This window comes from Cyprinodon tularosa, unplaced genomic scaffold (genome assembly GCF_016077235.1).
Source record: "Cyprinodon tularosa strain WSP-4 unplaced genomic scaffold, ASM1607723v1 ctg121, whole genome shotgun sequence".
Taxonomy (NCBI): Eukaryota; Metazoa; Chordata; class Actinopteri; order Cyprinodontiformes; family Cyprinodontidae; genus Cyprinodon; species Cyprinodon tularosa.
The window spans coordinates 1,624,123-1,725,474 of record NW_024038015.1 but is presented as its reverse complement, the minus strand read 5'-3'; the positions used below and the strand labels follow the sequence as shown (position 1 = coordinate 1,725,474).

General features: G+C 37.9%; 4 protein-coding genes and 1 long non-coding RNA gene across 7 annotated transcripts; 1 reads left to right on the top strand and 4 right to left on the bottom strand.

Moving 5' to 3' along the window:
- Positions 1 to 3,106: 3,106 nt before the first annotated feature.
- cpt1ab (carnitine palmitoyltransferase 1Ab (liver)) lies at positions 3,107 to 33,196 on the bottom strand. 2 transcript variants are annotated; one of them, XM_038275696.1, is made up of 19 exons: positions 33,041 to 33,196; positions 30,250 to 30,412; positions 29,597 to 29,739; positions 28,718 to 28,889; positions 27,948 to 28,049; positions 22,703 to 22,840; positions 22,441 to 22,518; positions 20,836 to 20,943; positions 19,258 to 19,345; positions 14,220 to 14,415; positions 11,568 to 11,756; positions 11,366 to 11,471; positions 7,509 to 7,622; positions 7,249 to 7,413; positions 6,321 to 6,452; positions 6,057 to 6,209; positions 5,828 to 5,941; positions 5,180 to 5,272; positions 3,107 to 4,740 (listed from the first exon to the last, which is right to left on the bottom strand). In XM_038275696.1, exons 2-19 carry the CDS (start codon positions 30,388 to 30,390, stop codon positions 4,654 to 4,656), a joined length of 2,319 nt encoding a protein of 772 aa, XP_038131624.1. In that variant the 5' UTR covers positions 30,391 to 30,412; positions 33,041 to 33,196; the 3' UTR covers positions 3,107 to 4,653. The 2 variants fall into 2 exon arrangements, with proteins under 2 accessions (XP_038131624.1, XP_038131633.1); XM_038275705.1 differs by lacking the exon at positions 19,258 to 19,345 and adding an exon at positions 18,746 to 18,830.
- A 4,558-nt stretch (positions 33,197 to 37,754) lies between these two features.
- On the top strand, positions 37,755 to 67,212 carry si:dkeyp-19e1.3 (USP6 N-terminal-like protein). 2 transcript variants are annotated; one of them, XM_038275664.1, is made up of 14 exons: positions 37,756 to 38,013; positions 55,148 to 55,221; positions 55,597 to 55,682; positions 57,465 to 57,504; positions 57,611 to 57,691; positions 58,014 to 58,121; positions 58,212 to 58,321; positions 60,185 to 60,233; positions 63,054 to 63,174; positions 63,466 to 63,560; positions 63,691 to 63,756; positions 63,853 to 63,952; positions 64,321 to 64,473; positions 65,683 to 67,034. In XM_038275664.1, exons 2-14 carry the CDS (start codon positions 55,156 to 55,158, stop codon positions 67,032 to 67,034), a joined length of 2,427 nt encoding a protein of 808 aa, XP_038131592.1. In that variant the 5' UTR covers positions 37,756 to 38,013; positions 55,148 to 55,155. The 2 variants fall into 2 exon arrangements, with proteins under 2 accessions (XP_038131581.1, XP_038131592.1); XM_038275653.1 differs by having other exon boundaries at positions 37,755 to 38,013; positions 58,014 to 58,321; positions 65,683 to 67,212.
- A 1,116-nt stretch (positions 67,213 to 68,328) lies between these two features.
- Positions 68,329 to 79,209, bottom strand: uevld (UEV and lactate/malate dehyrogenase domains). The gene is made up of 12 exons (XM_038275680.1): positions 79,051 to 79,209; positions 77,008 to 77,092; positions 75,848 to 75,913; positions 75,605 to 75,768; positions 74,084 to 74,225; positions 73,877 to 73,971; positions 72,926 to 73,031; positions 72,531 to 72,701; positions 72,281 to 72,445; positions 70,134 to 70,218; positions 69,898 to 70,021; positions 68,329 to 69,080 (listed from the first exon to the last, which is right to left on the bottom strand). The coding sequence occupies exons 1-12, from the start codon at positions 79,090 to 79,092 to the stop codon at positions 68,916 to 68,918; spliced, it is 1,410 nt and encodes a 469-aa protein (XP_038131608.1). The 5' UTR covers positions 79,093 to 79,209; the 3' UTR covers positions 68,329 to 68,915.
- A 5,376-nt stretch (positions 79,210 to 84,585) lies between these two features.
- On the bottom strand, positions 84,586 to 85,471 carry LOC119776624. Its single transcript, XR_005279803.1, has 3 exons — positions 85,400 to 85,471; positions 85,042 to 85,166; positions 84,586 to 84,597 (listed from the first exon to the last, which is right to left on the bottom strand). It is a non-coding gene; the product is annotated as an uncharacterized LOC119776624 (long non-coding RNA).
- A 4,188-nt stretch (positions 85,472 to 89,659) lies between these two features.
- Positions 89,660 to 96,736, bottom strand: spty2d1 (SPT2 chromatin protein domain containing 1). The gene is made up of 6 exons (XM_038275639.1): positions 96,193 to 96,736; positions 94,960 to 95,074; positions 92,673 to 94,247; positions 92,087 to 92,246; positions 90,318 to 90,395; positions 89,660 to 90,211 (listed from the first exon to the last, which is right to left on the bottom strand). Exons 1-6 carry the CDS (start codon positions 96,253 to 96,255, stop codon positions 90,121 to 90,123), a joined length of 2,082 nt encoding a protein of 693 aa, XP_038131567.1. The 5' UTR covers positions 96,256 to 96,736; the 3' UTR covers positions 89,660 to 90,120.
- Between the last annotated feature and the right edge of the window lie 4,616 nt (positions 96,737 to 101,352).

Genomic DNA, 101,352 nt, shown 5'->3' with positions numbered 1-101,352 from the left:
AGATTCTATGATTACCTCAGGTATGGCCTCACCTTCCAGACATAAAATAATGATAGTTAGGGGGGTGCTAATGATCTTATTTTTAATAGAATCAATCCTATTTATAAAGAATCCTATAAAATCATTACTGCTAAGGTGGGATGGACAGTTCAACAGAGCTATGGCTCTGGGTGGGTTTAGTAACTGTATTAAAAAGATATCAAGTCATGAAATCTGTTTAATACATGTCATGTTGTTATTTAGACTGAAAATCTGTAGCAAAATTTGAAATATGACGTTTTTAGAAAATACCTGTCGTTTCTCATAGAAGAATAGAGATCACAAAGTATTGCTCTCCCTTCAGTAAGTATACAGTGGTTCATTGATATGAAATCGGATATTAAAAACATGCTGCTGATACATGAAGCCACCTTTGAAAATGGCAGCCATTTATTTATTTATTTTGCTACAAGAGGCAGGTCAGCTTTATGGCATAACCAGTAATGGACAAAGATCTCTAACTAACTAAAAAGGTCAAAAATAGAAAAAATAAAAAAAAACTGACAAAAGTTTCTGCAACTTTGATAAGTTGACTGACATATAAGAATGTTAGAACCTGACAGACAAAAAAATAATATATTAGTATCATCCAGGCTTTTATAAAAGACAGACAACAAAATAAGTGCCATGTTTCACCTCTGCTGAGTTCAGCTTTCTGTAGTTTATAGGTAGCATTACTCAAGGTGACCAACATCTACATTAATACCTCTTAAACCTCCTAAAAGTTATTTATAGGTTTAGGGAGCTGCTGTGCGAGAGATCTTCAGAGGTTCACATTCAGCCTTGCTGTCGGTCAGCCTCCCCTCCTTACCTTCTTCTTTCTCCCACAGTCACTTGGCCAAGCTCCACCTTGGGGCCCCATTCAGACCCTGCTCTTTTGGTGCAGTTAGACAGGTGCAGCTGGTCGCAGACTTGCAGGGTTCCTCAACGCCAGCCACCGAGCTCCCCCTCTCCATTTACACGCTTGACTTAATCGCTTAAGATTCATTGGGCTCTTCTTAAAATCAGAGTGCAGTTCTCAGCCAGATACAGTTCTCAGGACATGCTGGTCTGGCTTGGTAGTTTGTGAGCTGAAGTTACAGTGTGGGAGAATCTTTAAGAGGGTAAAACCTAAAGTTGCCTTGATCCTGATATTTCCATTCATGGTGAAGTTTCTTTTATAATTCATATTGTAGATTTCTTTCCCCATAGTGTTTATTACCAATTGGTCTGTTTGAAGCTTATACTGTGAATTCTACTTTACAGTTAATTCCTACAATACCTTTTTCCAGAAACGCTGTGGTAAAGGCATCCACTCTTAAACTAACTGTTGGCAGCAGAATACAAAAGTTCTGAATAAAAAATGTTCAACCCAATTAATTAACCTAACAATGGAAGAAAAATAAAAAAATCCCTGCCAGAGAAACACCCAATTCAAGAATGGAACAAGTAAACTACACACAGTAGCAGTAATTCAAACTATGTTGTTCACATCTATTAACTAATATCAGTGACAAAATGGAATAAAGTTGTCGGACCAGTGCATGAAAAGCTCATAAAACTAGATAGTCCACATTGGCTCTAAGCTTTTCTTTGACTGTGTTGTGGAGCAGGAGGCACATGAATTAAAGCAGTGACAAGCAGAGGCTGCAGATCTCTCCAAAGTCTACTTTTAGAAAGTGCAAGTCAAGGTTTTAGGTTTCAGAGTCTCCTCCTGAACGATTGGCTTCTCGAGTTTACCAATTAGATATAAGATTTAATTTAAAAGATTCTGTACAGAGCAGCCTTCAAAGTGTTTCTGTTTTTTTTTCCATTGTTATTTTTTATGTTATTCACATCAATAGTTGAATGCTCCCACTGTTTTTCCTAAATACATATGAGCTTAAGTAAGCATTTTTATATTAAAACTACAATTCATGTTAAAGATGACTCCAAATCTTGTATTTTTTTTTTTCTTATTTGACCATGTGTATTCCCACACTAAGCTGTAAGAAGACCTTGGGAAAGCAGGGTGGAAATATTAGCCTCGTGTCGGAACTGAGGGAGGGGTGACAGCAAGGTGGAGGAGGTACCATTATCAAGGTGTGTCTGAGGTTAAAAGAGAAATTCAGTAACGTAAGAAGTTTGTCGGGGGGGTTTTTTTCTCTCACTTTAAAAAGCTTTTCAGTCATTTTGAGCTGAATGGATGCGAATCATGATAAGACATGGAAATAATTAATACATCTAAAGCCGGGCTTTACTCCTGGGTGCCATCCACATGAGCCCAGCCACCTGTCCATCTGTCAATGTAATGCTCTCAGGTTGTTTCCCGTAATTAAATAAACACTGTGCTGTCAATGGAAAGATCTTATTTTCACATAGCAATGATTTCAAGAGGTCACTGAATTGTTAGAAATTTAAATAAGCTTGCAATTACCCACCCAAAGCAAAATATAACAAAATATATGAACCAAACACTAAAAGGTTGTTTTAAAAAGAAAACCTCTGCAGCGTTATTAGCACTTAGGCTTTTACCTTCAGTAGACAGCAGTCTGAACTGTTTAAATCCATTAAAACGGACTAGGTTCATCCCTAAGAGAATGCAAGCAGCAGAGGAGATTTCTGCCATCCTTAAACAACTCAAATATAAAAAACAAAAACATTAATTTAATACAAGTGTAACTCTACTGACTCGTAAAACACAACCCCTTTCACCTTAGGTGGAATTAGGGCTGTGCAACATATTATAATTGCAGTTTACTCTAATTGCATTAAATACTGACTTATGTGAGGTAGTTCATGCAAAGAGCTATAATACTCAAGCCCAGAAACTAAAAGAAAACTAAAATAATTAGCACAATATTGGTTATAAACAAACAAGTTGAATTTGACATATTTCTGCCATAGGTTGAATTATTAAATACCACCTATTTAAGATCTATCCTGAAGTATAGATTTAAAGATTAAACCGTAAATGTAACAGCTATGGGTTTAACAATAGAGTTCATTAATAAATAAGAAATAAGACTCAAAATGAGACCAATACAGCTGTCTGACATTCACTTTATTGTTAAACTTTGTTTGGTATATCAGCTGCTTGTCATTTTATTTTTTTTACACAACCTTAAATTAAAGGCAAACATGTACAGCTTCATTTTCAAATAACATGCAGCAGTGTAAACATGAGGTCTACTGACATAAAAAGTCAAACTACAACATACTGGCAAAGTGTGATAACAAAAATGCCATGTTTCACTTCATAAATCAAAACAAGCTTTAACTTAGTGCTTATCATTCACCACATTCAACCAGTAGATATGCATGTTTGTAAATCAAAAAAGTAAAAAAAAAGAAAAGAAAAAAACATAATCGATTGAAAAGGTATAAATAAAAGAATGATGAAAGTTTCTTCAAAAGAAACTTCAGTTTCCTAGTTCTGGAGACGATCAAGTTGTTATGATTCTGATAGACGTCTCGCCTTGGCGATAAGAGCTACACCACCACCATGCTGTAACCAGCACACCAACACATCCCTTATAAAAGTTTCCAGGTTATCTCAAAGAATATTTTCTCTTTAATAAAGTTCCTGTGAATTACGCCAGATGTCCGGCTCGTGTCATTCAACTTTGCACTAAAAAACTTTAAATTAAATCACCTACAAACCTCACATGGTTATTCTTCTACTGCATTCAATTATTCACTGTACCAACCAGAGTGGATGCTTCTGAAAGCACCTTTAAACAGGCCAAGTTAACAAAACCTGAGTACTAAAATTAGACACATAACAGCTGCCTAAGAGGCAACCTTATAAAAATCATAGCAGCTAAAACTGAACAAACAGACTGTACAGATGCATCAGAGAGGCTATTGAGATTAGACAGTGGTACCAGCTTTCTGTATTACACTGCGTTTAGAATCACACCAACACTGAGGCTCATAACAGATCAAAGCTTCATATCTAGGATTTTTGTGTTTATAGATACAGTTTTATCACAATTATTTGAGGGAATCTGCCTCCATTTCAGCTGAATCCTTTGAAATAGGTGGACGCAATGTAACCTAAAAACAAGCTGATATTTCACCTCATGTTTGCCATTTGGGTCAGTTATAGTGAGACTAGAGCTGCAACAGAAGGAAGCACAAAAGAAACAATGAACCATACGCTCAGGATGGAAGCTTTTAAAAGTATTGCACCATCATAGGACTAAAAACAAAAACTCCTCTAAAATGTATTGATGCTATTGAAGTCTTCAGCTAAAACAACATTCAGTGTTTTACAGCACACATTTGTTCCCAGATGTTCTCTTCACTTTTCTGCATTACTTACTTTTTTTTTCTTCACATTAGTGTGTCGCTAAGGCACCGCTAAAGTTACATTTTTGCAAATAAATACTTTGATCTACGCACCAACTGTGCTGGAGGCTCACCTCACTCAGACTGTATACACAAATCTCTTTCCAAACATATCAACAGTGACACGTCTAAATGCCTTCCTTAGTCATGTAACATTAATTAACTTAGAAATAACCCCAGATTCTTCGAAAGATTCTGCACAATTTAAAGGAAGATTTGATCCTTTTTTTTCCTCTTTTTTTTTTATTCCACCAGAAAGAAAAGGAAAAATAAAAAACAGAAAAATAAAACAGGTGAGAGTCATCACTTTGACTCTTTCTTCTCAAGCTGGAAGAGAGCCAGCATTTCCAACATGGCCTGTCTAATGTTTTCCCCAAAACGACGGGAGTCCTAAAAAAAAAACAGGAAGGACAATATTTTTTAAGAAAGAACATTCCTAGAACATTAAAACTGGAAAGGTTATTGTCACAATTGCATATACCGTATTTTCCAGACTACAGAGTGGTTTACACTGTACACTATAAGCCGCACCCACTAAGTTTTTTGAAGAAAAAAAAAAATTAATTAGACCCTTCTTCGTTCATTTCCAACCTTGTCTTCTCCCTCTGGCAGTAAGGAAAAATCTAGAGAAAACCTCCACCGCATGGTTGAAAGAGTGGGGGAAAATAAAAAGTCTGGAAAATACGGTACATAATACATAATACATAATACATATACACACAGAAATACTAAGTGTGTATACGTATAACATGTGATTTTCCCTTTAGAATCTTTGTAAGAACAATAAACTACAAAAGAATACAAAAACAACAAAAAATAGAAAGCTTACAGTTTCTGGGCTTGAGTATTTGCTGGAGATATGGAAGTTGATGAGGTCGTCCCCAAGAATGATGTAGGAGACACCATACCCATCGTCAGCCACCTGAAGAGAAAAAAAGAAAATCTGAGTCTCCCGTGGTATTGAGGTACAAGTTCACTATTGAAATAATTCATTTTTTTTCCTGTTTAGCCACTTTAAAGGCAAATTAAACATTTTGCATTCAAAATCAAACATTAAAAAAAGCACAGAGGACCTGCATTCATCAGAGAAGCTACAGAGATCCTCAGCTTAGAAGATAGTCTGTGCAAAGAGCTACAAGTTGCTACAGATCTAAAGTTTACAGAAAACTGACAAGATGAAAATTATTGTTGACAGAAAAGCATAAGTGAACTTGGGCTTCTTGCAGCTCTTCCATCCAGAACATCTATAACCATAAACACTGAACCAGAACTCCAGTGTTTAGATCAAAGCATCGTCCATATGTCAAAAAATGATAAATGCTTTAAAGCTTATTGTAACATGAAAAAATGTGAAAAGATTTAAGGGGTATGAAAACTTTGAAACAGTAAAACAAATAACATGTAATTGAGGTTCACGTTTTACCATCACCTCAAATGTTAAATAGGACTTTCCTAAAACAATAAGAATTGAACTTACTGGACCGAATCCACCTCCGGAGGATGCCAACTCTGGATGTCTGACCAGATCAAACAACTCAATCTGCTGCAGCGGGGTCTGACTGGTGGACAACCTCCATGGCTCAGACAACACCTATGCATCAAGGTACCACATTTAATTCAAAAAGCAACAAAACACACATTTTCCTTCAAAGTGGCAAAAATGTTACTTTTATTTCATAAGAAAACTGTTTAAAAAGTGCCAATACCTCCTTGAGGAAGGCTGATTCCTCTCCCAGGTACTTAGAGACCACATAGAGACAGAAAAGGTGGCGATCGATGCCCTGACCCGTCATCGCCAAGCGGTACAAGCTTTGGTGTTTCTCTGCCGCCACTTTGAGCAATCTAAGGCGCTCTTCTCTCTGCACAATTTGGGGTTAAACAGAAACGAAACAGATTATAATGTGCTTATTGCAAACAATTCCCACTTTGTAGCACTATGAAAAGCTTATAAGCGGGTTGGTAAGACTCACCGTTTCGTCTCTGATCATGGCACGAACAAAGTCACAAGTCTCCACGGTGCAGGAACGTACAGTTTCTGTTCGACCCTCACGGAAGAGCCGCGTCATGGACGCCTCATAAGTCAGGCAGAACTTCCCTTTGTTCTGTTTAGAAACAACATGATCTAGAGTGAATTTCCCAACATGACTGATGGTTATTTGTAAATTACCCAACAGGAGTGTTTGAGCAGGCACCATACTTTTATGTATTCCATAGTAATGCACCACCATTGAATAGTTTTTCATTTCTGAGCACCAAATGAACCTTCACAAGTTCTTTATACTACAGTACTAACAGAAAAAATCCAACTGTAACACAAGCCAACATTTTTTTGTTTTTTTTTGTTTCAGTGTTTTCCTTTTCCTGGTTGTGGGCGCCCTCTGGTGGTGCCAAGTTCAGGTTGCACCCATATCTGTAAACGGTTCTGACTAAAATCCTGAAATCCTAAAATTTTACATTTTTAGTACATTCATCCATCCATCCATTATCTGACACACTTGTCCCAATTGGGGTCGCCAGGGGTGCTGGTGCCTATCTCCAGCTGTCTATGGGCGAGAGGCGGGGTACACCCTGGACGGGTTGCCAGTCCATCGCAGGGCAACACAAGAGTCAAACAGGACATACAACCATTCATGCACACACTCACACCTAAAGAGAATCTAGATAAGCCAATTAACCTAACAGTCATGTTTTTGGACAGTGGGAGGAAGCCGGAGTACCCGGGGAGAACCCACGAATGCTCAGGGAGAAAATGCAAACTCCATGCAGAAACACCCCGGGCCGGGAATCGAACTCAGAACCTTCTGCAAGGCAGCAGTGCTACCCACTGCTCCACTGAGCAGCCCCATTAAATTGTTAAATCCCAACTAAGTATAAATAACGAGCTGAACTGTTACTTACTCTGTAATGGGCCAGCTGCAGGGCGATCTGGATAAAGGCATCTGGACTGGTGCGGCACTTCTTGATCAACCCCTTTCCAAAGTCATCGAAGGGGATTATGTGGCAGTCCACATCGTCTGCCAGAGCCCTGGCTACTGTCAGTGAGCTCTCAATAACCTCCTGACACTACATGATGCAACAAAGACAAGTGTTTTATAGGGAAGTGTATGTGCTGAGAATACAGAGTATGTCAATTTTGAAATATTGAAATAAGAAATAACCTCAGTTGGGATGTCCCACTGTAGCTTCTGGGGACCAGGCAAATTGGGATGAGGCTTCCCATGGCAGTGGCCATCCTCAGTATATCCCAGTTTACAATCCATGTACAGTACTTGCTGTTTTAAAATAAAATGAGGCAATGACTCAATTACATGCTTCAGTTTTGATTCACATGATCAATTTATTCATTTTGTGTTTCATGTGTAAATATTGGGATAGGTTGAGTAAACCACACAATTAAAGTAATTGGGATTTTTTATTGAACACCAACACAGAGTAAAGCACAATGTGAGCTGTGCCAAAAATTGAGACGCAGTATCAAAATTATTGTAAAATGTTGGTGTTGAGTTTTTAATTCAGCACACATCCCCATGTGTCACTACTTTGTAGAACCTCTTTCCTCCTTGTATTGATGCAAGTCTTTTGGGTTAAGTTTCTAAAACACATACAGATCAATCCAACACAGTCCAATCAGATGTCTACACAGTTTTTCCTCAACAAATTAAGTATGATTAAATCTAAATTTTATTTGGGTCTTTTTGAAAAAAAGAAAAAAAAAAGGACCATTCAATGAACATGTCTCATTTTTTATTTTTTTTATAAGAAAACACAGCTCATTAGGTTGAAAAATAATCCTTGTTTAACAAAGTGCAGCTACCAAACAAGTCTATGTATTAAAGAGCTTTACTGGTACTTAATCCAATGGGAAAATTCCTGAAAGTTTATGGTAATACACTACTCAAAAAAATTAAAGGAACACTTTGTAATCAGAGTATAGCATCAAGTTAATTAAACTTCTGGGATATTAATTTGGTCAGGTAAGTAGCAGAGGGGGCTGTTAATCAGTTTCAGCTGCTTTGGTGTTAATGCAATTAACAACAGGGGCACTAGAGGGCCAACAACGAGACGACCATCAAAACAGGAATGGTTTTACAGGTGGAGGCCACTGACATTTTTTCCCCTCATCTTTTTTGACTCTTTTTCACCACTTTAGCATTTGGCTAGGGTCACTGTCACTACTGTTAGCATAGGGCTGGGCGATAATTCAATAACGATATATATCGATCGATAGACGTGTGGCGCAATAGAAAAAAAGAGGGTCGATAAAAGTTCGATAAAAAAGAAACGCAGTTTTCCTTCCTTCTCATTGTAGCCTAGCATGTAGGTTTATGCTAGTCACTGCTTCCTCCCAACCAATCACAATCGCGGACCCAGGCACGACGTCACCAAGGGCCGCCCTCTCAAACCACAACACAGAGCACATGAAGCGGTGCAGCAAGGAGAGGCGGAGGAAATTATTCCAAAGAAAGGTTTTTGTAGTTCGCCAATCTGGCAGTATTTCGGTCATGGCAAGTCGGACCAAAAACAAACCACAGTCATCTGTAAAATGTGTCGGGAACCAGTGAAAACCAGTCTGATAACGAAACCAACTTTTTTTTATCATCTCAGCCGCTCACAGCCGCAGGAGTACGAGCTGTGTAGGCCCCGACGCGGCTCTCCTCCCAGGAATCTTCGGGAAAATATATATATATTTTCAGTTCTGGGCAGTTTCCCACGTAGTTCTAACAATTGAGATAATAATGCTGAGGGGCCAGAAACTTCAAAGTAATAACTCAGGTTAAAGCAGGAAACGGGGGCGGCGGTGGGGGGGCATTTATTTATTTGTTATATTTATTTTGGTCACTTTTCTGGTCACTTAAGTTTATTCTTTGTCAGTATTTAATAACATAACTCAGGTCTCTTAAGTTATTTTTCTTTAAAACAATTCTGTTATGATTAAAAAAGTTGGTTAAATAAAGATTTAATTCGAAGTCGAAGTGTTTTTTATTAAAATTCAATCATTTAGCAATATTATAAAAAGTCCAGGCAGAGCTGTACATAAAATATGGTTTCAAATCTTTTCAATAATTATCGATATCGATCAATATGCATTTTTTTTTATCGATAAGCTTTTTTTCTATATCGCCCAGCCCTATGTTAGCATGAGGTGCTACGTGGACCCTACAGGGGTTGCACAGGCCGTCCAACTCCTCCAGGATGGCACATCAATACGTGCCATTGCCAGAAGGATTGCTGTGGCCTCCAGCAAAATCTAAAGAGCGTGGGGGAGATTCCAGGAGACAGGCAGTTACTCCAGGAGAGCTGGACAGGGCCATAGAAGATCTATAACCCATTAGCAGGACAGGTATCTGCTCCTTTGTGCAAGGAGGAGCACTACCAGAGTCCTACAAAATGACCTCCAGCAGGCAACTGGTGTGAATGTCTCTGACCAAACAATCAGAAACTGACTTCATAAGGGTGGCCTGAGGGCCCGGCGTCCTCTGGTGGGCCCTGTGCTCACTGCCCGGCACTGTGGAGCTCGACTGGCATTTGCCACAGAACACCGGAATTGGCAAGTCCGCTACTGGCACCCTGTGCTTTTCACAGATGAGAGCAGGTTCACCCTGAGCATATGTGACATACGTGAAAGGGTCTGGAGAAGCTGTGGAGAACGTTATGCTGTCTGTAACATCGTTCAGCATAACCGGTTTGGTGGTGGGTCAGTGAGGGTCTGACCTATATAGGCTAGACAATGGCACCCTGACTGCCATTAGGTATCAGGATGAAATCCTTGCACCCATTGTCAGACCCTATGCTGGTACAGTGGGTCCTGGGTTCCTCCTGGTGCACGACAATGCCCGGCCTCATGTGGCAAGAGTATGCAGGCAGGTCCTGGAGGATGAAGGAATTGATACCACTGATTGGCCCCCATGCTCGCCTGACCTAAATCCAATAGAACACCTCAGGGACATTATGTTTCAATCCATCCGATGCCGCCAGGTTGCACCTCAGAATGTCCAGGAGCTCAGTAATGCCCTGGTTCAGATCTGGGAGGAGATACCCCAGGACACCATCCGTCGTCTCATTAGGAGCATGCCCGACGTTGTCAGGCATGTTTACACCTAGTGGGGGATGTACAAATGACTGAATACCATTTTAAGTTGCTGCAATGAAATTTCAGCAAAATGGACTAGCCTGCCGCATCATTTTTTCACTGTAACTTTTGGGGTGTCTTTAAATTCAGCCCTCTGTAGGTTGATAATTTTTATTTCCATCAATTGATGAGGCATCCTTTTGTTCCTAACACATCACCCAGTCCGTATCTGTATAAATAAACAGCAGGATTCTTCCCCCCACTGAGATCTGATGCTTTTGCAAAGTGTTCCTTTAATTTTTTTGAGCAGTGCATTAATACCTCAGACTGCACACATTCATCTTTCTTGAAACAAAAGTATTATCACAAAACAGATGGAGCTTCAGGTTTTCCTTGTTTTAATGGCCTTTACTGCTGTTTTCTAGCTCGAATGCACAGATCTGCAACCTATCAGCAAGTCTATATTACTACTTTAGGCAGATGACTGCAACCATAAAGGCTGGAGTGAAAAAGGATGTCACACTCTTGATATATATTTTTGAAATTGCCATTTTGAAATTGTGTTTCTTAAAAATGTAGATTATATTGCAAATGCAATTTATTGTGTGTTGTTGGGGGCAATGTCAAGTTTTAGGATCCCATCAGATTATTTTAGCATGCCTTATGGGTGGTTTTTCTTTTTATAATTAAGGCTCGGACAGTTCTCTGTAGGATGAGCCAACCTGGTGGACTGTTAACCTGTTAACATGAAAGGTGAAAGTGAAAATCAAAATCTGTTTTATTTAGTGGATTTTAGGGTAATCAGGGTTAAAACATTTTGGAAATGACGCTGATTTTTTTCTCCACTACTTTGTCTATTAACCCTAACAAAATCAATAGTTTTGGGGGGGGGGGTTTGTAATGTGAAAAAGGTAATGGGTGGGGTGAGATACTTTAATAATTTACCTCCCACAGATGGCCAACGATTGGAGCATCAGCCCAAGAGTGCTCTGCATTTAGTCCCATGGTCCCATTCTTGAAAATGATCAGATTAAAGGACTTATCAAACCATCTAAAAGGAAAAAAAGACATACAATGTTTATAATAGATCCTTGGAAATGGCTCATGATACAAACTGGTGAAAATATCTTTAATTGTTCTCATCCACCTGTCGTAGCAGTTTCCATGCAGCAGGCACTTGGCATAACTGTCCAGAGACTTGACCTGGTTGTCTGCGTCGTAGCGCTGCTCTGTATCATCAAGGCTAACAAAGAAGGCTGCCTTCTCTATGGCATCCAGAGATTGCTTGTTTTTGCCATTTTTGAAGAACTGTTGTCGAGCCTTTGCCCAAGGGGTCCTAAAGAAGCCAAACAGAAAATCTGGTTTTGATTTCGTATCAAAAGAAAACAACAGAAGGTTTGAAAAATGTGTTGCTTTTGTAACACCATAATAAATTAAGTAAATGTATAAAACAGAAGTGATTCGAAATTGGAAGACCTTTTAAACTAAGACTGTACATCAGAGGGTTATTATTGAGAATAATGCTTAAAATGTTTTGTTTTTTTATTTTGGTAGCAACATTTATCTCCCAATCCACAAATTTATCAAAATGGTCATTTTTAGGGTATTTTTAAGGCAATAATAAAGAATACCCCCCTGACTGCATTCGGCTGCAGACCTCTGATGCGGTGTGGAGCTCCAAGCAGCATGCTCAGATTGCACATTAAAAGCTGCACAGAAGTCAGACCTCAATAAGGACTCCTGTAGATGTTGTCAAGGGTAAACCTGCCCCACTCAGATATTTCTGAAGCAGCAATAAATAACTTTTTTTTACCCCTAACAAATCCTCTTAAATGTCTCTGTGATGGTAAACTCTCATCTCCCCCTAATAGCTCTTGTGTGAAAACCACTAACAACTTCCTGTTCCTCTGACCCAGATAGCAGTTTGCAGCTTTCTACTCTCTTGCAGTAAAACAGCTTTATGCAACCTGAAATAAAGCCACTGGCTTCATTAAGCCCACGCTTGGTACGCCCAGGTGAATATAGATCAGTTTTTTATTTTGGCTGCTATGCAATAGCTTCTATTAGAAAAGGTAAAATACTACCCATCTCTTCAGAACTGTGGTCATTATTTGCATCTTCCAGCGGCTGAAGAGTAAGCGCTGTAGCTGTGAGGTGCAACTCACAGAAAGCTGTAAGTTTTCACAACAAGGTCCTCTAGGGAGAGCACCACTCAAAAATTACTTTGTGCTGCTTTAACAGTAACTAAGAAAAGATGTTTTAAAAATACACACTGGTGAGGTTGTATTTAGAGTATTTTTTCCCTCCAAGTATCGTATTCTGCTGTCATCACCTGTATTATGTGACATGCCAATCCATTCCTAAGCATTGTATAAAATGTTAGTTTTCCTATAGTATTCCTCCGTTTTCATGCAGGGTTCTTAATTCTTGGTTTAGTTTTAATGCAGTTGTTGAGATTACAAACAAACTTAAATGAAGACCAAATGTGAATTAAAAAACAGATATAAATGCATATAATCACACTTTGAGTGCAGTAGCTTCACTTAGTAAATGTTTTTCTGTGGACTTAATACATGTTATAACTTCTCCTTATTCAGCAGTGGCACTGGATGCAAGTGTTTGCCTTGCAAACAGAGTTGTCGGTTCAAGCCCTGGCTCAGGCCTTCGGTGTCGTTGTGTCCTTGGGTAAGAGACGTCACCTGCATACCTACTGATGGTGTTCGGACGGACTGGTGGCGCCAGTGTACGGCAGCCTCACTTCTGTCAGTGAGCCCCAGGGCAGCTGTGGCTACAATGTAGCTTGCCTTCATCAGTGTATGAGTGAATGGGTGGATGTTATGTAAAGCGCTTACAGGCAATTTATAATTTATGCATGAAATGTAGAAGTTGGTTTGTTGTAAAGGTAATATTAATCTTGGTAAATAATGATTTACAACAGTGGAAACAAACAGTAATCTGATTGGGCCATCTTGTTTTACAGAAAGCAGAGTTTAAATAATTTTAAACATTAATCTGAGCAGTTTGCTTAGAGGACAGAATACTGGAAAGCTATTTATTAGTGATTGCTGGAGTCATCGGCCACTGGTTTTTAAACTAGACTTTAACTATATCAATTCTCCAATAATAAAGGTAGTGGATAAATGTTTCATGAACTCTTTGATACAAATTCCCTAAACCATCTACAAAAAGACATAGATCTGAACTTGAAACTTTACTGAATTGACACGGCTATTTTTTTTTTTTCCTTGTTTATTTTACAGTGAGGACAACTAAAGGTCTCAGAGTTGAGCACAGAGTTTACACAAGCTCCAGATTCCACTTGATTACAGCACACAAAATGAACAGCTGTTGTGTTTGCAACACTGTCAAAAGTAAAACAACAAAGTAAATATATATCTGATTCCTGAAATTGCTTTTCAGGTTTGAGTAAGTACTTTGTCCTCATGTTTGGAATCTGTTTTGATTTAAAACTTTTCAAAATAATGTTCCTAAATATTAGCATTACTATGAATCACTAAACATAAATCTTGTCCCAGCTACCCTAGATCAGGCATCCCCAACCTTGGTCCTCGAGGCCGGCTGTCCTGCAGGTTTTAGAGGTTTCCCTGCTTTAGCACAGCTGATTATAATGATTGCAGTAGATCAAAAGCCTGTTAATCAGCTTTAAATTAAAATCAGCTGTGCTGGAGCAAGGAAACCTCTAAAACCTGCAGGACAGCAGCCCTCGAGGACCAAGGTTGGGGATGCCTGCACTAGATGACACAAACAATGCCGTCTCCCCCTCTCTAGCACCACCTACCTGTCTCCTGCAGTCAGCGCAGCTAGTTTTTCCTCTCCTGGCAAGGGCTCAGACTTGTCCGCCAAGATCCTCTCCATCTGCTGCTCGATCTCTCGTGGCAGCAGCAGCCGTCCGTCGTAAAACACCCACACCTTGAAGAAACGGCCTTTATGGTACACAGCAATGTGTTTGCTCTCGTTCATGTGCTGGAGCGTGTCTAAGAGAGGTAACGATGCCAGGGAACAAAGAGAAGTGGAGATACAAATACAATTGGAAGAAAGTTTGTGTGATTTTTACAACATTAAAACCATTAGATAATCGTCATTTTAAACTTAGAAATATTGGCATTGTTAAACTAAAGTATTTGGTAACGCTTTCTTTTAGTACACCATTAAACCATGTAATAACATGATAATAACAAAGCAAGTTACACTAATTTATTAGGTAAGAAGAAAAACTATGGAGAATTTTGGTAAGTTCTGTGCTTTCAATTTCAGACAAGGTAAAGTCAGACTTCTTAGATTTTAAACAGTTATTACCAGGTAACTCATTCATTTCACCGACAGCAATAAATTAATGTGTTATTATCTAGTAAAATGCTTTTTATTTTTTACTTGGTATAATAGAAAACCAAACCTAGAAGACAGCAAGCCAATTCTCTTAACTAAACTCTTACTTATATGTAACTTGTCTTCAGTTTTATAATGCTTTAGTTAATTGATCATAAGTTACAATTTACTTTGTTAGCTGTTGGAAGGTGGTGGCCAATAGTAGAAACTGTGATGTGGTAACCTAAAGGCAATTACCCACCAAAACTCTACATTTGTTACATAGTAACATACAATTGTAATAATTACCTGCAAGTAATTACTTTTAAATTATATACCTTTATGTTTTCCTGTTAGCAAGTACTATAGTGTAACTTGCTATGTTATTGTCGTGTTATTACTTGGTTATTGATGTACTGTAAAAGAAAGTGTTACAGTGTATTTTTGTTCTCAAAATATCTAGGATACAGACAATGAATGTCACATAGTTTTAATCCTAAGAACACCAGAGGTGTTAGTAACCATTTCTACACACAAGAATAAAACAATCTGACATCCACACTTTACCGCTTTATGAAATATACAATGAACTTGTGATTAGTAAGTTATGTAATGCTTCTAATAACAAATCTAAAGGGGCAGGACACAGGGGTGCAGTGGATGGGGTGGGAAGGAGGGGTACACTGAGCTGTAGCAGTGTTTGTTTGAGCACCTCGGTGCACAGCTAGACAACCAAATCGAGAGTATGATTTTATGTTTGGGTTCAGTAATGCTGTACTAGTGATATGAAGTGTTCAAACAAGCACTGATCATGTTACAGACAAGAAAACAAAAACATGGAACTTCACCCCAGGAAGCAACCAAAAGAACAACAATCTTTTTGGAGCTGTATAATATTAAGGTATCCAGCAATATCTAAGAATATTGTTAATGTAGTTACCAAGATAGGAAACATTGTTATTTTCTTAATGTTTTGTTTTGAGAGCATATACAGTATAAAGGCCCTAGATCAGGAATTCCCAAACCTCGTCCTCTGGGCTCTGTTTTTGTTTTCTTTTCTTCATGCATCAACACACCTGAAACAAATGGCTAGACTCCCTCACAATCAGTCATTTAGCTCTGCCAAGGTCAGGAAACCAACCTTTCATTTAATGTAGGCGTTACGAAGAAGTATGCATCTAAAAGAAGCAGGATAGTAGCTCTTTGGGTCCTATGTCTATAATACATTGGTGACATTTGCTTAAAAAAGGTTTTACAACAGCTGTGTCCGAGTCCATAGTCATTTATTTATTTAATTTAGTTTAAAATATCTACATTTACCCTGAAATATATTTAAAGATGATTTTGAATAGTTTGGAGGTAGGCCTTAGTTTTAAATATTCTGTCTAAGTACGAAACAGACCAAAGCCACTTAAACTGAAATGGCCAAAGAACCTTAACCAGGTCTACTCTCCCACTCTTAGATTTGACCATAAAATTTTTTTTCCCAGAAAGCATTTGGTTTCTTCCTATGGGCAAACTGCACACCTTAGATAGAGATTTGAGTCATTTTCTGACAGATGTCAGATTAAAAAAAGCAAATAAACCAGACAGGATGTCAGACAAGGGAAAAGTAAAACAGATCCAATACACTGACAAAGGTTTTCCAACCAATATTGCAATTTTAGATGCAATTTGCATTTAGATGTTTCACTCCAAGATGCATTGTTTTTTTTTTTTTTTACTTTGTAAACAGGCCTGTTCAGAGGCTGTTGTCGCAGGAATTACTCTTATTTTTACACATGGATCTATGCACAAGCTGCAACTCTCTATTCCCTACAGTGTAGCCGCAAACTAACTTTAACCACAATGATGCGACCTAAAGGGCTGGAGTGAAACATTCGTTTTACTCTGGAGTGGCTCTGATTTTAAAATTGTGTTTTGCTATATTGAGATGATATATTTCTCAGTCCTAGTCTTAATGTATGAATAGCTTCTAAAGGAATCTGGTGTTGGTTAAAGCACACTTTGTGAATGATTACTGAGCCAACGAGTAATAGTCAGTGTGAATCCAGACGAAGATTAGCAGCTGCCAACATGTACAAAACAGATGCTTTCTGGAGAAATGTTTTATTATTAGAAGAGATTCTGCTGTTTGGGCCTAATGACATGAACAATGTTTATGAGTATCAAAGTGAGGTTTCCAGAACTATGAACCCTGAAACAACACCTCAGTACACAATGTTGACGTCATGCTATGGATGTGGTTCTAGTGTACTGCACACAGTTGATCAAATAATTAGGCAGGAAGACCTCTGAATATTTATGTTTTTTCTCAGATCCAACAGTTAAATTCAGAAACGATTAGATGTTTCCACGTTAAAATGAGGCATTAAATATGGTTCACTGCATTGGGGCTATTCAATATCAGAAAAATCCAAAGATTTAGATATTAACAAATATTCAGATGACCTTATCAGTAGTGTAAAGTCTAATAGCATGTATTGTACCTGGTTATATAAGGTTTAAATGAAGCTGCTTGTTCAGGAAAACACTTTAACCTTTTTGAATGAAGCTCTCTTCACTCTTTTCTTGAGCTAATCTTAAAAGTAAACAAGGTTTGGAGGTTGGACTGACAAACTTTGTGCACTACTGCCTCAGCATCCACTAATAATATGAGATTTTAAGTGTCCTGCACTTTAAGCTGAACTTATGTCCGTCCTTTGCCTCTAACTGGTTATGATAAAACAAACTTGGTAGGAAGTAATTAACAGGACTGCACCGTCTGCAGAGAAGGTGTACTGCAATGGTAGAAAGCTAGAGTTTAGTGAGCTTCTTCTTCTTATGTTTTTTATGGGCGGATGGCAACCAACTTAAGGTGCATTTACCGCCACCTACCAGACTTGAGTGTGGTTATCAGTGATGTCAGAGGGAAGTTATTAATTCATACCTCAATGGTATGAACGAAGCTTACATATTATCTATGAATCAATATCTATACAAACTTACATTTAAATCAATATGTGTGAATATCCACATGCATATAAACACTTATTTATTTAAATATGATTAAATAATCAAGGTTTTTCTTTTATCTAATTAACTGATTTCTAGCAGAATTAGATGTATTTCCTAGAAGGCTTATAATTGAAAATCCAATTTTTTCTCTATTTAGTGTTACCTTTAGATGCTGACATTCCTATGAATACTTATCACGTTCCATTAATACATGTTCCACCGTTTCTATCTGATTACAAGTCCCTGTGTTATGTTTCCCTATAAGAGAACTATTAAGTGCAGTATGAGCAATGTCTATGTCGAGATATGACTGCCTCTTCTTTCCGCCTTCCTTGTACAACTCTTACCCCCCACAGTCTTTTGAATTTCATATAGATCTCTACCAGTGTCATGATTATCCCATTGTTCCTGCCAAATCTTACAGATTTTATTTTGAATTATATATTACCCTCACTTTTGCTTAAAGGAATACTTAAGTTAATAATATCTGATTTTAAGGCCTGTTTAGCAAATATATATACTTCTTCATTTCCTTCAATCCCTACATGAGCAGGAATCCAGACACATCGTATAAAAATATTCTTATTATGAAGCTGAACTAATAGTTTATATATATCTAATAACAAATGTAATCTACAAGACTTGCCAGATTTGATACTTAATAATGCAGCTTGACTATCTGATGCATTAACATAATTATTTCCTTCTTTAACATTTTCATCAGTAGCTCCTGAGAGCAGCAAAAGTCTACAGGCCTACTCAGAACACCTGATGTGAATGATTAAGTGGAAGGAGTCAATACTTGTTTTCATCAAAGTGAATTTCCAAACAGAGAAGCCTGTTTTGAGTTTCATGCAATTGAATACTTGAATGTAAATTTGTATGCATACATGCATTATTAACTTGTGGAAGTTTGATTATTTCCAACTTGAATACAGAAATGTCCTGTGGAGAAGGACAGCAGAAGTAGAGTGGAGGAGGCGGCACTGCTAAAGACTCTACCTGTCTCTACACCTGGGACACGAGACGTGTTGAACATACGCTCGTATTGGGATGAGCACATGGGGATAGTTTGTAGGAGCATGAGCTGAAAAGCAAAAGGGGAGAGTGAAAAAAAAAAAAAACCCACAGATGATGAAAGTAAATCACACAAAAAAAAAAATAAAACAGAGATGAAGCACCAGACACACAACTATATGGAGAAGAGCATGGAGAGGGACTGAAAGTAGAATTAAAATGGATTCAGGAAGAAGGACGGACCTCAGAGGAAAAGAGGCGACGACCAGAAATCAGTGCGCTGCCATCTCAATACCACCATCAAAACCCTGGACTTGAGATAAAAATGCTTCACCTACAATGAAATAGACTTTAGATCATTTTAACTAATCCAAATATGACTTTAAAATCTATCAGGGCTGTGATGATGGGAATGAGTAGTGGAGTCACCATTTCCAATGGCCGTAGGGTCGCGTGGCAGCGGGTCTGAGGGCGTGGCGGCTACGCCCTACTCTTACCTGTCTCCACACCAGGGATGCGGGAGGTGTTAAACATGCGCTCCCACTGAGCAGAACACAGAGGTACCTTGTTGGCCAGCAAGTATATCTAACGCAGCGTCCGTCAAAACCAAAGAACAAAACAGTAGAACAAAGACAACCAAATGTGAGCGTGTAACAGAGCAAGCTCATGCATTGGAATTTTTATATCAGATCAAACTTTTTATCTCAGAATTAATAAAGACTTTTGCATATTTTGCCACAGTGGTAAGAATCAACATCTGAGCATCATGCATACTGAAAAAAAAAAGAACTGACAATAATATATGAAATCATTTGACTAATGAGGTCAGTTAGTGTTAACACAGGCAAACAGCTTAGCTTTATCAGCAAATGCTATTAGGTTTCCAGTAGGAAAAGGGAAAAAGCTTACTGTGGCTTTAAAAGTCGGATTAGAAACAGAAGAGTTAATGTGTATCAAGTAGGGATGGGCCAGTTACTAGGTTCAGAGTTTATCAAAGTTTGAAAAGGCTACAGTTTCAGAACCAATACAACCTTCTGTCATATTATTTATGCAGTTTAAAGACTGTTAAAATTAAATTTTGTAGGAAAATTGGAAATCACTTTAGAAGCTTAAAGTAGCACCAAACTCCCGCACTTCCTTCTGTTACTGTGGCCTGCTGATCAGCAAGATGAATGAAGGCCACGGGACCTCTCCCTCACCAAGGAGAAAGAAACCATGTTTCTTTGTAAATACTTGGTTAAATTAACCTGTTTTATCAGACTGACATAGCTGTAAAACTTGATAAAGGAAAACAAACACCTGACAAATAAGCAAATGACTGGATGCTTTAGGCAGATGGCCTGATCACCTAATGTTGTTTTTTTGTACTTTAAATAAAAAATCTATAAAATATTACTACAGGAAAAAAAAATCTGAACAATAAACACCAAAATATATAGTAAAGCACAACCATTAAAATAAGCAGGTGTGTGTCTTTCAATTTTTAGTTCAAGGCTGTGTCTAAAGCTAAATAAATATAGGTTTTAAATTAAATTATTACAGTTGCCATATTTTCCAGGCTATAAGCCGCAACTTTTTTCCCCATAACTTTGAACCATGTGGCTTATAAGAAGGTGCAACTTTTCTGTGGATTTTTTCTAACAGCCAAAGGGGGAAGTCATAGTTGGACGTAGTAGGTTTTATTATTTTACAGCAGCAGAAATTGTTGCCTTTGTATTTTTTTCAAACAAAGCAGCCATATAAACTTTTGCATTTTTTAGTTCTTTATTATCTCAGAATTTTTGCTGCAGGTTTTTTTAATACTTTAAAAATTTAAACTGGCCCATACCTAGTATTAGCAATGATTAGTACGATTTCAAACTTCTAAGTACACAAGAAAAGGTGAAAGATAAAAAGTTCTTATGGAAAGCTTAAAGAACAGGGACAGTAAGATAAAACATATAATCCTATAATGTTTTATCTATTAAGGTATAGTCAAACACCTTTTGAAATAATTATATTAATAGCAACCTCACTGGCAAAGATAAAGTAGAGATAAATTGATAGAAGAAGAGACCAAATATCCGTCTACTCACTGGTTTGATCTGAGCTCTGTCCAGTTTTCTCCTGTAGAGCATGATGGCATGAATAGCATTACCTGCCCGGGCCGCCTGGCTGTTGGTGGGGCACACATACAGAAAGTCCTGCAGAGAAAAACGATTTATTCATAAAACAACCAGCATTTTTTGCATTTCAGGAACACAGGAACAGAGGGGTAAACCTCTTTATGCTAACAATGACTAATATACAAGCTTTGGCCAAAAGTTTAAATACACATATAATGTGAAAAAACTAAAAAAATTAATAAGAAACACATAATAATAAAAATAAATACATTTATTTTTACGCCAGTATTTATTTATCCAAAATATTTTTACAACAGTCTTGTGGATTATCTCTACTTCACACAAAGATCAGATCCATTCATACAGATACAATTTTCTAAACATTCTCCGCCTCTAACATTTGGTTAAGTGTCACTAAGCTGGCTGCATATGAAACACAAGCTTTCGGTGGCCCTCAAAGGGGCCCTGGGACAATTCTGGTTCAAGATTTGACTGCTCTTCTCATTAGAAACAGAAGTGTCTAATGAAGACAGCTTTAAAGCATGTTTCTAAGAAGGCAGAGGTCCGAGCTGTTCCTAAAGATTATCTGAAATTGGTGATCTGTTTGTGGCTGTTGTCCTTATGGATAATTCCACCAGTGAAAATGTCCAACTATTTGGTTAAAACTGTAACCATCATATAAATTAATACTAAAGATTGAGTCTGCATGAAGTGAAAACTGCCGAAACAGTAACGTCCCCATCCACATCAAGGTCAGATTAACAATAACATGGACTGTATTCACTGGCTAACAAAGAAATACATTCTGCAAAATGTAAACCTTTAAGCTTCACTGGAATTCCCAGCTGCCCATGTGGATAAACCAAATGTTTTCTGGGTAAAGGTTTTATGGTTATACTGCTAGCAATTACAAGAAGGAATGTTTGAGGAGCCTAAAAACCCTGTTGAGCATGGTGGTGGCAGCATCAAGATGTGGGGTAATCTTGCTGGCAGTAGTTCTGCTTTACTTTGCTAAGTGAAGCAGTAAATAGTGAGAACCCAGGGCTACCTTCAAATACTTCTACCTTAACTTAAATCAGTTTGCTAGTACAAACCTGGACAAAAACACAATCCCAAACACATCTAGGAGACACACCGATGTAGGTAAGCTCTTTGTATAAGTAAGGTAAAAGCATGCAAAATTTTTATTCCATTTTATCATCTTTATTAATTATAACATTTCTTTACATTTCCTAAGAGCTTATACTGCAAACTTTTACATCATCAGATCAGAGGTGCCTTTGGGGAAATAATTCTTATTTCAGACCAGTGACATATAAAATAAATATAACTGGATATCAGGCTCGTAAGAATCTTTTCTAAAATGCTTAACTCTGCCAATTAAACCTTTAGACGTCTTCCTCCAACTTGAGAAATAAATTATTTAATTTGTTGGGTGAAAGGTTTGCAAGTTGCAAGAAAAATAGGTTAAAAACATTTAAAAAATTTCAACATTCTTTCCACTTTTATTTGAATAAAAAGCAAAATCAAAAGCAAAAATTGCTTGCCAGCTGACACTAAAGCCACGTCACTTACCATGGCATAATAGTTGCTGTTGACCATGATGGGGCCACGGCCTCTCAGGTAAATATACTCTTCCCACCAGTCACTAACCTGTGCCAGAGATACAGACGATACAGAGAAGATTTAAAAAAAAAAATAAAAAAATTTAAAAAAAAGACCAACAAAATCAAGCAATCTGCGTTTGATAAAAAAAAGAAGGATATTGAGTGAGACTTTTAATGAAAAAAATAAATTAATAAATACATAGAGGAGAAAGACATTTTTTCAAACTTACATAGTTTGAAGCCCACCAGGATTTGAGTTTGAGGTACCACTGCACCCTGGGTCCTAGATTCTTCTCAAAGTCTTTAGACAAGGCCTTCATCCTTTCAAACTGCTCGTCATCCATCAGTGGACGCACCGACTCCAGGTACTGTCAACAGAAAGAGTCCCGCAGGGAGATACAAAGGAATGAGCCTTCCAAGAAAGACAGTGTATAAAAAAAACTACCGTATTTTCACGACTATAAGGCGCACTTAAACGTCTTTTTTTTTCCTCAAAATGTGCGGTGCGCCCTATGGTGCGGTGCGCCTTATGTGTGTTGTAACTGCGACTTTTGAGACCACCTCATTGAGGAGATGATGAAAGAGTGGCTGAATGTAAGGAGGCCAGGTGTTTTTTTTCCACCCCTCACCATCGCTGCTAATATGTAACTCCATGCGTGCCCATCTCACAGCTGCATCTCACAGCTGATGTGAAAAACATGGGGAAACAAATTAACGCTGCTCGACATCGGTGTGAACCGGACCCAGCAGGTGCAGCAGAAGCAGCGTGTTTACATGCAAAGTCAATGGTTGACGCGCATATAGGTGCAGCAAAAGGTCCTGCAGCGCATTTTGGTGCAGCACGTCGGGAGCGTTTAAGCATCTGAAGCGCCGCCAACGCGCTTCTGCTGCTCGAGATGGAAAAATTTAAGTTTTGCTGCTGGACGCGCCGCATCAACCAATCAGGGAAGCTGATCTGGGAGCTGCCAGCGAGACAGACAGCGCTCTGATGACATATGATATTAACGCAAATGGAAAAGGCTGGGTGGATGCGTGGCTGAGGCAGGTGTATGTGAGAAGACTAGGTGGTTTTTTCCACGCATCACCATCGCTGCGTGCCCATGTCACAGCCGATGTCAAAAAAAGGTGAATCAAATGAACGCTGTGCTCGCCGTTATCCCGGGGGTCTGACAAAGGAGCTTCAACCGCTCGACATCGGTGTGAAGCAGCCGTTCGAAGTAAGGCTGCGAGCGGCGTGGGAGCGATGGATGACCGACGGAGACCACAGTTTCAGGATAAGAAGGCAGCGCCGGGCAGATTACGCCACAGTTTGCGGATGGATTGTAGATGCTTGGACTAAAGTGTCTGCTGGCTCTGTTGTTCAAGCTTTCGCAAAAGCCAGCATTATTTCTGAGGAGCTGCGCTGCACGGAAAGTGACTGACAGCGAAGAAGGGGAAACTGGCATGTCTGATTTAGCGCAGCTGTTTTATTCAGAAACAGAGGATGATGACTTTGATGGGTTTGATTAATACTTTGTAATAAATACATGAATAAAGCACAATCATACTCAGTTTTGCTCCCGCTGTATTTTTCTCCCTGAAAACTTAATTCAACAGCATCCCCGGCGCGTCTCCTCCTCTTCAGCGCGGTGGCTGGCAGGTGTTTTTTCATCTAAATAATCTAAATCTTGCAGCTATATTTGCTGTGATCAGTGGGAATAAAGTAGTTTTAATATGTTTTTAAGTGAGAAAGTCCACCTGAAAACTTAATAATTGCAGTCAGTTCATCCAGATTATCTATTTCTGTCGGAGGCGCTCAGACCCCCACATACCAGCGGTGCGCCGACAGGAGAAATCCTTTCGTTCACCGCGGCTGCTGGCAGGTGTTTTTCATCTAAATAATCTAAATCTTGCAGCTATATTTGCTGTGATCAGTTGGAATAAAGTAGTTTTAATATGTTTTTAAGTGAGAAAGGCCACCTGAAAACTTAATAATTGCAGTCAGTTCATCCAGATTATCTATTTCTGTCGGAGGCGCTCAGACCCCCACATACCAGCGGTGCGCCGACAGGAGAAATCCTTTCGTTCACCGCGGCTGCTGGCAGGTGTTTTTCATCTAAATAATCTAAATCTTGCAGCTATATTTGCTGTGATCAGTGGGAATAAAGTAGTTTTAATATGTTTTTAAGTGAGAAAGTCCACCTGAAAACTTAATACCGTATTTTCACGACTATAAGGCGCACCTAAACGTCTTTTTTTTCCCTCAAAATGTGGGGTGCGCCCTATGGTGCGGTGCGCCCTATCTGCGGACGTTGTTGAGACCACCATGAGTATGTGAGAACCTTAAAGGGGGAAGTGTGGGCGTGGCTTGTGTATAAAAGAACAGGTATGTGCTGTATGCAGAACATTGTTGTCTTAACAACCCTGGAAATGGCAAAGAGACACGCCTATGAAGCCCAGTTTAAACTGAAGGCTATCAGCTACGCAGAGGAACATGGAAATCGAGCAGCTGCGAGAGAATTCAATATAAATGAATCGATGGTTCGCAAGTGGAGGAAGCTGGAAAACGAACTCCGACTGGTGAAGAAGACGCAGCTGAGTTTCCGCGGACATAAGGCGAGGTGGCCGAGTTGGAGGAAAGACTGGAGCGCTGGATCGTGGAGCAAAGAACGAGTGGGGCCAGCGTTTCAACGGTCACTGTTCGACTAAAAGCAGTAAAGCTGGCGGAAGAAATGAAAATTGAAAATTTTCAAGGAGGTCCATCGTGGTGCTTCCGTTTTATGAAACGGTGCAATTTTTCCATCCGGACCAGGACTTCTGCAGCAAACACATCGCTGACAAAGTCATCCAGCCAAGCCACATCACCAACATGGACGAGGTGCCGCTCACTTTCGACATCCCGGTGAATCACAGGGTGGAGAAGAAGGGGACCAGCACTGTAGCGATACACACAACGGGGTATGAAAAGGCGTCGTTTACTGTTGTGCTTGGCTGCCACGCAAATGGACAGAAACTGCCGCCTATGGTGATTTTTAAAAGAAAGACTTTGCCTAAAGAGACTTTTCCAGCTGGAGTCGTTATTAAGGCGAATGAAAAAGGCTGGATGGACGAGGGGATGATGAAAGCTTGGCTGAGGGAGGTGTATGTAAGGAGACCAGGTGGTTTTTTCCACGCATCTCCATCTCTGTTAATTTGTGATTCCATGCGTGCCCATCTCACAGCCGATGTGAAAAAAAAGGTCAAAGAAATGAACGCTGTGCTTGCTGTTATTCCGGGAGGTCTGACAAAGGAGCTTCAACCGCTCGACATCGGTGTGAACCGCCCGTTCAAAGTAAGGCTGCGAGCGGCGTGGGAGCGATGGATGACAGACGGAGAGCACAGTTTCACTAAAAGTGGAAGGCAGCGGCGGGCAAGTTACGCCACCGTTTGCGGATGGATTGTAGATGCTTGGACTAACGTTTCTGCTGGGACTGTTGTTCGAGCTTTTGCAAAAGCCGGCATCATTTCCAAGGAGCCGCCCGGCACGGAAAGTGACTCTGACAGCGAAGAAGAAGGGGAAACCGGCATGTCGGATTTAGCGCAGCTGTTTAATTCCGAAACAGAGGATGAAGACTTTGATGGGTTTGATTAATACTCTAATAAATACTTGAATAAAACACAATCATACTCAGTTTTGCTCCAGCTCTATTTTTCTACCTAAAAAACTTAATTCAACAGCAGCCTCTGGGCCGCGGGGCATCCTGGCTCACCTCAGCAGGTGTTTTTTTCATCTAAATAATCTAAATCTTTTTAAGTGAGAAAGTCCACCGGAAAATTTAATCATTACAGTCAGTTCATTCAGATTATTATCCTGCCTATGTTTTAAGTTAATTTATGCGTCAATAAACGAAGAAGAAGGGGGAACTGGCATGTCTGATTTAGCGCAGCTGTTTAATTCAGAAACAGAGGATGAGGACTTTGATGGGTTTGATTAATACTTTGTAATAAATACATGAATAAAACACAATCATACTCAGTTTTGCTCCAGCTCTATTTTTCTACCTAAAAAACTTAATTCAACAGCAGGCTCTGGGCCGCAGCGCATCCTGACTCACCTCAGCAGGTGTTTTTTTCATCTAAATAATTTAAATCTTTTTAAGTGAGAAAGTCCACCTGAAAATTTAATCATTGCAGTCAGTTCATCCAGATTATTATCCTGCCTATTTTTTAAGTTAATTTATGCGTCAATAAACTGTATCAGAGGAGTAATCACAGCCCTGTGTCATCAGCGATGTGTCTCTCACGGCAGGTTCCCAGGTTTTAATAATACTTTGTAATAAATACACCTTGCAGCTTTATTTGCTGTGATCAGTGGGAATAAAGTAGTTTTAATATGTTTTTAAGTGAGAAAATCCACCTGAGAGGACATGTACCTGTATATAAAAAACGCGCCCTATAGTCCGGTGCGCCTTATGTGTGTGTTAAATACAGAAATGGCACACATAACTGAGAGTGCGCCTTTTAGTCCGGTGCGCCTTATGGTCGTGAAAATACGGTAATTGCAGTCAGTTCATCCAGATTATCTATTTCTGTCGGAGGCGCTCAGACCCCCACATACCAGCGGTGCGCCGACAGGAGAAATCCTTTCGTTCACCGCGGCTGCTGGCAGGTGTTTTTCATCTAAATAATCTAAATCTTGCAGCTATATTTGCTGTGATCAGTGGGAATAAAGTAGTTTTAATATGTTTTTAAGTGAGAAAGGCCACCTGAGAACTTAATAATTGCAGTCAGTTCATCCAGATTATCTATTTCTGTCGGAGGCGCTCAGACCCCCACATACCAGCGGTGCGCTGACAGCAGAAATCTCTTCATCAGCAGCCTGTAGGCTGGGCAGCCTGGGGTTCACCGCGGCTGCTGGCAGGTGTTTTTCATCTAAATAATTTAAACTGCAGGCACCAGGATACCGGCAATAAAAGCGAACATATTCCGTCGGCAGGTTTCAGGATTTTAAGTTAATTTAGGAGTGACCACAGCGCTGTGTCATCTGCGATGTGTCTGTCTCACGGCCAGCTGCCAGGTTTGATTAATACTTTGTAATAAATACATGAATAAAGCACAGTCATACTCAGTTTTGCCCCCGCTGTATTTTTAAATACGCAGTAGAGGTATTTAAAGGTAGTAGAGGACTTGTACCTGTATATAAAAAACGCGCCCTATAGTCCGGTGCGCCTTATGTGTGTGTTAAATACAGAAATGGGACACATAACTGAGAGTGCGCCTTTTAGTCCGATGCGCCTTATGGTCGTGAAAATACGGTACTAAGAAATTTCTCCTGCAGTTTAGTGAAGAATTTCCCCACAGAAGGAATATCACTTTTTACCCACTTTGTCATTAATGCATTTTTACTACTTACTCATTCAAAACATTATCTCCATTCCAACTCTATAACCGCAATAAATTCTAAACTAGCATTGGGTGCAAAGTTCCATGTCCGCTGAACTTGGAAGTGAAAGTTACCCTTCTGCAGGTGTCCTTGACTGAGGGAACAGGTAGCCGCGGCAGGGAGTTCTGGAAACTGTAGAGCATCGGCTTTCTGCCAGAGAACACCTTCACCAAAAGCTGAACACAAGGGAAAGGAAAAACTTAGTGCTCTGTGAGATATCTCATTTTGCAAAACATTATATAAAACATAAGTATAAAAAAAAAGGTTTGAAATCAGAAAGTTATCATTTGAACATAAAAAGCCCAAATGGAAGAATATAAACTAAATCAATTTTGACTTAACCTGAAAGATTTGGCCACAAGCACCACTAGTGTTAACCAACTATGATTTTCTACTCTTTTTAACTTTCATATTTAAATTCCAAACACACGAGGAAAGTATGACATTTTGAATTATAACACTGCAAGACAATCTAAAAATAACTACAAATTTATTAAATCAAGTGTATTTACCCTTAATTTAAGATGATTTTCCAATGGAATGAGTATTTTTACTCCCAAAATAAGATTATTACATAATATGCACTAGAAATAAGACAATTCAATTGCTTTTTTTCTTATTTTAAATGTAAATAGTCTTGTTCCATTGGCAAAGTGTCTCATTTAGCTCCTTAATTCAAGAAAAAATGTACTTATTTTAACAAAAAAATGACTTAGATTTCATTTCATGTTATAATTAAAAATGTCATACTTTCCACATGAAAGTTTTTATTATGAATTTCTAACAGTGTCAAGGCTTTAAAAGAGGACCTAGAAAAACCCAGAATGAATGTTGACCATCTCACCAGCCACAGGCGAGTACCGAAGGGCAGAGACCCGTGGCGTGACTCCATCCAGCCGTGCCATGACAGCAGGCACTTCAGAACATTCCTCATGATCATAATGATGGTGACCCAGAGGCCCGTGCCCACCAGAACCCCTCCGACTATCCTCTGGCTATCTGTGGACATGTATTGGCTGCAGGTGGAGGGAAGGAAAACAAAAACGTGTAAAACAACTAAGATTATATTAAGTAAAAGCCATTTAGATTATTTTTTTACTTCAAGAAAATTCCCATCTATGGTTCTACGCAGCACAATGGAAACACTGGAAAACAAAGGACTGCTGGACAAGACCTGATCTGATTTCAAAGATAGCAGGCACTATGTGCAGATTACGCCTTCATTATACAAACCAATAGGCGTAGATGCAGAAAAAAACACGAGCAACCAACTAAATCATAAACTCTGTGTAATCGTGATCATGGAAGAAATGCAGGAAGTGTGACTCTCGCCAACACGTATTCTAAACTTACGCAACAAAAACAAGAAGGTACAAAGAATTCCTGCTTGGCATCACAAGAAACTTGAATGCTGTTATAAAAATAAAACCGGAATGAGGAACTCACTCATTAATGTTGATAAAAAATAAATTCAGATTTAGGAGAGGACAAAGTGTTCCTGTAACTCTAAACATCATAAACATTGTTATCAAACTGAAGGCGCGGCTGATGACCAAGAAGAAACCGCCATGGATAAACTACTATTCACCCAGATTAATCTTTCTTTAATCATGCTTCATAGTTATTAGCCAATCTTCTGTGGAATGCTGCTTTATTGGCCTCATTATATCCTTCAGCACTTTATTGTGGTCCATGTTGTTCATAAAAACAACACCGTGCTCACCTGATGGGTATGTGTTGGCCTAATTTGGCAATCAGTCCCATGGAAGGATCCAGCTGTTTGTATTTGTTGTAGGACATGTATGAAACGACCACGATCATGAAGCCAGCCGGGCTGCCTGGGTACACGCCAGTCATTACCCCATTCTGCGAAAGTGAAAGGTAAACTCACAATAAACAAAGCTAGCATAATAATCTGTAAAACCATGACATCACTCATCGCTGTTGGTGATAAAGTCACTAAACATAGAAGGGCAAACTATAAAAACAAAAAGAAAAAGAAAGAAGAGCTGGCAGGTCTTTAGGGTCGAGTCATTCAGTATGACTGTGTGTAAACAAACCTCTGAGCCAAAAGTTAGCGCACAAAGAACTCTCAGGAAGGTTACGGTCACAGTTTGCAGTTCATGTCAGATCGGCTGACCTCCCGGTTAAACAGCTTAGTGTAACTTTGTTAACAAGTGTACAGTAGAGGATATTGCATCGCATCGTCTCTACTAGTATTTCTGTCGCCTGTAAACCAATGCAAAGAATCCTAGAAACTACAAGGGGACGAGTCTAGCGGCTGACGAAGTCTCTGTCAATATTCAAGAGAAATTGCGTTTTCTTTTGCAGATAACCATCTGGACATTGCCCCTCAATACGTCCGACAGCTCTCACCTTAAACCGAATGAACCTTTTCTTCCAGGAGTGAAGCCCAGAAAGGTAGACCTGGCGTAGAGCCTCGTGGCACAGTTGTAGGTCGATGCCATCGGGGGTGACGGTGAACTGAAAGGCCACCGCCTGGTGAGCTTCTGCCATGGTGGCTGCTGGTTTAAAGGCACTGAAAGGAAGCAGAAAAAACAAACATAACAGAAGAAAACTGTAAATCATTTCAACCTCAAAAAATACTCTGTCCAGTTAAAAGGCGACAAAAACGCAGTGAAACCCTAACCAAAAGCCCATAAGAGGGCATTTCCACTTTAATTAGAAAGCAGCTCCTATCGTATTTCTTTAAGTTTGATGCATCTTTGGATTTGGAGGTGAGTAGATTCTTGATTGCACAGAGAGCATTGAGTGGCTTGTTATTAAGAAATATGTTCAGGCCATTGCTTTGAAATGGGATTTGCAAATACCTGGAATAAAAAACAAACGGTGGCGCTAACGCTAAATACTTGCTGCAGTATAAAAGGCAATACCTGCCCTAAATCTGTAGAAGTGACATTAATGTAAGTGGCAATCATCTGCAGGGAATATCAGAAGTAAACATGGTTTGACAAAAGGTCATATGTTAGATCACACTCAGTCGCTACATGTGGATATCTGCATAAACAAAGAAGAACAATGTCTTACATTGATCAGTTTCTGCTGCAGATCTTCAAAGTAACAAGTCCTCATTTTAAAGACGACCGGAGGAATTGCACAATTTCATGTCATCCTACAGTTTAATCCTTTTAAACAAACAACTCAACAAATGCTTAAAGAACTAAATAACTGAACAAGGACAGTCTAAAAAAAGAATGACAGGTACTTTCTTAAAAGGAAAGGAACCGTCAGGTGACATGGGCTTTACCGCAGACTGAGACTGCAGGTGCTTCTTTAGACTTCTTCATCTTAATAATATTTTCTTTTTCCATTTGTGTTTATATATAAGCTAAACCAATCCCACATTGGCCGCATGGCGAGGGAGGGTAGTTCCACAAAGGTTATAGAGTCAGCATGTTCTCCACATGCATATTTAGGTGATCTGGCTTTCTCCCAACGTTAAAGACATAATTAGCAGGTAAGTGAGTCTTACTGAATAGTCCTTTGTTTTGAATGTGTGTGTGCATGCTCATCATGCACGTATGAATGACTGTTTCTTTATCTCTCAGGAAGGTGTCAGTTTCCCTGTAAAGGATTAGTGCACCAAACCTCTGGCCAGATGAGTGTTGGAGACATGCATCAACTTTTGGCCTGTTCTGCAGACTTTCACTGCCCTTGTTGTGCGTTTCCAGTGGTTTACACATAAGGAGAAGAGGAAACGTTGTTAAACAGCTGATTATGACATTATAATACTCAGCTACAGCCATGAAAATGGAGAGGAAAACATCTAAAGCTCTCTGATTTTGGGCTTGTTTTGTGGACGTGTGTTCTAGAATCAGGACGCGGCGTTTCTACGCTTGCAGTGGTGGGAAGGAGCAGAGCAGCAACGTGTGAGCAGCCAGTCCCTTCCCCCAGCATCACATGATCCACCCTGTGCTGCAGAAACTAGGGGAAAGGTCGCAGCGCTGCAATGCATGGAAACAGGGAGAAACAAAAAAAAAACTGACAACTGTGAGGAAGCAAAAGCGTCTTAAACCTGCAAAGCAAGTCATTTCGGATGACAATACAGCCACCAAGAGACCACAGCTCTGTTTTACGCAAGGCGATTTGTAATTATTATAACAGACAAATGCAGTACAAGAAGTACTGGTTCACCCAATGTCTGGAGGTGATCTTAATTATACTGCTATAAACCCTTCAGTGTCTTCCTGCTAAAAAAAATTTCCAGATCTAAATTGCAACCGGATTTAAAAATAAAAGCTATTAGACCAAAAAAATACAAAAAAGGTAACATGGCAAGTATTTTTCCACCTACGCCACCCACATGCTTAACCTAAAATAAGGTGACTTATATATCCCATAACACCAATTTCCATATTTAATTTGATTTAAACTAAAGTAGGAACAGAATGAGTTTAGATTAAAATGGGATCACACCCTTACCTTTAGGACACGGTGACCAGACAGGTATTACTGACCTTCAACAGGCAGGTGACATACCTCAAAACTAGTAACAACTTTTATACTTTAACAAAAAAACAAAAACAAAAAAAAATATGCACACTCTATATTACTAAATTACTTGACATCAGGATGATTAATTACGCTCTATTATGGAGCTGCCAATTGTTTTGTCCATTGAATGACCTTTAATTGGACTTTTGCCTACATTTATGCTCTGGCAAAATAAATAAATAAACAATATTTACAAATATGAAATAAAATAGTAACAGTTGAGCCATTTCCTCTAAGTTTTGTATTATTTATTTACAATTTAGCGAAGGATTTAAAAATATCTCATCTCGACCAGCTGTCACACTGAGCACATCGTAGCGGTTTTATTGATATAAATAAATATATATGTGCGCATTTTAAGAACAAAAAACGCAAACTTTGCCTTTTAGTAGTGAAGGCCAAAACAAGGTCTCCAGCCCGCGAGGCATTTCAACGTCAACAGTTTTAAAGGAAACCTTTCACCTATTTCAATACAAACAAGTGAGAAAACTGGCTGTCTGAGGGGCAGTAAGGACGTGATATTTTTACATATTTTCCTTTCACTTGTGCTATTTCTCTTTCCTTTTCCAGCTACCGCTTAGACACCAACTACGGGAAATGAATTCATTAATAAATACGAGCCCGTGGACTAAAACCAAGATAAAGCTCTCACCTGTGTCCTTTATTTCAGAGTGGGGAAACCGAGGGTCTCTAGGTGGAGGAAGAAGAGGCGCGTCTGCTCTGACTGCGCTGCGATGGTTGCTAATGTTCGAGGCTCTGCATGAATGGGAGAAGACCTGTATACTGGGCCCCGCCCACTTCTGGCCACGTCACGCAGCGCTCCTGGATGAAACAGCGCCCTCTGTAGGTCAGAATCCTATCTTGCATGAAAGAACAGAGATCATGATGTTCATTCTGTTTACCTCAGTCCAGCAGAGGCGTAGCAAGAACATTTTAATAAGGGTGGCCATGCAATAACCAATGTACACTGGGGGGGTGGCCGAAAGTGGATTGGAGCCAGAACCTCAGGTTCAATCGACACTGTTCCAACAGCAGGGGTGGATCTAGATAGGGGGCCAGGGGTGGCCATGGCCACCCTTACCATTTTTTCCCCCTCTGAAAAAGATGGTGGCAGCAGTGATACTCTCCAGTGGAATATTCAAAACATTTAAATTTTTCATATATTACTTACTCCAGACCACTCAGGTCTTCTGGCTCCAGCCTGCTCTGCATACCTAGAACCAGAACTAAACATGGAGAAGCAGCATTTAGTTCCTATGCTCCACTTATCTGGAACAAACTTCCAAAAAACTGTAAAAGTGCGGAAAGCCTGAGTTCCTTTAAATCAAGACTAAAAACACATTTGTTTAGGATTGCCTTCGGTTGTTCTAGTTAAATAGTTCAACTGAAAATCATTAGATCAACTTTTTTATTTTCAACTGTTTTTAATGTTCTTTTTTGTCTCTGCATTTTTTATTTAAATTTTTTCCCTACTTGCTTTGATTCTGTTTTATTTTCCTATATTTTAATCATGTAAAGCACTTTGCAATGTCTTTGTACTTAATTGTGCTATGCAAATAAATTTGCCTTGCTTTGCCTTTCTATTTTTTTTTTAATAGATTCATAATTACTTGACAACAAAAACACTATGGTTAATTATACACATCAATATACTAACATTAAAGATGATAAGTACAGCACTCTTTTCAGAACTAGATTTTGTGTTTTATGGGGTAAAGAGAAAATGATGTGTTTTTGCATTCATCTAGGAGTCTTCAGTGAAATCAGAGATAGATAACTATTTTGATAAAAACTTATTAAATAATCAATTTAGACGGTGTAGACATTAGTACTTGTTAATATTGATTTTATGCAGAATGATTATTGATAAAAGTAGGTAAGTAATGACGATGGAAAACATGTTCGCCCCTGAACTCCAAACTGAAAGAATTTTATCCACTATACCTTTTATATAAAAAGCAGGGATGTTTAAATATATGTGTCTATTTGTTAGCAAAGGCTGTAGGAAAGTATAGTTTGTATTATCTTTGGCTTGACCCTGAGTTTCTAGTGTCTATCCGCTTTCAGCCACCCCTCAGCGTACATTGGTTATTGCCTGGCCACCCTTATAACAATTTTCTGGCTACGCCTCTGTTCAACAGGAAAACGAACAACTACAACATCCATTTGTTTCTAAATAAAGTATAACTATACTTTTCTACAACTGTCACTAACGAATAGACACATATATTTAAACATCCGTCCTTTCTAGATAAAGATATAGTGCATACAATTCTTTCAGGTTTGAGTTCCGAGTTGAACATTTTATTCATTGTCATTAATTAACAACTTTTATCAATAATCATTCTGCATAAAATTGATATTTTACAAGTACTAAAATCTACATAAATTGTTTATTTAATAAGTTTTTATTTAAATATTTATTTATCAATGATTTCACTAAAGACTCCTGGATCACTTGCAAAGACACATCATTTTCTCCTTACCAAAAAACACAAGTTTTAAAAAGAGCAGGAATTCTGTATTTATCATCTTTAATATTAGTATATTGCTCTGCATAATTAACCACAGTGTTTTTGTTGCCGAGCAACTGTTAACATCTGAAAAATGAAAATGTTTTGAATATTCCACCTGAGAGTATTCCAGCTCCTACCATCTGTATTAGAGATAAAAAAATAGTAAGAATGGCCACAGGGGTGGCTAATGTTTGGCTCAGGGTGGCCCCCCATCTAGCTCTGCCCCTGGTGTCCAGCATTGCATAAGTGGGAAGTGGGGGTGGGTATGCATTTCTTTTTCAGATTAGTCATGATTATTTTTAGTAAACTCTTTCTTTCTTTTTTTTTTTCTTTTTTTCTTCTTTTTTTGAGTTTTGTGACGGTGATATTTTTGTGGTATTATTATTTTTTTTTTTTTCGGGGGTATTGATTGAAAAAATTCCAATAATCAAGCTACAGTGTCCTATTTGTATAGGGTTTACCAAATGGTTAGGGCTGCTGAAGTAAATAATGTAAAAATAATGTTCATTGCCTGGTGGAAACGGATTAAACTCCATGTTGAAAGCTGTTAAGAGAGTGATATCACCTAAAGTATTTAGGTTATATACGTAAACTACCTTCATAAATTTGAAGTTAGGAATTTCTCACCAATCACCCAGTCCAAACATTAGTCTCTCAGCAATTAAAGCTTTCTAATAAAACTCTTTATCAAATTTAGTTCTAGAAATATTATGAAACTTTTTTTTCTTTTCTTTTAAAACATTTTAGCTCTAGTTTTCTATTTAGGGTTGTAGTTCTTCTTAAAGGTGACCCTCCACTTCAATCTTTCCAAAAATTCTTCTGCATCTCCACAATATAATGCTTCCTCCACATTTCTCTGTATGAGGAGTATGGGGCAGTGAGGGAGACATGCAGTGTTTGTTTTCTATCACATTAGGTGCTTTGCATGTGACACCATGTTCAGTTGCTGTTCCCTTCTGGCCAAAGTCCCTTTTCCACACGTTTGCTGTGTAGCTTGTGGCAAATTTTAAACAGTGTGGAGGAATTGCTTTTCTATGTTTTTTTTTTTGTAGAATAAATTTGCAAGCATGTTTAATTTACCTTTGAACACACAGACATTTGCTAATTTTTGTTTCCTCTTGAACATTACATGCTTTGTTTAATTAAACTTTAAGTAAAATATACCATCTGGGATGGCATATATTATTGTAACTGACCAAAGTATAAAGCAGTAGCTGTTTTGAACAGTTATTCCTGAAAGCACAAACACTACTTCAGTTTAATCAAAGAGGCACACACTACAATCCTCAAGTGATCTAGATGAAAAAGTTTGGTAAATTATTAGAATCACTGCTGAAAGTCAAGTTCAAGAAAGTCAAGTCTAAATCCTAATAGAGTTCACTTTATTATGATCAATTACCACCTTCAAACATTTCAAATATAAACATTTAAAAAGGGAAACTAAAATGTATATTTTTGTCTATTTTATGGCTGAAACAATGAATCAGATTAATCGTGATTGATCGATTATTGAAATAATTGTCAGCTAATTTAGCAGTCGATTAATCGTTATCTGGAGTATAGAGACTATAAAATATGCCTTAAGCTGACAGAGCAACCAACAAAAAATTGTAAAAGTTAAGTTAAAAAAAAATGTCTGTCAATACACTACTATTCAGAACTCCTCAAATGGAAAAGTTTTATTTTTACCTGGTTTAGTTTCGCAAAAAGTCTTTTTTGAGGAACCTTTTGCTATCTGATTATTAATCGATTAATCGACAAAATGCTTAACTGATTAATCGATTTGCAAAATAATCATAAGTGGCAGCGCTAAGCTATTTATATATCAGTGATTAGCAAGGAACTTTGACTCTTTTAGTTTGTATCAGATGGAAGGCTTGAGAAAAAAAATTATTTCTGTGGTGGTTGGTTTATCCAAATAGAACTCTGTATAGCTTGCCTGGAGAATAAAGTCAGGGTAGTTTGTTTGCAGAATATATAGGCTTTGAAGAGAGGTTTGCTGTCCTTTCCCTGACCCTAGATGTGTTGCATGCATGGAGAGAAGGCCAGCTCTAAGGATCCCACATGTAGACCTAAATACTTTTTTGAGATGACGTATAGATTACCCAAACCACTCAGTAATGGCTGAACATAGGACAGACTGAACAATGGATTTCACTTTAAATAATAAATTTTAATTTGAAAATCAAGACATGTTGAAAAGCTTGGATTTTGCACTTTAGTTTAAGAAAATTAAATATTTTTTAGGAATACATTCACATAAGTATCATGCATTTAGTCACTTTTGCCATGTGTGTTTAATAAATTACTTTTCTGCCACGCAGTAAAGAAAAGAATATGCTTAAATTGACCTGTATATTCAATAAATATTTTAATTAGGAAAATATGAGAAAATTTTTTTATTCCATATTTTATTTTGGGACATATTCCAAAAATAATCAGCATGGCTTTCTGCTATCTGGCCAGCAGATGGCGACAAATAGCTGACTTTCTTTAGGGGTAGTAATTTATGTATTTTTTCCTCAAAGTTTTAAACAGATTTTATCTGTTTTCTTTGTTTGTCATAGACGTAAATGCAATAAATTACCACAAGAACAACTGCCTGAATTATTCACTACACCAGCAGTGTTAAATTAGTTGGGAAAGATAAGGAAAAAGTAAAATATTACACAATTTAATCTAAACTTTTTACTGAGAGAGAGTATGTTTGTATTTTTTTTTTTTTTCAAACACATGTCTGTGACTAACTTCGGCGGCTTAGGTCAGTTCCTGCAAATCAACCACTAAACCCACGCTCAGAGCTCCGGTCCGCGAGGCCCGCCCCTCGCGCCGCTGTCATCAGCGGCTCAGCCGATTGTCAGACAGCTGCATCCAGATCCGCCTCGCCTCGCTGCCTGATCGGAGCCTAGCAGGGGAGGTGGGGGGGTGACAGCTCAGTCTGTTTGACCCGCATCGATTTCAGCCAAGCTACTCAGCACACAGATCCGAGCAGAAGTGCGCATCTCTTCAACATCTGGCTCCCTTTGCACAGCGAGGGGGGAGAATGAGAATAGAGGATTTAGTTTATTCATGTAGGTACAGCCGAGCAGAGGAAAAGTCACTCCTAAAGGTAAGCGCAAGCGATCGTCGATGTGCGCTTTGTAATTATTGGTATTTCACAGTCCAAAAGACATATTTCCTAATATGGTCCTTTATTTCCCCTCCTGTTATTTCCAAGTAAATATATATAAATACAGCTTTTTAAATAGAGGACACATACTGCTCACACGTGCGCAATCCCTGACAGTTTAATCTAATAGAAAGACTCGTTACTCTCAGGAGTGTTCCTGTTCAATTTAGGTGGAGATGGGTGGAGTAATTTAGTCTCTGTGGCAATTGCTGATAGTAAGAACTTCTCTAGGGGGGAATTTCTGATTCTGCAATACTTTGTTTTGGGCTTTCCGGCGCGCAATGTACAAATTTTACTGTGGGGAGGAGAGACGTGTAGGCTGAATGTTGGCACATTTTCTCAGAAATCAAGCAGGATGCACTGACTATTCTGCCCCTCATAGACTGTTTAAGAAGAAATTCCTCCTAATCTCTTACAATTTTAATAATTTTAAGTTCCCTTTTCTGTAGATATTTAGCTCTTAAGTCAAGTGTCGGAATTAGGAACTAACTTAACATCTTCATATGGATTAAAACCCCAAAAATCAACATGCTTTAAGGCTCCAGAATAAGAAGGATTACAGACAGACTCTGCAAGCAGAAGTAGGCCAGTGACTGGTGAGTGTGTATCATGTCATGCGTGGTCCCCTTTGGAAGGGTAAAACAGGCTGTCTCAAAGGTTTAAATGTGGGGTGGGGGAGGCTGCATACTGTCTGGATGAAGGCTCTCCAACAGGATACAATATTCCTCTACCATTAAGGGCCTGGAAACATTTCACAGTTCAATTTTAAAGGCAAAGGCGTTCAAACCTTTAAAAAAGTGGACTGAAACTGCCCTAATGCTAAAGTATTTTTTTTTGCTGCTCATCAATAAACTAAAAGCAAAACATCAGTTGAAGAAATGAAGTGGATCTGATATCTGTAGGAAAGGGATCACATAGATTACTGCATATTTCCCCTAAAAAACAAGACAAAATAACCCTTTATTTACCGTAGTTAAGCATGCTTTTGAATAAAAAAAAGGTTGGATGCTTTTCTTCTTTTTAAAATGGAGTCAAACACAAATATAAACGTAATAAAAGATGAAGAGTTACTGCATTTGAGTACGATTTATCTGGATCTTCTTTGAAGGGTCTAGTTTCAGTGTATCTGCTGCAACTGCTGCGGTTTTAGGGCCACAAAATCACTCTGAGGACTAAATTTGGAAACTCCTGGTTTAAAGGCAACTAAACTATCGTTTTTAGTTTCTGAGGCAATGTGAGTTACAAATGTCGTTATGTTTAATCAAGGCAGAATTTTACCTCAGCACCGTCAGATTTGTTCTCATTTGAAACATTTCACAAAGACAACATACTTCTCCCAATCGCACAAAAGTTCTGTTATAGCTTTTTTAATACGCTAATCAAGAGTACTAATACTGTCAGGCGAAATGAACACTGGTCTCCTTTCACACAATTCTGTCATAAAGCCATATTCTGCACATATGATGTCTTATCGGTTTTGTTGTCATTTGAGCTGTTGTTGAAGTCCACTGGCCTAGACTTCGAACACATGAATGTAAACTTTAACCGTCATATTTCAGGAAGTCGCACATACTTAGAAGATTTGTAACTCCTACCTTTAAGTGTGAAAAGCTGTTTTGTGATTTACTTTTCATTACCGAGTTGGTTAGTGGAGATCTTGAGGAACAAATAAGTTCCAAGATTTTAAGTCCGTGGTTTTAAAAGCTTGGAGAACGGCCAAGATCATATAGTGATATATAGATGATTCTGCTTTAGGATATCTAAACCCTTTAGCTCTGTGAAAATGTTCTCTGGTGCTCTGAATTTAAAGGGTCTAGGGATGACCGCGAACGACAGTGAGCCATCAACAGGCTTGTTAATGCAAGTTGGCAGTTAAGATTGGCTTTTATGGTTGAATCCAACAAGAGTTACGGTAGCAGAAATGGCTGAGGATTTTAATAGAAAGGAATACGAAGACACAAAGTATTTTGTTAAAAGCATATAAGAGAGAGATGGCAATGCTGCACTCTGTTCACTGTTGATTAGGAACAATAGAGTTGGATGCCAAAGCAATGGAGGAGCTTGCCTTAAGGCCAGAACACACCAAATCCGATTTTGCATCCAATCCGACAGAAAATCATGTCGTTAGAGGTTGTGGCATTTAGCGCTCTTTGAAAGTCAATGGGGATGATCACACCTGACATGATTTTACACGAGGGGGCTTGTGTAGGTCTTACTGACATAGACTCCAGGTCTATTTTAATCAGACTATAAGTAGTGGTGTGTTGGGGAGGATGTACTGCCCCTAGTGGAGGAGTTTAAGTATCTTGGGGTCTTGTTCCAGAATGAGGGAAAGATGGAGCAGGAGATCGATAGGCGGATTGGTGCGCCGTCTGCTGTGAAGCGTGCACATTTCCGGTCTTTTGTGGTGAAGAGAGAGCTGAGCCAAAAAGCAAAGCTCTCGATTTCCCGGTCGATCTACGTTCCTAGCCTCATTTATGGTCATGAGCTTTGGGTCATGACCGAAAGAACAAGATGCCCGGATACAAGCGGCTGAAATTAGTTTTCTCTGTAGTGTGTCTGGCCTCTCCCTTAGAGATAGGTGAGGAGCACAGTCATCCGGAGAGGACTCAGAGTAGAGCCGCTGCTCCTTCACATCGAGACGAGCCAGTTGAGGTGGCTCGGGCATCTGATTAGGACGCCTCCTGGACGTCTCCCTGGTGAGGTGTTCCACGGTACATCCCACCGGGATGAGGCTCAGCGGGAGGCCCAGGACACGCTAGAGGGACTATGTTTCTCGGCTGGCATAGGCGCCTTGGGATTCCCCCAGAGGAGCTGGCCCAATTGGCTGGGGAGAGGGATGTCTGGGCCCTCCTACCGAAGCTACTACCCCCGCGACCCGTCCCCGGGTAAGCAAAAGAAGATGCGTGGATGGATATTAGTAGTAGTATGCAGCAATTCAGCAGTAATTTCCTGGGTCTGACAGGATGAGAGACAAGGTTACAAAGTAAACACATTCGCTTTGGGGGAAAATACAAAATATAGCTGTTATTCGCATGGGAAAAGAGTCAGTTTTTGGAGTCACACATCGTGTATACAGCAAGCGGGGCTGACTTGTGCAAAAATTATGAATGGAAAATTAAAAAAGAATGCTTTACCCATAATAGGAGTTAAGGAGGACAGAAAATAGATAAAGGAGTGATCCTCTTTGAGCCTCACAAAAGCAAAATAACAAAGGGCAGACAAAGCAAGTAAGCACAGCGTATCTCACCTCTTTTAAAAAACAGAAAGTCCCACAGCGTTTATTGCTGTTTTCTTTTCTTTAGACGTAGATTTCATTATGTTTTTTTTTTTTTTTTTTTTATATAGGCATATGAACATTCTCTGTCTGTTCTGGTTTGAGATGCTGCCCAGACTCGTCAATTGGGGCTTTGCTTTGTAGAATGCGCTGGTGGTATTTTCATTTTAAAAAAATAACTTTTCATAATCTGTCCAAGGCAAATGTGGGAATTTGCTTCAACTTTTGTGGCACAGAGACAGAAAAATTCCAAGCAGATCTGCCCACCCTGCCTAATCGGAGCCTCTCTATGCAGTCAGTGAGACATGGAAAAAAATCAGATTGGAGATCAAAAAAAGTTGTTGGTCACCGCTGTGTTTAGGCATTTAGTCTGATGGATCAACTTTTTTCTTTCTTTTTTTTTTACATGGGCACCTGTGTTGCTTTCCTGGGAAACAAATGATACTAACATGCATAATAGGACAAACAAAAGACATGTGATACTTTGGCCAACACTGTTGGGAAACCCTGATTCCTGTTGTTCATGTTGCTTCACAAGCTTTTTGTAAGAGAATGTATAATCTTTCATGGAAGTAATATCTTTGCATTAGAATTGTACTACCTGGTGGCTGCAAACCAACATTTGATATCAAATCCAATTATTTAGAGACACTTTGCTTATTTATAAACCAAATTTTGCACTTCATTCCTCTCTGCCCAAAGACAAAAATGGTTCAAGGCTCACACTTGGCCTCAAGATTCCTCAAATTTCAATCCAGTCGCGTATCTGTAAGATCGACTGGACAAGCAAATCACCCCCCCACTCCACAGCTTGCAGGACTTACAGGATCTGCTGCTAACATCTTGGTGCCAGATGCTACGGCAAACCTTCTGGGCTCTGATGAAGTCCTTGGCTTGATGACTCAGGGTTTTAGTGGTAAAAGGCACAAAAAGACATGTTTCTCTATTTTGCATATGATCTGAATATTGGCCAGTCATTGTCTTGCAAATGGCTGAGTGCTTTAAATAAATAGTTGATGAGTTGTGCTTTTTCTGCCTTTTCACGAGTACTAGACTATTTTTTTTTTGTTGCCTTACATGTTCTTCCAAATTTGATTACAAATCAGAAAACATGTGAAAGAGTAAACATTTTTTCAAAGTCTTTAGCTTCAGTGATTAACTTGAACACTGAATGTCCTTTTTTGTTATTGAGAAAAAATGGAAAACAAAAGAGCCAAAAAAGAGTGAGCTTTGGCTGAAATGACTCATTTAGCTTTGCTGACCCCTGAATAAGGGAGCACCCCAACAGCCTACTAGATGCGAAATAACACTTTTAATTTTCTTTCCTTTAAAATCTCTTTAAAAATATACTTTGACCAAGAATCTACACTACTTGTCTTTAGGAAATTAATGTGATAAAACCTTGTTGTTGGACAATGATCTGACAAACCGCCCTCTAACCAGCTGAAGCCACATGTTAGACAGAGCATGTGAGCTCTGAGAATTAGCCTCAGGCAACATTAGTCTCTTTTATTAAACTTTATAATCAGATTAAATCTTGACCGAGGCGGTCTGAATATTTAAATTTCTGCATTTAGACATAGATCTGCTGCAGGGATAAGGCATTTTTAAAAAAGTACAAATAACTTCCTTGGCTTGATAACTACTGGGGGTAAGGAGGTTTAGATGTAGGTTCAGTTTTGGTTTCTGTCAAGTCTTCAATCAGTAGCATTCATTGTATTCTCTTATGATAATATTATTTCACTAGAGAAAAGGCCTATTGTTAAATTGGCCTTTTCTCTGCCTGAATGGTGGCTTTATGATGGACGTCAAAGGCCTACAAATGTACCAGTGTTACAGAAATGCACCAAATTGTGTTTCTTTTAGCAGGCTTTAAAAACAGGCTTTATCGTGGCTCTATGGCTCAGAAAATGATCAGTTTTAACAAAGTATTCAGATGTGAGAAGGTCCTAGAATCTTTTTGCACACTTAAAAAAAACAAAAAACAACAACAAAAAAACAACGGTTTGACATTTGCTAGACTTTAACATCTGGTACACGATTTCCTCTTCAAACATGTGTTCTATAAATAAATCTACATTTGTGTTGTGATCTGTGGATAATAATAAAATGTAAAATACAAATGGTTTTAATTAAATACTTTCCGTTAATGAGTATTCTAATAATATTTTTTTTTGCCAGCATTTTATTGTCAGTACACTGTCACAAGTACAGAGCAACGAAATTAACTCTCTGCATTTAACCCATCCCCTTGGGGAGCAGTGGGCTGCCATTGTTTGGTGCCTGGGGAGCAGTGTGGGGTTGAGGGTCTTGCTTAGGGACCCAGAGTGGAGGCTGTGGGGATCGATCTGGTACTTGCAACCCTCTCAGAGCACAGGCAAACTGCTCTAACCACTAGGCCAACACTCCCAAGTTGTCAGACTGATATTTATTTAGCGGACTTTTATTCTGGGAATGTTGAGTAGTTTGTCAGACTTGCTATAGTAGTTATTGGTTGTCAGTATTTTCAGATTTCATCGTTGACTTTTTGGGTCGTGTTTATTTGTTAGAGCTAACTCTGTGCTTGGCAACAGGAAGACGTGTCACCTAAAAACATGTCACCTCTTTTATAGTAGAGGTATACGGATACGTTGGCCGGATGATATTGGTGTTTTGTTTTTTTTTAGAGAAAACAGATTAATTAGTGCATTCAGCAGCCATGCCTTTAGATCATGTGAAGCACATGCATTGCCGCTTCCTCTTTCTAATGTTAATGTTTTGTAAGAATTATTTTATATTTAAACAATGCATCTTTTTTTGTATAAGTTGGGACTTCTGTACATTTGTTAGAATTGTGTCTCTTTCATCCTAAATGGAGGAAGAAAAGCGGATATTGGCTATAAGAATCGGCAGCATGTATCAGATGTTGGTTAGACTGATACCAAAATAATCGGCTTTGGCCTCAGCCTTAAGAAAAACAGTATCCATCCATTTTATAGCAACAAAACAATAATGCTTTGCAAAAATGTTTGCACCCCTTGAAATCTTTCATATTTAATTACGTTCTAGTTTAAAATATAAGTGTATTTTGTCTAATTAACAAACACAAAGTGCTGCATAACCTTTAGATGGGAGAAAGTAGGATGCTCTGCATTCTGCACTAAGAAATCAGAAAATTGTGTTGAACATTTGGAATGACCCAAATAACCTTGCCACATTGCAAGACTAGAGATTGAGCTATTTCACTTTCACAATTTTTTTTATTACTCAGCTGGATTTCATGGAGGGTATCGATTAATATTAGATTAGATTAGATCTTGCACCAAACTCTTGACTTGATTTAGGTCTTAGCTAAGATGGGCCCGCCTTATACATTAATATGCTCTGATGTTAACCATCCAATTTTCCCTTGGGCTGCATATTAGGAGTCGTCCTGCTGTAAAATGAAAATCTACCAACGTTTATAAGCAAACCTTTGCCACACCCAGACGCTGCCACCACAACAGATTGATCAATTTGCAAAATAATCATTAGTTGCAGCCCTAATGTAGACTTTGCACATCTGACTAAAGCACCTTTTCCACGTTTGCTACGTGGAATTCAGAGAGCCATGTTTCTGGCAGTTCAGCATAGCTGTGCATCACCCTGCTTCCTACGGATCTGAGTAAATCTGGCCAGAGCAGATTTTTCTTTCCATTACCTAAGGCTATTTCCAACTGCTTATCATTGTGGTTGTTTGTGTCAGACAGTTTTAGATTCCAATTTGTCCCCCCTCACTTTAAAATAAGTGAAAGGACCATGGGATAATAGTTGTAGACCATGCATTCTTTGGCATTTCTGTAAAGGCTATATTTGGTTATCTTGGAACTTCCCTTCATGGTTGTGTCATTTCTGTTTGTCTCTTTTTAGATGCCTCTTGGACTTTTTTTTTTTGCTCCATAAACTCAATCTTCCTTTGTCATTAAGGAACCTCCCATCTAAAGCAGTTTTATGTAAAAGTGTGATCTCTGATTGGCCTCCAACTCATTAGTAGCTAATTTTGGCAAAAGTTGGTTGGCAGCCTTACCTTTTGTTCACCTTGACCAAATATCAATATGCCTATTTAAAAAATATATATATAATTTTGCATCAGTATCACAAAGGTTCATCTATGCACAAAGAATAAGCATTTTCCAATCACTTTTCGGGGATTCTGATAGAAAAGTAATCAAGTTAAAAAGGTCGGCAGAGAACAGTTTGTTCGTAGATAAAAGTAGTTTGAACTTTATAAACAAAGTACATTGCATATTTTCTTCCATTAACCTTATAAAGGTTTTCTTTCATTCTCACTGCTTATATTATGGCTAATTTCCTGCCAGTATGGAGACCCAGTTATGAGAACATGGCTTTCCCAGCAGGGTCCGGTGGTTTTGCTTGTGTTTATGAATACTTTTCCCTTGACATTTCTGTCCTCTTCATCCCAATAAAAGGCCTGCCGCTCAAGAAAGCAAGGCGTCCCACTGATGGGCCCACCATAATCAAACATCTAAACCTTTCTGTTATTATAAATAACCTCCACTATCTTTATTTTCTGCAACTGGAAACTGCTGTAAGGTTAGGTCAAATTTAACGTTAGATAAACCAACTTCCTCAGCCATTTTAGGTAAAAAGGGGGGTTTGGTACTTAAGCAGGAGCATTGTTATAGGGGAATATATATATTTTTTTATCTATTTAGAAATCAAAAAGTATAGGGATAATAGGAATATGTCATCAGGCTTGACAGAAAGACCCTTGAGAACACAAAGTTATTCTAAATCCTTTTCCACTCCCCAGTGGCTGTGCACTGGATGTTTTGCCCCTCGTCTGCTCAGTCCACGTGTTCCGTCTATTTTCTGTGCATAAGCAGTGCAGGAAGACTGCATATCCCCTGTTTATGCTACTGTGGTTGTCTCTAAAGATTCCCAGAAGTTGTATTTTCTGTTATTGGTCAAACAGGCTATTATTATTATATTTCCCCCCAGTATAAATAACTATTCGCCCATTATTGCTTTAAAAATTTAAGAGGATTACGTTTATTTAGAGTTAGTTTTACTTAGCGGATAGTCAGCGCACGCTATGAGAAAGTGGAGTAAAGTCTTTATGACAGAATCACAAAGGCAAAGCATGTCTGGTTTGGTGAGACTTTGTTTTGTCTGTAGAAGGTAACGGTAGCGTAGCATTGCCGCTAAGTATTTAGTGTGTGGTCATAAAGCATCATGAAATGGAGACCTAGAGCCAATCAAAGCACTTTTTGTGTTGTATTTTATACTTTTATTTCTGTTAAATTAGATAACATTGCCAGGTTTGACTCTGTCTGTTCAACATTACCTCTGCCAAGGAAGTTATGTTTTAGGAGAAATTGTCTGTCTGATTGTCTTTGTCTACTAGAGTTGAAACACTTAATCGTGATTAATTGATTATTTAAATAACCATCAACTAATCGATTAATCGTCAACTGGAGTCTAAAGACTCTAAAAAGGACCTTTAGCTGACTGAGCAACACAATTGGCGCATTGATTATATTAAAATTATTAAAAAATAAATAAATTAAGATAAAAAAATATATATATTTTTTGCCTATCAATATTCCATCCAGAACTCCTCAAGTGGAAAGGTTTAATCTCGTAAAAAATCTTGAAAATTTATGAACAGCTTTTATGGATTTTTTTTGGACCAAATGTGCGCCTCACACCAACAAACAATTCATTTAAATTCAGCAGTGATCCAGCTCATTGGTGGGTTTTGGCTATAGGTGTAAGTTATTAATTATGTCATCATCTTATTTTAATTAATGATTTTTATTATTTTTAATTATTTGTGTTGCCTCTACGCCGCTGATCAGTACTTTTCTTTTTTTTCCACATGCACAGCTCTGAGTTGTCTTGTCACTGAAATGTTCTATATGAACAAACTTGACTTGTCTTTGTTAACAGCAATATTTTTTCCTAGAAGATTTTTTAATTTTTTCATACATTTAGAAAAAATACTCAAAGTAACTGCATTGTTGATATCAGTGTCAGAAGATTCCGCTGCTGGAGCTCCATTTTTCTGTTGCTCCTCCAGAGTTGCCTCAGGCTTCCTGTTAACCTCTGTGATTAATGCTCTCCCCTGTTGGTCTAGATAAACAGCTGTCTCTTTGTAGGTTTGGACCTATGTCATTCTCTTTTCATGTTGGAAAGAGGTTAAACTTCACAGTGCCCTGTGGGATGCTCAAATTTAAGGCTATAGTTTTGAAACCTTTCCCTGCATCACTACATCTCGACTAAATTATCCCAAACTTGGGTGATGCTAGAGGAGTTAACGGTTTTTGATCTTATAGGAGGGTGTTAGAGTTAAAGTGGCTGAATACAAAATCATGTCCAATCCTCTACATTATGATTTGTAAAAATGTTTTAAAACCAGTTATCTTTAATGTTCCATATCACAGTAATGCTCTTCTGTTAGTTTGTCACATAAAAATCTCAATAAAAAAAAAGTTTATGGTTGTTACATAGAAAAAGGTACTTTTTGAGTAACATTTAAATTCTCACCTGTTCTTTGAGCGTATTGGGCTTCTGTTTGGCTTTGTGGTCTTCCCAAGTTTTACTACGGAAACTGTGCTTATTCTGGGAATCTTGTTCCAAACCTGCCTCTAAAGAAAGAGACGGCTGTTGAACATCTTGTGCGAGCTTGTTTTGGTGAACTGTGGATTTGGTAATTCATGGTTTCTGAAGGGGCTTCCTTTTAATTACATATATCCTAAAAAGTGTATATATGATGAGTGGAAATTCAACAAAAAAAGTCTTGAGTGGTCTGTGAGTAAAGGTATGAGATTATGTAGACCTTGAATAGGAGCTTTAGTCCCATTTTCTACATTCATTCATTTATTGCCAAAATGAGAAGAATCACCTCCTTGTGATCCTCCCATCCCTCTCTTGCTGCTTTCTTCTCTCTTATTTTTGGTTTGGGTTGAACAGGCACACTTTAATGCACACTCTGTGCATCTGACTCCCATTACAGATCTAGAACTCTGAAGCCATCTGGGAGCAGAGATCTCTTCATGTGGAAATTGAAGCCATGTGGTTGCTTGTTAGCTTCCTTTTTTAACTGGAATGTACAACTACCATTCAGCTAGAGTACAAGGCTTATATCATGATGAGAATATTGCAGGACATTCACATCCCTTAATGATTTAGTTGAACACATGAAAAAAACACCTGTCACTTTGCCTTTCTGACTGTTTTTGTTTTTACTGTCAGGCTAGAATTGCATAAGATTTTTGAAATGTTTGAATTATCATTTAAAAACTGTTTTTTTCCTATTTATTCTAGTGGAAATTTTTTTGAATATCTGAAATGTTTGTTAAAAAAATGAAATAAAACATATGAGCTAAAATATCACAACTTTGTAAAAAAAATTATAATAAAAACAAAAAAACTGGAAGCTTTTGATAGTTTTCTAGTTGTGCATCTTAAAATAAAGAAATTGAACATGATGATAGCAGCCCTAAAGTGAGAGTCAATATACGTATGCCCGATTATGGCTATGTGATATTGCATCAAATGTACCATGAAAATAGCCTTTCTTTTTGGTTGAAATTAATAAATATTTATAAATTTTTTTGGCTGGTTATGGCTGACAGTTTACTGAAATTACATTTACAATTTGCTTTTTACCAGACGTATTTTCTATTGATATTGGTCAGGTGTCCATCGTGATGTGTATTGTTATTGTTTTATTAGCTTTGTAATCTCTACTATACAATGTGGGCTCCCAAAACATCTAATAAGAATGAACAAACACACAGGGTTGATACGGATATGCTTAGCAGTGTCGATTATATTGTTCATCATTAGTTGACTGGGATACAGATAAGAAGCATTATATAATGGATTCTAACTCTATATTCTAACTTGTTTAGTCTGAGTCAGGTGTTATTTGGCCTTTAGTACAGTGTTCTACTCATCCTGTGGTAAGAACAACTAAACATCTGCCCTCCTCTGACTCATGCAATCAACAGTTTGGGGTTAGCTTTTGAGTGCCAGTCAAAGAACATAATTAGATTTTAATCTGAACTCTGTAATCCATAAACCGATCTTTTGAGGTTTTAGAGCAACAACTGTGCCGTGTTTGGAATTGTACCTACCAAAGAGTCGCATAAGATTAACATCCTTTTGCCCTCACCACACCCCGGGGTTGTTTTGAGTTTCAGGTTTAGGGCTTAGCCCTCTATAGCACACAGTGAATACGCATAAATATACACACACCTTACTGAGCAGTGCAGCCTTTGGGCTTGTTTTTTTTTTTTTTTTTTTTTTTTTTTTTTCACAGCCCAACAGTTTGCTGTTTCAAGAGTTTTTCTAATCCCAGGCTTTCATTCTTCTTGTGCTCTTGTATAATCCTCATCCCTAAATCGGATTCATACAGATTAAGATTGATTAAAGACCAAACGATGGATGACCAAAAAAAGTGGAAATATATTTAGAGAAAAAATAAACATTTTTCTGGCCAGCTAGTAATTTATCATTTAAGCAGATTTACAAAATTAGACTCAGATAAAATAAAAATATGAATCATCTTCCTGTAACCCATTTACTATTAAGAGTCATTGCATTGGTCATCTTATTTTAAATAACGGTTAGTTTTTACCCACTAAGTTTTTGTTACAGCTGACTCTCTGTGGTGCTTGTGAGCTGTAGACAGTGTGGGAGGAAATTTGGTTGATAAGTTGGTAAAGGAATTTTTGACTGCTGCCCCTCTCCCTTCCAATCTGAGATTAGTAGAGTGTGTGCCTTGCAAGCATTTTGTGGTCACAATGAGGCACCGAGCGCTTATATAGCAAGCTCAATTTAGAGCTCTATGTCATAACAGGAAATGATGTCACCTCAGCCTAAAGCTCAAAGCAGCATGTCCTGTCAACAAACAGGTTAGCTCAAATTTTCTTACACCTCTAACGAAATGTCAAAGCTGACTACATCTCATTAATTTATGGATTCTTTACATGGGCTTTTGTAAGAAATAATCTTGTGAAGTGAACAAACTCATGAATTTTTTCAGATCTTTAAATAAAAAATCTGCTTTTTGATCAGAAATTGATGATACTAAAGGCTTTTTCCTGTCGGAGGCCTAGTTTGTTGTCCCATTATTTTTGTTTTTACTAAGCCTTTCATTAAAGGAGTGGCAGCCACTGGTTTCCTTTTTCCCAAACACAATAGTATCAGCATTAAGTAGACTCAGCACAGGAACTAAGCATGAAAAACCTTAGAATAAAACAAAACAGACCTTTTAAGGTCATTTATATTGCTGGAGAAAATCCCCTTTAGTTACCAAAACTCTCTGTAATATTTATATGATTTAATATGTAATATTAAACCTAGGTTTGTTTATGCGTGCAGTTCAGGCTTTGCAGAACTATGCAGTTTTTTAAGTATAGCCTAATGAATGATTGTTAAATCATAACAAATGTCAGCCTGGAATAAAGATTCAGAATTAAGTATAATTTTATTGAACATTTTAAGTGTTTGTGTCTTTGCAAAGGGCATTTTAACATTATAACCTGAATATTTGTGGGGAGAATTATTCATTAGATTTTGTGATGAACCAATAGAATGAAGTTTATTATTGAGGAAGTGAAAGTGAAACAAAATTAAAGACTGTATGTTTAAAAAATATAGTTGCCTATTTGATCCAAGCCCGCTTTACTCTGATACATTCAAAGAAAATTTGGAGAAACCAAAAGACTTTAGAAGTCAGGCTATAAGTTACTCTACAGGTAATATGATCTCAGTATGAAAAAAACATTCCTGTCTAAAGTCCTCTGGGTTGTTTTTCTTTTTCCTCTTATTCTTTTAACATTGATAAAAACAATAAGAACACAGCTGATATGTCATTAATACTGTTGTTGAGAAAATTAAATGAAGATGAGGATATAAAACAAGATCCCAAGTTTTACATATATCACAGAATTCAGTCATTTTAGCAGCCAGACATGGCTGTCGTCTTAAGCAATATTCAGAGAAGCAGCCGGTACTGTAGTCCCCTGGTAAATCTGAACGAGCTGCATGGATCAAAACTCGGGTGATGGATTGTTGAAAAGGTAACTTATCCACATCACAAATCTGGTGTTTTTGTCAGACTCATTTGTTAAGAAATGAGCCCTATTAGCATTTTGCTACAAACATTAATAGCATGTGGACAAAGTGAATTCTGCAGACCACAGCATCCTAACCGTATGTGTGGTAGTGGCAGCATTATGCTGTAAAAATGTATTTCTTCAGTAGGGATATGGAAGCTATTCAGTCATAATAAGAACTTGGCTGGAGCTTCTGACGTGGAAATAATGGATTAAAGCGTTAAAGCCTGCAGAAGGCTTAGACCTCTGGCAGAGGTTCATCATTCCTGCAGGAGAGTATCCATGAAGTTCAAGGAAGTGGCTCTGACCAAATCATGTTCATGTGTTGGAAAGGCACAAATCCTATTAAGAATTTCTGCACACATGCTCTCAAACTGTTATGACAGCTATTTTGCAAAGAGGAAGAGGCAAAAATACCAGTTTCTAGATGAGTAAAGCTGATAGTGAAATTTCCCCCAAACACTTGCTGCAGATGCATTGAAAAGAGGTTATCCAATATTGACTCATGAGGGTTAAACCCAAATAAAAAAACAAAACAAAAACAGTATCCATAATAAAAGGAAAATAAGACCATTTAAATTTTTTTCTAGATTAAGTCAACAATCACATAATACATCATTCAATAGTTAACATAGTTTATTTCTTCCAGGTTTCTATTGAATAATTCCTTGATAGATTTACAGTTTTAGCTCATTGGTGTTCTTTTTTTTGCATATTTTGGATTCTCACTGTTGGCTATATTAATTTAAAAATTGATGCCTAACACTTGTAGTAAAATGTGGAAAAGGATTTCATTTTCAAGATAAGCAGTTTACCCAGCAAGTGGTGACGTTGATATCAACCAAAGCCCTAAGTTTCTGTACGTCTTCCTTTAAAGGGGAACAAAGTTTTTTTTTTACAATTGCCTCTTAAATTTTACGTTATTACATCATAGTTGGATTATGTATGACGTCATCCGCTCACCGGACAGGAGTTGTGACAGGCAGCCCAGGCCACAGGCGGCTACACTTTACCCCTTCTATTCATTCGGCTAGCTAATCGGAATTGTTCAATTCCATTTCGAGAGCGAGATCATTTGTATTAGTAGCACTAGACATCTTCCAGGTGTGTGAGTAAAACTAGCAGCAGTTTAGCGGACAGGATGAATGAATAGTAGCAGGTATAACGTCATACACACTCCACTTTGTTTAAAAAAAATATAAATGTAAAAAATATTCGCCTACATGTTATGAATGCTGGCGTACCACAAATGATAAATTATTAACAGTTTAGTTTGTGCCTTCAAGTCGTTGCCCATAGGAAGACGTTACTTGGATATAACCTGGATATAACCGGAATATCTTCAGAACAGCTTCAAATGACACAAAACTAATATGGGTGAGTAGAACATGATGTAATAACGTAAAATCAAAGCCCCTTTAATGTGAACCTAAACTGATGATGTTCTAATCCAATATTGATATCGGGAGTTGGTCACATATGAAAAAACAAAAAATTGAATATGTCGCCTTGTAGCTAAAACCTCTGTTATCAGCAAGCCGATAGAAACACCCCACATTTATCTGTCTCATTTTAAAGTAGGGCTGCAACTAAGAATTATTTTGCAAATCGATTCATCTGTTGATTATTTTTCCGATTAATCCATCAATAATCCGACAGCAAAAGGTTCCTTAAAGAAGACATTTTGCGTAATTAAACCAGGTGGAACTAAAACTTAGAATTTTTGATAGAGCATATTGATGGAGGAAAAAGATTTGTATCTTAAATGCAAAAGGTTTACATTTTCTTTTGACAAATTTTGGTATAATTATTTCATACCTATTGTTGATTGCTATTCCTTGTTCAAGTAATTTCACTTGATCAAACCTTTTCTAACATCCCACGCTACCCAATGAAGAATAAAAGCATGTATGGCCTGTGATGACATCGTATCTGGACAATATTTCTATCTAACAACACTCAAAGCTGCGAAATTGTTGTCGAATTGGAAATGAAAAAAGTTGTAAAGAGGCAACCTTAATTACCTCACATTTGTTTTCTTTGGAAGGTTCACAAAAACCTGCAGATACAGTGTATTTAAAGAGTGTAAGAATCTGAGCTAAGATGGATTAGAAAAGAGAAGCCATAAGAAAATAAACCCACACAGCAGCTGACTGCAGCTGCCAAGTTCTTAGCATTCAGCGACCACCTGCTAAGAACAGAGGCTCAGCTGTTTTGACAGCAGACAGAAACAGCTGTAAATAATGTGCTGTTGAAGCAAAGACAAAAACAACATTTAAATAATAGTTATGGTTTATAAACTTCAGGACTTTATCTAAACAACTGGATACAGTTGTGTGCATGTCCTACCTGTATGTAGAAAAAAGACAAACTAAATCTACAATTTTCTCCAGTAATTTATCTAATTTTTAGAATTCGTGTTAATGGAAATGTCTCCTACATATTTCACCTTCACGTTTTAAAATGAGGTATAACAGAGGAAAACATTAGAGGTTAAAGTTTAAAGAGGCAAGTGTTTTCCCACCTGTTAGCTCTGGCATGGCACACATGAACACTGCATGATGCTTTCCCTGACTAAGCACCTTTAAGAGTCCTCCTTAGCACTCGTTTTCATGCACTTGCTTTTTGTCTTGGCTTAACGTTAGTTTCTTAAAAGCAAGTACAAGTCTCCTTTAACAGGTTGATGAGAGTTCTTAAGTAAATATGGCTGCTTGTCATTTATGCAGTTGTTCCATTGCCTGTGAATAAGGCAGGGAAACACAGCTACACAATTCATAGATAATCCCCTAAAAACCCTCCTTAGTTTCTTTAATATTGTCTTCCTTTAAGTTAAACACTTAGAAAATGTGTTATATATATATATATATATATATATATATATATATATATATATATATATATATATATATATACAGCCTATATATATTTGTTTTTAAGGGCAGACAAAAGAGAGTCAGCTTTTATGCTTCTAAGGATGCTGACTTTAGCATCTATAAAGTCCTTATCCAAAGCTGACTTTGGACCCTCTCTCTGTGAGTCACTTTGTTAAAAAAGTCACAGAGGGCAGAGTGAGACCAGACCAGATAAAAAAACAAAGTAAGCTTTTTTTTGTGTGTGTTTTTAAAATTCCTTATCTCATGGTAACATGGTTCATTCTTTTCTTCTAATCATGCCAGCCAATTTCTTCCTTATGTCATTGTGACCCAGTATTGGTAATATTGAATGTATATGTTATTAAATAAATAATATATGCATAAAACAAAGCTCTGTGAGGATTAGTCCATCTTAAACTCTCTGTGATTAATAGCAGAATAGATTCCCTGGTAGATAGTTAGTAGAATTGACATACTTTTTTTTTCTTTTATCAATTAAACCTAAACATCCCTTCCTTTAATATAAAATAAATGTTAGCGTAGATGTACAAGTTCGTTCTCAAAAATATGGTTTTAGTATCTGATAAAGATCTAGTGGGTGGTGAATACTTCCTGACATTTAAATAATTGTAAGATTATCTTATTCATCTATATTCTGTCAATATTACAGCATTGGAATCTGTGAATCATTTTATCAGATTTACATTAGTCACACTGTACACCCTTTAGCAGATTACTCCCTCTTTAGCAGATTATTCCATCTAGTTACCCTTTTTGTTGTTTGTTACATTGATTATTTATCTGCTTCCTTCCAGATTTTGACATGAAGAAGGATATAGATGCATTGATTGCAGAGGAACGGGCAGATATCATCTCTAAATATGATAAGGTAGGTAGGTATACAGGAATAAAGGCATCTTATAGAGATGATGAGCTACATTTCCACTGTTTTCTGGACATTGTGAACAAACTTTACAATATGCAGTTTAAAAATCTACAAAAGAAAATCTCTAATTTGTTGAAATTTTTCACTTTACATTGAATTAGTGTCTGCCTTAAAATCCCCTTAAACTTCATACATGTTCTTTTTTACATCGACCATTTTGACTGGGTTCAACATTTATTGTTAAAACCTTTAAAGGTTCTTTTACATTCCCCTTTCTTTGTTGTAAACCTTGAATAAAATGTATTTAACCTGAATGGTATTTGGTCATGAAGCAGAATGTCTGTCCTCATTCTCCCAATTTGGACGCTTGTTTTTTAGGGCAGGCAAGAAGGCGTCAGCATCGACCCTTGGGAGGACGCTGACTTCAGCATCTATAAAGTCACTGACCGTTTCGGCTTCCTGCAGTAAGTAACTTAAACTATTCATTCGCGGCAAATCATTGCAGCTTGGTGGCGGTGGCGTTAGCATAGTAGCATGGACAACGAGATGATTGAAAATGAACACAACGGAGATCTAGTCCTATTGGCAGACATCCATTTAAAATGTAGACAACGGCATGAAAAAAGTGGTTTCTACTTTTACTTTTATACTTTAAGTAAATTTACAAGCCTGTACTTTGTTACTTTTACTTGAGTAAAGAAGTTTAATCAGTACTTCCACTTTTACCAGAGTATTTTTTAACACAAGTATCTGTACTTTTACTCAAGTATGGAAAGTGAGTACTTTTGCCATCTCTGCATTTCAGTACCCTTTTGGTTAACTGATCCAAGCTCAGTCTGAACTCGGCACGGATCAGTTTTCAGAGCATAGTGTAAATGAAAAAAAAAAAAATCTGGATACAAATGACCTTTAGAAAATCCCTGACCTGGACTCTATACAGAATTTGTCTTTTCATAAAAAGATGGCTCCATGTCCAAAATTCAATCTAACTTAATGTAATTACCAATGCTACCAAAAAGAGCGCTCAGTTATCCAGGCTGATGTATGCTGGGAGTTTGTTGACTGCACAAAACATGTGGTCGAGGTACAACTTGCCAAGGGATTTTGAATTACACACTTTATCTATTGGGGAAAAATATGCTTTATTGTAGCAAGAAGTTAATAAACAGAAAGCAATAATCTGTCACAATAAAATTATTAATAAAATAAAAGTGCATAATGTGTCTGTACATATAGCTGTTATTGCTTTATCTTGGTATTGCAGCTGATATTTTCATTGATGAGGTAGTAATGTTAACTGATGCAAATATATCAGTGGGTGCAACAATACAGGTTGTGTGTATTGTATATTCTGACAGAGATTGGTGTGAATGATCTGCAGTATCCCTCCTTCCTTTGCATTTAGGAAGGAGTTTGTTTCTGAAGGAGATGTTAAGGCCCCCACAGGCTTATATATGGGGAGGATGTAACAAGAGTTGTTGATGTCAGCTTAGCTAACATTCTCACCCACCTCTTCAGTGGAGTCCTGGGGGATGATCAAGTGTTTATATATTTTATACTCACTGTATAATTTACAACCTCATAGATTAGAGTCTTTGCTTTATGTAAACTTTAATGCAAAAAAATAATAATAATAATAAAAAAAAAAGCATCAAGTGGTTTTTACCGGGGACTATATAGTGGACTTTATAGTGAACTTAGTTAACTGATCGTTCAGATGAATTTTTTGTTTTCACTCCCCTTTGGTCACATGACTCTGCCTCTCTGCCAGTGCCTGCGCCATCTTTATTTGTCACCGCTGTCAGGTAGTGGCAGCTGGCCGCTGTGACAGTTAATCACATAATGCTTTGCGAGTAGAGATCTCCTTGCAAAGCATTCCAGGATATATCGGCTTGTCTAGTGACAATAGATGATCACTACTTTTCAAGGTGCAATGTGAGAAATTTCGAGTCCACTACTTTTTTCATCCACTAGATATTCTTACACTCGTCTAAAATGGTGTAACCACTGTATAGTGCCTATATAGGGATTAGGGCAGACATTTGGATACAGCCATGGATTGTTTATTTTACAAATGAGTCATGTCATGTAGAATGCCATCTAATTAAACTCCTGGGTGTAGTTTTTTTCTTTTTAACTTACTGACTTTTGTCTATTAAATGTTTCCCTCTATGCTAATTTATATTTTCTATTTAAAGAAAATGACTGCATCAATAATGTGTGTATATCTGATCTTTTTGCTCCAGTGAGAATGAACTGCCAACGCCCACTGCGATTGAAGAGAAGGTAAAGACTTTCTTTACTGAAATGCATGCTCAGATTTCGCTCGTCGTGTCATTCCTTTTTGCCCACTCACTCATGCACCGATGTGATTCTGGGATTTTTTTTTTAGCAAAAGCAACAGGAGTTGGAGCGAGTAGCGAAATGGCTGAAGATGGTGAAAAAATGGGACAAGTACAAGAACAGTGAAAAGGTTAACAGCGTCTCACATAAAACGCTAAGATCTCGGTTTGGCAGCTATGCTTCTTTTTCTCTTCTATGGGTTGTATTACTTCCTTCCCATTTATAATCTATTTTCCATTTCCTTTTAAAGCAAAGGTCATTTTCTTACTCACCCCCATAACTATCCACAATTTCATGGTCAAGACACTCAAAGTAAAATAACTACAAGCAACAAGTCCTTGAGATTTAGAGAATAAATACTCATGAATATGTACCACCACCTTCTGTGATTGTTGTGTTAAAAACAGATTTTTTTATTTTTATTTATTTAATAATCTTTGTGTGTGTTTCAGCTGGTGAAGCGGGTGTATAAAGGAATTCCTCTGCAGCTGAGAGGCCAGGCTTGGGCTTTGCTTTTGGACATAGAAAAAATTAAAAAAGACAATCAGGGAAAATATGAGGTATTATTTTATTATTATGATTTTTTAAATAAAGCACAAGAGATTTTGAAAACTGTTAGATGTGATTGTGAACTGCTTTCTCTGGTCCAGAAAATGAAGCAGCAGGCTCGAAACTTCTCAACAGAGATCAAGCAGATAGACCTGGATGTCAACAGAACATTCAGAAACCATATCATGTTTATGGACCGCTTTGGAGTGAAGTGAGTTCTTTATATGCTTTTTAGTTTTATGTTGCACATATTATACAGCTTGATTTGATACATAAAACTGCACTAAAGTCTATATTTACTGTCATTTTCAACCAGGAGACTTGCCAAACAATTTTTAATTAACTATCTTATTTGTTTTGGCAGCCAAACAAATAGATCAGCAACATTTAATTAGAGTTTTGCAATAACCATTGACCAAAAAACAAAGCAAAACAAGCATTCCCTTTTGTTTTAAAGTAACTTCCTTAGTGTACCGTAGTTGTTTTCTGACATCTGATGTGTTTTTAAACTTGCCCCCAGTGGGATTCCTGCAGGGTGTGACCCCTGGCCTAAACTATAAAGCACACTACACGGTTGCAACAAACCGGAGTGGTGGTTTCCTCCTCTCAGCATTTTATTAGCCTTCCTGTCAGTGCACAAAGCCCCACAGGAAATGGCATTCATGCAGAATGTGCACCGGTGAAAAAGCACACATGTGCAAAAATACCCCTGCAAAAAACAATGATGCATTTCGCACTAATTCAGAAATGTATCCAACACCTTTTTAAATGCAAGCATCATATTCTGCTGGTTTCTGTTTTGTTAGCTGCGGCCGTAGAAGCCACTTAATTTGTCTCTGAGTGTACAAGAGCGCTCTCTTCTTTCCCTTTGTATTGCACTTCCCCTTGTATTCAAAGCCAGTGTGTCCAAAACAGACCAAACACCGCTTCATCCTGCCTGACTACCCACTCCTTCCCTGCAAGTCAACAGCTGTCCAACAGACACTGAGACACAGAGAGCTATTTAAAGCTCCTTTCCTGTCTCTTCCAATGGACATGTATTTGTCATTGACGCCTGGAGGGCAGACGTCCTCATTACATCTACATTATGTTTTTCTTTATGCCCCCCACTCACAAACACATTCATATTCACAAACAATAGGTGTTTTTGTGCTGCCTGCAGCTTTTTGAGACTTTAGATGTAATCGGACACAGATGCAAACCTCAAAATGCTTCAGTTTCAGCTCATATTTTGCAAAACTCTTGCACCTACATTTTCCCATTTTAGACAAGATCCAAAATCTTAAATTAATTTGATTTGAGGGAAACCCAAAACAAAATACTACATAACTGTAATATGAAAGGAAGTGGATTTTTAATATTTTAATTTTTTTGACTAAAATCTCAGTTTTGGATGCATTTGTATTTGGCCCCTTTATGCTTATAAATTGCCCCATCAGTAAATAAAGCCTAACATGTTTTATTAAAATCTCTGTAACTGAAACTCTATTACATTGTGGTGGTTCATTTCCAAACCCAAATTAAACTTAGAAAATATGGCGGAATTTGGGGAATTCATTCCCAAAAACAACCGAGCTTCCATTTTTATAAAAAGATGGACAAGAATATCAGTCTCTAGAAATTATCCCCTCTTCAGGTATTATTTTAAAGTCATCATGGCTGTAAAATACCTACTGATGGTGGCCAAACACACGAGCAGAGCACACCTCAAGAGTTTAGAGAACCATAAAATATTTTACTACGTTAACAGATATTTTTTCATACTCTGTTTTGTTTTTCAAATTTCAATGAAAAACAGAGATTTGTAGAATTAAAAAAAATACTGTTCAAGGTGTATGAGTATGTTTTGAAGGTGCCGGATGTCTGCATTAACATAAACTATTATTTCAATATATATATATATATATATATATATGTGACCTAATAGATCTGCCAATATTAACTTCAAGATCACTAAATAACGTTGGTTTTTTTTTTACTGATCTCTTTGGACAATATACTGATGAGTTTCATGGCTGTTTCCCAGGAACCACATCCATGTTTTTACAGGTGTCCTTTTTTGTTCCTTTTCCAGACAGCAGGCACTGTTTCATGTACTGGCAGCTTACTCTGTCTACAACACGGTAAGTGTTTTCTGAACAATGTAGATGTGCATCATAACCTCAAGTCTGTGTTGCATGACAGAAGCGTTTTGAGTGTGCTCGCCTTGCATCTGAAATAAGACAGCAGCGCCGCAGCAACCACTAGTCCATCAATAGTGTTGGTTGGTTCCTGGTCAGATTCAGCAGAGAGCTCGCCAAACTCTATCGACCCATCTGTTCTCACTCTTTAGAGCCTTGAGTGAGATCTTTTATTTATGAGTGTGGCTAAGCCTGATCTGCTCAATCAGAATGTAACAGTTCAGCTGCCAGCAAGCCCACATCCACGTTTTATTCCATTAAACCAAGCTCTTCATCGAATTATCCATGAATAATCTGTTACTGACAAACATATCTAATAGGTAGCAAACCTAATAGCTGCATTTATGTAAATTTAAATATCCTGCTATTCACTTTGAAAAAAAATTTCTTATAGAACCACCTCAGTCTGACCAGACTGATTCAGCATCAGTCAATCAGATTTCAAGAATGATAAAAACCTGGATAGATATTTATCTGGTAGATATAACTGTGCACCTGCCATTTGTAGGAGCATATTAAGCTATTAAGTTCTCCTTTCATGTCCATGGCTGCATGACGGAGGGTTTGATGATTGTAAAATGTTAATCCTGTTTACCTCTCCCTCATTCATCAATAGACTGTAATTCTTGGCTGCTGGTGTGTGAAGGCATCCACCGCATTAAACTCAGTCCTGCACTGAGTTCATCAGATTCATGGGCTCCTTATGGATCTTTCTTTTCAATCATTTGTCTTTTATTAAATCCTCTACACATTAAAAACACAACTAATGGTTTTCATTTACCCAGGTACAGAAGTGGACAATTCTCCTTAACACTATAAAGATATTTTTTAAAAGGCCTTGAAATAAATGAATAATTTGCAGCTATTGTGTATTTGCAAACCATTTCTCATGTTAATAGTTTTTTACTAAATTAATGGCGGCTCCTCTCATGATGTTTTTCAAAGAGACTTAACTAAAGTGTTTTTTTTTATTAAAATTTATGTTTAAATGTACAAAGTTTATAGAAATGTTTCACCAGCAATCCAACCCTTTTTTTTCCATATTTAATAGCAATATGACATGACTTAGAGGTCCATTGCTTTTAGCCACTGGTCAGGAGGCAGAATAAAGAGCCATATTTAAGTTCCTACTTCTGAGGTCTTCACATACCTCTTTGAGTGTGTGAACACAAGCAGTCACCCAGGTTAATGCTATTTTTAGCTGATTCGAACAACCATGTTCCATTTAAAGATATAGTTTTCATTGAATCTTTGGCACAGTATCACTTCGTACAGGTTGAGTAACTAAAATCCTGCAAGGTTAAAAAAAAAGATCTAATCAGTGCTGGTGGATGCTATGTGCAGGTACAGATTATACAATAAAAGTCATGCAGGCTTCATAGTCCAGCATGCAGTAGTGTGGAGTGGGTGGTATCAACTATATCTTACTGTGAGCAGGATAATAAATTAACTTGGGCGAAAAAAGACTCCAAAGCTCACTGTTGGAGAGATGCAGAAAAGAATGGCAACTTCAGCTCACTTTATATTATTTAACCCAATCTTCAACCAGATCTTTGAGTAATGCCACATTTGAGGTACATTGATGTTTGAAATAAATATCTGCTGGAATCTTCTAGGAGGCAGAGAAGGGGGTTGTGTTTCCAACAGGATGATGTATAAAAAAACTTGCAAAACTACTAAAAATAATCTTTACATATTTTTGTGTTTTGCCTACTATAATAAATTGACTTAAAGATTTAACTTCTTTAAATTTCTCAGTGGGAGATTAAATTACCACAATAAACCACGCATCCTCTCGTGGGATTACAAATGTATCATCATCTGCTAATGCTCATTTTTATCTCATCTTTATATAGATCTGTTTTAATCTCTTATCACAGAATCTTTCCATGATAAAGAGGAAGTACATGTAAATACAGTTTCTCTGTCCTCAACTGTAATTGATGTCTATTGCTATTTTTTTCCTCTAAGAGCCACCGGACTGGACATTTTGTATATCTAATTGAATGTTTTCATTTTTCTGGATCTTTAAAATATGCAAAAAATGTTTAACAGGGTTGTTAAAAAAGATTGTACAGATAGCTGCATTTGGGACTGTTGCTTTTACCTGATTATTACCCTACACCAGGGAGTTTGTTTTTATCAGTTCCTCTGTGGACGAGGTGTTTGCCAGAGGAAATGGGCATGCGTTTTCTATTTTTATTTTTTTCCCTTTTACCCTCTTCTCACACAATGCTGAAAAGAAATTGGGTCAGTGGGAGAGCTAAGAGAGACAGGAAAGGCAAAATAGAGAAGAGGATGTTTGACTTTTTCACATATGTGCTGGTAGAGAAGAATGTGGAGAATGTGCAGTTTGACCTCTCTTTAACCTTAATTATATTTACTTTTTTGCCTTGAAAGGATACATGTTGTGCCTCTATTTCTATCTGAAAAATAATCCCACTTAATATGGAAAAATACCAAGTGTGTGTTTGTGTTTCCATGTTTGCCGAGGGCTTGTTTCATGTAAATCAGTGAATCAGTCAGTTTGGTGGTAATTCAACCAGAAGAATGACATTACTGAAGGTGTATGTGTAGCTCTGCAAATGTTTAAAAAAATCTATCAATGCTTTTAATTCATCTTTAAATTGAGTACTGCTTCAGTCTAATCCATGCCAGATTGGTAGATACTTTCTATCCCCTACATTAGGACCTATGTGTGTTTGTCATAAAATTATGAAATTACCGCTCATTTGTCAACTCAAACTCTGTTTTTTCTACCAGGAGGTAAGCTACTGCCAGGGGATGAGTCAGATCGCTGCGATATTGCTCATGTACCTGAATGAGGAAGATGCCTTCTGGGCTTTATCCCAGCTTCTTACAGACAGCAAGCACTCTATGCATGGTGAGGATGAGGAGAAGCTGACCCATCTAACTTTTTAAAACCAGATTTATCCTTTAAAGCTATCTTTTATGTTGTAGAAGAATTTGCACAGTGGTAAGTCATGTAAAAACTAGATTTTGTTTTATTGAGGTTACCTTGGTCTGGTTTTAAACTGTAATCAATCTGAAATATTTGTTTAAAAAAGAGGAATTAATATTTTGCAGCAAATATTTCATTTCTTTGTAAATGTGCTGCCATCTCTGATTTTACCATTTATAGTCTGATTTTTTTTTTTTTCCTTCACTGTTGCAGGATTTTTCATTCCTGGATTTCCCAAGCTGCAGCGTTTCCAGACTCATCATGACCTCATCCTCTCCAAAATGCTACCTAAGCTTAAGAAATACCTGGTGAGTTCCAGTATGTAATAATGGCCCAATACTGTTGTTAAGCTGGTTTAAAAACAGAAATTTATAGCAATTTCTTTTAAATATTTTTACCCTCACAGACTCAGTTTCATGTTGAATTGTTTTCCCACAGGACAAGGAGCAGATGACAACAGGGATTTATTCCACCAAATGGTTTCTGCAGTGCTTCATCGACAGAGTATGTTGTTGATCTTTCTCAAACATGAACTGTCTACATATCTTGTTTCTGTTTTTAACTATTTATTCCTTATTTCTGATTATGTTTTCATAACAGACGCCCTTCACCCTCACATTGCGCTTATGGGACATCTACATTTTGGAAGGAGACAAGATCCTTACAGCCATGGCTTATACAATCCTCAAGTTACACAAAAGTGAGTCTTAAGCCCCTGCTAAATGTTGCCTTGTCACATAGTGCTGGGAAAAAAAATCAGGCAAGATGCTCTTAAGCCCAGACACATCTGTGATACATAGGGTGGATTACATGGCAAGCCTCCTCACGGTTGGTTGCGTCTTCACTGAATGACTTGCATTAGACAAGTGGCCGGTTGCTGCGGAGAGGAATCAAAAGCTGACTTTTTATTGGTTAGAGCTAAGCATTGCCTCAGCATGTTGGTTGATTTCTTCCAGTTAAATAGACTGTTGAATCATCAACACCAGTTTTTACTTGGAGTTTACCCAACAATAGGAATAATGGAATTTTACGTATATGTTTATCCATCAACGTATTATGTTTATCCAGAGCGGCTGATGAAGCTCCAGCTAGAGGACCTGAGGGAGTTTCTTCAGGAGGAGCTGTCTCATTCGTTCATACTACCGGACGATGCTGCAATTGAACAGTTACAGGCCGCCCTGTCAGAGCTGCGCAGTAAAAAGCTGGATCAACCTCCTCCAGGTGCAACTCGAATTCCTTTCCTCTGTTTTTCTTAATATTTAATTTTAAAGTCACAGAAAAGATCAGAGAATACCTATCACAAACTTAAAACCCTGATTACAATTGTCTATAGTGTCAATCAAGTGAAATAATTTAAGGAAATAATTAAATGTTAAACAGTATTTGTCTCCATTAGATGAAAATATCCCTGTTTTTCAGACTCTTTTAGAAAGGTGTTTTCTCCTTAGTTATAGCTGCAAGTTTTTGGCAGCAAATACAGAGGCCTGAAAAAGTATTCACCTTCTCTAGTTATTTTGTGTTTTTGTCTTAAAAACTACAATTAAAATGAGTTAAGAGTTTGCATAATTATATATAAAATATATGCCTACAACAATTTTTTTTGTGAAGAAAACAACAAGTATAAAATAGTAAAACGTAAGCATGCATAAGTGTTTGCACCCCCATAAAGTCACTACTTGGTAGAATGATTTTCAGGTCAATATAAAGCACTTGGCATGTATGGACATTCTGTGCAGGCCACCCTTCTGAAAAACTTGGTAATGTAATCCGAGAGGGTCGGATCCATCACTGAATGAGGCGTGTGACCCAGAGCCGCTGTACCGCAGTCTGAGCTCCTCTCAAACATTAGAGCAAATAGATAGAAAACTTACCAAATCAGTTTAATTTTTGATTCTCTGATTTAGGATTTAATGTAGAGGGGTGAATGTAGATCTATCTTTAAAAGTAACTCCATGACTTCTCAATCTGCTGGTTCAAAGTGTTCTATCAGATTCCAAAACATAGACGGAGACTTTAATTTTCCATCAGTGCAGCGTTTCCAGTTGCTTCAAGCTGTGTTAAACCTGGTAGGCACTGGTCTATGGCCTTTAGTGGCTAAAAGTTACGGTGTTGATTTAAATCTTACCTAATATGCGACTTCTATAGGTGAATGATTTCAATTGATTTAATTTAAAATAAAATGCTAAATCAAAATGAATGGCTTATTTTTTTTACTTGTTCTTTTGCAATAATCAAACCATATATCATTTAGTTTCCTCTTTAAAACTGATTTGTTCTGTTCTAGCTCTTAAAATCCTGTTAAAAGTATGGTTAGGATTTTGGCTGTAAGGAGAGAAAAAAAGGGGGTTTGGGATAGGATCAGTTTTGCAAGGCACTGCATTTTTCTTCAGTTCCATCCATGTGATGCATGTTTTCTCTTTCCTTTTTTAGCCAAGTCAGATGAGCTGCCAAAGAAGCCTCTGGGTCAAGAGAGACCAGTTCTTCTTCACCCATTGCAGTCTAACTCTCCTCCGGAGGTCAAAATAAATCATCAGACAAACAGCAAGCCTATTTCAGAGACTGAGAAACTGGAGGCAACTTCCAATCATCACGCTTCTTCAATGTCTTCATTAGTTGTCCGTGCAGAAGGAACACCTTCTTCCCTAAGGCACTGTAAATCACCACTGGTACCTCCAAAAGAAAACAAGCCATCTATTGAGGTAGGGATGGGTAGAGATATGAAGAAGTTGCCCCCAGAGGTTAACCAGGAGTTAGGAATACAGGAGAACCAAGCGACTGACACAGAGTCTCAGGAGGGATCAGTGGATTGGCCTCCACCCTATGAGCCCTCCCCTTCGGATGCTGTGACTATGCAGACAGAGGTTGACATTTCGGACCTTCCTGACCTACCCCCTCCACCTTTGTTCTACCCTGAGCAGACTGACCAGCAGTTTCTTGGCAGAGAGTCGCCTAGCCTAGAGCCTGAGACTCATCCTGATTCGCACCTTCGCTCTCCATCCCCTTGTCCAGCCTTACCACTGGCTGCTTCAGTCAGGCCATCCCCCAAACCAAGCCCAAAACCATCCCCTCACTTCATGAAGATAAGTACTTCTCCAACAAAGCCTCCATGTCTCCCTGTCCACACACCACCCTCCTCATCGCCTCCCAGAGTCCCACCCACTAAACCAACCAAGTTCCCAGTTTCCCTTTATGTTCCTGGGTCCACAGGGGACAGACGACCCTCCAACACATCTCAGTACGATAATCTCTCAGAAGCTGATGACGACGATCGCTTTGTGGAGAGACTACTTGCCTGCACCCTTGAGGAAGCTCCATGCAAACCCACCCACCCTACTGACAGAACCTACGACCCTACTCTCTACCCTGTCCCCCCACCTCCTCTCTTTATTCCTCCTTCCCCTTCCCCTCTTCCCCCATCGATGTGCGTCCTCCCTAGATTGCCCCAAGAGCCAGAATATAAAGGAGAGTCCAGCTGGGTGGATGACTCCATCATCCCCCCTCCTCCACCAAACTTTGCAGACAGATTCAGTCCCTTTCAGTGTACCTCTGGCATCTCCTCAGACCCAACCAGGTCCTTATCACCTGTTTACTCTAAGAATTTCACCAGAGCCCCCAGAGACCATTCTGCCTTCCCAGCACCTTTGCTATACACAGGGTCTCCCCCGTGTCACATCAGGTCCTCAGGACAGTCGCCAATGGGCATCACAGGAGTACAATGCAGCCCGGACTTCTGTAGTACGCCTCCTGTTGGACAAAAACTGCCAAAATCAGTAACTTTTTGATGTGGCAGCTGTTCATGCCCGATTGGCCTTCAAAGCTACTGTAAAGATAAAAGGGCCAGTAGCTATTTGTCAAGAACTGTTCCACGCATGTGTGACAACCATTGTTCTATGTCCAGCTACTGTACCCACTCCTATGGCAGTTGCACCACTTTTAAGGAAACTGTTGTCCAACTCTATTTGTAATTTTGTACCAAAAACAAGGTGTCTTAATCTTAACATGGTGTACTTAGTGTGACGACTCTACAACAAAAGGGCTTTCAGACGACCAGTTATCCTCCGCAAACCAAAACATTCAAATGGAAATAAGTAGTCAGGTGTGAGCAGGCTCACACGTCTTCTCAGTTTGTCAAACTCTGAGAAACTGTGTGTAGGTTAACATAACATGTCCACTAAACCAGAGTACATTTATGCAGAACTCATAAAACTACAGGTTCCTTATTGTCGTTAACACCAGCAGCAGCATGAATGGTGCAATAAATGACTAATGTAAATACAGACCTATCTTTGACTTGTTTTTTCAGGTATTTTTCCCCCCCTGTGGTAGCAGTGGATATTCTTTAAAGGAGCTTTGTTTTTTTATACATTGTTACAAAGCTCTAAAAAAGAAAAAAAAAGAAAAAAAAATTTCTATTACACCTGGCTTTACAGCAGTATTACACTGTTTATATGTCCATGCATGAATAAGATAGGGGGTTAATGTGATATATTGGCACAGACTGTTTTTCTGTAGATGTTTGACTCTTTGATGGTTGCGCCATCTACTGGCCAGAAAACAAAATACAAATTTAGGCATTTTACCAGTCATTGAAACAGTTTGGTGTAATTCTAACGAAAGCAAGCATTTCATTTATTTATTTAAACAAAAAACATTTTCTTTCAAAATGCAGGTTGAGCCACACAGTTAAAGACCTGTAGGGGCTAAGCAAAGTCTGTTTTTGTTCTGTGTCCTATAAACAGTATTTTGTTTTATTGAAACTTGTCATTTCTAACTGTTGCAGTTGGTGTTTTTTTTTTTTTTTTTTATCACAGTTGCAAAGTGCTGTTCAACACTTTGGCCTGTTTGCATTGCCTCACTATGAAGTACTGTTTCTGGCATTCAGTCAAGTATGTTTGGCATGACAGGATATTGGAACGTTGCTGAATGTTGTACATCACTGCTCCTGTAAGGAATTTAGGTTGTTTTTATGGAGACCGCGGCTAAAACCAAAGCTTATCTGCATTTACTTACTTGAGTTTTATAAAGAGATTAACTATAACATGTCTTGTTTTTCTGTTCTTCAAACAATCAACATTATTGTTTACAAATATTTATTACATACCCACAAAATAATGTAGTCCTACAAAATAAACAAGTATCTTTAGATGAAGCTATGTAAAACTGTTTTTTTTTTGTTTTTTTTAAATGAGGAAACAGGATAACAGCAGACACAAAAGCTGTACTTGAGTCAATCTACTGATTTATAGCCCAAACCACCTCTGGATTATAGTGCACATAGTACATCTTCATGATCAAATACCTTGATTTTGACAAAATTATGTTCACTTTGCAGAAATAAAGTATTCTAAATAGCAGCTGCTGTAGTGATTTGACAGAATAAGCAGCTTCAGAAGATTGTGCTCATCTTAAAGATGTTTTGCACAAAATCCAATGACTTTAAAAGAAAACAAAACATTACCTTATTGCAGCATGACAAAGTGCAAAGCAGGCATCTGAGGCCTTGAACTTAAAATAAAAAGTGCAACTTATATTTTCTTGCATTAGATTATAGCACAATTTCCATGTGTTGGAATTATGCCTTTGGTGTCTAGTTTTTCTTTTTAAACTTCATCGAAATCACTGTCCTTCATGTGAAGCAGAGGCATTCCCTGACTGCTCCTCAGTCATATCCTTAACTGACTCATGAGGGTGGAGAGAGTGTTAACACTTGTCCTGATTTTAGAGTCTTCTTCAGGTCCCAGTGATACTCCAGCCAACCGAGCGGATCCATTCGCTCCCAACATGCACGGCAAGCTGAGGAACACCTCCGCGCCTATGCCGCCCCAGCCCTAGGAAAAGGGGGAAAAAATGCACTGATAAGATGGATATACCGGTACTCTGAAGTGCCAATTAAAACAAGTGTATTTAGATTAAAGCAGAACAGAAATGAGAAGCTGTTTTTTTCAGCTTCTGCAATTAAGCTATAAGTACATGGGTATATATTTGTAGTTTTTAATGCATTGCAGCTAATAAGATCCAAAACTACATTTTCTAGATTGTTGGAATATTTTAAAAATCAAAAAAATAGGAGTTCTAATCCAGAAAAGATGTTACATAAACGCGGATCCATGTCTTCTTGAAGGTTCTTTCCCACAAATTACTGCATCATGTTGTCACATGTACTGCATTCAGTGTTGTGACTCTTAAAGTAGGAACCTCTGCTGTCGCTAGTATATTGTGGAGCTTTAGAAAACTATTCATCAAACTCCTGAAATGTGCAAGGATGTAACTATGCCTGTTGTAGTGCACCCTTTATAACAGTCCTTTCTTCCTCTCAACGTCCTAGTAATAAGCCTAAAAACAGCCCTATAGGTATCTTACAGTTTGACCTACACTTATTGTGAACTTTAATTGACTTTCTGCTGGATATTTGTCCAGCAGAAAGTCAGTAAAAACTGAACATTTATAACCAGAAAGTGGCTGTAACAAAACATTTCTTTGCTAAAATATTTTTTCCAGGCACAGATAAGCCAAAATGAGCCACTTATAACACTGTAAAATGAATGCTCATAAACGAAATGATCTTATATTTTAATCTACCAATACAGCTGTACTATGAGACTTTATAATAGTGAGAGCAGATCTGTTTCCATAACTTCGAGCTACCTGAGCCAGTGTAGAGATCGAATGAGTCTTGTTCTTGTCTGTCAGGATGCTGTTGGTGATGTCAGCAACAGAAAGACCCACAGACCAGGACCGCTGGCCTTGATTTTTCATCAGCCCAAATCCTCTAAATCGAAGAAACATCAGAACAAACAATTTTATAATTTTTTTCTAGAGTCTCCCCTTCTATTAACCAAAAAAACCCAAATACTTGAAATCCTTATTTGTGGTGAAATTACCTGTCTAACAATGGTTTGTGGGAGTTGGATCTGGCGATCTCTGGTGTTCCATTAGAATTCAGCCCAACATTACTCAATACAGGAACTGTGAGATAAAGCAAACACTGTTAACCTATGAACACAATCTAAAGAACACACAAGATCAACTGGAACAGCAACATTGTTTTCTTAACATGATAATGGGCTCAAAAATAAAACACAGCACATATGACCAAAAGGGAAGAATGGAAAAATAAAAAGTACTAGAGATCCATTTTGTTTGACACCTTTTTGTCCTGATTGTTTGGACAGAATTGTTCAATCATTTTATCTATTTTTTTCCCTCTTTTTTTTACACAAGCAGAAATAAAAAAAAACTACACTACATGAAGAAAGGTTTGCAAGAAGAAGTAATAGAAACCTATTTAGATTCTATTAAATATTTGTTATTTTGGTCAGATTTCACTAAGCGTAAAATAAAGGTACCTTTGTCTGAAGGCAACGATACAAATTTGTATTTGTAATGTTTATTTCTTAATAAATTAGAATATCGCTGAAACTTTAATGTTTCAGTGGTAAGTCACATGATTAAAACTGCAAAATAACATTTTTTAGAGTGCTTTTTTTGAAAAGATCTTTAAAATAGCCTTTTAATTTGACTCTACGGCTAAAACATTGTTTGATGAACTGACTGACACCTCATTAGTTCAGCACCGATACATTTATAAGCCTTTAGACTATTTTCTTTAATTTACTATGGTTTGGAACTTCCCGTTTTTTTATGTGGATTTGAGATCAAGCGCGCCCATGTTAAATGGGTCTGACCTAGCAAACAAAGTATTAGAGCATCCGGCTCAACTCGGACACCAATGGCAACTCCGAGCAAAGTGAAAAAAAACCTTGTCAAGTACTGTGAGCTATGAGACATAGCAGTTCTGTGTTTTGGCCACAGGTGGCAGTATCATTACAAAAAACTTCATAATGCCTCTTAAAGGGATCCAAAAGTATTTGGTAAGGCGAATGAAAAATCTATTTCAATAATAAAAATGACCTGTTATAGTCATATGATACTTTATTCCCTCCAAAAAAAAGGATTTGGCTGGTTAGTCAGACAACACTACACGCAACTGGTTTGATGGAAAGTAGAAAGTGTGGAATAAAAAGCATGAACTGTTGCAAACAGAGGAGGCCTGCACCACAAAGCAGGATTAGTGGGTTAATGTTGCAGCAGAAATTGAGACTCAACAGACCAGGCAACGTTTTTCCAATCTTCTATTGTCAAATTTCGATGAGCTTGTGCAAATTATAGCCTCAGTTTCCTGTTCTTAGCTAAAAGGAGTGGCACCCGGTGTGGTCTTCTGCTGCTGTAGCCCATCTGCCTCAAAGTTCGACGTGCTGTGCGTTCAGAGATGCTCTTCTGCCCACCTTGGTTGTAACGGGTGGTTATTTGAGTCACTGTTGCCCTTCTATCAGCTCGAACCACTCTGGCCATTCTCCTCTGACCTCTGGCATCAACCAGGCATTTCCGCCCACAGAACTGCCGCTCACTGGATGTTTTTTCTTTTTCGGACCATTCTCTGTAAACCCTAGAGATGGTTGTGCGTGAAAATCCCAGTAGATCAGCAGTTTCTGAAATACTCAGACAAGCCCTTCTGGCACCAACAATCATGCCACGTTCAAAGTCACTCAAATCACCTTTCTTCCCCATACTGATGCTCGGTTTGAACTGCAGGAGATTGTCTTGACCATGTCTACATGCCTAAATGCACTGAGTTTCCGCCATGTGATTGGCTGCTTAGAAATTAAGTGTTAACAAGCAGTTGGACAGGTGTACCTAATAAAGTGGCCGGTGAGTGTATGTTCTATCTATGCAGTATTGTCAGAAAGCTGAGAGACAGCAGAACCAAATGTACATGAAATATATCTATATGTGTGTGAATATATATTATACGCAAGTTTTTCTTTAAGGATCTGTTTGTTTTATGTATTTGTTTTTATTAATGAGGTGAATCAACTATTAAAGAAGTCCTAATCATTAAGATGCAACTGAATGCTTGACCGAAGGAGCAGTTAGTATAAATGTGGAACCAGGTCGTTATGATAGCAGCGTTTACACAAACCTTTATGTGAGTAATTAAAAAATGTCTTTATTGGTTTTTTTCACTCACCTTTGTTGTCTGAGAGCTCTCCTATGACCCATGCGGGTTTGTGCAAATTCAGATTAACAGTCAGAATGTAGCTCAGCCGCTCTGAGTCCAGGTTACACCCGGCTCCGATCACTCGTGTCGGAGGGAGACCACTTTGTCTCCAGGCAACATGCGTCATGATGTCCACTGAGTAGCATAGATGAGTTACGGAGGTATGGGGTTATAAAACAGATAAAAATGTCATCACTTTGAAGGTGTGACTGCTGCTGACCTGGTTGGGATGCAATGAGCAGAAGAGTGTTGGGACTAAAATGTACCAAACTGGGGATTATTCCTCTGTATAGATCCACATTAGTCTGGACCACCTTTACGTATGACTCTTCGCTGCTCCAGGAGTTCGCCGTCACAACTATTACCCTTGATCCTGCAGAAGCTGAAAGATCTATAAATAAAACATTTACAATGATCAGTGCTTAGTCTGGAAACCCTTATAGCAATACTAGCATATCTTTAAAGCCTTATTGCTCCGGTAAACAAACAAGTTGGTGAGTCATCATGAGGGGACCATATCAGCACAAAGCCAGAGGTTTACTTTCACAGTACAAGAGTGTTATAATAGTAAAAGCACCCATTCGTCATAACAAGACAAAAACAGAAATGACGTACCTTTGGATACCTGTACCTTTGGCAGATGAAACATTTCAAGATCTGTACTCCCGCCTTTAGTGGAGCTTTCGGTAAGGTCAATGAAAACTAGTTTGTCCACATTACACTAGATAATGAGTAAATGGAGGGGAAAAAAATGGTAAGCAACAATGCAAAGCATGACGTCACTAAAAAAAGCTCCAACCTGACAAGATTGGCAAAGCTACTTAAAGGGGAACACCGTTTTTTTTTTTTTTTACATTGGGCCCTGGATTTTACATTAGTACAACATGTTCTACTCACCCATATGAGTTTTGTGTCATTTGGAGCTGTTCTGAAGATATTCGCTTTTGTAATCCAAGTTACGTCTTCCTTTGGGCAACAACTTGAAGGCACAAACTAAACTGTTCACAATTTATTTTTATGGTACGCCAGCATTTATAACATGTAGGCGAATCACAGTCCCCCATTCATCTGCGGTTATATTTTTTAGATTTATATTTTTTAAAAGCAGGGTGTGTATGACGTCATCCGCGCGCCGGACTGGAGTTGTGCCTGGGCCACAGGCGGCTACGCTCTACCCCTTCTATTCATTCGGCTAGCTAATCTGAATTGTTCAATTCCATTTCGAGAGCGAGATCATCTGTGGTCATAGCACTAGACATCTTCCAGGCATGTTTTGTTTGTTTTTAAAAAATAGAGCCACGGATGTCTGGGGGACAGTGATTCGCCTACATGCTATGAATAGTGGCTTACCATAACTGATAAATTATGAACAGTTAAGTTTGTGCCTTCAAGTCGTTGCCCATAGAAAGACTAGGAAGACGTTACTTGGATATCTTCGGAACAACTCCAAATGACACAAAACTCATATGGGTGAGTAGAACATTATATAATAACGTAAAATCAATGGGCCAATGTAAAAAAAAAAACGGTGTTCCCCTTTAACTGTCAAAAACAATGTTCATTTACTTTAGATAAAATGCTCATCACACACGCCATGCCCAAATCTCCTCCTCCAATTACTGAAACTTTGATGTTTTGTTGGCTGAGATGTCGATTGTCACCTGAAATAAATGCAAAATAACACATTTAACATAAAAAAAAACCCGACAAAAATCCCCCCCAACATCTGATTTGTAATGGTAAAAATTTAAGATTGAAAGTAAATAGCGGCACCGTCTTTGATCTGAAGATTAGAGACAAACGCCATGAGCTCGTGGGGGTCTTTGGTGTCCTCTGTGGGTTTTGACGAAAGCGGAGGGACCTCCTCAAACTTCTTGATCATCTCATTTAGGAGACCAACGACAGATGACCTGGGCTGGTACAGAGTAAAGCCAATTGAAAACATCATGGCTAAGCAGCACTGATTAATGAAAGTTACCGTTTCAAACATGACGTTAATGTCCTTTATACTACTTTTATAGTTAAATTAGATTCCAAAGAAAAGATTGAAGCTACAGTGTTAAGCAACAGAAAGAAGACAAACTATCGCACCAGACTGGCTAATTTACCATCTCAGACTGGTTTCTTATACGAAGGCCCCGTCCACACGAAGTCAAAACGAACACGAAACGCTAATATTTTCCAGAACGTTTGTCGTAAAGACGGAGACGTAAAATAAATGTGATCAACCACGCGAATGCATGAAAACGCTGCAAAATGTATGCCAGGCCTGTAAGTGGCGCTGTGGTGCCAAAGCAAAAATAGGTGAAAACAGGCAACGAAATGTTGGACATGCGCAGTAATATTTATACAACAACCAAACCGGGAAACCGGAAAATGGCCCTGCGGGTCCATTTTTGTGGTTCAGTCAAATTGAGGTGATGAACTATGTAGTCTATATTGCTCTGTTCTTCCTGGAGATATTCCAGAAGAAGATTCTGTTGTAAGCCCGACAGCAGGGTGAGTAGCATGAGCAGCAACCATTGAACACAGTACGGCGCCATTGTTGTTGTGATACTGTGTCGCGCATGCGTGTTTAGAGGCGACGCTATGACGCATGCGTGTAAGAAAAAAAATGCTGTTAGAGCTTAAAGATGGAACCGCGAAAACGGCGTTTCAAAATCTTCCCACTCTGAAGGCTTAATAAAAAAAAGATTGTTTACAGACCCCCGAAACGCCGGCTTCGTGTGGAAGAGAGGCTGGTTTGGTGAAATATTTGTGCATTTAGGCCAGGGTTTGACTTCGTGTGGACGGGGCCTAAAGTTGATCTTTAAAAGCCAGATGAAGAAGGGGTGTTATTCTAAGCATTAGGAACAATCTCTTTTATAAATGTTGCACTGAATTTATGTTTTTGATTTGGCCTACGCACCAACATGTAAGAAAATAAAATTATAGATTTTGGTGAAGATTCCCGGTCATCCAGGTCATAGTCATTCCAAAAATAATTAAAATAAAACAAAAAAGCTTCCTGGATGGGAAGCGAAACGTCTTCAAACTTGGAAACAAAGTCCAGTGTATTGTTTTTAATTTTCTTTTTTGGAAATTTATAGATAATAGCATTATAATGTAATTACACACAACATTAGCAACAATATTTTCTATTAAAAAAAAAGTATAATGGTGTTCTAGAATTTAGATTTTTTATTATATTATATCATTATATTTTTTGGTGAAAGTAATCAGACAAAAAATTAAATAAAAAAAGACTGCATGACAGGAGACATCAGTGCACAGACTGCGATTCTAAAGCCTTACATAATCCCAGTTGTGAAGTCCCGGAAGGTGGATTCGCCCCTTGGCGTCGACATGTTTTCCCTCTCTGATCACCATGTTGGAGGTGGGTTTAAGGAGGCATATCGGTGGAGTGAAGGGGAATGAGTCCAGAAGCCACAGCTGGATAGGGATGTTGTAGGAGCGACCTTAAGGGCAAATGAAGCCTTTAGAATGTCCCTTAAATGTTGCTGTATAAAAAAAAACCTGTGCGTCTGCGTATCTCACCATCATACTTTACAGGAATGACGCCAATTAATTTTAGAAGGTCTTTTTGGCTGCTGTCTGTGAATGCTAAAAAAATAAATAAATAAATATCAGCCAGTTTGTTAAAACAATGTTAGGAAAATATAATTGTCCATTTTGAGAATTAATGTTTTCGTGTTTTTACTCAATTACTCGTTTCAGATCTATAAGTTATTTCAATTAGAATAATAGATGCATTAGCAAATGCCTAATGTTCTCCTCAAATTAAATTTTTTGTAATCAGGCGAATATCTTATCATATCGGACCTTTACAGAAAAAGGTCACATCATATCCAATCTACAGAAATGGGAAAAAAAATAAACATACCAGAAAGGAACTTACTAGCATCTATTAGTCTAGAAAGAGTTAACTAGCAATGGTAAGGCTTCAGGACTCCAGTGAACCACGGTTAAAGCCATCCTCAGAGGGAGAAAAAAGTGGAACAGAGGTTAACTCCTCCTAGTGGAGCTGAACTCCCAAACTGACTTTGGTAGCGGCTCATCCAGGAGGTCACAAAAGAGCAAAGAAAAAATTGCAGACCTCATTTACCAGCTGGGCTCAGTGTTGTGTAAACATAAGGGTGGTACTTTGATGATTCTGTGGTGATCGACTACATATAATTGATTAAATGATAATTTCTGCTCTGAACCAGTCGAAACCCCATCTGGTTAAAAGACTATAATGTTAAACAGTAGTGAGTCACATCCGAATTGCTGTCATCTAGACTCTGACTAAATCACTTAGACAAAAATCAGGCTTAGATTCTGTGGAAACCTCTTATGTTGCTGAATTTAAACAATTCTGAAAGAAAAGTTTGCTATAAAGGCTGGTGATTCTTGATCTCACTATGGAGGAATAGAAGTAAACGCCTGAAGGCATTCAGATGGACCAACCAGTTAATAGGTTTAAACACATCTAACCATTCCAACACTAAAAGAAAATTTGCCTGTGTAATCACCCCTGTTCACATCTGCTCAGGCTATCTTTGACTGATGCTAATTACAGGGTAATGAGCAGTAACATCTATAACAACCAAAAGAAATAAGGTAAGGGAGAAAATAGTTGTTTTCCTTTTTCCTGGAATGTATTTTTCAAATAAATGTGAAGGTCTTTAAAGGAGGAATGGAGCACAGAAACTTACTGTAAGTCCCTGGATGTGGATCCAAGTCTGGGAAGATTCGATGGATTTTTTGTAGCTCCTCAATCGCGACATCGCGAAACTTGTACTATGGTAAGGAAAGATAAATCACCAAAGAAAACATGCATATGATTTAAAAGCAATGAGCTTTTTTATCTTTCAAGAGCATTTTTTCCAACATTGGATTGTTTTTTATAGTTCAACCAACTTCATAGTTTTCAGACAGTCTCTTCTTAACTTCCTACATTTTTTGTTGTGACCAGAGTTAGAACACTCTGTTACAGAGAAAACACTCCCACAGACACGGCCCTCCATAACCTTGTTTAGTTTTCTCACCTGATCTAAATAAATTATGACTGGGTGTTATATGTCATGTGTTGTAACACAGCTGATGCAGTGGGATTTTAAAAGCTGGTAATGAACACATGGTTTTTTCTAGTATTTTCAAATCAACTCATTTCACACTAGGGCTGAATATAATTATTATTTTGCAAATCGATTATTTTTCAGATTAATTGATTAATAATCGGATAGCAAAAGGTTCTTTAAAGAATATTTTTTTAAAGAAATTAAACCAGGTGAAACTAAAACGTTTCCACTTGAGGAGTTCTGCTAGAGCATATTGACAGACAAAAAAATTTTTTAATCTTTAATGCACAATGTTTATTATTATTATTTTTTTTTTTTACAATTTTGATATAATTGCTGCTCTGTCAGCTAAAGGCATGTTTTACTGTCTCTACACTCCAGTTAACAATTATTTCAATAATTGATTAATCATGAGTAATTTGATTTATTGTTTCAGCCCTATTTCACACCATTTCATTTTAAATGGGTGATAAAACTATAGTACCTTCAATTTTAAGTTTAAATCTGGATTGAAAAATAAAGCCAAGCGGGATTCTTACAGATTGTTTTTACCTTTTAAATATGAAATCAACATTAGTTAGAATAATTTTTTGTAAAAACAAAAATCACATTAAGATGCCTTTTCCAGAATGGCATGAGCAATCCATCAAAACCTTGTCATATATTTTTATTGGGCTTTTCCACAGTTTGGCTTTAGTTGAACTATCTGCCAGAAGAAAGGAAGGTCATTAAAAGTTCATGACGTAAAACATTTATGATAAATATGAAAAGGTGAGAGCACTGATGGCTTTGTTCACAGCCTCCGGGCGTAAACCATGACATAATTCTCAGCTAAAAACTTAATTTGCTTGTGAATGATCTTCCTGAGCTGCATTCACTTTTATCTCATAAATCCCTTTGTGTTTTCAGAAGCATCCATATCCCAGCTGGCCTCCACATCCAAATCTACATATTGGAGATTTCTTTGTTCTAGTGATTTTATTTTATTTTATTTTTTTTGTTTTTTTGGAATACTTTGTCAGTAAGTACAAAAAAAATCACAGATGAAGTTAAAACATATCCAGTATAGAGAACTTTTTCATTGTTGTGTGCTTTGACTGAACTGAACCATAACAGCTCTGTAAACAGGAAACAGAATATATGGCAGGATTTTAAAGATTTTTTACAAATCTCTGTTGACTAATGGCTCATTTGCGTCTTTGTGAGAACTGTTTTCCAGATAATAACTAAAGACAATAAATCATATATTTGTAAAAATCTATAGTTTCAATCAAGAAGTTTAATAATTTATACATCTTTACCAAAGATTTTACGAATGTATTTGAAATATCCTGATTAGTTTGATCTGATGACCTTTATTTGTAGAGAGAAAGGGGGGGGGGGGGGGGGGATAAGCAGAATCTAGTTTATTTTTATATTTTTTTCAGGAGCTGTGGGCACAGTTAAGGTGACAAATCTCTCAGTTCAATAGTTTTATTATTTGACTATCAATCACACATATCATTTTGCTTTGTCTTCTAACTTTCCTTTCACGATTGTAACTAACTAAGCTGGTTCTCCCAGTTTGCTCAGGCTGGCAGCAGCTAACAGAAACTAGCCTGCAAATCTAGCCGGCTTTTAGTGATTAAACAGCAGACTAACAAACGTGTTTAAAGTTTGTCATTTTCATAAACCTACCTTAGAAAGGACCCGCTGTATCTTCTCTGGCTTGAGGTCCATCTAACTTACTAAAAAAATAACAAAAACTTTAAAAAAAAGATACTAGCTCTACTCTGGATTTGATTCCCCTGCCAGTTGTTCAATTTCAGCTCCTTTAATAAACTTCCGCAAACTTCGAGGAGTAGCCAGGGGCGTAACTAGGAGATCCTAACGTCACTACCGACTCAAGCCCCTCCCCATTGAAGAAAAATAAAACCTACAATAAAATAGGCAAGTTATAGTAAAATGTACTTACATAACGCCATAAACAGTCCCCAAACGACTTATCTCACTTTTAAAACTCTCAACAAGAAAAAATCTTACCAGAAAAACTTAATAGTGGTTAAAATGATAAAGAGTGAGCTAAAAACCTGAATAGCATTAAGATCCAAAATTCTGGGATTAAAGTCAGAATTCTGAGGTTAAATTCAGAATTCTGAGATTAATCTCTCAGAATTCTGAGAAAAAAGTCTGAATTCTGACTTTTTTCCCATGTGAAATAAAATTTAATAATCAGTTAACTAATCCTCTTCCGTAGAATAGGATATTTGAAGAGGCCTCTATTTTCCTATTTGATCACTTAGACTTATGTGGAGGACCAATCCTGCCATAATTAAAAAGGACTTCAAATCTATGCTTTACATAGCTTTGGGCTCTGTTCGAATTCATGGGCTGCATCCTCCAAGAACGCAGTCTACCGTACCTAAACTGGAGCCTCCGAAGTCCATGAAAATAAGGAGACTGGAATACTTTTGGCTTTGAATTAAAACAGGTCTACTCTTCGGCAAATTTACCGCCAAAGGCTATGTTGCTTAGCAACCATGATGACCGTTGACAAAAAAAAGCGGGAAAAGAATCAATACCGAAGTTTTCAAAACTGTTTGTTTATTTCTTTATTTTTTATTGAGTGGAATTAAGGTTCCAACCACCGGGAGCAGGAACAACTAAAATCAAATGTAATGATAGAAACCTTAGTCAGTTAAATAACTATGGAGAGATATTTGTGCCATCGGTTTGAGCGCGCAGGAACCAATCCGAGCGCGCAGTGAGACAACACGCGCGCGCGCAAAACCGGTCTGGCGCGCGCTCAACTCTCGCGCTCAGTTTCATCTCTGCGCGTGCTCGAATCCGTCTCTGCTCGCGCTCGCTCGACCTGCTCTCTCTCCGCGCTCAACACCAGCTGTGCGCTCGGCTGTTTCTCCGCTCGCTCGACTCTCTGCGCTCGCAACTTCAGCAATGTATGTAAATGAACCATACCATCAGCCAATCACACTCAGCTTCTTTTCATCCAATGAAAGCATTCCTTCCTTCTTCTTCTTCTTTTCTATCATGGCGGATCGCAAGCAACTTTAAGGTGCATACCGCCACCTACTGTTCATGAGTGTGTAGCAACATTGTTTTACATCTATTAAATTCTATTTTTTAATTTTGCATTCTGAAGATAACTAAATAATGCTTTCCTTAATCTATAAACATCCTTTATATTTCCTTTATTTCCCAATAATCCTTTAAGACTCCATTCTTGGCCTGTCATTTCAACTACTCTTCTCAATTTTTCCCTTTCAGGTTCATATGTTTTACAGTTCATTAATATGTAAGCATTCGTTCCAAATACTACATCCGGTTAGATGAAAAAAAATACATAAATAAATAAAAACACAATCAGGAAAATCAAACAACTCTTACAGTTATTTTGTCAACATTCCTAAGATAGTACTATAAAATATCTTGAATTATCTCAAATAAACTTCAGTAAAACAGTTATTAGATCATTGCCTCATCCATCTCTTTTACCTGCTATTGACATGGATTTAAATTTGATGTTTTAAAAGAAAAATAAGGAGGATATTTCAGGTTCCAGTATGGTTCAACAATATATAGATAAAAAATATTATGGATATGTTAAATTTTTTATGGATGCTTCAAAATATTCCAATATTAGGAATGGTGTTTTGTTTTAGTTTCATAATTTATTTTTAAATCGGGTAAAAGAATCAGTGATGGAATTCAGCCTACAAAGGAGAAATGTTTTGGATCATATTGGCCTTACAATGGATTGAAGAAATCGTTCCATTAAGAAGTTTAGTTTGCTCTGATTTTAGATCAGCGACCGTTATATTAATTTAAACGCAATTATTCAGACAGCAGACCTGATCTGAAATTCAACAATTATTATTTAGAAGACCTTTTACAGATGGACTCTAAATAAGAGGGTTATTCTTTATTATATATATTAAAAAGAATAATTTGATAAACAGGATTTTTCAGTTGGTGGCGGTAATTGTTGTTTGCCAACCTCCATAAAAAACAACAAAAAGAAGAAACACCCGCCACAAAAGCTAAGAGTAAGGCCAATATGATCCAAAACATTATCTATATACTGTTGAACCATACTGGAACCTGAAATATCCTCCTTATTTTTCTTTTAAAACAGCAAATTTAAATCCATGTCAATAGCAGGTAAAAGAGATGGATGAGGCAATGATCTAATAACTGTTTTACTGAAGTTTATTTGAGATAATTCAAGATATTTTATAGTACTATCTTAGGAATGTTGACAAAATAACTGTAAGAGTAGTTTGATTTTCCTGATTGTGTTTTTATTTATTTATTTATTTTTTTTTCATCTAACCGGATGTAGTATTTGGAACGAATGCTTACATATTAATGAACTGTAAAACATATGAACCTGAAAGGGAAAAATTGAGAAGAGTAGTTGAAATGACAGGCCAAGAATGGAGTCTTAAAGGATTATTGGGAAATAAAGGAAATATAAAGGATGTTTATAGATTAAGGAAAGCATTATTTAGTTATCTTCAGAATGCAAAATTAAAAAATAGAATTTAATAGATGTAAAACAATGTTGCTACACACTCATGAACAGTAGGTGGCGGTATGCACCTTGAAGTTGCTTGCGAACCGCCATGATAGAAAAGAAGAAGAAGGAAGGAATGCTTTCATTGGATGAAAAGAAGCTGAGTGTGATTGGCTGATGGTATGGTTCATTTACATACATTGCTGAAGTTGCGAGCGCAGAGAGTCGAGCGAGCGGAGAAACAGCCGAGCGCACAGCTGGTGTTGAGCGCGGAGAGAGAGCAGGTCGAGCGAGCGCGAGCAGAGACGGATTCGAGCACGCGCAGAGATGAAACTGAGCGCGAGAACAGTGTGTTGAGAGGGTTTTTCAGAGTTGAGCGCGCGCCAGACCGGTTTTGCGCGCGCGCGTGTTGTCTCACTGCGCGCTCGGATTGGTTCCTGCGCGCTCAAACCGATGGCACAAATATCTCTCCATAAATAACATTCTGCTTTCATTTTGCACATCTCTGATGTTGCTGCTATTTTCACATATCCATTACTGTAAAAATGTCCATAGCTGCATACTGGTTATTTATTCTCCAGGTGCACAGTTTGATATTGTTAAAACACTTTACAGTATTTTATTGTTTATATTTTCACTCTTCCCTATTATATTATTCTTAGACATTTTCTAAGGTCCACATTTGTGTGACCATTTTCAACTATCTTTTTGCTGCTGTAAATTTCCCCATTGTGGGACTATAGAGGGATTATTTGTTTATCAACACGGCGGATGCGCGCGCATCTTGACTGCAAAAAGTGCCGGGTCCTTTAAAGCGTCTGGTCGAATGTTGTGATTATACGCGGTTATTTAGCAGTTGCGATCTGCTAACTAGCGATGTTGTCAGCGTTCTACAACAGTTTATCACCTAGTGATAAAATAAGTTATGCTGCTAAATTAACACTAGTTAATGGAATACGTCTTAATGACCCATACGCGTTACATGCCGGTGAGTGGATAAATGACGAGAAAAAATGGCCCAAAAATTCAGTGGCCGGACATTCATTCCCACCTGTGCAAAGTGCAATAGGCATTTCCATTACGAATGTGCAAAAGTAAAAAGAAAGGCTAAAGAATGGTATTGTGATCAGCGCAAAAAACAGAAAAACTAGAAAAAATGCACTCTGAAAAATAGAGTTGTAACTGTACCTGTGCTTACCATTCAAAGTATGCACTAAGGTTCTCAGTGTGCATCTTATGACAAGATTGTTTAATATTGTTATTTTTATTATTGGTTACATGCACAAGAATAAATATATTTCAATGTTTCCTTGACTCTTGAATACTTTATTAATATTTACACAGGGTGTACACAGGTATCAGCTGATTGAATTGTATTCTTTTCAATGGCAAAACACAAAGCAAAATATCTGCATATTTCATTTAAGATTTTGAAATATATCATACAACAGAGGAATAAGGAAAAATCTCAATATTCAAAAGCAAACTGGATACAACACACATTTTGAACCAAAACTGCTGCAAAATGTTTTAAACCACAGCTTTTGAATGTTCAATGAGCTTATGCAGTGAAAATACTTAGGCAATCATTTTTTTCAAAAAAAAAATAATATTCAATGACATTTAAACCTCAATTCATAGATGTTAACAACATTAAGGCCTTAATTTTGGCACAATTCAATTAAGGGCTTTTAATTTATTTTCTAGGGACTATGCATTTGCAAATGTTTGTCAATGCTGCACAAACAATTACAATGTCATCTAACAGGTCCACCTGGGATAAAGGAATAACAGTAGTAAGAATTCGGAAAGTTTTCCATCTCCCTATTATTCTTTCAATGTGTATTTTAACATTGGACAAACGCCTCGATGTTTCCACCTCTTGAGCAGACAACTGCTTTTTACCTTTGGTAAAGTGAGGGATCCTCAGGGTAGCACCACGCAAGGCAAGCTCATCTCTAATGGTAAAACCACGATCTGCTAGTATCTCATCATTTACTTGTAGAAGGTCATAAAATCCAGACTCGGCTGAAAGTTGTTTATCAGAAACACGCCCACCCCAACCTGCAGACAGAAATGTAATTGCTCCTGCAGGTGACATGCCAACCAAATACTTAACCGTGTTATGGCTCTTATAATTTGAATATGTTTGGGCTCTGGCTGTTAAATTTGTTGGTCTGTTAATAAAAAATTTCTGTGCAGTTAATAATGCACCTGCAACGCTGGTATTTAGGTTTGAAACATTTTGGCATATTCTTTAAAATAGCATGCTTACTTGGCCACTTGATTAAAGGTTTCAAAATCTGAGACATAATAGGCAGCCAACTTCTTAAGATTTTAGAGATGTCACATTCGTTAACATTAAATCTGAATGCAATATCCTTGTTGGTGAGTCCTAATCTGAGTTTCATGAGTACAGCCAAAAGATGATCCTCTAGGGTCAGAGAGCCACGGATGACCTCAACACTGTCCTTAATCGTCTGCAGGACCCAATTAAAGAGGGCACTGGTTAGACCTGTGAAAAACAGCACCTGTGCTGCTTTACACTTCAGTGACGCAAAATAGAAACTGTGCAGTCCCGAGCATTTCTTTTAATTGTTCATTCTCTGTTTTCAGTTTGTTGATGTCCTCACGCAGGTTATCACACTCTGTATGAAGTTGGCTGTACTTCAGCTGGAGGTCATCATGGACAGTCTTTTGGACCATACCTTCTGAAAAATAAATACAAATTTTACATTATCTTTACAAAAAACAAATGGTTACATTCTGGGTGATAAGTCACACTGTGGGCAAATACCTGTTCGCAACAAATATGAACATTACTAACTGATTAATCCCACTAGTACGGAAGAGGATAAGGGCCACTGGAAAAAAAAAAAAGTTAACTGTTTTTGTTTATTTTATTTCAGTATAGTATGGGAAAAAAGTCAGAATTCTGACTTTTTTCCCATACTAAACTGAAATAAAATTTTAAAATCAGTTTACTTTTTTTTTTTTTTTTCAGTGGCCCTAAACCTCTTCCGTACACTAGTGACCTTTCTATTCTGCAATAATTAATATGTTAACATTTAGGAACACACAGATCTACGTCCCTTTATAAAAATCCAAATGAGTTTGCAGGCCGTCTTGGTCCGGTTAGTAATAAGGTTTCATACCATTATATAGATCAGCACCAGCCTCTATTCCACACTCAGTTGGAGAGATGGAAGAGGGTGTACACTGATGTCCATCTTCTGGACACCTGCTGGGGGTTGCATCCCTTCTTCTTTTTCTCTTATATCTGAAACACACAGGAGAGAACAATCTCCTGAATTCAAGTCCATACAAATCACATGCTCAGTCATCCCAACTCTCCATATGAGATGTCTAATAAAAACTCCATGCTCTGACCTTTAACCCGGGTAACCTATATAGCTACAATATATCAATATTTTTTCTTTGCACTTCCAGTCATACTATGTGGAGTCATGCTTGTAATCAGACAACAATCAAGCACACAGATGTGATACTTACCGCTCCAGTTTTGCAACACCGTCTTTGCCGGGCTGGATTGAGTATGGAAAGATAGACGGGACAAAGTCTGGGATGTCGTCTGATGCCTCTCCTGTACAAATAATGAATTGAAGCAATCATCATCATCATCAACAGACACTAGTCAATCAATTGAAAAGACAGCACACACAGAGAAGTTTAGACCAGACAACGTGATGATGTTAATGATAAAACTTATGGCTGACCCGATGAGTTGCAACTTGATAAGACTGAATGAAGGTACATTAGCTTGTATGCTAGTTATGCTCCAATGTGTTTTGTACGATTCATTAATCCCGTTTATATATGTAATACTTAATAATTGTATGTAAAACCATTGTTTGTAAAACCAGCGATGCCGTTTAGCTTTTTTATAGATAAGACTTACCTGATATAAAGTGATCGCTGCAGATTGATGCATTTTTAATCATCTGCTCGTTCCAATCGCTTCTTCTGATGGCTTGCAACCAAAGACGTCTCTTGTTTGCCTTGAAAGGGGTGCCAGTTGATGGGATTCGGTAAAACTTGCGCGTTTTATTGTTTTTATCAAAACGGTTCGTGCAACCGACAGCACAACAAGACATGTTAGCGGCTCTTTCTGCAGGCGACATGCGCATTGGTGCCGGAAGTGACGTAGAGTGACCTTGCCTGATAATCCCTCTATTAAGACATTTTCTATTCTATAAAAGGAGTAGAAATATATAGGTAAATCTAAACAATGTATGTATAAAGAATATATCCGCAAAATAACATTCAACAAAAAAAAAATCTTAGTTAAGCATATCTTGCTTGGAGTCAGTGGGTCATATGACCTGGAAGCTATTGAAGAAATAGCAATTATTTTTATAATAAAAAATGTTTAACAATGAACAAAGGAACAAATGGAATAAAAATGAGTGTGCCTCATCAGGTTAATGTAGTATAACAATTTCACAAAGAATTTGAATCAGAAGGTCACATGACCTGGAAGCTATTGAAGAAATATAAATTATTTTTGTATTTTTGTCCTCATTTGCATAATGAGGCAGAAATGCATACAGAAATGTAAAAACGACGGCCAGAAATAAATAGCATTGACGAAATAAATAGGGTAAAAAAAAATAGAAAGAAAGAATAATACAGATAAAAATGGTATAACATGCACATACAGGTGCTGGTCATAAAATTAGAATATCATGAAAAAGTAGATTGATTTCAGTAATTCCACTTAAAAAGTGAAACTTGTATATTATATTCATACATTACATACAAACTCATATATTTCAGATGTTTATTTTGTTTAATTTTGATGATTACAAATGACAACAAATGAAAATCTCAAATTCATCATATCAGAAAATTAGAATATTGTGAAAAGGTTCAAAATTGATGGCCCCTGGTGCCACACTCTAATCAGCTAATTAACTCAAACCACCTGCAAAAGCCTTTAAATGGTCTTTCAGTCTAGTTCTATAGGCTACACAATCATGGGGAAGACTGCTGACTTGACAGTTGTCCAAAAGACGACCATCGACACCTTGCACAAGGAGGGCAAGACACAAAAGGTCATCGCTAAAGAGGCTGGCTGTTCACAGAGCTCAGTGTCCAAGCACATTAATAGAGAGGCGAAGGGAAGGAAAAGATGTGGTCGAAAAAAGTGTACAAGCAAGAGAGATAACCGCACCCTGGAGAGGATTGTGAAACAAAACCCATTCAAAAATGTGGGGGAGATTCACAAAGAGTGGACTGCAGCTGGAGTGAGTGCTTCAAGAACCACCACACACAGACGTATGAAAGACATGGGTTTCTGCTGTCGCATTCCTTGTGTCAAGCCACTCTTGAACCACAGACAGCGTCAGAAGCGTCTTGCCTGGGCTAAAGAGAAACAGGACTGGACTGCTGGTGAGTGGTCCAAAGTCATGTTCTCAGATGAAAGTAAATTTTGCATTTCCTTTGGAAATCAAGGTCCCAGAGTCTGGAGGAAAAGAAGAGAGGCACTTCATCCACGTTGCTTGAAGTCCAGTGTAAAGTTTCCACAGTCAGTGATGGTTTGGGGTGCCATGTCATCTGCTGGTGTTGGTCCATTGTGTTTTCTGAGGTCCAGGGTCAACGCAGCCACATACCAGGAAGTTTTAGAGCACTTCATGCTTCCTGCAGCTGACCAACTTTTTAGAGATGCAGATTTCATTTTCCAACAGGACTTGGCACCTGCACACAGTGCCAAAGCTACCAGTACCTGGTTGAAGGACCATGGTATCCCTGTTCTTAATTGGCCAGCAAACTCTCCTGACCTTAACCCCATAGAAAATCTATGGGGTATTGTGAAGAAGAAGATGCAATACACCAGACCCAACAATTCAGAAGAGCTAAAAGCCACTATTAGAGCAACCTGGGCTATCATAACACCTGAGCAGTGCCACAGACTGATCGACTCCATGCCACGCCGCATTGCTGCAGTAATACAGGCCAAAGGAGGCCCAACTAAATACTGAGTGCTGTACATGCTCATACTTTTCATGTTCATACTTTTCAGTTGGCCAACATTTCTATAAATCCTTTGTTTTTATTGGTCTTCAGTAATATTCTAATTTTCTGATATGATGAATTTGAGATTTTCATTTGTTGTCATTTGTAATCATCAAAATTAAACAAAATAAACATCTGAAATATATGAGTTTGTATGTAATGTATGAATATAATATACAAGTTTCACTTTTTAAATGGAATTACTGAAATCAATCTACTTTTTCATGATGTTCTAATTTTATGACCAGCACCTGTAAATAAATACTTAAAGAAATAAGTAATAAATAAAGTTGAAGATTATAATTGACAATAAACAAATAAGGTAATTATTAAAAAGGTGAAAAATGAAAGAAGCTAATTAAAAAGTGATATATATACATTTATATCTTACTGTATAATTTAATTTCTATCTACATTTATTTGTTTATTGTATTTTTGGGGGGCAATTAATTGTATGCTTATTTATTTTTGGACAATTTATTTATTTCTGTATTAATTTCAAATTATGGCAGGATCGGTCCTCCATACCTTAGACAAATGTTATTGTCTTTTTGTATGGCTCTCATTACATTTTCCATTTGTTAAAATGTAGCAGCGATCAAATGTAAACATTGGGAGAAAAAAAAACGTGGTGCAAAAATACGCATTGATTTGGTCAGTTTGATGCAGAGACCATGACGTTAATTTACTTTTTTTTTTTCAATTTAGTTTTTCTTTTTTTTTCAACATTCACCTGTTCGATGGTGGTGGGGAAGAAGCTGTTTCGGAATCTGCTGGAGTTGCATCCAAAGCCTCATCCCCGTCCATTGTGGGGGTGTGAGGGGTCACTGATAAAGTTACGGGCTCGGGACACAGTGCAAAAATAATAGAGCTTCCATTTGACAGGATTTTAATGGCAAATAGTCAGCTCTAGACATCATTTAGACTTGAATTATCACTATATGTCTTCTATCTATACTAACATTTTAGCTTCAGACACACACAAATAGTCTTTAAAACTACTACTACTACTGTTGTAAATATCAACATTTCTTCCAGGATAACCCAGGACTTCAAAAGCATAAAAACTGCGAATGAGATTTGACTTTGTTTTGCAAGATTTCAACCACGACTGTAGCTTTTACAGTTTGTAAAAAGATGCGCTACTGCAGGTCATTCATCCCTGCTGCCACCAGATTCTACAATGCAACACAACGGCAATAACTTGTGTAATGTATAATGTGCAATTACTATTTAATACCCTGTGCAATATATATATTTTTAAATATATATATATAAATATCCATCTCTACAAATACAAATCCAAGCAGCCTGTGCAATAACCCTCTGTAATAATCCTGCAACAAAAAAAAAAAAAGCAAATACTGTCATATGTTGATGGACTGTCCTTTCTCTTCCTTTGGCACATTCTTCTCTTTTGACTATTTAAACTGATGTAATGAGTAAATTCCTCCACTGTGAGATCAATAAAGTCAATCAATCAATAACCACATCCTGTTACTTTCTTAAATTGACTTGTAGAGTTATGGCCAAGTTTATTAAGGATGGCTGAAAAGCATTTCCTTACTTGTAAGAATTTGTCTCCATACGTCTGCAGTGACAATCAGAAAAGAAAGTTGCATGCAACTTTTTGAATGAAGAGCACATGACCTTTAATAAACTGGGAAGGTTGTAATTTCAGCTTATGAACATATGCTTAAGTATTCATAATCCAAGAAAAAAACTGACAAGATACACTGCAGTTAAATAAAATCCTTTATGTAATCATACATGTCAAATTACTTTACACAACCTTTGAAATTGTAACTTTTTCTGCACAACTGTCAATGTGTTTAACTGCTTGAAAAAGTAACAGGAAAATATACTGAAAGGAATTTGCAACTGTCGGTTATTGTTACATAAAAAAAAAAAACCTCATTCATGTTTGTTACAGTTCATTTCTTTTCAGAATGTAAATCCAGGAGTCTGTAGGGGAAATAAATAAGGACATGAAAACTTAAATTTCTACTGCTTTCAATGAGTTGTGCATATCGTCTTTTATTAGCTCATCTTTCACTAGAAATGTTTTATCAAAACGTACTGTAGTCTCTAATGCAACACAGGAAAGATTGGACAAGGGGCTTTATGATTTAACATCATAAAGCCACTATACCATCAAGGATGATGGAAGGTTTAATTTGACAAAACAGGAATGGAGCTTAGGCAATCTTTTTCCTCTTGGCCTTTCTTTTGAGCTCCTCTTCCTCCCGCCTCTCCTCCTCCAGGTCCTCCTGCACAGCCATTCTTAAGCTAAAGCAGAAATAATTGAGAGAGCAAAAATATATCCGGTTAAAGTATATAATTATTATCAGTAGATTAAATGAACCGATAGTATGATTGAATGTATGTTTAATACCTCCGGGCCTCTTCTTTCTGCAAGTCTTTCCAGCTGCTCTCCATAAATTTAAGAGCATAATCACTTTCATCTTTGTATCTGAGGATTAAAAGGGAAGAAAGGTTAGAGTCTTATAAATTACTGTTCTTTTCATAAAGCATAATCTAAACAAATTGATGAAAATTGATGAATGATGTTGATGAATAATTCTATTTTGAAAGAAACCTATAATGCAAACTCTGCTTAAGGACCACTACATCTCTGATTATAAAGAGAATCAATTCTATAAATGAATCTGTTCAATAATTCAGTAAGCGGCCAACATGGAGGTACATTTCAATCGCTACAGTTTTAGGATTTTTTTTTTAAGTTAAAACGTGATGATGTTGAGGTTTTAAGGAAGCCCAGCACTGGAAAAAAAATCGAAATCTAGATAAGTATTTTTTTCTTAAAATAAGTGCATTTATTCTTGGATTGAGGAGCTAAAGTAGACACTTTGCCAATGGAACAAGACAATTTACACTTAAAATAAGAAAACACAATTGCATTGTCTTATTTCAAGTGTATGTTATATAATTATCTTTTTTTAAGGGTAAAAATACTAATTCCATTGGCAAACTATCTCATTTTAAGGGTAAATATACTTTTTTAAGGAAGTTTTTACTTGTTTCTAGATAATTTTTCCAGTGAGGTTCCTTTATAAACAGCCTTCAGCTTGTCTGTACCTTTGGGGTCTAGTGTTATATGTTATTCTATTTAGAAGCCACTCAGTCAGGAAACATTCATCAGTCTGAAAAACAATGGGGCCCCCTCCCTCTGGCTGTCCACAGAACAAAAGGAGAGCAACATCCAGCACAACTGTTTTAACAACTGAAGCCGGTAGGGAGAGGCAACAGAAGGTGTGGTGTTGAAGGCAGCTCTAAAAACAGCCATCCACACAAACCACGCACCATTTTGGGGTATCACTAGTATTCCACAGATTCTCTATGGAACGTAGATCACGTATGTTTACTGGCCAGTTAAGTTGAGAAATCAGCCCATTTACACTACCCTTTTGAAACCGTGCCGAGAGCGGTCCTACCACGCTAACCGAGATAACTGGAGTGTAAATGGCACGCAAAACTGAACCAGACTCAACCGAACCACCAGACATATTTAGACAGATCTGTCCAAGTTTAACACGGTACTAGTCCATCAGTAGGGCCCGGTGCCGTTCAGTTCTGGCTCAGTTCTCAGGTAACAAAGCGTGCATGAGCAGACCGCGCCATCCCCTTACAGTCAGCCTCCGTAATCAAGAAATTTCAGACATTCATGAAAATACTAGCTTCCACGTGCCACATGATTTCCAGAGATGATTTTGCAAAGCGTCTGTAAGCCCGGATTAGACTATTGTTGTTGTATCCACTTCCAAAAAACAAAAAAATTCAAAGGTTGCCTTCTTCGCCCGACTCTCCGCTAACAACAAAATCTCACAATGATAACAAAGCATAACTTCCTGAATGCTACGGGCACCGCCCTGTTGATTTGCTTGTGAGCAGTAGTACCGTGGATCGTCACTAGGAGGCAAAGAACTGTGCTAGCATTATTTTTAAACTGTCGTAAGAAACCAAGCTTGGCACAGTTAACTGATCCAAGCTATGTCCGAACTCGGCACGGATTGGTGGTCAGAGGTTAGTGTTAACGGGACTATTAATAACTGGTTCTATTGGCAGAGTGGCTAATTAACATGTAATGTGAACACCATGTGGAACCTAAGGGACAAGACTACGACTTATGAACACAACACTCACCTTGTTCGATCATAACCAAATATCTCCTTAATGTGCCTGGAGATTTCATCTTGCTCTTCACCTCCATCATCAATGAAATCGTCCATTTCAGGGTCATAGTCTTCCTCCTCATCCTCATACTTCCTTTTGTATGCGATTGTGATCGGTGGTAACGTGGTTCCTGGAGAGGAAATGGAAAAAAATTTTGTGGCAAGTCTAGTGCTAAAGGACTTTGAGGATTGATTTTGATTTAAAGATAGGCTCCAATTTTTCAATCCAAAAAAGATTTTTTTGTTGATTAATTATTTTCCAAACTCGGGGCAGCCTGGAAAATTCTGTTACTCTCACAAAACAATTCAGAAAATATTAATTATAAAAATAAGTATGTACTATAGACACCTAAAAAGCAGATTTTGATGAACTTCTGAATGAAAATGGGCCTGAGCAAGAACAAAACTGAACAAGTAAACAAACTTTGGTTCTTTTTTCTCTAACATACTTGCTAAGAGTGTTTTTTTTTTAATCCTGATGAAAACCTTTAAAAATGCTATAACACTGTAAAAATCTAGCTCTTAACTAGCAACATCAATCCCTTTCCAGTTCTCACCTGGTGGTCTGTTCATCCCTGGTGGTCTGTTCATCATAGGTCTGGGGGGCATTCCTGCTCTCATTCCTGGAACCAGCCCGGGTCTTTGAGGCATGCCTGGTCGAGGGGGAGCCCCTGGCCTAGGTCCACCCACATTCTTGGATGAGATGGTCTCTGACACAACAGTGCACTTAGGTCTACCAGGCCCCAATCCAAGGTTACCGTTTGGCCGCCCTGGCGCCTGTCCTCCACTACCAGGTCTAAGGGGTCCAGATCCTGGAGGTCGGGGTCCACCTCTTCCAGGACCACTGCCACCTGGCCTGACCTGTGGCCCACCACCAGATTTATTTTGGGGCATTCCAGGAGGCCTCACCTGGCTCTGGTTCCCCATCTTAGAAGGACCACCTGACGATGATCTCATCATTGAGCTGCCGTTTGACCGCATAACATTATTATTATTATTTCCAGGCCTTTGTGGATCTCCTTTGCTAGACTTCATCCCTCCAGCTGTAGCGCCCTGCTTTAATACACTGCCTTGAATTGGTCTTGTCTGCTGTGAGCTTCTTTGTAGAGACTTTTGGCCAGCTGTAATTGCATTGGAAGGCCTATTCCCTGGAAAACCAGAAGCCACTTTTTGATGCGAGGGAAAAGCATCTTTCCTTGAGCTAAGGTCACTTGAGGTACTGGGTTTTTGAGTAAACGGAGGCCTGGTGCCTACTTGTTTGGCTGAGACCTGAGATGAGAGGGCTTTTGAAGGGTTTTTAACAACTGTAGCAGCTGAAGTAGAGGACATGCCCATCTTAGACCGTTCTCTGTCACTGTGTGCTACCTTTTCTCTGATCCTCTCTTTATCACTCACAGAGGGCTTGGAAAAGGACGATCCTCTGTCACTTGTCACCACTGACTGAGCTTTACCTCCTGATCTACTGGGCAGACTTGGCTTCTCTATAGAGTTCTTTTGTGCTCGATTATGTTTCTGTTCCTTCTCTGTAGTGCTTTTTCTGACTGAACTTGAACTGGACCTGGAATCTCTTCCAATGTCTGCCTTTGAGTCTCTATTTTTGTCAGGCCTTTTAGCCTTGCGCTCCATCTCCAGCTCACGAATCTCTTCGGCTGTGCGAAGCCTTTCTTCCTTTTTCACTTTGGGTTTTAGCTCAACCGGCTCAAATTGCTTCTTCTCTGCCAATCTTAATAATTCGGCAAAGTTCATGGCAGGAGGAGGAGGTTTGGGCGGCCCAGTAGGTTTTTTTGAAACCGGTCTGCCGGTACCACTGGCCCCACCGACGCTTACAGCCTTCCCTGGTCTTAGCATCTCTGGCTCAGGCTCTCCCTCTGAATCTGACGGCTCATACTCATAATTGTCCTCATCGTCTAATGGATTGATGGCGTTATTCCTAAACCCCCCAGAGTTGTTTAAATTATCTTGCTGCTTATCTCCTTTTGAGCCCCTCTTTTTAGGAATGTCTACCACTGGAACGCCATTGTAGCCTTTGAAATTGTCCTTCGTTCTGGACGCCATGGCTCGCGCTTTACGATCCGACTTCAACTCAACCCTCTTCGCCAATAGCTGCTCCTTTTGTTTCTTATTTTCCAGTTCTGAAAAAGAAGACAAAAGAAACCTTTTTATAAAATTAACAGTAACTGTACAGATTTTAAACAGATACACCAATAAGGAAAAAATGATCTAAGAACAGCCATTTTTAAAGTATCGGGCCAATATTTACAAGTAGTTCTTAGACATGTCATTTTGAGAAAAATCTTAATAAACCCTTTTTGCTAGGTGAGGGGCCGTCATCTAAGAGCAGTGATTGGCTTGTGCTTAAAAGCAAAAAATACATAAAACAAAAATACTCCTAATAATTATTGGATGTCAAACAGATGTGTGACTGTTTGACCACAAAATTATCTAAATAAATTGTCACCCAGAATTAAAATGTTTGAAGATAAAGAATAAGAACTTCTGGTACCAACTGAAATCAACGTTAACCTTATTATTGACAACTGCGAGTTGTAGATGGTCACCATGGGAAAATTGTACAAAAAAAAATCTAACAATCCTGGAATTTGATTAATTTCCGCATAGATTCTCAAACAGGCCATGATTTTTATCAAAGTCAAAACTACATCAACATACGAACACTGAAGGTTGATGAGGTAAAAGAAAAAGAAAAACTAGAGACTGGATTCGGACCTGGAGATCCACAGCAATGTCTAATCACCTAATTTCAATCTCTATTTCAAATAACTGAGTGTTATTAGTTTGAGTTTTGCCAAAACAGAGCACAAAGGAACAAAGTGCCATAGATACCTTTCCGTCTTGAATCATGTTGACGCTTTTTCAGAAGTGCCTGCACAGCAGCAGGGTTTACACCTTTAGACTTTGGGTCCTTTTTGGGTGGTCCAGTCTGAAGACTGTATCTCCTCTGCAAAAAAGAAAGACCAAGACATCAGTGTAAAACGTTTTTCAGACCAAGGACCCCGAAACTGGTGGCAAGATGGAGCAGGGACCCCTAATTATATATAATGAATGAAATTGTGTTATATCAAACTGGTCCTATAGTCACTCTATTACCCCTTGCTCACACTGGCTCCGGTGCGGTTACCGAGCCGACAGAGACCGCAACTCCCGCACACCCCCTTTCACACCGCCCTTTTGATTACGGTGCAGTGCGGCTCTGCGGCTCCGGCAACAGGTCCGGAGATTTAACAGAAGTTCACTTGAGTTCACGTAACTTCACGCGATAACACGGCCCAAATAAGGATATTTGCGAGAGCTTGTTGCGGAGGTTCTCCGGCACGCCGCAAGGATAGCTTTCTTGCGGAATTTTCTGCAGCGCCGGAGTGTCTCGGTAACCGCAGCCGGACAGCTCAGCAGCCGGTGAGAGAGGTTTACGTCTTTTTAATGACTTGGAATCACTGCGGCGCCGCACCCACCACACCGCAACGGTAAGACCGGAGTCGGAGTGAGCCTGGGGTTACAGATGGAGTAATGTAAAGAAAGTAATTTTACCGCTGGGATTATTAAAGTACTTCTGATTCTGATTCCTGGTTGATGGGACAGGTGTTGTGAATGAAATGGTGCCCAGCTTGAAAGAGCTCCTGTGTGTCGCTGAATGTGTGCTTTGATGACTGAAAGACATCTTCTGCCTCCATTTATCTGTTTACTACAGTTTGTTGAATTCATGTTAATGTGTATTTAAAGACATTTCAATTAGTGGGAAAATTTAAAGTGGGGAACATTAAATAAAAGTTTAATCAACCAAAACTTTCGCGACCCCCATGCCATACCTCCGCGGACCCCCTAGGGGTCGCGGACCCCCTGTTGAAGACCCCCGGTTGAAACTAAGTATTTTAGGCACTCATTTTGCCTAGACTATTTCACAATACCATAAATAAAAGAGACATATCAGTTGTAACCATATAAAAGCCTTAGTCATTTTGTTGGACGAGGCAGAACTTCGATTAAACTGACACTTTCAGATAGAAAGTGCCCCCCTCCCGACATTTTTTTTTTTTATGAAAGCGGTGTTCTTATACTTACTTGTACACAGCTGACACCCTGGTTTTGCGAGGCGATGTCCAGTATATTGTCAAAGTCCATCATTTTGGCAGCAGATGATGAAATATGTCTGCCTGAAGCGAACCAAGCTAAACTTGGCTAGCACAGCCGAGATAATAACCGTTTAGGATTTGGACACTATGCTAGGTTTAGCTTGACAGCTACACAGATAGAACCGTTTATAGTTCGACTCAAATTACGGGGAACAAAAAACCTTAACTTTAACGGTTCATTTCCCTTTTACTAAATCACTTATTAAGAAAACATGCCCTAGCGAGTTTAGCTAACTGTATGTCCACAGCTGTTAACGTCAGCTCTCTGAGATTCTTGGAGAAGCAACTTCCCCTTTGTAGGAAACGAGGTAATATCTATCAAAATACGCGTCTGGTTAAACGACACTAACATAAAAGAAAATTCGTTTAAAAAATCAATAGTTTTTAATTCTGTGTTATCTTAAAGATAAACAGTGTATACAAGAAGGAAAAATTAAAGGGTCAAAGCTGAATGTGCGGAAGGGAGACGATTCACTTTCCGTACATCCGGTTTTGCCTTCGAGCACCGGAAGCAGGTATCTTCGCTGAAACCCAATAGACGTAGATGACGGTGAACTATCTTGACTGCAAGTGTGTAAATGTAACACACTCGACCCCACTGCTGTTATTAAAGGATCTAGTGAAACTAGGGTTATAAGTAAATTAAATTTAGTCATATAAAGCAGTTTATACTTCAGTTTGGTGATCAAATAAACGTTGTTTCAATAATTGTTTTCTGTTAAAGTCTTCATGGTGAATCCATTCCAGTATAAGATTTTCTCCAGGTTTTATTAATGACATAGCCGCCATTACGGTGTCATACGTAATATCCGCCTAAAAATCTTATCTTATTAGGCTGTGTTCGATTTCAGCAGCTGCATCCTTTTTGAACTAAACTTACAACATTCACCACTGAACTTCGCTTTTTCCCGTTTTCTTCTAAGCACAGAGCAGCTGGCCGGCTTGCTTGGACTCTTATTGAATCATGGGATATCATAGGCCACGAAGGATACACCGGACCCGACCTTCCAAACGGATGAAAAGAAGGCTGCAAACAAAGTAGTCTTTGAATTCGGACACAACACGGCGCAGCGCTATGATGTAATCGGCCGAAGAATCTGGCCTTCTCCTTATTCGAACACGGCCTAAATCCGTTTTGACTGTCGAGCTCCACTTGATGTCGCCAGTTTTCTGACAATCTAGAAGTCTCTGGAAAATTCGTTGAAAACAAGCGTAAAGCTACAGTTAAAGAGAACAAAACATGAAATATGTAGGTTAGAACCATACCCAGTGCTCTCAAATATGACATTTATGTTTATACAACAATAAGAAATGTATCTAGCACCAAATAGCAGCTAGATCTGTGCTCTTTATTCTCATTATAACTTGCAAACACCAACAAAAATGCTTACATTTAAAAAACAAGTGAGCTGTTTTTAATAATGATTTTGAAAGAGACAGTTCTATCTTATTGTACCTTCCACAAAGTCATAATGATGACAAATAGGGTGGCTATCATTACAAGTTCTGTATTATTGTCAAAAAATACATAAGCTACTTTAAATCATATTTAGTTTTTTCTGTCCAGGTCCTAATACAAGGGACAGTTTGTGGACGTAGTCTTACAAAACATGAATGTTTTAGTGTAGCGCTGGGAAACAGCACTTTAATGTCAACTTTAAGATTCATGATATATATAACTCGCTTAATCACAAGTGGGGTCATGAGGGGTGCTGGTGCCTATGTCCAGCTGTCAATAGGCGGGGTACACCCTGCACAGGTCGCCAGTCTATCGCAGGGCAACACAGAGACAAACAGGACAAACAACCATTCACACACTCACACCTAAGGAGAATTAAAGGAAGCCAATTAACCTAACAGTCATGTTTTTGGACTGTGGGATCAAGCCAGAGTACCCGGAGAGAAACCATGCATACTCAACATGCAAAGTCCTTGCAAAAAGACCCTGGGCCAGAAATCGAACCCAATTACTTCTTGCTGCAAGGAAGCAAAGCTACCCACTGGACCACTGAGCAGCTTTCCAGGAGCTCATATTCAAGGGGACACAAACAAACACACAAATCTTTTGTGACTTTTTATATGCAGAGAAAAATCCTGTTTATTTATATTTTAACACATGCTAGACTTCCTTGAGTTGTCTAACATAAAATCCCATTTAAATAATTAGACATTAAAAGTGAGAGAATCATAAAAAAAATAAATAAATAAAAAGTTCAGTGAATGTAAATACTTTCACAAGCATTGCATTTCAAGGCAGCTTTATTGGAATATACCTAAAAATGCCCTAAAAGTGGTAAAACCCACATGTACATCAAAACTGCTAGTCTGTTTGTAAAGCAAAAAAGAAGAAAAATGCATAAAAGTTCAAGGAGCAATGATACTGTGTTGGTTTATTACATAAAAAAGGGGCGTTACCGTAGGTCATTCATCTCTGCCGCAACAGGACTCTATAATGTCACACTACAATGGCAATAGCTTGTGCAATGTATAATGTGCAATTTACTATTTGATACCCTGTGCAATGACCTGTTTCTGTACATCTGACACCCAGTGCTATAACTATATATATCAATATCCATCTATATGAATACCCATGTAAAATCGCTGTGCAATAACCCTGCAAAATTATCTTAACTATAAAAAAAAAAAGCTGTTATATGTGGATGCACTGTATATACTGTATATATACTGTGAGATCAATAAAGTCAATTAATAAAAGTCCAATTAAAGTATGTTAGAATTTGTCTCTGCCTCTTACTTAGAAAGCAGAGCTTGCCATAAAATTTCTCTTCAAATGGAAAATGTATCTCACTAATTTTGTGTTCTGACGTCTCTAAGGGCTTAACTCCCAAATGCCTTTTCTCTCGTTAATCCTCAAACTAATGTGTGATGCAAAAATAAAAGGAATCAGACAGACAGACAGGCATAGATAGATAGATAGATAGATAGATAGATAGATAGATAGATAGATAGATAGATAGATAGATAGATGATAGATAGATAGATAGATAGATAGATAGATAGATAGATAGATAGATAGATAGATAGATGATAGATAGATAGATAGATAGATAGATAAATAAATATTGGTCTGAAATGAGTTTTATGTCTTTACTCTTCCATTAATCTTCATACATTTTAATCTGTGTTGTTTAAACCTTTAAGCAGCTCAAAGCATTGGGTAGTACAATTGCATTTCTTCACAATCCTTGAAATTATTTAAACTGGTTACAAAACATTAAGCACATTTCTCCCTCTGACCTTGACCTCTGAAATCCCCTATGATCAGGTTTTTATGATGAGCTCCATCTATGATGTCTCTGATATTTAGACAATATCGCCCTGAAATGAATTTCAAACTTACTGGTCTCGTCTGAACTGGGATATTTGTGGATATCATCCTGTTAGCTACTCAGGTGAAATTTATAGGAATAGAGAACAGATCAACTTGTGTCCACTTTGTTCTCATTATATTTCATAATCAGACGAGGCTTTTTTTTTTACCAAGTGTTTCACGTGTATGAGGGATTTGCTTTCATGCACACATTTAAACACACAGCTGACATTAATCTTATTGAAGATATATAATTTGAACAAGAAAAATGCAAGTTGTTTACGAATGTTAGGATATGGGAAAAACTGGACATTTTGCAGAAATTAAACTTTTTGCAGATATATAAAATATACAACAATACACCTGTTCTGATCTCAGAAGTTAGAGAAAACTAGTAAACCATCTACATCATGAAGACAGTGAACTACAAAGACATGGGAGCATTTAAAGCTGAATGTGTTGGTGGGGGCCTTAAAGGGGCGTGTTTCTATTGTATCCCCCTGTCTATATTTGCTTTATTGAAACTGCATGCCGAGGAGGATAATGCTTGGCAGAACAGGATCAGTAGCTCTGTCTGTTGTTTTCGCCTAAATGCCTTGTTAAAACAGCCACAATAGACAAAATGTTGGCTGTAGTTGCAGGTGCACTTTTAATATGAGTAAGAACCAAGAAAGTTGAACTCACACAGGTTTAGGTATTAAACAAATTCAGTTTCCTAATGCCATCATCCAAGGGCTTAAAGAGTATGGCTTAATTATAACCCTAAAACAGAAAGACATGACTGTTCACCTAAATGACAAGCTAACGGTGGGTAAAAATCAGAGGAGCAGTCATTAGGGCCATAGTTAAAACAGGGGAGAGTTCTGATGGAAGGTTCTGTTGATAGGGTAACTATTGATTATGCAGGGAACTAATAAAGCCCTGCATAATATATGCTAATGTTTGTAAAAAGGTGCGCTACCGGAGGTCATTCATCCCTGCTGCCTCCAGACTCTACAATGCTACACAACGGCAATAACTTGTGCAATAACTAATGTGCAATTACTATTTGATACCCTGTGCAATAACCCGTTTCTCTATATTTTACACCCAGTGCAATAACTATATATTTAAATATCCATCTATATAAATACCCATGTAAACGATCTGTGCAATAACCCTCTATAATAATAATTAATAAAAAAAAAGAAAAGCTATGTCATGTAGAGGCACTGTATATATTGTATATAAATCCCATGCACCTTTTTTCTTTCTTTGACACATTCTTTTTCTCTCTTATTATTTGAGCTGATGGAACAAGTACATTTCTCCACTGTGAGATAAATAAAGTCAATCAATCAATCAATCAATCAATCAATCAATCAATCAATCAATCAATCAATCAATCAATCAATCAATCAATCAATCAATCAATCAATCAATCAATCAATCAATCAATCAATTAACCAATCAATCAATCAATCAATCAATCAATCAATCAATCAAAGATATATAGAGTGACAACTGATGAAAAAAGCCTTACCAAAGTTTATTTTTCAGTTTATGACCAGTTGTAAATGGGTAAAAGTAGTAACTTTGAAACTGCATCAGATAGATGATACAGATATGAGATCATGATGGTGTGTGTGTGGAATACATCCCATCTGTTGAAAAATGTGTTTTAGACTGGAGATTAGGAAGATTTTCTGCAAGGCAATAACATACAGCCAGCTCTGCAGTGTAATTATTGTGATCAAACTATATGCATGTTATGGA

Excerpts from the sequence above, each read along its gene's own strand:
- si:dkeyp-19e1.3 (XM_038275653.1), top strand. The coding sequence starts at position 55,156 with ATGAAGAAGGATATAGATGCATTGATTGCAGAGGAACGGGCAGATATC. Across the intron at positions 55,683-57,464 it reads GACCGTTTCGGCTTCCTGCA|TGAGAATGAACTGCCAACGC; the intron begins GTAAGTAACTTA and ends TTTTTGCTCCAG. Across the intron at positions 63,175-63,465 it reads CAGCAAGCACTCTATGCATG|GATTTTTCATTCCTGGATTT; the intron begins GTGAGGATGAGG and ends TCACTGTTGCAG.
- spty2d1 (XM_038275639.1), bottom strand. The coding sequence starts at position 96,255 with ATGATGGACTTTGACAATATACTGGACATCGCCTCGCAAAACCAGGGT. Across the intron at positions 92,247-92,672 it reads AGGGATGAACAGACCACCAG|GAACCACGTTACCACCGATC; the intron begins GTGAGAACTGGA and ends TTTCCTCTCCAG. Across the intron at positions 90,396-92,086 it reads TTTGGTTATGATCGAACAAG|ATACAAAGATGAAAGTGATT; the intron begins GTGAGTGTTGTG and ends TTTAATCCTCAG.
- cpt1ab (XM_038275696.1), bottom strand. The coding sequence starts at position 30,390 with ATGGCAGAAGCTCACCAGGCGGTGGCCTTTCAGTTCACCGTCACCCCC. Across the intron at positions 14,416-19,257 it reads CATCCCTGGTGTGGAGACAG|ACACGCTCCAGCACATGAAC; the intron begins GTAAGAGTAGGG and ends TACCTCTCTTAG. Across the intron at positions 11,472-11,567 it reads CATGGAAACTGCTACGACAG|ATGGTTTGATAAGTCCTTTA; the intron begins GTGGATGAGAAC and ends TTTTCCTTTTAG.
- uevld (XM_038275680.1), bottom strand. The coding sequence starts at position 79,092 with ATGGACCTCAAGCCAGAGAAGATACAGCGGGTCCTTTCTAAG. Across the intron at positions 75,914-77,007 it reads TCCACATCCAGGGACTTACA|CATTCACAGACAGCAGCCAA; the intron begins GTAAGTTTCTGT and ends TTATTTTTTTAG. Across the intron at positions 75,769-75,847 it reads CATTCCTGTAAAGTATGATG|GTCGCTCCTACAACATCCCT; the intron begins GTGAGATACGCA and ends TTTGCCCTTAAG.